Genomic DNA, 112,264 nt, shown 5'->3' on the forward strand with positions numbered 1-112,264 from the left:
CGCTGACTCGGAGCCAGGAAAATATAGAGTAAAATTCCTTTTTCTGGCTTCTGAGGGCTGCCACAGACGGATGCCAGCCTGCTGCTTGTCCAACCTTCCTCATCCTGAGCCCTCTGCTCCCGCCAGAATTCTAGTGCAGAATTCTTTACTTTAAAAAATAGGTACTGAATGGATGAACCCCGCAGACATTATGTGAAGCCAAAGAATCTGGATGCAAAGGAGTAAATGTTGTGCTCTTCATTAAGATGGCATTTTAGAATAGGCAAAGTTCAGCTCAGGTGAATAAAAGATCCTGTAAGTTGCCTCTGGTTGGTGAGGGATTGCCTGACAAGAGATGTGAAGGAGCCTTCTGGAGCAATGGAAATGTTCTCTTTCCAGGAGTGTGGGTTCCACAGGTGCATGCCTTTGCCAAAATTGTGTAGCCAACGTTGTCGTTCTCTCATTGTGCCATTCTGCTACATGTAAATTTTACCTCCAAGAGAAAAATGAAGGATTACCCCAGGGGAGTGTTATGGAAGAATCAGAAATGGCACAATTTGGTAATTATTGAAGCTGGGTCATTGGTACACAGAGTCTCATTAGATCACTCTGTCTACTTTGTGTTATGTGTAAACTTTTCCATGATAAAAAATGGAAAAATTGTCTATTGAACACATATCTGTACTAGACACTAAGCTGAATGCACGGTACAGGTAGACAAGGCTGTAGACACAAGGAGTAAGTGAAACGTGGAATTTTTATGTACAAACATTAAGTGCACTGAAACGGGAGAAAATCTGGAATGAAGGGAATAATGTGGAAAGAAATGCTGACCATTTTTTAACATCTTAAATTGTTCTTCATTCATAACCCTATCGTGTCGTTTGTAATTTACCACAAATGTGTAGGCTTTGATGGGACACTAATGATACTGTCATCAGATCCACAGATACAAGTGGCTCTGAAATACCTTGTTTCTTCCCATTTCTACACCTTTGTATTTGCTAATTCCATGAATGCTTGCTTTGTTCTATTCCTCCAAACCCATGTAAATTCCACTTGTGATTTAGCAGCACTACTCAAAACACAGACCCCAGAAGATGAGGACCTTTTATCCACAGGTAAATCAACCTCCTGCTTCTTTCATCGAGAATGTCGTGTTCTATGATTCTCATGAGAAGAGTGGCAGCAGAAATAAACAGTGTGCTGCATGACGTAGCTGATTTACATTCTGATTCAAGGGTCCTGGGACCAGCATGAGGGCTCTGGTTCATTAGATTCACCTGGGGAGCATCCAGATCAACTAACTCTGAATCTCTAGGGTGGAGCCCAGATGTCAGCTCATTAGGACATTCTCCATGTGCTTCCAACACGCAGCTCGGGTGAGAACCAGAGATTTATGAACTGTTTACGTCACTTCTCCAGGAAGTCTCTGTGCTGGTTCTTAAAGAGCTTCCTTCTGTGCCACATCACTTCCCCTCTGGGAAATCTCTGTGCTGGTTCTCCAAGAGTTTCCTTCTATCCCACAGCCTCAACATTGTTGACTTCCATTGGCTGTCGAGATGTGGGGCCTTGTACCATTTTAAACAATTCAGACTTGGTTTCGTCAGTGAGGATGTGTGGATGTGTTTCTGAGGGTAGAGACCATCTTTTACTTGTTTTGCATTCCTCTCAACTCTTAGCACTAGGGTATGCTCAGTAAACATTTGTTTGAGATTTTTATTTACAAAATAATGAAGTAGTTCCTTATTAAGACTTGGCTATATTCTTCAACTATATATATAAGTATATATATATTCCTATAGTCTTAATGTTTGTGCCCACCCACTCCCCCCAAATTCTATGCTGAAATTTGAATCCACGAGGTGAAGGTATTAGGAGGTGGGGCCTATGGGAGGTGATTAGGTCATAAGGGTGAGGCCTTCATGAATGGGATGAGTGCCCTTATAAAGACACTCCCCTCTTGCCCAGGGAGCTCCTCCCCTTCTTCTTCCATGTGAGGAGATAGAAAACAGCCATCTAAGAATCAAGCAGCTCTCACCAGACATCAAATCTGCCAACACTATGATCTTGGACTTCCCAGCCTCCAGAACAGTGAGAAATAAATGTCTGTAAGCCATCCAGGCTAAGGTATTTTTGTTGTAACAGCCCAAATGGATAAAGTTATAGACAGCTAGACAGCTCTCTCGCTCTCGCTCTCGCTCTCGCTCTCTTTCTCTCTCTCTCTATCTATATATTCATATTTTATGTACATCAAGAATTCTTCATCAAGGTAATGAACTAAGCGATTAGTATTGGGACATGCTCTTTCACGAAGGAAACAGAAAAATAGGTATAAACTTAAACACAACTTTCCAGTTATTTAATTTGGGGATACGCCAATCCAATGTTCTTCCTATTTAATAGATTCGATCCTATATTGTTTTTGCTATCTGTCCTCATGCAAACCATTCATGTGCTGACTTGGCTGGAGAGGAAACATTTGTTCTAACTGAGTTACTGGGAGTTGAGCTGTACCAACTCAGGCCTTGGGGAATCATCATTCTTATGAGTTGTCCACAAATGAGAGAGGAACTGTATACGGACCTATTACAAATCAACACCAGAATGACCTTCACACATAAATGGTGCAGATTTTTTTTTCCCAATGAAAAATGGAAACATTTAGCAGCATAGAGTGAAGTTGCCTTCAAAGCTCTCTGGAGTGAAACCACTCTGTTCTCCTGGATGACAGAGCCCAGTGCTAACGTCTATCAGAGAAGCTGGTGGAAATAGCACTGCTGTGATTAAACAGTGTATTAACCAGAACCTGGCTGCTTGAACCGCACCGATAAAGACAAAATTCACCCTATCTACCAAAAACATTCTTTCCAGACAAGACTTAGCAATGAAAACAAACAAAAGCTCTAGCTGTCAACTACCGACATCATGAAGAACGGGGGATTTTGGTCTTTGTTCATACTACTTTGTCTTTTATTCTCATGGCTTAGTTGGCTACGAAAAACATTGTTCACTTTCCTTTAAAATATTGTTTTGCTTGAAATTAATTGTGAAAGAAACCAGATAATTACTATCACTTCTCAGAAGCCCACATTTTATTTAACCTAAAGAACTTTACGTCAGAGATTTCATTATGAGTCAAAGACCATTGTTCCTTCCTGAATAGGGTGATTTAGCAAATTAAAGTTAGGAGAGGAGTAAATGGTGCTATGGGAATGGCAAAAATGCATTAAGAGTGATTTACTCCTTGCCAATGCCACGTTTACACAGTGTGCAATTTAACAACTACTTCCTAGTACCATCTAGTGGTGGTACAGCTCCAGCCTCAGGTGGAGTACAGCACCAGGGTCCAGAGGAAGAGCCACCGGGACCAGGACCAGGACTGCATGGAGGAGCGGAGGTGGGCCGGGGGGCGGGAGGGATGCGGGGAGTACATCCTGGGAACTGATGGGAAGGCCAGTGATGGGCCAGAAATGAGAGCCATCCTCGCCGGCAGCCTTTACAGGGTTGGTGGGGGTGGGCTACAGAGTAGGGTCCAGAAGAAACAGGAGGTGAGGAAGCTAAGCTGGGTGTGTGGAGACCTGGGTCTAGGACAGTGATTGAACCACAAGCCTTTCCCCTCTGCACACTGCAGGCCAAGCCATGAGCTCTGTCCTAGGCCGTGCTGGGCTGTGAGAATTAAAAGGTAGATTTTAAAGGTTCCTTCTCCTTGCATGTGATTGGGAGGAGGGGGAGGGATGAGGGCTGGCAGAGGAGGGAGAAACAAGGGGAAACAACTAATCTCTTTCGATCAGCAGGAAAATTGGGGCCAGTGTGTGTGGAAATGGAGGGGAGGGTCCCATCTTGTCTGCCCGGGTCTGTTGATAGGCAGTGAGGAAATTTTATAATTTCAACCAAATAGCCTGGATCTCAGGATCAGTGGCTACTATTTGGCTGTTTCCAGTCCACAGCAGAGGCCTGGTGGGCCAGGGACCCATGTTTCCTTCCATCTTCAGGTGTGTTAAGAACCAGGCCATCCATGTCCCCAGGCTGGTGTCCTGCACACACCCTGTGAATGAGGACCACGCGTCCTTGAGGCCATGGGGCTCTGGAAAAGGCATAGAACTTGGGGCCTGGAGCAAGTCCTTTCATCTCTGAGTCTCAGTTTCTAAACCTGCAACGTGGGGATAACTGCACTTTGTGGTGAGGAGAGAGAAGTTAAGATAAAGTGTGGGGACTGCTTAGGAACCATGGCGGCTGCGGGTGTGATGAGAATGTCCTCCACCACCAGACACCAGAGGAGAGGGTCGTCCTTCGTGAGTAGAATGTTTAGGTATAAAACATGGCCAGTGTTTCTGTCTGTTTGTTCCACTTTGTCCCTTCTCGATGCATTTCTTGTTTATAAATAGAAAGCCAGCGTTAGCCCGGCTTCTCCCTGTCTCCTGCAGCCTCACTGCATGCAGCCTGGTATCTGTGTCTGGAATGCTGTCTGGACTACTGCTGGCTTCCTATTGGTGGAGCTGTGGGTCCTGGATACTGTTGCCTTGGTGAATTCACCACGCTGTGTGTGGGTCGGGGAGGAAGCATCTCTGATTTAGTCTCTTCTAAAAAATTGAGGTTAACCCTGATGAGGCTTAACATTCCAACTTTCCCTCTCTTCCTTTCTATTTTTCTTCAGTTTGTGCTTCTATAAACAAACTGATGTTCTTTTCTCGACAGCTGAGGAAAGGAGAAAGGAGAGAAGTGTGTGCTTGCTGTGTCCCAGCCGATCACTCTCCAGCCCTTCATGGAGAGGAGAGAGAGCCATCACCAAGTACACACGGTCCTTTTTCTAAAATTGGGTCCTGGTGCTGAGAGGGAGGGCCCACCTGGGGGGACTTCGCTCCAGCCTGACTTCTGCATGAGTCCCGTGGTAAAGGTCCACTCCATCCTGCCCTGTGGCTCGAGGATGAGGGCACAGTGATGATCCCAGCAGACACAGAGCAGGGTACCCGCAGTGACAGCCGTGCAGCAGGCATCAGTAAGGGTGAAATGTCTCTGACAGCTGGTGGAATCCAAGGTGATTTTGCTGTGAGTGTGGCAGAACCCAGTCAGGAAAGAAACTTTCCTGACCTGCTGATAAAATCACACAGTGCATCTCTGATTCATCAACTCACAGAACCCAAATATAAATAGCGGGGGGTCATTATCATATTAGCGCTCTTCAAAGAGGAATCTAGGTCCATATAGGTGCTTAATGATCCCTACTGTCATGACTGGTGCGCTCAGATAACCTCGTGAGGTGTATTTTTCCCAGGACTCCATTCAACATGAGTATGAGATGATTAATTAACATTTTAGACCAATGTTTACCAATGCAGAAAAATCTACCTGTTACAGGTTGTTCTCTAACCAAAACAGGATGTAGGTTATGCACGTTGGGGGTTCACCTAACAGACTCAACAGTTGTTCTAGAATTTAACCAACACGTAGGGCAATTTTAACTCTTTGAATCATGGCAAGTGACAGCTGGGAGTAGGCATAGAAATATGCAGACCTTGTTCACAATCAACAGTAGAGTCAGAGGGAGTGGTGATATAATGACAAGCCCACACAGACAGAACATCCAGTGATGGCCCAGCCGATAAGGTCCTCCTCGTGTTCCCATACTGCTTAGAATTTCAAGCTAGGAAAGGACAGTGAAGTCAGAGGGAAGATAAGCACAAGGTGAAAGGGAAGACAGGGTCAGGAGAGGCTGGTGGGAGCACAGATCATGGCCACAGGGAGAAGGGCCAACCTTGGGATGCAGGTGGGGTTGGTGGCAACTTTTCCTAGGGAGATGGAAGAGCAGGAATATCATAGTTTAGTCTTACTCTTGGAAGGGCCTGAGGCTGGGGGCGGGGGTGGGGGGGGTGGGGTGGGGCTCTCCTCCTGGACCATGCCAGGGCGCTCTTACCCCGCAATCACCTATGTCGACACACACCCTGAGGGAAGGCTGGCAGCAGACAGAGACCTTGGGAATGGAGGAAAAGGAGAAAGTGTTGACCCTCCCCGGGGATCAGGAAAACCCAAAGCCTTGGAAACTCAAAGAAAGCACGCCACGGTGGGGCCGCTGTTTTAGAGCCCAGATTTCCCACTCTCTTGAGGTCGGACATCACGTTATGACTTGAGGACTGTTCTTTCCATCCTTACATTATCCCTGGGTAGGGGCTGAAAAAGGAAGGAGAGACAAGAAAGAAGGAGCTAGACCTCAGGGAGAGGCAGGAGGGGTCAGCAAACAGGAATCAAGATACTGTTTATGGGGCAGGGTACAGCTCAGTGGCAGAGTGTATGCTTAGCATGCATGAGGTCATGGGTTCAATCCCCAGTACCTCCATTAAACGAATAAATAAATAAACCTAATTACCACCTCCCCTCCAAAGATACTGTCTGCACACAAGACAAAGTCAAAACCAGGACGATCTGCTGCTTTTATGAAATCAGTGCATGTGCCTCAGGCCCCCCCAGGGGTGGTGCGGGGCCAGGCCCAGGTGGACAGAAGGTGCCGAAGTGGTCACCAGCCCGGTGGGCACAGCGAGATGCAGGGAGAAGACACCGGGAGCCCTGGACCGGACCACTGTCTTGACTGTAAAGAGAAGCCGCGCAGAGGATGCGGGAAGCAGGCTGCTGGGTCCACAAGGACTTAGCGTGGGTGGAGTGCCAACTACACACCAGGCACAGGGTAGTGTGGGCACAAGAAGGGAAGACTGGATCAGGGGAGGCTGCCCAGAACATTTTTGTGCATTTAACCCCCTCTCCCCTCCAACGACTTTTTGAGGCAGTTACATCCTCATCTTCCACCAGAGAAATGCAGGGATAGAGAGGTTAAACGGTCAGCCCGGGGCCACGCGATGCTTGGAACACTTGCTTCTATGTGCAAACTTGTCTAGGCCGTGGTGCCCAGGGGTCTGGTCAAACACAGTGCCTGGTCTAAATGTGGCTGTGGCGATATTTTTATCAGGTGTGATTAACATCTTAACCAGTCGACTTTGAGTAAACCAGATTACCCTTTGTGATGCAGGTAGGCCTCACCCAATCGCCTGAGTAAAGAATAAAGACTGAGGTCTCCCGAAATAGAAAGAATTCCCAGGATTGCAACACAGACATCTGTCAGTCTCCTGCCTGTTCCCCTGCGCAATTCAGACTCAATCGAACCGGCTCTGATCTGAATTCCCCTCCTGCCTGGGGCTTGCCCTGTGGATTCTGGACTTGCCAGCCCCACAAATGGGTGAGCTGATTCCTTAAGATAAATCTCTCTTTCTCTGTAGATGTGTGTGTGTGTGTCCTTTCTCCTTACTGAAAACAAGTAGGTGGGGGAAAGAAACAGAAATCACCTCTGTGCCACCCCCCTGAGGAACCTGTATCCCTGAATCTTATATGAGAAGGGCTGTGATTCCTGGGGGCCAGCCCCCTGCCTGCTGGACAGGGCCAGCAGGACGGCGTGTTTCCCATGGAGGGGGCTGACCCTGCAGGAGGAGTTCTCATTAAAGGGAACCCAAGCCCACCCAGGTCAGGATCAGGGACCCCAGAGTGCTTTGCCCTGAGACAACAGGGGTTCTCTACACAGCCAGAAAAAGGTGCAATGCAGGCTGTGTACTTTTCAAGTACACAGATTATGAAAACAGGGCCCCAAGTATGTATTTATACTAATAAGCCTGATGAATGATAAAATCGATTATATATGCTAAGTAAACAGTAAATGTTGGCTTGGGCACTCTTCTACAATACTCACTATCATAACTTAGCTATTTATAAGCAAGCTATAAGCAAATTAAAGAAAACTAATTATTTACATTTTTTATGCCTTTTGGAGGGGCAGGACTTTGACTGGGGTAGGAACCATTTCGACAGTTGCTTTCAGGTCTCGGTTTATTCAAATCCTTCCCATCAAGGTCTGTGCCTGCAAGACACGGCCATGAAGGCTTCCCAGAGTTCAAGTTTCACTCTAGCCCAGAACACATCCCTGTGAGCCAAAAAAGCAGGTGAAGGCCACTCATGTTTGAACACCTGCAGAATGTCCCTTAAGAAGTTCCATTAAAAAAAAAAAAAGAAGTTGAATATTCAGGGTTTTTTTGGGGTGGGCATTAGAACACATTTTAGGGGATTGCTGCACAATTCTTAACCTCCATTCCGATTTTAGAATTTTACCACTGAAATGCAGAGGTATCAGGGATACTCCGAAAGTTTGCAGCTCCGACAAAGAACAAAAGTCCACGACAGTCAGGAGCCCGCTTCTCCAACATCAACTGTCTATGATACAATGTGCCCTCCAAAAACCATTCTTTCTAGACTGGGGAATAACCCAAGAAAGTGACACAGTGGCCTGGGCACACCCTCAAAAAGATGGGCATCTGCACATTGATTTGGGACTGGCCAGGGGTCGGGGCGGAATGAGAGCTGCTTTGTTCTTGATCATCAGTCTCAAGGACACTGTCAGGATCGGGCTAAGTTCCGGCCCTTGCTTCTTCTGCCGCAGCAGGTGCATCCTGCAAGATCCGGTGGGTCTGTTCTGCATCGTGACATAAGCAGGCGTCATGGTCCTGCCAAGATGCTCACCCACTTCTTCCACTGCCTTTCCTTCCTTCTCTAAAGTTGGATGTTGCTGGAGACTTGGCAATTCCAGTTGTGTATAAAAGGGAAAACGTGATTCAGTGCACATTTTTCTAAACCAGCACCTGTCAGTTCATTGAAAAGTGAATCATTACATGTCCTTCAAAATGAATAATTGCTTGCTGGGGCTGGGAAGGGAGGGGCCGTTTTTCGAAAGCACAGGTATTTTTCTGGTTACAGGGCTTTGGAGTAAATCGTCACATTTCTTGCAAGATGTAAAAATAGGTTTCATGGAAACTGGGAAGAAGAAAATGGAGGAATCAGAATCCCATTGTTTTTTCAGTTTTCAATAATTTAATAGTTAATAAAACCACTTCAGATTTCTATACCAATGACATCACTTACAATTATGTTTTTCCAAATCATTTGGAGTTTAACCATAGTCTCTATGTAATCCATTTTGTGAACTGACTTTGAACTAAGATGCCATTATATATTGTATATTCCTAAACTCTCTGTGGCATCCCCAGCATAAATCACAGGTAATATGGACACAGAAATGGAAACAATGTACTTGGCCTCAATGAACCACATTTTATCTAACGCACACTTGCGATAAACCTCCTAGAAGAAAACATAGGCAAAAAATTCTCTGACATAAATCTTAGCGATGTTCTCCTAGGGCACTCTACTCAGGCAACAAAAATAAGAGCAAAATAAACAAATGGGACCTAATTAAACCTATAAGCTTTTGCACAGCAAAGGAAGCCATAAGCAAAACAACAACCTACAGAATGGGAGAAAATATTTGCAAATGATGCAAGTGACAAAAGTTAATTTCCAGAATATATACACAGCTCATACAACTGAGTAACAACAACAACAACAAAAAAACCCCAAAAAACCCAATCCAAAAATGGGCAGAAGACCTAAACAAGCAATTCTCCAATGAAGACATACAAATGGCCAAGAGGGACATGAAAAAATGCTCAATATTGCTAATTATCAGAGAAATGCAAATCAAAACTATAATGAGGTATCATCTCACACTAGTCAGAATGGCCATCATTCAAAAGTCCATGAATGATAAATGCTGGAGAGAGCGTGGAGAAACGGGAATCCTCCTACACTGCTGGTGGGAATGCAGTTTGGTGCAGCCACTGTGGAAAACAGTATGGAGATTCCTCAAAAAACTAAACAGACTTACCATATGAGCCAGCAATCCCACTCCTGGGCATATATCTGGAGAAAATCCTAAATCGAAAAGATACAGAATCCCTTTCAAATGTGGCTTCTTCTGAGCCACTGACCCAGGACAAGCACAGAGGGTCTCAGCTGGGATGTGGGAGGCAGCATCGCAGGGAGGTTCCGCTGCCTCCAGACACTCATCAGTGAAATTCATTTTCTGCCCCCCTGGGACCCACTGCGCTTTCCGCCTTAGCTGGGGGCAGCACCTTTACCAAGCCCCTGGTTCACACCCTTTGAGACTTTGTCTCCTACAATCTTCTTGGTCCCACCTCCCATCTTCACAAGAGGCCCTCTTTCCTGGCAAAGAGCTGATGGCACCGCAGTTAAAACCTCCTTTTAATGGGGCCCCTTCAGCATCCAAGGCTCACCCACCAAGCTCTTTGCCCACCTGCGCCCCGTACACAATTAAAGAAGGACATAAAACATAAGACACGACGGTGCTCCTGCACCCCGTGATGTCACTAGCTGGCGACATGGAGTGAAATACAACAACTTCTTGCCTCCATTTTTTGCACTGATTAAATCATTTTTGGCTTCGAGGTCCCAAAGCCTAAGTGCTGACTTGGAGCCTCTAGTGTGGCCATGCTGGGACGCATTTGTTTAACGATATATGTTTCTAAGGATGACAGCTGGTCCTCTTTGTGGTAAGAAGAGCAAGATCTCTTAGGCATTGGTTGGTACAAGCTGATTCTACCTCCAACCAGTCAGAGCAAATGGATTTCCTTCTGAAGGGAGGTGTCATTACAGCCCATCATAAAGCAGCCCCTTCCAGGCACCCACGAAGGATGGAGCACACGGTGAGGGGTGGGGGGGTGGATCACCCCAGGCTGGAAGGAAGTGGATCTTTGCAAAGAACTTGCAGGATTGCCCGGAACAGCCCAGAATGATTACCTAAGTAATCACCTACAAGAGTCAGTTTAAAACTCTAAATTCTGACCATTGATAGGACGTTCCCGGTGGCAAAAGAAGTTGAACATTTTAGAATCTGAGTTTTGAAAAAGAATCTCTCCAGTTAAATACTAATAATGTTATTGCCATATTTTTTTTAACAACTTTTAATTTTAAAGTAGTTTCAGGCTCGCATAGAAGTTGTAAAAACAGTATAGAGGGTTCCCGTGTACCTTTCACTCTGCTTCCTCCAATGACAATGTTTTATATAATCCTAGTTATGTATCAAATAATCAATCAATAATCCAAACCAGAACACGGATATTGGCTCAATACTAAACTATACACATTATTAAGATGGTACTAGTTACAAGCACTCATTTATTTTCTGTTCTTGTTTTTTCCTTTTGTGGTTGCTGTACAGTTCCAAAAAATTTTTATTATTGGTACAGATTTGATAGATTTGTGTAACCACCACCACAATCAGATTATTTCTTTCACAAATCAAATATTTCTGTTTTTGTTTGTACTGAGGAACATGTTCAAATGTGCAGAAAAGTATAGAAAACAAGAGAATATAAAAAATACCCATATTTCCAACTCTATATTTAACAAGTATTAACATTTTCTTACACATGCTTCAGAAATTTTAAAGAATTGCAATGCTAAAGATACAGCAAATAGTCCACCTGGTCTTTTTCCTTCCCCCTTTTCCTTTTCAGCCAAGGTGATTTCTTTACAAGAAAAAAAATTAAGCAGTCAATAAAACTCTCCCTGTAACCGACTTTTACCTAAAAAGTTAAATAATTACTGTAATAGATACTCAGGCTACTTTTGACTTATCAACATTTAAAATTACATTGTAAAAATATTTACCAAACTTTTTTTAACGTCTGATTGATATTTAATAGCAACAAAGGACTCAACAACAAAAAATAAAGGACACTGCTCTTGTTTACCACAGTACTCTATAAAGTTGTATTGAATTAATAAATCAATGGGTGGACAAATACGTCTCTGATAACCTTACATTAATGACAACCTGAAATATGTGTAAGTATTTATATCACATGACAGCCTAAAATTATAAACAAGAAACCATTTATAAACATTCATTTTCACCATCTTGACTTGGTCCCTGGATGGACCATTTTAGTGGGGCTGTGGTCTGGAAGAGTTTACAGTAAGATCATAATTCACCACAACTATCTTAAAAACCAAGGATACTTTTTCCGCTAAGACAAATCTTCAAACGTACGTAACTGTTGTAAAGCTAGGATTCTTATGGTTCTGGTAAATGAAGACCAACAACCAAATACTTCAAAATAGCTCAACTCCCCTTCTGCAATTCTTGAAGACTTGAGTGGTACCCAGCATCATCAACGGGGATGTCCTTCCCGTGCCGCTGTTCCCACAAGTCCTACAACAGCCCCAGAGCATCTGTCTGCTGCATCACTTTGCCCAAACCCCCTCCTCTGTCAGCTTTTATCTCCATGCTCACTTTCCCTTCCCTCCTCTTTATTCCCTTAAGATACTGATCAATCCAAACCCTTTCCTTCAGAAGGAAGGAGGCAGGGAAACTGGAATAGGCACTTGCAGGGTTTCTTTGGAAGGCTAGCAGAAGAGAAACAGCTGAGAAGGCTTCCATGTAAATGTTTTGAAATAACAGCTTTTGATGAGATATAATGCACATACCATCAAATTCATCCTTTTAAAGCAATACAAGCCAGTGGTTTTTAGTATATACCTAGACGTGCTCAACCGTCACCTCCTAAAGATAAACACTGGACCCAATAGCACCTTTACTTCCAGCCCCTGCCCACCACTAATCTGCTTTCTGTCTCTGTGGATTTATTGCCTCTGGACATTTCACATCAATGGAATCGTACAATATGTGGAATTTTGTAACTGGCTTATTTCTTTTAATATAAGGTTTTCAAGATTGATCCATGTCGTAGCATGTTTCTAGTCTTCATTTCTTTTCATTGCAGAGTAATATTCCATTTTATGGATATATCACATTTTTTATCCATTTATCATTTGATGGACATTTGGCCATGCTAATCTTCTCTGTATTGTTCCAACTTTTTTTTTTTTCAGTATATGTGCCACCAAAGCGAGCACCTGGTGGACATTTGGGTCGTTACTTTTTGGCTATTATGAATAACACTGCTATGAACATTCTCACACAGGGTTTCCTCTGTGGACGTATATTTTCATTTCTCTTGGGTGTAAACCAAGCATTGGCATCCTGGGTCATATGGTAACTCTAACATTCTGAGGAACCAGGATATTTTTTTGTGCCTTTACCTGTAGAATGAAAGCTCAGACCAGCTTCTTTTAACAGAACCTTAATCTATTAATATTTTATGCCTTGCAGTTACAAGTCCTCATCAAAACCAGAAAGGAGCAAGTCTTTGAGACAACTGAAACCACCCTCAGGTGTGTGAGACTTTGTGTAAGGTTTTTCTTGATACAAGAGATTTACTTCTGTATCATGAGGTTTTAGAGAGAAGTACTGGATATTTTTTTAAAATAAAAATCAGTGTGGTGTTGAAGGCCATTATTAAGTAGTGGGGCTGTGGTGCCAGATATTTTGATCAGACCATCACTCAGCTCACCATTTCTCCCAGCAAACTGTGTTCTTACTTTGGAAATAGAGAAAAAAGCAGGTGGGCAGGTAAGGGCAGAATTCCTCCAGATGAGAGCAAAAAGCACAGCAGGCCTTTGGCCCTCTGGAGCCCAGCTTTGGAAAAAAAGGCTCCACTCTTTTCTTATCACCATCCCGAGGACCTCACTGTGCTCCTAAGGAGGACACGCCGCTGTACACCCAGGGTGGGAGCACTCAGCTCAGCATCCTGTTTATAACTCATCGGGAGCTTGGACGGCGGTGGGCTCTTCCTCTCCTGCTCTCTCTGAGTGGTTGGCTTGTAGAAGAGAACCAAGACCCAGCCTGTCTCCTCAGCCTGGGCACGTGCAGAGCCAGGAAGCATCCCCTCCTGGGCTTGGGCAGCTCGGCAGGCAGCGCGTGTGGCGCGCGGACACCTGGAGGCGGACTTATCCCGCCGCGCCAGGTGATGACAGGTCTGCCAGGAGGGGGAGGCCTTGGATTAAACCTGCAGCCAGCCACCGTGGCCTAAATGGATTGTGCTGCACTAGTTGGCCCCTTGCTGTAGTGAACTTGGTAAGATGCACAGGATGCAGTCTGGCTAATGCTGCCTCTTGTCCCCAAGTGAGCATTTCCACAGGTGCCCCCCTGCTTTACCCGCTACCTCCCGCAAACGATTATTTCAGCATCACAAACATAACAGGCGCACAGTCCACACTGAAACGCCTCATTGTGATGCTGGGAGCTGGGTCAGGAACCGTGCTGTTCATCTCTCCCTGGACTTCTCTGTGACCTAGGCTGGGGTTGGACACGGCCTGACTGACCGCCTGGCTGCAGACAGCGGAGGAACTCAGCCAGAGCTATCGGTTGCATCGGGCATTTGTTTTGCAACTGTCAGCTGGGCGCTGTTTCTTACCAGTGTGGTCCCTTTTCTTTTGGAAATTCGGACCCTTCTATGTGATGTCTTAGTTAAGTGATTCAGTCCCATACATGAGCCCTCTCCTCTGATCTGATCCTGGTGCCCACTTAATCGAGTCAGATTAGAAGCAGGGATTACTGCAGGGGCGGGGAGACCCCTGCCACAAACCACACCCCATTGTAGATTAGCAAGATATAATGAGTGCTCCAAGCCAGCCTTCGTGTTCCCCCAGCTTGGAGCCCCCAGGCACTGGGTGACCCTAGGATGCGCCCTGGCTGGGTCTGCAGGTGACCGGTTCTTTGCTCGCTTGTACACCTCCCAGGGCCTGCCCCTCTCCATCTGCCCGAGGGAGGGAAGTATCTCCCACTCACTTCTGGTGTCTTGCCTTTAAAAGTCACCATAGGATCATCAGCAGTTGCAGAGAAATGATTTAAAGAACCCCAGTTTTTTAAAAAACTTTTTTCCAGTTAGGAACTTGATGAAAAGATCTGTGATTATCATGATATTCTTGCCAGTTCCGTTTATAGAAGCAATCTGATACTTTTCTACAAGTACCTGCATGAAAGATTTAGTCTTCAGAAATCCAAACTCCCTTGCGATGGTCTGGTGGTGGTGACCCTAAGGAAGGGCTTTGCTTCTGACCTTGTATGTGACTTTGAGAAAATAATTTTAGGTCATCATGCAACTTTGTACTACCATGTGTTTCTTTCTTTAAATTGAATTATATTAAATTGAATGTTATATTAACTTCTGGTGTACAGCATAGTGATTCAGTTATATATACATACATATGTTCTTTTCCATTATAGGTTATTACAAACTATTGAATATAGTTCCTTGTGCTATCCACAGTAGGACCTTGTTTATCTATTGTATATATAGTAGTTAGTATCTGCAAATCCCAAATCCCATAAGTTTGCTTTCCATGTCTGTGAGTCTCTCTGTTTTGTAAATAAGTTCATTTGTGTCATTTTTTTCAGATTCCACATATAAGTGATATCACATAACCACATGTTTCTGATGTTTTACCATCTTGGGGTCTTGCTGACTCTGAAGAGATTGCCCCTCGAGGAGTAGCCAGTTCCTAGAGAGAACAAAGGACTCACCTGCAAGCATGACTTTCATAGGCAAGCCAGCCAGTCCAGAGCCCACACTCCTAAATACCGCCTTTATGGGGCTCTAGTACTTGGGGCCACTCCACATGCCCTAATCCAGGGCCAGGTACCGGAAAACTAGAGACAGCCCATCTGCCCCACAGCGCACTGAAAGATTTCAAACTGGCTCATCCTTAGCTTGTTTACCCAGCCTTGTCCATTCCTTCCAGCAGAAACCAGAGTAAAGACTTGAACCCACCTTTTCCTCCTGCTCCTTCTGCCCCCTGGTGCCTCCCTACGTGGTCCCACCAGGGCTGGAGCAAAGCAACCACTCCTCATGGGAGCTGTAACAAACTACCTTTCAACAGCAGCGTTCTCCTGACCTGGTGGCCTCTTCCTGCCTCAATACCAATAAACTCGATGTTCTAAAGCATCCATTGAAAGCACAAACCCGGGGCTGCACTGTGACAATCCTGTGAAGCACTTGGAGTCTCCCAAGAACTGGACCAGAAGTCACAGAATCCCGACCACTCTCAGCACCAGCATCGAAGGGCGTGTGCCCCACACTGATACTTCCGAGGGAATCAGCACCATCTGGTGGTATTTTGTAGTCTCTCGGCCACTTTTTCTTTTTTAACTTATCTTTTTCGAGCAGTTTTAGGTTCACCACAAAGTTGACAGAAAGCACAGAAATTTTCCATTTACCCCCGGCCCCGCCCACTCACAGCCTCCCCTACTATCAATGTCCCCTACCCGAGTGGCACATTGGTTATAATTATGCACCTACGTTGACTCATCCTTACCCCCCAGAGTCCAAGGGCCACATTAGGGTGCCCTCCTGGTGGTGTTCATTCTGTGGGTTTGGACAAATGTGTAATGATGTGTATCCATCGTAATAGCGTCACAGAGAGTAGCTTCACTGCCCTAAAGATCCTCTGTGCGCCCCTTCTTCATCGGTGCCTGACCCTCTCGATCATTTTACTGCCTCCACAGGCCATTCTTACTCCAAGATTCTCCTTACTGGGACACCCACTTTGTGCCGGTGTGTGATACAAAATAACAGTGACCAAGACAGACAACCTCCCTCCTTGGAGAAAAGGCACAGGTAGGGAGAGAAAAAGAATCAGGTGACACAGAAATGAGGTAATTACAACAAAGCTGAAAAAGATGCTGAGAGAAAATGGGGGTGGGGAGACCTTAAATAGAATGGAGAGGTGGCCCTTAAGCGACAACCTCCAAGATGAAAAGAAGTCGGATCTTAAGAGTGGACGGGAGCCATTATCAGGCTGAGACTCCGAGTGTGCAAATCCCAGAGCAGGAGAGAGAGGGATGCACCTTGGGGCTCCATGAAGCAGCACGTGGGCTTGGAGGGCATGGGGTCCTGGGGCAGTGACAGAAAGGCTATCAGTCCTGAGCTCAATCTGGCCGGCCTATATGGTCCTGAAAAGAAATTTGGATTTCCCTCCGTCTGCCGTAGAGAGCTCCCGAGGGCTTTCCCTGGGGGAGAGAGTCTGAAAGATGCTTTCGGAGCCAGTACTCATTTTCAGATGCCTCGCATTTGAGGCTGTGAACATTTCCTATGCTAACATTTGTTCTCTCTCCCTCTGCAGTGTGTTTTTTTTCTGAACTATTTGGATGTAATAGACATCATGACACTTCTCCCCGAAATTCTTCCGCTTGTTTTTGCTGAGAGAGGAGATAATCCCTTCAATAACCTGAAGACAGTTATCAACCTCATAAATTCACATTAATAGCTTTGTCTGATATTCCATTCCTGTTCCAGTTCTGTCTGGTCAACCTAATAATGCCCTTTATTGCTTTTCACTCCCAGGGTCCAATCTGGGATCGGTGTTGCATTTACTCATCACGGCTTTTTAGCCTCCTTTAACCTGGAACATTTCTACAGACATTATTGTTTATGATATCGACATTTCTGAAGAAAAGCTTCTCCTCCCCAATCATCCCCATGTTGTTAACACTGTGTTCCTCACTTTGTATTTATCTGCTGTTTCCTTGTGGTTATACTGAGATCATGCAGTCAGGGGATGCATGATGGCCACCTGTTTCTCACAGGTGATGTTAATTTTGATCAAGTATTGCATGATTTCTCGATCGTATAATTCCTTTTTGTCCTCTCCCTTGCAACTAATCAACATTCTACAGGGAGACACTTCACAACCATAAAAGTACCCTGCTGCTTCTCAAAGCTTCTCCCTAGAGTATTCTTGCCTGACCTGATCTCTCTGTGATGCTGGCAAAGTGATATTTTTCAAATCCACATTTACCTCTGCATTTACCATTTAGCGGGATTATCAGTATGAATTCCTGTATTTTTCAATGCTTTGTTGTTCACGACTGAACTTAATTATTTTTGATGTTCAAGTGGTCCCAGGTGTGGCCAGTGGGAGCCCCTCCAAGCCGGTTCCTGTGTCCTGGTGACATGCTTCCATCATTTTGGGGGTGGTGGTGGGCACTTCCATGCTTTCTAGCAAAACAAGGTGCTCCAGACTTATCTTGAAACTTCGTGGGCTCCAGTCCTGGAATCAGCCCTTTCTCCCAGAAGCCCTGGTTCCTTTGGTAAGCAATGGTATTAGAGGCCAAGATCTTGATGCTGAGTGTGCTCAGTGCTGCTGGGTATGCCTGCTTCTTGACCCCTTCAGCACAGAGTATGAGGAAATACATGTGTGGACATACATGTACACATATACACATGCACATAAATGCTAGTCTTGCCAGCTGAAAGAAAACTACTTTTGATGGCCTTTAACTAACAGGTATAGAGAAAAAAGCATTAGCCAGGTCCACAGCTGCATGTGAGTCATCAGAGGTTATGTTGCTAGACTCCACCAATGTTAGCACACCTGGAAGAGCAGCTGTGACTAGGGTCACCATCTAACCAAATTTAGGATCATCCACTGTAATCCTTCAACACGTGTTTGTCATCGACACGAGCTCGATAGGTGAGGTAAACGGAGGTGTGGTGAGAATCTCACACCTGCACCTTTCAAGTCCTCGAGGGTGGCGGTCATCTCTGCCCTTCCTCCAGGAACATGGTGTTAGTTTTGCTGTACTTCTTTTGAAGGTCGAGAAAATTTCAGTGCCTTCCACCTGGCCCTTCTTACTAGAAGAGCCTTCGGTCTGTGAGTCAGGGAACCCCTATGGGGATTCTGCCAGTTGCTGATGATGTTTATTCAAACTCTGCTTTCTGAAACAGGGGAAATAACCACAGGGTGAGTCTGGGGAGCTGATGAGCTCCCTGTGAGGTAGATCCTGGACCAAACCTGGACACAGCCCAATGTCCAACAACAGGTAAATGGATAAATTAATTATACTACAATGTAGTGTAATAGCCGTACAATGGAATACTGCTCAGACAAAGAGAGGACGGATAGAAGTAAAGATATACCCAACCACATGGGTGGATCTCAAAGTTATTATGCTGAGTGAAAGAAGCCAAATAAAAGGAATACGTACTGGATGATTCCATTTATAGAAAACTCTAGAAAATGCAAACCTGTAGTGACAGAAAGCAGATCAGAGGGCTCCTGGTGATTGGGGATGGGAGCCTAAGAGGGACAAATTACAAAGGAGTCTTAGGGCACTTTGCAAGCATAAGTAAGGCCCTGGCATTTGCCAATAGGTAGGTCATGGTGGGACAGGAATGGGGGGAGCAGAGACCTTGTGGAGACAGGTGGCGAAGTGGCTGGAAGGCTGTGGGGCCCATGGGCCTATGTGACTGTCCAGAAGCTGATGAGGGGAGGGGATGACAAAGACACGGTGGTGAGTGTCAGTTTTGGACCCTCCTCCTGGGAGCTGTGTGTCCTGCCCCTCAGTTTCTTCTGGCTTGTCATGGTCCTAGAGTGGCATTCATCCACCTCTTCACCTTTCTAATATCTGCCAGCCGTTACCTTCTGAGCACCTGCTTCCCTTCCCAAGTGCACAGTCCAGATTGAGCCTCTCATCTTGGACCTCTAATGGCATGCATTACCTGCATCTCATCATGACCCATTCAGTGAAAGTTTACCAAGGTTGAAAGGCACCATAGTGTTAAGCACACAAACAACGCACTGGGTTACCTGAGTGTGAGTCTCAGCTATGTCATGTGGCTCTGGCGTGGTCTTGGTCAAGTCACTTAGCCTCTCTGTGCTTCACTTTCTCCATCTGTAAATAGATGTAACAATAGTGCCTCTTGTTTTAAGTATTAAACAAGTTAATACCTGTGTAAAGAACTTAGAACATTGTTTGCCACATTCTAAACCCTAAGAATACAAATAAAAACCAATCTGTGTTCCTACCGCAGGAAGCTTTGTGCTCATGGTTATGAAGGATATAAAGTCGTATGTGGCATTTGCCCTGGACTCAAGGAGCTAGCATTTTTATGCCGTCAGATTTAAATTTTTGTAGAGAACTGTGTGCCCTGGTGCAGTGGCCTCTGCACTTAGGCAGCCTTAGCACGAGGCCAAAGAAGATCGTTTTTTTTTTTTTCCAGTGGCCACTTTCCAGAGCCTGGTTGCAAGTTAAAAGAATGATGACTACGAGAACTCAAGCGGAGAAAGACAGGAACCATCCTGGTAAGGGTCATGTTAGCCTTCCCGAGGTTTTGAACAATTTGTTTCAACAGAGATATGACATGCTGGTAGCTTTGAGGGCAACGTGAGCCTAGGCAGGGCCCAAGGCTCTCCAGGCCATTCTGCAGACACCCCACGCACAAAGAGCCTTAAGCCTCACTCAGACAACAGCAATCAGTGCGCAGACCTGGCCCACCCCTCCCGTTGTCCTGCCCCCTATATTTCCTCTAGCCCCGCCCCTGCAGTGCGCAGACCCCGCCCTGGCCCTCCAGGTCGCCCCGCCCCCAGCCCCCGCAGCGCGCAGGCCCGGGCCCGCCCCTCCACGTCGCTCACCCTCGCCTGCCGCCGTGCGCCCAGTCGCTGCCCACTGTTGGCCACGACCACCGCCTCAGTCCCCACCCCGCGCGGCGTCAGTACCTGTGGGAGGTGGGCGCCATGGCGGCGGAGACCCTGGCGGCGGAGGCCGTGGCTTCGCGCCTGGAGCGGCAGGAGGAGGACATCCGCTGGCTGTGGGCGGAGGTCCACCGCCTGAAGGACGAGCAGCTGAACGCGCCCGACCGGTGCCAGGCGGAGGGGCCGTGCCTGACGCGGGAGGTGGCGCAGCTCCGGGCCGAGAACCGCGAGCTGCGCCACCGCCTGTACCGCCTGCGGCTGTGCCTCGCCGAGGAGCTGAGCCACCAGGCGCGCATGGAAAGCGCGGCACCAGGGGAGGCCGGTCGCGCTGCGGCGGGCGCGCAGGTATGGGCCGGGGGTCAGGGGCCCGGGGGTCGGGGCGGGGCTTCCGGGGCGGGACCGCGGTCGGAGGGCTTGACCTCCCGAGGCGGGAGTCCAGAGTCAGGGGTGGAGTGCGGTGCAGGTGCCTGCGAGGCCTGCCTCTCCTGAGCCCTGCCTGGCGCGCTTGCCGTGACCGACTACACACCTGGGGCCGCTGTTCTTCCGGCCGTCGCCAGACTGACCTGATGGTGTGATTCCTCAGCTCTTTCGCTAAATTGCCAGCCGCAGATGTTCTTCTTTAGCAGAAATACCATTTTCCTTTCTCTGGGAAAGATGCTGGAGTGTTTCAAACTCACTGTACTTTTTCTTGGGCAGGGAGACCAACAGCTACTTCCCTAAACCGTTCCATTTTTTTCTAATCAGTGGCTGGATCTGTTGACAGGTGGTTTGGGGTTTTTTGTTGTTGCCATGTTTGGGGCTGTCTTGAGATTTGTGTACTTAACATTATTTAATAGCGTGTTTCAGTGTTTTGGTCCCCTTAAGTACACTTTACCTTCCTGTAACAGCACACATTTTTTGAGTTCTAAAGGCTTGCTCATACAGTGGTCCTTCTTCCCCAGGGTTAGTAACCGTGGTGCACTGGCCATATCTTCATGAAATAGTGCATTTGAAGTCTCTGCCCTCAGCTATGTAACCGTTCTTCCAGTGACATTATTTGTTTAAAATTAAGGGGGGAAAAACTTTAAGTGTACTTAGCAAGAATGTATGAAAGTACACATTCAGAAAGGACTGAACCCCAGAAGACGCATCACCCATTGAGGGCTGGATGTGATGTCAGGAGAACCCCAGCCTTGAGCCTCTCTCAGACACAGGGTGCTGACTCCCTCCCTGCTGGCTGGTCCCTCTCCTTCCTCAGGTTTCAGGTGTGTTACTCTTTGTGGTCATGGGCATGAGTTATTATTTATCTTTATTTCTCAGCCTCCTCCTAGTCAAAGCCAAGAAAAGGACATTAAAAAGGAGAAGGAAAGCGAGCCTTACAGTGAGGTAAGTCGTTGCTATGAAAATAATACAAAACACTATCCGTAAATTAAATATGCCTGTGTAGTTAATTGCCCAGGATTTGTAATTAAAACGTAGTTAACTAATTAAGCACAGAGAACTATATTCAATATCTTGTAATAACCTTTAGTGAAAAAGAATATGAAAACAAATATATGTATGTATATGTGTGACTGGGACACTATGCTGCACACCAGAAATTGACACAGCATTGTAAACTGACTATACTTCATAAAGAAAAAACACAGTCACTAGTTAAATTACAACTCGACCACAGCAGTGTGTGTAAAATTTTGTAAGCCTTAGATACAAGATGAGCCAGCCACACAGCTGTAAAGTGCACCTTAGTGTATTGAAGTTGAAATAGCTGGGCTCTGCTTTTGGGTCATGGAAACTGGCCTCTCTGCTTTTTCAGTATAAATTGTTAAAACAACCAGAGAGCATTTGGTGGGAGCAAAGGAGGAGTACCTGGCCCCAAGGGGATCCATCTGGTTGAGTTCAGATGAATGGAGAAGCGATCAGAGAACAGAGGAAGATGGCGTGTCATCACAGGCTGAAATTGTGTACATGTGGAAAAGGGCTATGCCGCTGGGTGTCGAGGTTAGAAGAGGAGGGCTTTGAGCTGGACCCTGGGGGCTAGGAAGGTGTTGGATACTCAGAGGGAGTCTTCAGAGGTGAAGAAAACAAAGAGTGACAGAGGCTGGTGCTGAGAACGTGGGGGTAGGGACGGGCTGTTGGTTATTTAGGGCTGAGCAGTTAGGCAAAGTGGGCTGTGTGTAAGCCTGACTGTGTTCTAATGGTTTTCAGCTGAAAAATCAACCAGATTTTGTGAAGGAAAGATTGAAGCTGTTTGAAATACTGAAGAAAGAGCATCAGCTCTTACTGGCCATTTATGACAAAAAGGGGGACACCAGCAACGTGATCACAGTTAGAGTGGCTGATGGGAAAACAGTGGAAGGGGAAGCTTGGAAAACAACACCTTACGACGTGGCAGCTGAGATTAGGTAAACTGTAGTTGGAAGAAGAGAGGATGTTAAGTATTGCACCAGAGCTTGGTGAAATGTGCTCCTAGGGTTGGCTAAATTTTTTTTTTTCTTAGTTGAGTAAAATTAAACAAAGTTAATTTTTTTCTTCCCTTTTAGAGAGGCCATTTAATAAGTAATTGAATATCAGAATACAATCTCTTCCTCTTCAAAGGGTCCAATTTTTAAAGTTTTAAGAAAAATATATAAAGCAGAGAAAAGTGTATCATCCTTGACAGGCGACATTGTATTGATTTGGTTCTTCATCAAGACATTTCTGTGAGATTTTACAGATCTTTGCTGGACTTGACTCCAAGCCATTGTTCCACCAGTAAATGACCATGGGTGGTTCAAAGAACCAATGTGGGCAGATCGCTAAATCTTTCCAAGCCTGTTTTCTTACATCTTAAGTGGAAATAATAATACTTTTTTCTTTTACCTTATAAGGTTGTAAAGATTAAATGAAATCCTATATCTGAAAGATACTCTAAAAATTAAAGCATCTCTAGAAAGGTACAAAAAGACTTACTTATTATAGATTTAAGATATATGGTAATATTAAAGCTATGGTCAGCCCTGGAGTAAGACATTCCTACAAATTAGATGCTTCAGTGAAGCCATTGTTTTGACTACTGTTAATTCCTGGCATTATATAAAATCCTGTGGAAGCTATAGCTCAAAACTGCCATGTTATAAACATATTATTAAAAAAGAAACTTTTCAACAGTTGAAATCCTCAGATTTCTTTTGGAAACTATGGTTAAGATTGTGTTTCTTTTTCATCCTATTATATCACACAGCCCAAAGGCCCCTCCCACCTATTCCTACATTTTCCAGGAGAGATGAATAGATGTGCTGGGGAAAGTGGGCTTTGAGGCAAAAATGTGTGTGTTTCCTCAGAAGAGCCAGTTTGCACATGGGCATAGTGAAGTCTGAGAAGCCCCACATGGAAGAAACGGTTCCCAGCGTGGGGACAGTGCAATTTGGTTACAGAACATTCTCTTCCCTGGGCAGTTAGTGACGGGCATTTCCATAGGGTCCCAGTTTAAAACTACCTTCAAGTTTAGTGACTGAGAGGTCGCAGGAGCTTCTCAGAAGTAGAATTGTCCAAAACAGGAATGAGCAAAGCTGTATCAGGTAAACTTGGGAAGAAGCAAGTAGTGGTCATAACATTCCTATCAGACAGCAGACCTCAGGGCCGAAATCATCGAATGGGATACTGAGGCTTATTTTTAAAATAGAAGAACAGTATAATCACAATGATTATTTGTCATGAACCTTAATTATATAACATAGCACCAAACCAGAAATACAAAATTATAGAAACTTAAGAGTGGTAGACTATAACATGCCTATCTCAGTTTTTGACAGATCAAATAAGCAAAAAGTAAGCTTACTCATGTGTGAATGACACGATAAGGCAGACTTAGTGGATGCTCACCGACGTCTGTCCTCTGCAGGCACAAACAGTGCCCCGCTCTGTTAGCTCCACAGAATCTCAATAAAATGCAGACACTCAGCATCCTATGAGTAAGTGAAACCAGTTATGAACTCAGTAAACATTAAATGGCAACAAGACAAAATCAAACTAGGAAATTAAAGACAAAGTTAAACTAGGAAATTAAAAAAAAACACAAAATAAATCAGGTGAAAGAAAATAAAAACAAATACTCCTTAGAAATAAAAAGAATGAAAAGAAGTATTCTCAGATAATACTTCAAATGAGGTGAATACATTTCAAAATTTATAAAATACATCTGAAGTGGTGATCAGAAACAGACACGTAGTCTTGAAGGCTTTTGTTATTGAATAAGAAAAAAGAAACAGACTACGAATTCAACTCAGTCAGTTAGAAAAGGAACAACTAAACAAGGAGGAAATTGTAAAAAAGTGAATTAGAGTAGAGTATTAATGGAGAAACTGTTAGAATACGTAAAGGTCCAGTGAGGTGACTGGATATAAAAATAAAATTTAAAAATAATAGTTTCATTAAATTTTACTGCCTGTTCCTTTGGTTTCCTGAGAATTGATTGCATAGATGATTATTCCTGCTTTGGGGAGGCGACCTCATGTAGTGAGATGTATGTGATTTTTATTTTATTCTTGGGCATTTTCTTGTTTTCTGAGTTTTTACCATGAACTATAACGTGACTTTTGTGCTTAAAATAAATGTTACAGAATTTTAAAAAAACTCTGTCCTATTAGTTTGCATTTGTACTTTCTATCCATGTAAAGAAGAAACGAGCCCGGGAGATTATTTTCAACTTTTGTTTTAGTGAATCCTTGTAGCTGGTGATAAGTTAACCCCAAATGACTTTTCTCTCACTAGTCAGGAGCTGGCTGAAGACACAGTAGTAGCCAAAGTCAATGGTGAATTATGGGACTTGGACCGCCCATTGGAAGGGGACTCCACTCTAGAGCTGCTTCTGTTTGATAATGAGGAAGCCCAAGCTGTAAGTACTTAGAAACCAACCAACCAACCGAACTTGGGGTATTTGTGTCGTAAATTATGTACAAAGCCACATACTGAAGACCTGCACCAAAGAAAATGCTTGGACTGATGCTGGCAGTTTGCCTGCCGCGTGGCACCCTCCAGAGCAGAGGGGCCCTGCCCTAGGACCGATCAGACCCTCTGGGGTGTTTGCAGATCATATCCCAGCCTGATGCCCTGGGTCCAGGCTGCACCTGGTCTGCTCAGCCAGCTAATCCCTCTCCTCCGATGTCTTATCTCAGACAGCTTCCTAACTGCTGTCACTCGTTTCCTATTTAAGGGAAAGAAAGTGCAAGCACTTTCAGTGACTGGTTAGTTTTAATTTATCCCTAAACCATGGATTCCTTGGTAATTCAAAACCAAATCAGTTTTCTGAACTTGTAGAGCTAGTGACGGGCCCTTGGACTCTGGTAAATGAACTCATGTGGACCCTGCCCAGGGGACCAGGCAGCCAGCAGGCCTTCCATGGGATACCTTGGTCTTCCTGAGTCATCTTTCAAACTCCCACAGCCACGTGCTGGTCTATGCATGGAGACTGCTGTGTGGATGCAAAATCTTGTTCACATTAGTGGTATCAGGAATAGCCACCAAGCCCTCCGCATCTGACTCGGAGAGGCTGCCTGGGGCAGAAGGAAGGGAGCCGGTGTCCGTCACTTCCTGGATCGTCCTCGGCTGTGGGTCTGAACCCGGCTCCATGCGGCTGCTCTGCTCAGTGTTCCGAGCCAGTGGATGGTTGAGGCTTTCACAGTAAAATGCATGGAAGGAAATGACTTGGGGGCTGTGCTTCAACTGTGACTCAGAGCAGCACTTGGGCCCTGGGACCAAGCCAAGGGCCCTGCTGGAATTCCACGGAGGCTCAGGAAACTTGCCCTTGTCATCACAGTTGTTCTGTTCAAATTGATGTTGCCTTGTGTCCTGGTGTCTAGCCCCTTCCGTGTGTTACCCTTGCTTCCACGTGTTATGTGCCTGATAATTCCCTGTGACATGTTATTTTTTAGGGGGGTGAGGGGAGGTGATTGTGTTTATTATTTGTTTATTTATTTAATAGAGGTACTGGGGATTGAACCCAGGACCGCATGCATGCTAAGTATGCACTCTGCCACTGAACTCTGCCCTCTCCTCCCTGTGACATATTGTTGACAGCATGGCCTCTGTCCTGCCCCCAGGTGTACTGGCACTCCAGCGCCCACGTTCTCGGGGAGGCCATGGAACTCTACTACGGAGGCCACTTAGGCTATGGGCCACCCATTGAAGCTGGATTTTACTATGACATGTTCCTGGAAGACAGGTAACACCTCTGCAGACTCACGTCTCCTCTAGCTCGCTGTTTTACAATGGTTACGTCTTCGTCCAGTGAGTGAATATATTACATCATGTGGTTATAGACTGGGTAAGCATTTTTTGAAAATTATTTTTTTAATGAGTTTAGGTTCAAGGATAACTTCTCAGATTGTTTTCTTTCTTTTCAGAAGGGAGTGATTAATCTAATTGAGGAGTTGCCAGGGCATAGACCTAATTAAGACCGGAATTGTAAGGTTGATCCCCAGAGAGCACTCACTCAGTTCTGGTATCTAACGGGCGCCGTCCACCTCGGCGGGGCATTGCACCCAGGTGGATACCAGAGAGGTGGCTCACAGTCAGGGATCTGTGCTTGAAATCTTAGCAAGATCCCCAGTCCCAGCCATGTGCTCCTCCGTCTTCCTCATGGCCCCTAAGGATGCTGCCAGCAGTCAAAATTGAAGCCTGAGGACTCTTCCATTACCCCAGCCCCTCGCCACCACCTGCCACCCAGTCTCTCACAGCAATCTTGCCAGTTTTGTCTCCTAATTAGTTATCCTATCCCCCTCTTCTCCTCTCTGCTTCTGCCCTAATTTGGACCCGTAGCATCTCTGGCCTGGACGATGGTGGTACATCTTCCTTTTGTCTGTTGCCCCCATACTGCTTAGGAGATGTCCCTCACCGAGCATCCAGGGGGCAGCAGGTTCTGCTTGTTACCAACACCCAGGACCCGTTCAGCAGGGTTTGCTGATGGCCTCGCATGAGTTCCGTGCCTTGGTGCTGGTGATTCCACTGAGAATAGACCAGCTGGTCCTCGTGGAGTTAGTGGTCTGGTTGGGGGAAGACAGACAGGAGTGATGAGCATGATGAAGGACAGTAACCTGGCATGGGGAGGTATCTGCCAGTGCAGGCAGGTGGTCAGCCTCAGGATGGTGGCAGCTATAGTCAACAGGGACTGGATGGAGGGAGCCCACCCTGGGGCTGTTCAGGGGTTGGTGTTTGTGGACATTTTGGGGAAGAACGTTCTAGGCCTCTGAGACAGCCTGGTGTAGGGATCCGTATAGCCTGTTTGAGGAGTGGCAGGGAGGCCACATGGCCAGAGGGGAGAGGGCACCAACCAGGAGTCCCCGAGAGAAGTCAGCCCAGGCACCCTGCAGTTCACGTCCCAGGTTATCCTCCCAACCCGCTTCCCAGCCAGCAAGGGCAGGGGTGCAGCAAGCACCTCACACACTCTTTAGAACAAAAACATAAGTGTGTGAAGGATGAGGACGGCCGGTGGGAAGATCAGGACTCGAAGTTGCTTATAGTCCTGCGTGGGTGTTCTAAGAACCCAGGGCAGGTACCTCATATGCTGGTGCCTCCGTCTCCTGCTTTGAGAAGTAGGATTATCTGCCTGGTGAATGGACGTGTGAGTTTCTGAAATCCTGGTTCAGTAAAGGACCTCATGCCTTGATGTAGGAAGCAAGTCACTAGTGACAAAGGCCACAGGGCAACAAAGTTCCACAAAAAAGAACAGGCACGATGTCTGGAAAATCTGTGTTGATTCCTCTGGGCTTTTCTCTGCAGAGCAGTGTCAAGTGAAGAGCTATCAGCGCTGGAGAACTTGTGTAAGGCCATCATACAGGAGAAGCAGCCTTTCGAAAGATTGGAGGTCAGCAAGGACGTCCTCTTGGACATGTTTAAGGTGATTTCAGGAAACTCTTTACAGTTAAAAAAAAAACCTCTAGCCAGGAAGAAAAAAAAAATATATATATATGTAACATATGTAACATATATATACATTTGTTTTTAATTTGCTTTCTTTTTTATTGAAGTATAGTCCGTTTACAATGTTGTCTCAGTTTCTGGTGTACAGCATAATGTTTCAGTCATACATGAACATACATATATTCCTTTCCATATTCTTTTTCATTATAGGTTATATAAGATATTGAATATAGTTCCCTGTGCTCTACAGTAGAAGCTTGTTTATTTTATATATAGTAGTTAGTATCTGCAAATCTTTAACTCCCAATTTATCCCTTCCCACCCCCTTTATCCCCTGGTGATCATAAGTTTGTTTTCTATGTCTGTGAGTCTGTTTCTGTTTTGTAGATAAGATCATTTGTGTCAGTTTTTTTCTAGATTCCACATATAAGAGATATATGGTATTTTTCTTTCTCTTTCTGGCTTCACTTAGTATGACGATCTCTAGGTCCATCCATGTTGTTGCAAATGGCATTATTTTATTCTTTTTATGGCTGAGTAGTATTGCATTGTATACATACACCACAGCTTCTTTATCCAGTCATCTGTCAATGGACATTTAGGTTGCTTCCATGTTTGGCTGTTGTGTATAGTGCTGCTTTAAATATATTCTTAATTTTATTTTTAAGATCACAAATATCAGAGAAAGCACAATACTTGAAAGCACAGCATTGTTAGTCCCGTGAGCTTGAATTAAAAAGTTCATTAGGGTTTGGTAAAAGTTGGCAGCTGCTCTTTTTGTGTGTGTGGTGAAATATCCAAAATATAAAATTTACCACTTTAATCATTTTTTAAGTAGACAGTTCTGTGGCATTAGGTGTATCCACATCTTGTGTAGCCATCACCAGCATCTGTCTCCAAGCTATTTCATCTTCCTCAGGAGAAATTCTGTACCCATTAAACATGAACTCACCGCTCTCCTTCCTCTCTTTCTGTCTCTAGATTTGACTACTCTTAGAACCTCATATGAGTGGAATCATGCAATAATTGTCCTTTTGTGACTGGCCTATTTTCACTCAACAATGTCCTCAAGATTCATCCATGTGGTAGCCTATGTCAGAATTTCTTCCATTTTTGAGACTGAATAATATTCTATTGTAGGATAGCCCATGTTTTGTTTATTCATTCATTGTCCATGGACATCCTTTGACTAGTGAGAAAAATGTTGCTATGAACACAGGTGTACGAATATCTGTTCCAGACCCTGCTTTCAGTTCTTTTGAGAAGAACTCAGATGTGGAATTACTGAATTATACAGAAATTCTGTTTCATTTTTCAAGTGACTGTCATACTTTTTGCCACCGTGGCTGCACCATTTTACATTCCCACCAGCGGCACACAGGGTTCCAATTTCTCCACATTCTTGCCAACTTGACTTACTGTTTTTTAAATACTAACCATCCTCCTGGGTGTGAGGTGGCATCTCACTGTGGTTTTTCTTTGCATTGCTCTAATGGCTAATGATGCTTGTTGGCATCGTGTGTTGGTTCGTGTACTTGTTGGCCATTTGTTTATCTTCTTTGGAGAGATGTCTAGTCAAACCTTTCACCTTTTTTTGAGTTGAGTTTTTTGTTTTTTGATGTAGGAGTTCTTGATATAGTCTGACTATTAATCTCATATCAGACACCTGATTTGCAATTGTTTTCGCCCATTCTGTGGGTTGAGAACGAAACTCGATCAAACCTTGTGAAGAAAAATGACTTGTTTTTAACATATATGTATGAAACAGTTAAATCACACAAATCTATTTTTTTTTCCTCCAACAAAACTACCTCTTTTAGGTAATTATTTAGTATACAGTGTCTGGCACCATAGTGGTAGTAATAAAGGCAGAGAAGAAAGAAAAAGTGCCAGCTAAGTTTTTTAATGTAATGATATCATTTACTCTAAGTTTTGTTTTACTTTGTGCACAGATCCATAATGTAGCTATGTCCTTGGAATTTTATTTATGTCATTAAAATTGGAATCTTCAAGAACAGTGCTGTCCAGTAATGCAGTCCACAAATCAGAGCTGTGTATGTAATCTTAAATTTTCTGGTAGCCACTTTTTAAAAGTAAAAGAAAGCTGAAATTAATTTTTATAACATTTTAATTAATGAATCAAAAATATTACTGCAACATGAAACCAACATAGGAAATAATTAATGAGCTATTTATATTCTTTTTTTCACATTATGCCTGTGAAATCCAGTGTGTTTTGCAGATTAGCTGCATTTCAAATGCTCAGTGGCCTCTTGGTTCCCATCCTGGACAGCAAACCCTGGGCTGTGAGCTCTCTGTTGCCCCACGGCCTCAGCATCAAGAACTTAGTCAACACCCATTCAATGTCTGTTGAAAGAAGTGAGCATTTTTTTCCCCACTTAAACATTTTATGTGATAATATGTAAATATGTTTTTCTTTATAGTACAATAAATTTAAATGCTGCATCCTGAACGAGAAGGTTAACACTCCGACAACCACAGTTTACAGGTAAAGTGTGTGAATTTCAAGCACTGCTCAGTGGCGAATTTGAAGGCATTAGCGGTAGAAGCAGTTTGTCTTGGTGGGGGTGGTCTGTGTGTACATTTGCTTAGTTGATACAATACGACTTTAGATGGGGACTCTGAAATGTTATCACCAGAGGGAAATTATTATTTTCTCACTTGTATTTATAGGATGGTACTAAAAACCCAAATTCTGTTTTCTGGGCATTGGTTTCAACACCGTCCTTGTCCATGTGGGTGAGACTGCATTCGCCCAGGGCCTGACATTTTGAGGGACTCTTAGGGGAAGGAATTTGTTTCATCCTCCCGTATTCTCATTAAGGGGCGGTGGGAACTGTTATGAGCCATCTCCCCTGGCCGTGACTCTGCCTCCCATGATGTTCCCACTGCCCGGAGTCCAGAAGCATCAGCCTTCATGCGTTAGCAGGATTCACTGTGAAGGTGGGAAGCAGAGGCGAAGTCAGGTGATGAGAAGAGGCAAGTGAAAGCCGCAGCAAAACTGCTTGGTTGTGTTAGACTTTGGGCTCCTGCCCGAAGCTCTTTTTATTCGTCTGCTTTCCCAGCTGCGTCATGGGTGGTGGCTCCGACCCACTCCCGTGTGTCCCAGCTCAGCTCCCTGGCCCCGCTGGACCTCCATGGTCCCACTGGGGAAGACCTGGCCTCTGCCCACTTGGTTACAGACATCCTCCACCTGGGCACTTACTTCCCACAGTTAAGTACTTACAGTTCTCTGACTTACTGCACTGTAAGTAAAATCACATCTGCTTTATGCAAAGCTGTGTCCCGTGCACTTCTTAAGTTGATAATATGAACTCGTTGCCGTCTTACACTGAGGGGAACACTGCCTGTTTTATTTTTACTGCTCTCCAATTACCTGGTAAGGTTTCATTATATACCTATGATACAAATGAATGTTAGTATAACCATTTTGAAGTTTAAAAATAAAGAAATTGAAAAGATGCTAAGTTTTCCATTTCTGGCTTCTAACACTTGACCTTTTGGGTTTTTTTTTTTTAACATAGGTCAGCATTGATGCGTATTCTATCAACTGGAATGACTAAATAAATTTCTGTGGGATTATTTAAAGATTAGATTATTAAAGTCTTTCATGCTAATCAGGCATTTTTTTCCATTTCTGTAAGTGTTGCCTTAAGACCTCCATCTTGGACAGAGAGCAGTGCATAAAGCCTGGTCATTCAAAGAAATGACATTTTCATGTTTAAAGCCTCATGCTGCTTTGGTGAACAGGCCAATTTCTTTAGGTGTTTATTTTAATTTTTAACTTTTTAACCAGTGAATTTTAAAAAATACTTTAAATTGGTTGGAATAGTTAAGGAACAACTTACTTTTTTTTTTTTTAACTAAATTTTCCTTAAGTTGATTGGTGTTCAGTCACCTTCCCCCTGACCTGCATTATTAGTATTTTAACTCTGTTAATGTTTCTGTACCAGGAGAAAAGTCTGCACTTATTAAGGTTTGGTGGTTTCCAGTTCACTGTAGATGCGAGTGAGTCTACGAGTTTTAATAGTGGTGTCCTCTCTGACCTAAACTCTTGCCTGAGATTTGCATTGCAAGTTGGTGTGCTGTTTTAAAGTTTTAACAAACCAAGAGACAGGCATTTTGTTGTGAAACCAGAGGGTCTAAAAACAAAAAACAAAAAACCCTTGACATTTATTTATTTTTTAAATAGACTTTATTTTTGTTAGAGTGGTTTTAGGTTCACAGCAGAATTTAGGGGAAGGGACAGGGCGTTCCCATACCCCCTTCCCCCAACAGATGCACGATCAACATTCCCCACCCGGGTGGGACACGAGTTACAATCCATCTACACTGACACACGGTAGTCACCAGAGTCCAGTGTTTACATTATGGTTCCATTTTGGTGTTGTCTGTTCTGTGGGTTTGGTGAAGTTTATTGTTAACATAAAGTATCGAGTTAATGCACTTTGTATAAATCTCATATAATTTTCGTTTTGAAAATTACAATGGGGAAGTGGCTTTTTGATTTTATGACAGTGAAGGTTTTCAAGAGCCTTATGATGTGAGAATGAAAAGTGGTATCTCTGCACTGTTTCGTTCCAAAGATTCTGCAGCTTTTGAATTTGAGCGAAGGAGGAAAGACTGGGCTCTGAGACTAAATGAATCGCCTCTCCCCTGCATCGTAAATTCAAAATCAATTTAAATTGCCCCTAAATTAAAAATTGCCCCCAAATATACAAATACGTAAAATCCTTTACTTAAAACATAGGAGAACGTGGTTTATAATGAATAGTCCAAAAAAGCAGTAACTCTGCCTGGCATGTTTTAAATATTTCGTTATAGGTGCGGTCCACTAATTGACCTTTGTAAAGGCCCCCACATAAGACACACGGGAAAAATTAAAGCCATAAAAATTTTCAAGGTAAGGATTGGTTTTTTTCCTTAATATATAGCAAATTTAAGGTGAACTAGATAAGACAGTAGTTTGATAATATCTTTTATAATCTGAGCACCGTGCCATTTAAAAACACTTCAGTCTTGTTTGATTTTCATATGGGCTTCTTAAAAATAATACAATTTTTAGAATTTGGTAATTAGAACATGATATGTAGCCTTTAATTATTTACCACTTAACCTTACTGTGTAACAGCGTATTTCCTTTTTTACCCTTTATATATCGCTTTAACCTTCAAAATAAAATTTATACCAAGTGAAATTTTACAAGGCACAATAGTTTACGTAAAATCAACTAGAAAAGAATAAAAATGTGACAGTCTCAAAGATTCTGAGGACAATTGGTCTAAAGAATATAAACACCTATTTTATTACTTTTTTTCTAGTTCTTCTAAATAAGCTCCCCTGTTAACATTCCCATTTCATATGTAAAAATAACGAGGCTGAGAACTATAACGTGAATTCCAAAGTTCTCAAAAACTCATTCACTGTTGGCCAAACAAACCTCAAAGCGGCCAACTTTACACTTTTCTGTCACTTAATGTCTGGTTCTAGGTTTGGCTTCCTTACAGTACATTTCTTTTTCATATATTTTGAGATATTGTTCTGCATACTGTTTTCCTGAATTGCCCTGTTGTGAACAAGAGCATTTATCTGCGTGTGAGGGTAACGTCCTGTGGGAAGAGGAGGAAGACAGAGGGATCCGTGGTGCAATGCAGAAGGCGTGCTCTGGGAGTCAGGGGGCAGGGGACTGACTTTGCAGTCCTGCCCTGCCTGGGTCTTGGTGGCATCCATCTCCCAGGTGGATGAGGGTTGATGACAGCACTGGGCTTGACTGCCAGCGTGGGTCTCAAGGCCAGCTTCACGTCCCTGTACTCTCTCCTTGGTGACGCACCTGGTGTTTAGCCTTCCCTCATCCCCTCTCTCTCCTTCTCGCTTTTCATTCCTAGACTCCACAGACTGACAACATAATTTCCCGATTACTGGTTGAACTTGGGCTGGGAAGGGTTAGTTAGGATGAATTTAAAAGAATCTTTCTCATGCTACAAAAAAATCATCTTTAAGTAAGCCCTGTTGCTGTTATGGTGGAAAATTGTGCACAGTCATCCATTGAGGGATGTTGGTTCCAGGACACCCTGCTGGGACCAAGATCCAGGGCAACTCAGGCCCCTCAGATGAAGTGGCATGGGTCAGCTGGACCCTGCATCTGCGACTTCCATCCATGGGTTCCAGAGCCACGGGTACAGAGGGCCACCTGTGCACATTTCTGAGCAGTTTTATTTGTGACCAAGTGTTTGATATGTTTCGCCAAACCTTGTTTGCTGTTTAGCATTCCTCCACGTATTGGGAGGGCAATCCTGCAATGGAAGCGCTGCAGAGGGTCTATGGGATATCCTTTCCGGATAACAAGATGATGACAGCCTGGGAAACGCTCCAGGAGGAAGCCAGGAACCGAGATCACAGGAATATTGGGAAGGTGGGCCTCGTGCACTGGGCACTGCTGAGCTGGTTCACGATTGCATCTCAGCCTAAACTGTCTGTCTTTCTTTCGTTCTTTTTTTTTTTTTTTAGTGGAGATACTGGGGATTGAATCCAGGACCTCATGCATGCTAAGCATGCGCTCTACCACTGAGCTATAGCCTCCCTCTCAGACTAAATTGTGTTAAAACTAATACCTCTTTGTCTCTTCTCTTGCCTCTGTTTTGATGGTACCCATAGTCTGCTGTTGGGTCCTTTCATGCTAAAACCTCAAATGTCTTCTAGACTCTTTACTTCTTGTATTTTTTATTAGATTTTAAAAATTGCACCTTTCTCTCATTTTTAATCACAGTATAAAAATGTTTTTTTCTTTCATTGTCATACTTGATAATATACTCTGTCTTTGGGAAACAGAGCAGAAATACGATTTGAAAGCAGTCAGACCTGGGTTTAACCCTCAGCCTGCCACCTGGGAGCAGTGTTGCTCAACGGGCCAGGCACTCACTTGTGGACTCCCTGTCCTTGACTCTTGCCGAGTGACTCGAGGACAGACCGTGGATGGGGTGGCCGGCCTGTGCAGGCTTTCAGTGTGACAGCCACGGTGATGATCACCATCACTAGAGCACACCTCCAGCAGGGGACTTTCTGACCTTTTTGTCATATTATCTCCCCATGGGATCTGTACTCCAAGGTGCCAAGTAAGAATGAGCAGTAAATTTAAAATAGAAGCTCAGTTCAAAGCTCCGTGACCAGAAGTACAAGTCATTATTTGACACCTGCTATTACATATAGAGTCAAGTATTGAGGGACTTTGGAATGTCAGTTGTTACAGCTGGAAACAGCTGAATGCGTGACTCGACCTAGGGTGTCACACATGTACAGTAAATATTAAGCAATGACCATGAAACTTGAAATGCAATTTGTTTTATTCTAGGAACAAGAACTTTTCTTTTTCCACGATCTAAGTCCTGGAAGCTGTTTCTTTCTTCCTAAAGGAGCCTTCATTTATAATACACTGATGGAGTTCATACGAGTAAGTTAATTTTTAAAATATTTTATTCTTATTCCCCTCCATTTTACATTGTACGATTTTCTGTCCTAGTAAAATGGCCAAGGAGTTCTACTAACTTTATTTTATTATTACTATTTTTTTTAATAATATTAAGAATTTTCAAACTAAAAGGGAAATGTTGCATCCTGCCTTCTACTAAAAACATGGAGAGAGTTTGTATTTTCTCTAAGTAAATTCATTCTTGGACTTCATTAATTGAAAGTCTTGTCCATGTAAGTTTCTAAGCACGTATGATACAGAGATAAATTTTAGACCAAGAGTGGAACTCCCCGTGGAAGAGAAGAAAGGCCGGGGTGTTGTACCTGGCACAGGATGCTAAACTGTGAAGCATTACTTCTCAGAATGTGGTCCGTGGACCACTCGTGCTCCTCTGTCGTCTGTAATGTGACTTCCCGGTGATTCGGCAGCTCCAAGGCAGAGTGAAAAAAATGATTTTGTGAAAGAGCTACTTGTGGTCCAAGTTCATAGGTTAGAAAGAAAGTCTTCCCTGGGACTATGTAGAGACTGTTCAGAGGTGATCTGGGTGGACTCCTAGGATTGCCTTTCCTGTCTTGTACTTTTTTTTGTCTTTCCTATAATTAATAGTTACCTAAAATTTTTATTTACTCAGTTTTCTCCATGCCAATCAATCCTTCATCCTCAACTTTCTATCAAAACTCAGAAACTCCTTGCGGCATATTCTGATGATTTGGGTAATCTCTGAGTAATTCTTTCCCCCAAATTTGGTCTTTTCACTCTAGAATTAACTTGCTGCTAAGATTCTTGCCAACTGGTATCTCAGGACTTCTTTCCATCATCATCCCGGCCATTCCCCTGGTGTCTTTCCCGTACTGATTCCCCTCTTTCCTGACCCGGTCTTCCTCTTCCTTGTTACCCCTCTTGTCTAGGGGAGCACCTCCTGCAGTCACTTCTGAGAAGAAGTGCACGGACTGTGTTTCTTATTCTCTGACTCATTTCCTTCCTCCTCTTCTCTCTCTGTGCCCTGGAGGCCGGCCTCCCTGGACTCCATCTCCTGGGCTACGTACCTTCCTGAGGGATCGGCCAGGGCTTAGCTGTGGTAGGAGATCACAAACATTCCATCCCCACGTGAGACTTGAAGAATCATGAAGATCATTAGAGACTTCAGCAGGCGGTAATGGCCGTCTTGACTGCTGTGTTCACTGTGCCATCTTTGCTGGAAAATCTATGCAGCCCCTGGGTTTGCGGGATGAAATGTGTGGGGAATAAACAGAAAGCCTCTTTGGTGGCCTGAAAGGAATCTTTTATCTTTTATAGATGCAGGCGTGGCTGGTGACCAGGCCCAAGGCCTGATTGTCTGGGTTGCAGAATTGTACAGCCATTTATGTACATAACCCAGTGGTCTTTTATGCTCAGGTAAGGGCACCGGTGGGCCGGTGTGGGTCTCTGAGGCTTGGGAGTGTTTGGCAGACACAGACAAGGGGAGAACTTTGAAATCCCAGATAGCCTTGTCTGAAGACATAGGCCTTTCCACACACACACAAAAAACTCTCAGGGACTTCGCTTCTCTTGGTTTCCTCTTATATGATCTTGCCTCTTCCCACATCTGATCAGTTTCTGTATGCTAGATGTTGTGTATAAAGATAACTGCAGAAGTCTAGAGCGTTTACCCATTGCCAGGACTGAGGACGATCACTCAGTCCAGTTAGAGACTGAGCTGCCTTCAGGCTGGGCTTCTGTTTGGATAAGACACAGTCCACCCCTGCTTCCTCCCTGTCTCTCGGCGGGCCCTGTGGGGCTTGAGGTTGACCGTCTGGTGGCTGGTTGTCTCTTCAGCCCCAGAGGACTGGAGGAGAGTCAGTTCTGCCTGTTGAATGTGTTCTACTACTGAGTAGAAACAATTTCAAGTCTCATCTGTTTGCCACGTTGGCTCAGAAGCCAGTAATGTGTCCTCTGAATTAGGTGTAGGAGCAGAGGAGGCTCCTTGGGTTTGATCCCATGGGTGGATAGCATAGGGGACAGTTCTCTTCGATAGAAGACCTGTGAACTGGAGAGACAAGCTATCTCTGGGCCACTCCAACCCCCCTCCCCCAATTATAAAGTGATGATGGAGGAAGAGGCTGCAGTAGACATTCCCGATCAAAGAGCAGGAGTCGGAGGCACTGGGAGTCACTGATCTACAGAAATCCTGCTACCCACCAGTTCTCCCTGCTTCAGGGTCAGAGCACACTTAATTAGGACTCAGTTTTGTTCCCTCTGGGCTCCAGGTCTGAGTTATCCTCCACTTTCCATAAGCAGTGGCCCAAGTGGACCTCTGAGTCGCTTCCTCAGTGCTCTCAACTTGGTTCCTTCTGTGGAAGGCTGGGGGTCCAAAGACCTCGTTTATTTTCATGTCTTTTCCAGTCCGAGCTGGTACCATTCCTTTAAGAACTTCGTGGGGCCTTTTACAGACAGTTATAATCAATGCTTAGATAAAAACCACACCTGTGTCTCTTTCTGGCATAGATCTTTCTCTACCAGGGGCTGCCCAAGAGGCCTTGTGAGATACTACTTACAAATAGAAAAACCTTCATCTGTAACCGGGAGAGTCTACAAAGCATGGTTTGAAGACTTTTAGATGTCCCGCGAGGTACCCAGCTCATTCTCAGGTCTTCATAGGGGGCGCACAGCCACGCCCTTAAGATCTTTATCTTCAGGTTCTAACGTGGGTTGATCTTAGACCTGAAGAGTCCTGTGAGTCTTTTGCTGGGAGAGTCTGAGGATGAGAAAGTTCTATTTTTGAGCCCAGTGGGTCTTGCCACCCTTACACTTCTTCTAAATTTGTCTCAGAAACTTAATAATACTCTCTCTAGCCTTTGTGTCTTATATTTTATCACAGACACCTAGAAGTCAGTTGCTCTTTCTACATTCGGCCCAGACGTCCCACAGCTAAATCTGTGAGTTCTTTGGGTACTCTGCTTCCCCCGTTATGTGGGATGACGGTGTTACCACATCTCCAGCACCACATACAGGGGTCCTCCTCTCTTCAACTTCCAGTAACCTTTCCCTCACTGTCGTTCAAGTCCTTAATTTATAACGTGTCAGTTTCTGGTGTACAGCATAATGTTTCAGTCATACATATACATACTATAGGTGACTACAAGATATGGAATATAGTTCCCTGTGCCATTCAGTAGAAACTTGTTTATCTATTTTCTATGTAGTATTTAGTATCTGCAAATTTCGAACTCCCAATTAATCCCTTCCCACCCTCTTTCCCTCCGGTAACCATAAGTTTGTTCTGTATGTCTGTGAGTCTGTTTCTGTTTGGTAAGTGAGTTCATTTGTGTCTTTTTTTTAGATTCCACATATGAATGATATCATATGGTATTCTTCTCTCTCTGTCTGATTTACTTCACTTAGAATGATAATCTCCAGGTCCATCTATGTTGTTGCAAATGACATTATTTTATTCTTTTTTTTTTTTTTTTACTGCTGAGTACTATTCCATTGTATAAATATACCACAGCTTTATCCAGTCATCTGTTGATGGACATTTAGGTTGTTTCCATGTCTTGGCTATTGTAAATAGTGCTACTGTGAACATTGGGGTGTATGTGTCTTTTTGAATTATATTTTTTTCTGGGTGTATGCCCAGGAGTTAGATTGCTGAATCATATAGTAAGTCTGTTTTGAGTTTTTCAAGGAATCTCCCTACTGTCCTCCATAGTGACTGCACCAATTTATATTCCCACCAACAGTATAGGAGGGTTCATTTTCTCCACACCCTCTCCAGCATTTATTTGTAGACTTTTTTTTTTTAACATTACAAGATTTATTACCTTTTTTTTGTATATACATATATTTTATTGAAGTATAGTTAGCTTACAATGTTGTGGCAATCTCTGGTGTACAGCATGATGCTTCAGTCATACATGAACATACATATATTTGTTTTTGTATTCTTTTTCACCATAAGTTACTGCAAGATATTGAATATAGTTCCCTGTGCTGTACAGTATGAACTTGTTGTTTATCTAATTTATATATAGTAGTTAGTATCTGCAAATCTCAAACTGCCAATTTATCCCTTCTCACCCCTTTCCCCTCCTGGTAACCATAAGTTTATTTTCTATGTCTGTGAATCTGTTTCTGTTTTGTAAATAAGTTCATTTGTCTTTTTTTTTTTAGGCTGCACATATAAGTGATATCATATGGTATTTGTCTTTCTCTGAATGGACATCTTTTTGTGACTCTCCTGAAAGTTCTTTTCTGCTGTATTCCATGTCCCTCAACTATTCTTTCTCTATCTTACCCCCTTAAAAATTTTTGTTCTAAAATTTCATACAGTAAAATTCACAGTTTTTCAACCACTGTGCAGAACTGTGTTATCACCACAGCAGTCAAGATACAGAGCAATTTCATCACCCCCCACGATGCCCTCATGCTGCCCTTTGAGAGTCAACCCTCTCCTCCTTTGTCCTACGTACCCATTGACTTGTTCTCCATCCCTAAGATTCTAGCCTATAAATAGAATCATACCTGTGTTTAACCCTTTTGAGACTAGTCTCTTTCCCTCAGCATAGCAGCCTTGAGGCCCATCTAGGGGGGTAGAATCAGTGGTTCACGCCTGTCAGTACTAACTAGTGTATTCCAGTATATGGACATAACGGATTGTTTATCCATTCCCCAGCTGAGGGACACCTGAGTTGCTTCCAGTTTTAGGAAATTACAAATAAAGCTGCTGTGGTGGAAGAGTAGAGCTCAGTGGTAGAGTGCATGTGTAGCACCTATGAGGTCCTGGATTCGATCCCCAGTACCTCCATTAAATAAATAAATAAACCTAATTGCCCCCCTCTTCCTCAAAAAAAGATAAACCAAACAAAAAAAAAAAAAACAGTAAATGCATTTGTACTTACTCTGAAAAAAATCAATAAAACACCTTTTAAAAAATAAATAAATAAAGCTGCTGTAAACCTGTTTGTGTACAGGTTTTTATATGAATATGGGCTTTCATTTTCCTTGGGTAAATACATGGAGCAGTGTGAGCTCAGGGTCATATGGTAGATTTGTGTTTATCTTCTAAGAAAATGCTCAGCTGTTTTCCTGAATGGCTATTATTTTATATTCCCACTAGCAACATATATGGGGTTCCTTTTCTGAAACTCCCTTCTCCAGCTCCTTTTGGGTTTCCTGAAATCAGCTGATCCGTGATGCCCGTCTGTAACCAGGGGTAGGAGGGAGGATTTGCTCCCTCGTTATTACGCTAATAACCCACTTGGAGAATTTTTGCTTTCTGTCCCCACAGCCCTGGACTCGGTGCATTTCCAAACCAAACCTGTCTTTGCAGGCATGTAAGATACCAGAACATTTACCTCCTGTGTAGCGAGTCCAGATAGGCGCACTTAAAGGGTTGACTGAAGAGAGTCCAGGGGAGGAAGTGCTTATGGAGGTTTGGGCCTGGCGGAGGTAACTGACAAGAGAAGGTAACGCACCCAGGATTACCCCCAGCAGGACTCCCTCACCCCTACCCCGAGTCCTGAAGAGGGGAGGAGAAGGACCAGTGTGGCCAGACCCCAGGAATAATGTGAAGCCGTAACTGTGTAATTGTAACTGTCAGAAGCTGGAGATCACTGGTTCACTGGAGAGCACGGTGAACCCGAGGCCAGGAAGGAGGGGAGGTGGGAATAAATACCCTGACCTTTCTTCTCCCACTCTGAATCTTTTGGAACCTCCCATTGGTCAAACCCAACCAGAAGTCAGAAGGCAAGTAAACATGGTGTTGGAATACAGAGATGTTGGCTTTTGGGGACAGAGCCGGACAGAGAGGGGAAGAAATGGGTGGTGGCAAAGGAGAATCACCAGCATGGCCCAGCCCTCTTGCTACTCAGTGTGCATTTTTGTCCTTTGCTTGAAGTTGCTTGTTCCCTCACGCAGTGTCCTATCAGCCAGTGTATCGTCATGCAGTGATGTCAGCTCAGGGACAGCTAAAATCTAAATTGTGACGTTAGCACTGTCAGTGTTCAGGGAAGAGATGATGAAACTTGGTGGTTCCAGCTCCAGCTCTGTAGGGGATACAAGGTCTGAGTTGATCAGAGCCTCCTTCCTCCACCACCCATTCCATGTGACCCATGTTCTGCCAGATAGACAGAGCCTTCCGCTGGGGAGGGTGTTAGCTGCAGAGGCTGCCTAGCTGAGCTGCTTCAAACGACAGAAATGGATTCTCTCAGGAAACTATACTGAGCATACATTAATCTTTCTTTCATGATAAAGTATTACACCTGCAATTGAGGACACATTAACCATGAACTGATGTATGACATAATCCTGAATTTACAAATATTTGTTCACAGTGGGACTTTGCTGGGAATTGTGATCTGTCATAGCAGCCTTTAACTTTAAATGCACTTCTCTTGAAGGAGGAATATCACCAACGTAACTTCACAGAAGTGCTTTCGCCCAACATATACAACAGTAAACTCTGGGAAGCCTCGGGCCACTGGCAGCATTACATTGAGAACATGTTTACCTTTGGTATCGAAAAGGACACCTTTGCCCTTAAACCCATCAATTGTCCAGGGCACTGGTGAGTATTAAAAGTGAAGCAGATCTTTGCGTATGAGCACATAGCGGACTTCATCACAGTGAGCTTTTAGTGCTACTTTTCTTTTTGGAATTAAATGACTCCTTTAATCTGAAGAGTGATGGTGAGTAATCATCTTTACCAAGTTATTTCATTCTGGAGAATAAATTTACTTTTTAGAATGTGTTTGGTCTTTGGCAAGTGTGGAATGTTAGCTGGGAACTATTTAGTATTTTGTACTTTGCAGAGGATAATATTAGGTATCAATTACAAATTATTTTAATATTTCTCTTCCTAATAGTAATAAACTTCAGAGATGCATATTAGTAGAACATTGAGTTCTTATACCCTGTATGGGTTGATTATAACAAGACCAGTGAGATCATAATAGATTACTGGATTTCATTGTTTCTAAGATGCCTTTTCCCCCCACATTTCAACATCCCTGAAATTGGGGTGCATCTTATAACTGGCATCTTAATGTTATGTCATATTTTAATTAACGGGCTGTTTCTTTCTTACTGGTACGTAAAATAACGGTGCACCTTACCGTCAATGTTATCTTAGAGTCTCTGAGTGAATGTAATTATCGTAAAGGCACTTGGTATGCAAATTCAGCCTTGTAAGAGAAGCAGATTTTACAATTGGAAGTGAACAAATACAGCTCTCCAGAAAAAATAACACAGCTGTTGAGGTTTTGTGACATACTTTCCAGTGAATTGACCTTGGAGGATAACTACTTAAAACGAACCTCTGAACATTGAAGAAAGCTTTCACTTTCGGTAAAGACTAAATTAAGAAGTTTAACTTGATGATAAGAGCATGTGAAAAATAGATATTTATCTTTAATTTTCTGAAAACTGATATGTAAATTTTCTGTAACCTCTTTTTCTTTAAACAGAAGGTGGAGGCTAACCTAGTGCTTTGCATTCTCTACAACCCCACGTTAACAGCTTCTTAACTCAGTTCCATTGGGCCCCACTTGAAGCTGTAGCCTGGGATTTCAGTATAATTGTAAGAGAGCTGCATGAAAGTAGAGCATGTACTTGTGTATTTTCATGTCTCAGGGTAAGGAAGCAGGACCTCAGGGGCTTGGGGTGCGGGGACATGGGCGCCGGGGTGGTTTCTGCAGAAGAGAGGCCTTTTATCCAACGGAGAACATCAGCTGAGGGCTTGCAGTGCTTGGTGCTAGAAACAGAGATGATTAAGACCCAGCCCATCTCCTCCTGGAGCTCATGAGCAGAGCCGGGTAGGAACAAGTAGACAGACTGTCAGTTACAAAACAGTAAGACCAGGGTCAAAGCAGCGGCAGAGCCAGCTGCTCTAGGAGCCGGAGGAAAGGCTGAGGAGCCCTGTCTGGGGAGGTGTCCGGGATGATCTACTTAAGAAGTAGCCTTCGGAATGAATTGTAAATGGTGGGTGGAAATTCACTGGTGAACGGGAATAGGGAGCAGCATTTCCAGAGGAGACAGTAGACTTCTTTCTCAGAGTGCTGCAGTGACATAAATTCAAGGCTCAGTCATTCACAGGAGAGGAAAAGATGTTAACTGGTGATCCAAGAACCAGAATAAAGTGTGTACAAGTCCTGAGTCATTTAATTATAACTTACGAACATTTAGACAATTACTTAATCTTCTCTGTGCGAAGTAACAGCTGTGTCTTATTATGTCTTTTCTAGTCTGATGTTTGCCCACCGTCCGCGGTCTTGGAGGGAAATGCCCATTAGATATGCTGACTTCGGAGTTCTTCATAGAAATGAGCTGTCAGGAACTCTAAGTGGCTTGACTCACGTTAGGCGCTTCCAGCAGGACGACGCTCACATCTTCTGCACAGTGGAGCAGGTGAGCAGGAACCTGGGTGAAGCGTGGTCAGCATGAATCTGTACGTCGCCTTGGACACACTGCTTAATCCTGAGTCTCCATGAAATAAGGTGTTCAGTCTTGTCTCTGAGGTCCAACAGCTCTAACATCCTGTGATTCTCCAGTTTGGGTCAAAGATCAGTAATCTCTTGACATGAATTTTTTTTTCAAACGTACTTATTTTATTATAAAGGAACATAATTCTCTGAAAAATCAAACATTCTGTTTGATACAATTTCAAATTATTTTTAATGGTCAGTCACTAATAGAAATCAAAAGTAAAGGCAATTTTATTACTATACATTGGGACATAAATCACGTTGTTGTTTATCTATTATATATGTAGCAGTTTGTATCTGCTAATCCTAAATTCCCAATTTATCCCTCCCTGCCTCCTTTCCTCTTTCATAACCGTAAGTTTGTTTTCTATGTCTGTGAGTCTGTTTCTGTTTTGTAAGTAAGTTTATTTGTAACAGATTTTGGATTCTACATATAAGTGATATCATGTGATATTTGGCTTTCTCTGTCTGACTTCCTTTACTTTGATGAGTTCCAGGTCCATCCATGTTGCTGCAAATGGCATTATTTTACTCTTTAGGTTGAGTAGTATTCTATACACCACAACTTCTTTATCCAGTCATCTTTCGATGAACACTGAGGTTGTTTCCACGTCGTGGCTATTCTAAATAGTGCGTGAACATGGGGGTGCATGTATCTTTTCCATTTAGAGGTTTTTCCAGATATATGGCCAGTAGTGGGATTGCTGGATCATGAGGTAACTCTATTTTTAGTTCTTTGAGGAACCACTGTAGTTTTTTCCATAGTGACTGCACCAATTTATATTCCCATCGGTATAGGAGGGTTTCCTCTTCTCCACACCCTCTTCAGCATTTATTATTTGTGGACTTTTTAATTATGGCCATTCTGACCTGTGTGGGGTGATACCTCATTGTAGTTTTGATTTGCATTTCTCTAATAATTAGTGATGTTGAGCATCTTTTCATGTGCCTGTTGGCCATCTGGATGTCTTCTTTGGAGAAATGCCTATTTAGGTCTTTTGCCCATTTTTTGATTGGGTTGTTTTGCTTGACATGAAATGTATTACTTTTTTCTTTTAAGCCTCCTCCAATTATATTAACCTAACTACATTAAGTGGACTATTTTAAGGTATTTGGTAGAATTTTGAATGTGTTTGTTTTTCAGTATTGCCTAAGAGTTAGAGTTTACTCTTTTAGGTTTTCATGTTATTTCAAACTAAAATTGTCAGGCAAAGGGCCACAATCAAATGGTTTGATCTAATAGACATTTACAGAACCACCCCCCACCCCTGTCAATAACAGCAGAGGACACATTCTTTGAAAGTGCACACAGGGCACTCACCAAGATAGACCATATTCTGGACCATAAAATGAGTCTTAGTAAATTTAAAAATATTTAATTCATACAAAATATGTATTCTGGCCACAGTGAAATTGAAGTAGGAATCAATGATAGAAAGCTATCTGGAAAATCTCTTAGTCTTTGGAAAATGAATTATACACTTCTGAATAACCCATGTGTCAAATAAGAAATCAAAGGGGAATTAGAAAATGTGACATAGTTAACCCTTAAACAACATGGATTTGAACTACACCTGTGCATTTATACACAGTTTTTCTCAAACACGTGCTACAGTCCTGCATGACCCACGGCCATTTGAATCTGCAGATGTGGAGCTGCAGACACAGGGCCGACTTGTAAAGTGATATGCAGGGGTTTGATCATGTGGGGGTTGTTCAGGGGTCAGCTCTATACCAAATGAGGTGGAAAAGAGACACATTACATCAAAATTTGTGGGATGCCATTAAAATGGTACTTATAGGGGACACTTATAGCCCTAAATGCCTACATTTATAGAGATGTTTTCAAATCAATAAACTCAGCTTCTGTTTAATAAACTAGAAAAAGAAGAGCAAGTTACATCAGAAGTAAGCAGAAGAAAGGAGGTAACAGCAGAGCAGAAATCAGTGAAATAAAAAAAAAAGAAAAGAAAAGAAAAACAATGCAAAATACCAGTAAAACCAAAGGCTGGTTCTCCTGGAAGATCAATAAAATTCATAAATGTTTAGTTTTATTGGAAAAAAAGGAGAAGACACTAATTAAAAATATGAGAACTGAGAGAATTGATATTACCACGAATTCTATAGGTACTAAAAGAAGAATAAGGCAATATTATGAACAAGTTTATGGCAGGAAATTTGACAGATTAGATGAAATGGAACAATTGTTTGAAAGACACAGACTACCAAGCTTTACTCAAGGAGAAGTAGATAATCCGAGTAGTCCTGTGTTTATTAAAGACATTGAATTGGTAGTTAACAGCCTTCCCATAAAGAAAACTCTGGGCCGAGAAGGAATCACTAGTGAATTCTGCCAAACATTTAGAGAAGAAATAACACTAATTCTGCACATCCCTGCCAGGCATTAACAGGGACACCCTGTCTCCCCCACCTCATGCCCACCCCATACTGTCAGTGGAGACCTAGTAGGAGCCTGGACTTCTTCCCTCACCTAGCACTCCCAGGTGTCCCTCCGCTTCCTGCTTGAGTGGTGTCAAAGGGGTCTGGTGGGGAGATAAGACTTTTACCACCACTCCACAGTAATGACCCACCCTTTATGAGCGTGTGGTCAGTAAAGGTCAGACACTCCCACCTCTCCCAGGCAAGGTGTCATCAGAGGAAGCCTACTAGGGTGCAGAACTCCCAGTCACCCAGCAGTCAGGAGGAGCCCCTTTCTTTTTTGGCCTCCAGGACACTTGTCACCCCAAAATGTGTGATCACTTATCAGTCTAGAGTTTCCTGCTTTTTTTTTCCCTCTGCCAAGGGACTCCTATTGTTTACATGACGTAGGGTTTCCTGCATTTGGCCCCGTGTCCCTCTCCTTTTTTGCCCAGTTCCTACCATTTGGCCTATGTCCCCTTTCTTTGCTCATATCTTGCTACTTGCCTGCTCTAACATTAGGAAGAATTTTTTTAATGCCATAAATAGATTTAATTTGATTTTCTATTTAAGGTCATTTTCATTTACTCTAATTTCAGATTGAAGAAGAAATAAAAGGATGCTTGCAGTTTTTGCAGTCTGTTTACTCAACATTTGGCTTCTCCTTTCAATTAACTTTGTCCACAAGGCCTGAAAACTTTCTAGGAGAGGTTGAGATATGGGATGAAGCTGAAAAGGTAGGAAGAAACAAAGTGTTACCTTTGTTTTTGTGAATAAGGAAAATACCTTGCATGAGGAGGTGATGGTTTGCAATGGAAATTAAAACTTGGAAGTTCTGCGATAAATGTGGTTGTAGAATATAGTTAATCCAGTTTTTTTGTTTTTTTTTTTCCTCTAAACAATGATAAGGACAGTCCCTTACGTTTGTCCTGCACTTTAGTTTCGATCAGATTTTTGTTCATATTCTTTTTAGTGCTGGTCCCTATTCACCAGTTTCATAAGTTTTTAAAGAAATCCTTGGGCTCCTTCTTTGACAGCTGTTCTGGCCTCTACCGCCGGAACTGACGTAGATCCATTAGCTCCTTGGAGCTGGATTAACCTCAGATTTCTCCTGCATCCATTTCCAGAGTTGCATTGAGTCATTAAGATCCCAGAGAACATTCCAGCCCCTCAGCCACACAATTCCAAGCAGACTGATGTGTCTGGAGCCCAGCACATACTGCAGTCCCAGCTCCCCAGTGCTCTTGGGAAATAGACTTGATTCACCTGGGGAAGGACAGACAGACAGCAGGGAGAAGAGGAGACCTTGATTTAGAGGCCCCAGAGACACACTGGCTGCTGCCTTAATGCTCTCCCCCCAAACCTGGCCTTTCTTTGGTGTTTAATCCCCCAGGAGCCCCTGAAATTCTCTCTGTCACTTACCTGCTGCAGCAGAGCCTACTTTCCTCGGACAACATACCCCACAGTCTCTCCTCCATTCAGAAAGAGGCGGGGGAGGGTGGCCTCCAGCCTGGGAGATGCCGCGACGCGGTGGCCTTCTCTGCTCCTAAGTAGAGGGAAGCTGCTGCTTCAGTAGGATTAGGGCTCCAAGGAGCCTCCTGGGATTTTGGCCAGGAGCGGCTCCTCAGCCACTCTGACAGAGACCCTGGAAGAGGCTGCTGGGACCCCAGGAGTCAGCTCTCTGGGTGACGCTGGCCTTGGCCCCAAGACCTCAGCACTGCCTTCCCTCCCCGTCAGGCCCTTCCCTCCCACGTGTCATCCCCTCACAGGCACCAGTGTTGGGTGGTGACAGGCGTCTAGGTGGTATTTTGACAGTGTTCTGGCCAGGGACCTGGGAGTGCTCAGGTGCTCCCCAGAGATGCTGCTCTCAGGGAGCACAGCCAGGAGACCCCCAGAGCCCTTCATCATACCCGGATGTGTGCCCGGTCACGTCAGGGCTGAGCGTCCTAACTGCAGCCTAGCTTGACAGACTCAATAGGGCTCAGTGTGAAGACCAAAGTGGGCCTCCTGCCTCCACACCCCTGCGTGTCACAGGGGGCAGTCCCCACCAGCCACATGTACAGCGGTGGAGGGGAAGCACAAGAGTGATGGCCAGGCCTGCCCCCTTGGTCTTCCTAAGCACCTACACATAGTGCACAAGGGAGTGAGGTCAGTGCTTTCTTGTATTTTAATGTGTGGAGGCCCCCACCCCCACCCTGCAACATAAGGAGCTGAGAACCATGTAGGGCAGACGGGCCTGCATTGGCTTACGCGCCAAAAGTACCCCCTCTGACACTTACCTGGAATTCACTGGAACAGTTTAGTAAATTATCTTTTTCCCCCCCCTAATTGAGATGTGTGTTTTGTTCTTTTTTTTTTTTCTGGGGTGTGTGTATGTTATTAAGTTATTTATTTATTCCATTATTATTATTTTTAATGGAGGTACTGGGGATTGAACCCAGGACCTCGTGCATGCTAAGCACACGCTCTACCACTGAGCTGTATTCACCCATTGAAATGCATATGTTTCTTGAGAGCTAACCATCTTAATCATCTGTGTGTAGGCCTTGCTAAGTAGCTGATTGAACACAGAGGTACTCAATAAATGTATGTTGAACTAAAATGCAGTGTAATTAAGATTTATAGTAACTTACTTGTTGGAGCTATATGACAAAAAAGGATGAAATGTACAATGCAGTAGAAGTCACAAATGTTCTTTTCTTCTTAAAAATAGCAACTACAGAATAGCTTGATGGAATTTGGAAAACCCTGGAAAATGAACCCAGGAGATGGTGCATTTTATGGTCCTAAAGTAAGTAGGCCATCTGCTTCCAAAGAGTAAATAGTAAAAGGCAAAGAAAACCTGCCTCTAAGCAAACATCATTTAATCTACAGATTGATGTAAAAATCAAGGATGCTATTGGCAGATCCCACCAGTGTGCTACAATTCAGCTGGACTTCCAACTACCTAAAAGATTTAATCTTACATATGTTAGGTGAGTGATGGAATGTGATAAATGATGTGGGACTGATATCTTAATTAGTTGTCATTTGAGCATTAGTAATACAAAAGCAAATGCTGGGGAACGTGTAGTACGTGTGCAGTATACCCGTGTATTTACTTAACCTGCCTGAAATCCTGTGTCAGATAACTAGTTTTCTCAGGATGTGGCGCAGTGGGGAAGGGAAGATACTTAGTAAGTGTAAGAGTAGAGATAGGGACAGAGTCCATGAAAACACGATCCAGACGGCTCGGTCTCCCTGACGTGGAGGGGAGGGCTTCATCCAGAGCTGACACTGGGTCTGTGTCTCGAGGGTGAGGTATTTGCCAGGGAAAGCAGAGTGGGGAAAAAAGGCAATTTCATCGCTGCAAACCAACAACTTCTCTTTAAAAATCTTGTTCTTAACACACAGTAAAGTTGACTTGGTGTGTAAATGTGATACACGTGTGTGCAGTTCTGTAAGTTTTCACATCCATGTAGAGCAGTGTACCCACCACCCTGATTGTGATCCATGTGCCAGCAAACTCCTGTGTTGCTCCTTTGTAACCTGTTAAGAGTGGCTTGTCATATCAAGGGTGTGCGTGACATCAGTGTGACTTTTCACTGGTGATATTAACCTCCATCACTTGGTTAAAATAATGTTTGCCAGGTTTCCCTGTAGAGTTACTCTAATTCCCTTTCCACAGTATGTTTTTCTAGAATTGAGATTTCTTAGTGATGAATATGCTGAGTAGTTTTGGAATGCATCCCTGACATTTTTAATATTATATTATGAGATACAGGATCTTGTTTAAATCCTAAGGAGATTGTTGATTTTTTTTTTTTTTTTTTTGCAGCCACCCCACCTGGTTAGGTTTGGGCTGTAATTTCCAACCCGCCCTTGGTGGCTCCAATGTTTTCGAAGGCTGTACAGCCAGCCCTCCATATCCATGGGTTTGCATCTGTGGAATCAGCCAACCTCAGGTGAATCTGCGGATATGACACCCATGGATACGGAGGGCCGACCATATTCACTGCATCGGGCCACTTTATATGAGGGCCTGAGCATCTGTGGATTCTGGCATCTTCAAGGTCTCTTGGATGGTATTTAGATCTGCCCTGTGTGTGCACCACCCAGGAGCCAAGTCCCATGTTCGGTTCTCAAGCCTTTCGTGTGCTGTTTGGGGTCAGATCTATGGGTGTGCAGTTGGCCAGATGCATTCACACACCCCTTTATGGGGTAGCTCTTCTGCGCTCCCTGCTCTCTGTAGCTGTTTCCCTGATACTTTCTGGTTCTCTGAAGTCCTTTCTGCAGTCCTGTGGCCAGGAACACTGAGGTTTTAGCTTCCCCAGTCTGCATGCTTTTTCCAAGACCCTGGCTGTGTCTGAGACAAGCATCAGGAGGCTAGAGAGAGAGAAAGCAACAGAGATTCACCCACACACCTGGGGCCGTGGCTGTTCTGGTCAGAGAGAAGGGTCCCCCTTTTTTGGAGTTTTAGGTGCCTTTGCAGTCTTTACGCCACTGTGGGAATGCCTGGGGGCTGGCGAGAAGAGAACGGAAAAAGGAACCAGAAACAAAATCCAGGATTTCCCCCCACCTCCACTCTTTCTGAAACTTAGGAGTTATTTTTCGGTTTTTTCGTATTTTAGTTTCTTGGCCAGAAAGTGAGGATTTCTCTCAAAGCTTTTTCTGTCTGCATCAAGTGTGTATTCTTGGTTTGGGGCTGTCTTTGAGTCCAGGCCACACAGACCGGAAGACGTATCACAAGACACTAAGTGCTGGTTTGGTGGTGCTTCCGATTCTGGTCGTCTTCGGCAGTCCCCCACCATCATTCCCTCTTCTGAGCCCTCGAGTAGCTGCTCCTGTGATCTCTCCAGGGTCTGGGTCTGTATTCGGTGAGAGTGGGGTGGAGCAGATTCAATTCATTCTGCCTGGAACCAACTTCTTTTTGAAGACCGCCCCCTGATCTGAATTATAATACAGTCTCACAATATCATTCCTTTAAACTCTCCCCTTGTCACCACATCCAGTTTGAGATATAGGGTTGATCAGGTAATGTACTGAGATCGCTTTCACTCAAAATTATGAATTAAGGCAGAAAAGGACAAATTATTGACGTATTTTAAATCTAATCATTTTTAATAGAATATTTTGCTAATAAGATTCTTAGAATAAATGAACAGCCACCACTTGCCCAGGGTGTATGATTTTATGGATTGATCTCAATATGGTCAGCCAACAAAAATCTTATTTTGTTTTGGATTCTCCATCTTGTGTTTTGATGAATAGTTACTGAGAGTTAGGTCCCAGGAGAAGGTAAAGACTTGAATAATAGTTGAAATGTTCTTACGGAGAGTTAGACCAAGATGTGAGAATAATTAAGAATCTCAGAGAATAAAGGGGAAAGCATAGAACTTTCGAGAGTAAATTCGGGCCTTTTGGAAAAGATGGTGTCTTAATGTTCATATTTGCAAAACCATCATTTCCCCAGTAACCTACTAAAATGAACAGAAAGAATTAAGGGTAGCTATGCCAAAGCGACCGAGCAAGTTCAACAAAATTTGAACACTGCTGGCCATCCAAGGAGGATGTGGAGGAGACACAAAGTACATTTGTTGCAATAATGTGAAATTTATCTTTTTGGGAAAAGTGCACAGATCTTGGAGTGAATTACTTTATGACAGTTAACAGTCATAATTTGCTTTTTACATCTTTTTCTGAAAGGGAGGGGAGAATCCTCAAATATAAGGAGCATGTCATGAAAGTTTTAGATCTCCAAAGGAACTTTGACCAGTGGACTTCTGGAACAAATATCAGAAATGGTTTGAAATATGTTTGCAGTGGGGACATAGTGTTTACCATATGGCAGTGTGTTTGCAGTAGAAAGTGTCAGGAATGGGGTGCATTTGGACCAAACAAGATGGGCTGTGAATTGACATTTGGTGATGCTGAGAAAGGATCATGTGGGGAGTTCATTATACTATTCTCTCTACGTGTGTGTATGTTTTCGGTGTTCTCTGATAACTAATGATTAAGTTACAGTAATTAAACAGGGTTGGTAAATTTTTTGCCAACCACTGTGGTCATAACCATTAACCCAAATTAATAGAATATCAACATATTCCATTACAGAATACAGAAACCTGTTTTCTCTAGTTTTTCAACATCTTTGATAATGGTTCAGTACTGTACTGGTGGAGTAAGCCATAGTTCAAAATAAAGTTAATTAAAAAAAAAACATGATTTGTAAGATTGCCTCTCAATATGAGAAAACTGTTGTAAGCTGGTAGTTTAGAATAAAGATAATCAGTAGACTTGTGATAGAGATAGCAATCTAATATTATCCTGCTTTTTCCTAGCGGATACATTTCACTTCCCTTTGGTTTATAAAAGATACCATAATTTGTCAGGGAAAAAACTCTTTATTTCTAATTCATGGCACATTGATGCTTAAAGATACTTTAGGAGGAATCTCTTGTTTTACCTTGTTTGGAAATATAATTTTTAAATATAGGTAAGAAGACAAAGTTACTTCTGAATCTTAAGAAAACATTTAAATGTATCACGTTCATTTTTAGTAAGGACGGGCATGATAAGAAGAACCCTGTGATCATTCATCGGGCCATTTTGGGGTCCTTGGAAAGGATGATAGCCATTCTCTCGGAAAACTATGGAGGAAAGTGGTAAGTGATGCGGCAAAGAAATCTATGTCTATTGTTCCTACAAATCATGTCTAAAAGCTGGGAAGGGTATAGCTCAGTGGCAGAGTGTGTGCCTAGCATGCGCGAGGTCCTGGGTTCAACCCCCAGTACCTCCATTGAAGATAAATAGAAACCTAATCCCCTCCCAAATAAAAAAAATGTGTAAAGATTCTATCTAAAAGATAAAGCTAATATGAAAAAATTGGTGGGTCTTGCCTTATAACTAGCAAATCTCCAAACAGCAAATAAAAAATTCTTATTGCATCGACCGGGCCAGAAAACAAATCAAAAAAAACAAAGACAGAGTGGCAGAACTCTATCATGTACCTTTTCTGGGAGCTCAGTGAAATTAAAAAGTCACCTTTCCACCTATGTCAAGCCCTTCAAAGACCTAGCTGCTGTCTGGAAAATACTTGGCCCCACTCCCAGGGTACCAATTTAAGAATAAAGGTATAAACACATAATGTTCACAAAGTGCTGCAGGTAACAGTCCGCGGGCATTTCCTTCCACCTCCAAACTAAATATTCATTCTGAGGAACAAAAAGGCAAACTTTTCCCCCATCAACATTGCTTATACCCCACTTTCCATCTTTAAAAGAATTTTTTTCATTTCAAGATAATTGTAGAATCGTAACTCAGAGGTCGAGCATACCTTTCACCCAGTTTCCCTCAGTGGTAACATACTACAAAGCTATACCCAGCGTCGCTGCAGGCTGGGAAATTGACAGTGATGCCACCCACCAGCCTTATTCGGACCTCACCAGTGCAAGTATCTGGACTTGTGTGCCCCTCCGTCAGGACGCAGCACAGGTCCACTACTCTCAAGGATCCCTCGTGCCACCGTTTATTGCCACACAGCTCCTACCCCACCCCTGTCACAGTCTCTGGCAGCCACTAACCTGGTCTACATCCCTGTAATTTTGTCATTTCCAGAATGTTACACAAATGCAATCAGAGCATGCAGCCCCTTGAGACTATCTTTTTCTTTTTTTGGGGGGGTGGGGGAGGTAATTAGATTTTTACTTATTTTTTTAACAGAGGTACTGGGGTTGAACCCAGGACCTTGTGCATGTTAAGCATGCGCTCTACCATTGAGCTACACCCTCCCTTCAAGACTGGCTTTCTTCAAGCGTAGGATTCCCTTGAGATCCATCTGAGGTGTCTCACGTGTCAGTCATTGGTCCCCTCTTACTGCTGATAGTGTTCCGTCCCATGGATGCTCCGGCTTGAGCATTCACTTGCTGGAGGGCACTGGGGTGTTTCCAGCTTGGGGCTGATAAAAAGCTGCTGTTAACGTTAGTGTGCAGGTGTTTGTGTGAACTTGTCTCCGTTTCTCTGGGGTAAGTGCCCAGGAGGGAGGTTGCTGGATCAGATGGTAAGTGAGGTTTTTCCTTCCCTTTCCAGTCAAAATGCCCAGTTTACCTCTTTTGTCTACTCTACTGTCTTTTAATCTAGGTTGCTTTAACTTCCATACTGAACCACCTCTCTTGTGAAGACTTACTTAAAAAAAAATCTTTGATTGTTTTTTAATCTTGTAATAAATGGTCACTTTGAAAGCACATATTACTTATATTTTTCAGGCCTTTCTGGCTGTCTCCTCGCCAGGTAATGGTCATCCCTGTGGAGCCAACTTGTGAAAACTACGCACTTCAGGTAAAATTGGAGACCTTTAAAGTACATAATCTTGGCATGTGACCTATAAGGGTCATTGACTTGGAATGTTATTCATGCCTTAAAATATTGCATAACCAACACATTAATTTACGACCTCATGTTTTCAGTAGTTGGGAGTAACACCTGAATCACGTCTGTGTAGCTGTATCAGAACTATTTTATTCATGTTTTTGAGGAATTGGTATTTTAAACATCGCATCGTTATTCTTTTCCTCATGACTCTGTTAGGGAAGGATACTTGGATTATCTCTTGCTGCATAATAAATTACCCTAAAACTTGACAGCTTAAAACAAGCATCCATTTATTTATTTTTTAAAATTTATACTTAATTGAAGTACAGCTGATTTACAATGTTGTGTTGGTTTTAGGTGTACAGCATAGTGATTCATTTATACATATATATATATATATATATATATATATATATATATATATATATATATATATATATATATATATTCTCTTTCAGATTCTTTTCCATTATAGGTTGTTGCAAGCTATTGACTGTAGTTCCCTGTGCCGTACAGTAGGTCCACAACAAGCCTTTATTATCTCACAGTTTCCGCGAGTCAGAATCTTGGAGCAGCATGGCTGGGTGACTCCAGCTCGGGGCACCGTGTGAGGCTAGAGGTGTTGGGGGAGCCACTCACCTCATTGTGGGTGCCCACCGCCTCACCTCACGGGCTTCTCAGAGGTCTCTGGCATGTCCTCCCAGCCTAGGTCTCAGCCCTAAAGGGCCCTCATGTCAGAAGTCACACGCCATCACGTCCGCCCTCCACTGTGGACACACAGACCACAGCATGGAGGGAACTACCCAAGTAGTTGGGGTACCGAGTGGGTTACCTTGGAGGCTGGCCACCATACTATGTAATAATAAATGTGTTTCTCAACAATCCCACTCCTAGGCAGTAACCCAGAGGGAATTCTAATTTGAAAAGATATGCACCCCAATGTTCATAGCAGCACTATTTACAATAGCCAAGACATGAAAACAACCTCAAGGTCCACTGACAGATGATTGGATAAGATGTGGTTATATACACACAGTGGAATACTACTCAGCCATAAGAAAGAATAAAAATAATGCCATTTGCAGCAACATGGATGGACCAGGAGATTATCATTCTAAGTGAAGTCAGACAGAGAAAGGCAAATTCCATATGATACCACTTACATGTAGAATCTAAAATATGATACAAATGAACTTACTTACAAAACAGAAATAGACTCACAGACATAAAACAAACTTATGGTTACCAGTGGGGAGAGGGAGTGGGAAGGGATAAATTGTGAGTTTGGGATTTGCACATATTAACTACTACATATAAAATAGATAAACAACAAGGTCCTACTGTTCAGCACAGGAAACTCTATTCAGTATCTTATAGTAACCTATAATGGAAAAGAATCTGAAAAGGAATGTATGTATGTGTATGTATGACTGAAACATGCTGTACATCAGAAATTGACACAACATTGTAAACTACAATTTTTAAAAATGAAAATAAAATAATAAACATGTTTCATTTTCTTGTAGGTATCCAGTGAATTTTTTGCAGAAGGATTCATGGCTGATGTTGATTTAGATCACAGTTGTACCCTCGATAAGAAAATCCGAAATGCACAGCTGGCTCAGTATAATTTTATTTTGGGTAATCTAAATTTGTATATATTTTCCCAAATGCTTGTTTTTTCACTTTAATTCCAAAACAAATAAACAACAACAACAAAAAAACCAAAGTAAGGAATATGGTATAACTACCTGATTATGACAAATAACTGTTGAATACTTACAAAGAAGAATCTGTGGTCTTCCTGGCTGGGTATCCTTTGCTGGAAGAAGAGTTAGAAAGTTTCAGGTGAATCCTATAGTGTAGTGTTACTAGCAAGAAGTAGTATCTCAAACCAACAATGAGAAGTAATTTGGAAATGATCTTATCAGTAGAATTATACACTGTATGTTTCAGCCATGTGACGAGCCTGAAATATTCTCCTTTGCTTTTCTGGTTTATTAGAAATATTCAGGATTATGCTAATGAGTGGAAAGGGGTCAAATTTCAGATGATCAAAAGAAAAGAATCAAGTGAAAAAAAAAAAGATGTCCTTGAGGCATATGAAAAATTGGATGCAGAATCTAAAATTTTGACTGTAAAAATGATTCAAAACCAAGGGAAACTGATACTGATATGCCTGCAGGCACAACATTGTTATCTCCTGGAAAGTTGACAGTTTCTGCAGAAGGTAAAATAAATACACACAGGGTTGCCCTGTGAGCAATTTCTCATCAAAAGTGATGCTTCAGTCAGGCTTCTTGTGGTGCCAGAAGTTTCAAATTGGCTTAGACTATGATGAAATGTGTTGGGTGTCAGAGTGTCTGATGCCATGGACTGTAGAATTAAATAGCCAAACCCTTAGAGAAGTAACTGAAGCAGGGAACTCACCCGTTACCAGGACTGTTTCTCCCCATTTCGGTTCCCTGTTTTGTTCTGGTCCTTCACGCTCTTCTTGAATATCTACTTTATTCCCCTTACTTGCTGATCAAGTGACCAAGTTCTTCCTTTCACCCTGCAGGAAACATGGCTGCAGAATTCTGCATCAACTCATAGTACAGGGCACTAGAGAGAACACACCTTTTACGGACATTCCAGAAAGTTCTGGTTGGGCATGTGCCTGGCACCTACCCTTTCATTCATGGAGGATGCCAGGTGGAGTGAGGGGGTCTCTAAGAGCTCTGTGCGCCCATTTGTACCCCAAGACTGCAAAAGGTGTTCTTAAAAGTGGACAGTAGAGAGAAGATTAGAAGTCATTCCTTGCCTCAAGAAACTTAGTTATTAGACTGATATTTAGTGATTAATACTAAGAAGAAAAACTCAATAACAACGTGTCACATGGCTGCTGATTTAATATTTATAAATCATTGATTTAAAATCTGTTTATTTCCCTTTGTTTTCTGCAGTGGTTGGAGAAAAGGAAAAGGCAAATAATGCTGTAAATGTTCGAACAAGAGACAACAAAATTCATGGAGAGATTTCCGTAGCTTCTGCCATGGACAGACTGAAGAATCTCAAGACATCACGTACACTAAATGCTGAGGAAGAATTCTGATGTCCTTTCCTTGTACTCACTTCTCTTTAACCTTGCTTTGACCCCCAACAGTGCATTTTTCTTCGTTAACACTAGTACTTCTGAGAACTTTGGACCACTGTGGGGTCCACCGATGGGCACAGTGAGAAAGGAGACAGTGTGGGAATAGCATAAAAGTTAATTCACTAATGTCTGCGGACAACTTTTAATTTCCCAGATGTCCTGAGAGACTTAAATGGTAAAATGCTATTCATCAAAAGGGGGGCATACTAGGAAATGAGCATTATGAGATGTTCTTGTTAAAAGCTGTGATTTTCAAAAGAGGTTTCAAACAAAAGTCTGCAAAGCTCTTTGAATATGGGGGAAATTTATTTTCTAATAGCATTATGTCTCCGATATTTGTTTTTTTTTAACTTAAGTTTTACTGAAGTTCACACTGGAAATTTACCTCCAAAATCGGAGCCATTAATTTGTTTTAACTAACCAACAACCACAAAATAAGAAGCTAGTACTAAATCCTGGATTACTGACAAAGGATCCGAACTCAGAGACTTCAGTTGTGCAGTCTGCTGTAGTATCCACTGTAGTTTAAGAGTTGCCTCTTAATGCTTCTGACAGTTGAACCTGTTTATCTCTAGAAAAGATAAATTCTCAAATAAAATGTGCTACATAGTGCTTCCAGTGTTTCAGCTATGAGTTTATACTATAATTATCTGTTCCCCTAAAGTTAAATTACTTTTTTGATGGGATGACAGTCCACTGATTTATAGACACAAGTGGATGTCTGATTTTAACTGAAAGGAATACCTTACTGCTCAGAATCGAATTAAAGTGGCTTTATGCCAACAGAATTTAGCTACCAATCAAGGAGTATTGTTCGAGCGTTTATTTGGGTATGTGCTGTGGATTCAAAATAAATTTAAGACATGCTGTCTCTTCCCTATGCATGTATCATTTAGTTAGCTTCCTGAAGAGCTGGTAAAACTGCAGCTGACCCTTGAACAACAGGGGTTTGAGCTGCACGGGCTCAAACATCCACTTACATATGGATGTTTTTCAACAGTAAGTAACCCGAGTACCACAGGATCCTGCCCATGGTTGGCTGAATCTAAGGAGGTAGGACCACCCATATGGGAAGAACCGGAGGAGGGCCCAGTGTAAGTTATATGTGGATTCTCCACTGCACCCCTAACCCCCAGGTTGTTCAAGGGTCAGTGTGCTACATATGAGACCCATATAATGCTGGAAGGTGCAAATCGTGCCTTACGATTTTTTAAGCTAACGTTTATTGAGGCCAAGTACTATTTGATATGTTTCTTTTTATTCACCACACGTACTAGTGAGGGAGTGGGGTGATCAGAGACTCCCACACCTGAAATGATTCTGTAGCGGGTGAGTGGGAAGAGGGAATCACGTCAACAGCCCACGACAAAGTGTGGGTCCCCAGGAGAGCGAGGGGAGAGGCTGGAGAGCTGCGCACTCTCCAGCTTGGCCTTCCCTGTGGAGGGGCTATTTCCGCCCTTCCTTAATCCAGGCTCCAGTCCCAGGATCTGCAGGCGGTGGGTGGGGTGGGGGGTGTCTAAGACCTGATCATTATAGCTCACGTGCAGCCTCTCCCAGTCCCAGGAATTTCTTTGGGAGTAACACGCATCTTTAAGGAGGCAGGATGTGCAGAGATGCTCACTGGGCACTGACGGGCTTGTGGGGAGTGGGGCCTGTTGTGTGTCACACAACGGGGTGGGCTGATAACAAGGGTTGGTAAAAGAATTTACCAGAGGTTAAATCTAAGTATAGAAAGGAGTTTATTGGGGTACACAGACAACAGCGGACCACACAGGCGAGGGGTGCCTGTGTAAGCACCAAAGGCCGGTTATTGGGGTTTTTTATAAGCTCAGGTCACAAGGTGCCTGATTGGCTTGTGCACAAGTCTCTGGTTGCAGGTGAGGTTTAGGGTCTGTGAAAGGCAGTGGGGGGGGGGGGTGTGACTGATAAGGTGGGCTGAACCAAGCCAGCTTGAGCATTACCCAGGGCTATTTGTTAGGGGAGACAAACCCAGTAGAAAATGCACTTTATCTGTTGAGACATCACAGGCAGACAATGAGCCGAAAAATGGGGTCGACATCAGTGGGCCCAACAGGGCCCTTGGGGCCACTTGGCACACCTGACAGTCCTTTTTAGTATGAAATTAACCAATTTCTCAATCTAGTGCAGAGCAGCATACACATCCAGGCACATGTAAATAAGGGCCAACTTCCCAAATTTGCCCGCCTTTGCTTGCAGACGCTTCCGGTGTGAAGTTTGTTCCCAGGTGACCTTCCCAGTCTTCACCTACGGGAGGAAAGGGCTCTGTCCCACTACTTCCTTCCAAACAAACTCTTCTCCATCAAACTCTTCCCTATAAGAGTCCAAGGGCGCCAGTGTCCCTGGAGGACCGAGCAGCCTCCCGGCATCGCGTCGCCTCCGGGGAGCGTGGGGACGGAGACCCGCGTGGGGACGGAGACCCATGTGGGGCGTAGAACCAGGAGCAGCTGCGACCCTGGGCCCTGGCTACCGGGAACGAGGTGGAGGGGCTGGCTGAACCTGCCCCCGACGCCCCGCCCCCGGCTCAGATCCAGCCTCTGACGCCCCGCCCCCCGATCAGACCCGGCCCCGACGCCCCGGCCCCGGCTCAACCCCTGCCGGCAGCCCGGAAGTGTATGCGCGCCGGCAAGATGGCGGCTGCGGCGGTCCAGCTTTGGGGCCTGCTCCGCCCGTGTCGCGCGCTGCTGTTCCTCTCGCAGTTCTACATCCTGTCGGGCGGTGGTGAGTTAGAGGCAAGGGTCCGCGCGGTGCCGGCCCAGGGGGCGGCGGGCAGTGCTCGGTGTCGTCCTGTGGGCCGCGGTCTGGGTTTCCGGGGCGGCCAGGCCGGCAGGCGTTCCGTGTTGACCACGGGGGCCGAGACGTTCGTGTCCCGGAGAACGTGTGTCTCCACTCGCAGGAGACGTTCATGTCCCGGGTAACGTGTCTCTCGCTCGCAGGGGCCTTGGACGTGGAGCGCTCGCAGCCGCCGGCCCCGGCGGGGAAGGACCCGGGCCCGACACGCGCTTTCACGGTGGTTCCCGGGGCGGCAGGTACTGCGCGCCTTCTGTTCGTCTTAGAGCTCCCTCTCCTTTTCCACAGCTTTTCTTTTAGAGTATGAAATCACTTTCCATTTCCCGAGCGTCTTATTTATTGTATTTTAGGTTATGTGAACTCAGTGCAGAGATGGGCATTTTCTGTAGGCAGTCTTGGTATTTCAATAGCTTTTGACTTTCTGGCCTCACCTCTTTCTCCAGTCTCAGGCTTCTCATTTCCATCTCTTTATTCCTGTTTTTTGTTTCTTTGTTTATTCATCCATCTAGGTAACCTTCAACCAATGCTCCTTTTCCTTCGGAAAAGTTCCTGTATTTCTTATACCCTATTCCTGATGTTGCATGGTAAAGGCTCCCCTCCGCTGGGTGAAGTGGGAGGGTCCGGGAGAGACTGACACAGACTGGGCTCTGTCTAGGTCTGTTGGCGCTCCTGGGAGGTTGAGCAAGTTGGGCACCTTTGGGGGTTTTGGTTTTCTCATCTTTAAGATGGTGGGGGTAGCCTGGCCCTCTAAAGTCATTCTGGCTTTGTGATTCTAAACAGCCATCCTCCAGCCACAAGAGTAACAGGAACAAAAGAAAAATGGTATTTTATAGATTTGCCTACTTAATAGTGACTTCGAGTCAGACCACTTTAATTGACCATTAGTGTCTTTGCTAAATGGAACCTTTGTCTCTATAGTTTCATTATTTCAATGAATTGAAGCTGGCAGAGGTACCTTACTGATTCTGATTTGGATATAAAAGACTACTAGGAGGGGAGGAGGGTAGAGCTCAGTGGTAGAGTGAGTGCTTAGCATGCACAAGGTCCTGGGTTCAATCCCCAGCCCCTCCAGTAAAACTAACTAAAATAAATAAACCCAATTACCCACCCCCCCCAAAAAGTAAATTTTAAATAAATAAATAAATAATAATAAAAAAAGACTTCTAGGAGGCAGCCACATATGTGAGTTTAAAACATAGGTTATTTTATAGAGAAACGGTGAGAATTTTTGACTCTTTTGGGCATTTTTGAAAGCTCTTCCTCCCTGAGGTACCTGCATTTATTGAGGATACTATTTGCAATTTTGATCCTCTCTTATCTGATAGAAATATATTGTACTCCTGGCTAGGTTGGCTGGGAAAAAACTGCAAGCGACTGATTAAGTTACAAATATAGAGAACTGTTTTGAACTTCGGTAGGATGGAACTAAATATTATTTGAAGACTGGCTTTTTGAAGCACCAATGTGGGATAATGATGGAGTACATTTTCTAGAGTTGGTACCGTATTGTACTGATTGATTGAGTTAGTGGGTCAATGTGAATTCAAGGGGAAGGAACACTGGATTGGAAACAGATTTGGGTTCTGGTTCCAGCTTTGCCACTCCCTCTGTGATGTTGAACAAACATTACCATAAGTAAGCCTTAGTTTTTTCATCCTGTAACATGGTAGATTTTTTGAGGTCCTAATATATGCCCAGCCCCAAATTATATATGTTGTATGTACGTGATGTATATTATAGTCATTTGATTTGCGTGGTCATTTTATAGACAGTCATTAAATACTTTTTACTTAGCTGTCAAGCTGTTGCAGAAGGTCACACAGCTGGCTGGTGGCAGAACCCTGCTTTACTTGCAGGTGTCTCTGACCCCAGTCTGCTTTTTCATTCCAGGAGCGTGTGTTACTGCTGATGATCATGCCCCTTAACCTTAGAAAATTGTTTTCCTCTGTTGTTCTCATCTGCGTTGTAAGAGAGTACGCTTCTCTCTCACCTCTCACAGAAAGTACCGACATCCCACCTTATGTGATGAAGTGTCCCAGCAACGGTCTGTGTAGCAGACTTCCCGCAGACTGTATAGAGTGCAAGACAAATTTCTCCTGTGTCTATGGGAAGCCTGTCACTTTTGACTGCACGGTCAAACCTTCTGTTACCTGTGTTGTAAGTACTGCAACTTTCTTATTCTCAGTAAACTCAGGGTAAACCTTGAGTTATAAGTAGAGTTTAGCCCAGACTATGGGGGAAATTCAGAAAGAAAGTGCTCTGCGTTTTCTAAGCAATATTTTAGGCATAAAGTAAGACGGCTGAAATTTCCATTTCCAAAGTAAGGTTTGGTTGCCAGGGTTCAGACAGCAATTTTCGACGCAAGGATAAATACCAGAGTTATTACAAAAAAGTCAGAGGTAGAAAAGGCTCAGGTGCATCAGTTGTCACCCATTAGAAATGACCCTGCTACCCATCGTCACACCTGCAGCCTGTGTCTGGTAGTTTGACAGCCAGGAAGGAGCCTGGAGAGGCGTTCAGAGCTGGTGACGCCTGCATCCGAGCAACTTGGCCAGGGCTCCTGGTATCACCGACTCCTGGGGACAGTCCCACACCTGCCCAGTGGAAGTAGGTCCGGGTGGCTCAGGTACCTGCATTTATTGACAACTGGACCACGTAAATGATGACACACTTCATTGTTTGGGACCGCTGACTAGCATCTGGCGAGGTGAAGAGTAGAAATGAGTAATGCAGCAGTCTTCCACTCTTCCCTGCTGTCACTAACTGTGATTTATTAAGCTGTCTCTTGTTAAATGAGGGGATGGGCCCAGAGCAGCTTCTCCGAAAGCATTTCTGTGCCGCCCTCACTCTGGGAGATGGTCGAGGAGGAAAACCAGATTCCATACCACATCCTCTTGCAGATTTCCCTTGACCCAGAGAGTCTAGCCTTTCCTTCACTTCCTGGGACAGAGTGCCTTTCCCTGTCCCTTCTTTGGAACTTGGCCCACAAAGGGCTGGATTAGAAGGCTCTTTCTGTATTTCTCCTGGAGTCTGGGGTCATGAGAGGGCGTGAGGGTGGCTTCACTCTGGAGGGGAAACTTGGGAGAGTGTGTGTGGTCTCCGTGAATGGAGTTCTTGTGACTGAAGCGTCTGTCATTTTCGTCTGCCAGGGTTCCCTTTCAGGCGCTCGCTGCCAGGGGGTGGTCTTCCCAGCTCCCTCGAATTGTCCTTGGCTTTGTTACTGCGTCTGAAATAGTCGTCCTCCTGACACCCTCCTCTAGTGGCTAGACCTGTTTGAAGGCTTTTGAAGCCTCTTGGGTCTGGCACATACTAGGTGCATAGTAGGTGAAAAGGGAGAACACGTGGATGATCAAGGGGAGCTTTTTCAGAATCGGCCTCTTTTGTTGTTTGCCTCGGCTTCCTTGACATTCATCTCCCAAAACTGGTTGCTGAGTGCAGCTTAGTTCTCTATCTCTTCCTCCTGAGGTCTTTCACAAACAAGTGGTTCCATGTCATGGGAAATAGCAGAGGACAGGAAAAATGACAAAGGTAGAACAGTTACAGAGCTGAGGCAAGTTTCCGGATCCTAAGTCACAGCCCGGTGCGTCCTCACCACTCGGCTGAGACCTGCCCTTTTCCTGCCCCGAGCGTTCGTGTCACCCGCGCCCTGCGCTGGCTTGCAGGGGTACATCCTGTCAGAGAGCAGGAGTGGTGTCTGAAGTCTGCCTTGAGGGAGGCTGGTGGTCTGTTTCTTCTCCAAAGCGAAGATCAGTAAAATACTGGCTCTCAAGAGCCCTGGGTCCTAGGACTGCTGCAGCCAGGTGATCTGGGACAGACCACCTGTTCTTTCCTTACTGAGTGACCGTCTGTGGTGTCCCTTCTCACAAAATAGGTTAGTGATTCAGGCAGAGATAATCCGCAGACATGGCAGGCACATGTGCAGACATTCAGCCTCTCCTCCCGCCCTCCCCACGCCAGTCCCTTTTCCCCTTTCTCCCTCTCACTTTATTTTGAACTTCAGATTAACAGAAAGAAATAGCTCTGCTATTCCTCCTAGTCCTTCTAGCTCTCCTAGTCCTCCTGCAGGCATCCTGAGTAGGGACTCACAGGCCCTGGGAGTCTCACCTGGATTAATTACACTAGTCAAAGAAGTTATTTTATAATGGCCCTGCTAGGTATAGAAATAGACATGAGTGCAAGCACCCTGCAGCCCCTTTGGGGTCAGGTGTCTCCTGCTTCTGTTATCGTGGAGACCAAGCCAGTTGAGCCACGCTGGAATTGTGCTGGGCGGGAGTGTTGCTCTGTGTGTAACCTTTTGGACGAGTTCTGTGCTCTTAGTCAGACCGCGGTTTCACCAAGGGAAGGGAAACAAATCTTTTCACTACTCATGAGCTTTTGAAGGGGTCTGGACTTGTTTGTGGTGCGAAGACTGACTCAGCAAATGCTGGGATGCCTGGGAAAGGGTTGAACCCTGTTTTGTCCAAAATAAATTCCAGATCGATTTCAAAGATTTAGTGTGAAAAAATGAGACCACAAAGTACCAGAGAAAGCATGAGCTAGTTTGGTTATAGTTTCAAAAGAGGGAATATTTTCCTAAGTGTAAAATAAAATTTAGAAGCCGTAAAAGAAAGAATTGGTACATCTGACTACTAACAATTATAGATTTCTACATGACCTAAAAAAGCGTAACGGCAGAAGATCAATGGCAAACTAGGGAAAAGTATCTCTAGCACATATGACAAATAATGTGCTAGTATCCTTAATGTGTAAAGATTTCCAAAAAGCCAGTGAGAAGATGACAATCCTGTAGAAAACTGGTGTTAGGACAGAAGTAGATGGTTCATAGGAAAGGAAATACAAACAGGCTTTCACACAAAGTTTAATTTTTCTCACAGTTAAAGAAATACAAATTAATGCATTTTTTTTTTGTCCTATCAGATTGGCAGAACAATCAAAACGTTTGGTGACACTTGGAGTTCTTGAGGGTATAAAGGACACTCTTATGTCTTGTTAGGGGATGGGTAGATTGGTCAACCTCTTATAGGCAATATACTTTAAATGTGAGACTTAACCTTTGACCCAGCAATTCCATATTTAGGAATGTATCTTACAGATACTATGTATTGCACATAGATGCAAATAAACATGCCTAAGGATATTCTTAGCTGCGTTGTCCACCCAGGCAAGATTGGAGACAGGCTAAATATCCAAGAAAGAACAATTTAATTTTTGGTTAACTGTGTAATGAAGTAAATACTATTAAAAATATTTAAAAGAACTAGGCAGCTCTAGAGAGATTTACTGATATCTACAGAATTAAATAAGTAAATAACAATGGGACATTAAATTTTTTAAAAAACCAAAGTATATGTGACGTAAACGTGCCGCTGTATAGAACAGGATCCCTGGAAAGCCAGAGCAGGTAAGCCAAGCTTGCTGCTGGGCCCAGCTGGGCTGGCCTCCTCCCTGCTTTCCTGTTGTGTGGGAATTTGTGCCTCGTACTCTTATTACCTAGTTTTAAAGAACAGTTGGTAAGAAATGAATGTTACAAGTTCATTGCTCGGAATATGCAGACGTTTAAAGCAGTATTGCTTAAGTCAAGTGATACCTTACCTAGCTTTGAATATTATCCATAAAAGCAGTTTTTCATTAATCAAAAAAATTAATAGATATGATACCTCCAGAGGTGATTGTGTGACCATTTTAAATGATTTTGAAAACTATTTAGAGCAATCTAATGTCAGGTAAGAGGATACAAATCATCCTCAGCGTAATTCCACCTGTAAAAGTCCACATTACAGGAAGGAAGAAGGAAAGAAGGTGAAGAGTGGTGCTTTCTGAGAGGTTACACGTTTCTTCTGTAATTTCCAGATGTGCAGCATATGAGGACATGTGTGGCTCTCATAAGCAGACAGCAAAATAATGACTTTTAACATTGAAATGGAAAAAAACCTCTGGTTTCAAAAGCTTAGGGCCAGCAGTGAGCACTTGCTGAGCCTCTGCATGTGGTTCTTTTCCATGCTGAGAGTGACCTACTGTGGCCGCCTGTTGGTTGGTGACCTGCTTGTGTGACCGCTGTAACAGCCTGGGGTTCTGGAGCCTGGTGGAGCTACTGGGGGGGAGTTGGGACCAGGGAGCCTCGGGCTGGGGCCGGGCACCGGCCTTCTGCACAAAGCTTGCAGCTCAGTGACCTTGCACAGGTGGGCTCACTTATCCTTCCAGCTCCCAGGGCCCCCAGGGCTTTACCAAGTGCATTTTCCTTTTTTCTGTATTATAAAAGTACACATACTCATCATTAAGAATTTGGCCAGAGTGACAGTGATGAAATAATAGTCTTAGCATCCTGAGATAACCTTTGTTATCTTGATGTGGATTTATCTAGACATTTTTTCCTTGTGTATATATTTTGGGGTGTGTGTTTATGATCATAGGGTCATACCATGCACGTTTGTTGTGCATACATACTGGTTTGGTACCTGTCTTTCTGCCACTTCCTCCTAGGTCATAAACGTAAGTATTTTAGAAACCTTGTGCCATGTGGCTGTAGAGTCTTACCGACATGTTAACCAGCCACTACTCTGTGACTGAAGAGTCCGTGTCCTTTGGTGTGTAGGATCAAGACTTCAAACCCCAAAAGAGCTTCGTCCTCAACATGACTTGCAGATTTTGCTGGCAGCTCCCGGAAGCTGATTACGAGTGTTCCAGCTCCACCAGCTGCATGACAGTGTCCTGTCCTCGGCAGCGCTTCGCCGCCAACTGCACCGTGCGGGACCACGTCCACTGCCTGGGTGAGTCACGGTCTGCGGCGCTGCTCTAAGCTGACTCAGGGAACTAGTGAGAAAGTTGAGGATTAAGTTTTAATTGTCTACTCAAAAACGTTTATCAGCACTTTTCAGTTATGCCAGGCCTCATCAGTAAACTCAGTGAACTTAAAAAAAATCCGGCAAGTTTAAGTCTTTCCTAGTTAGTCCTTTTCTGTTGTAAGAACTCTTTCCCTACACCAGATTCATAATTTCCTGTATTTCCTTTTAAATGTTGCCCATTTGGTCTTTCACATTTAGGGATTGGTGTTGGTGAGGGGGTGAGGCAGATTCAGGGTGGCGTCCCCCGTGGGTAGCCGGTCGTCCCAGGACGGGCACTCGGCGTGAGCCTGCGTCCACAGGGGTGTCTGTGCAGCATCGTTTGTCTGTCTCAGCTCCACGCTCTCTTATTCCCTCTTCGCTTATCTGCGTCCTGAAAGCATATGGGGCATTGCACGTCTTCAAGCTGGGATCCTTAGAAAACTGAACTAAATGTCAAATCTATGCTTATAGGTGGTATGGGCTTTCTTTTTACCACTCGTTGTAGTGAACGTTTATTTTTGTAAGATTGTCTTTTTAGATTGTAAATTACAAGGTCTCTAGTTACACGTTAATCTCTGTGTAAGAGCATTTTTATACCATGTTTCTATGCAGACTGTTTTTCCTTTTTTTAAGGTAACCGTACTTTTCCAAAAATGCTGTACTGCAATTGGACAGGAGGTTATAAGTGGTCGACTGCCCTGGCTCTGAGGTAAGCTCTGTTACTAGTAGACTAGAGATGCCATGTGGATTTCCTTGGGATTGGTGGAGTCTTCCAGATGTTGAGCTCAGCCAGTCTCCTCCCTCACCCAGATCCTGCCATGTGTGTTCCATAGACGGTGAAACATATTTAGGCTTCAGGCCACCACCCTCCGTGGAATTCAGTAACAGGTTGCTAGCTTTTCTCCCAAGACGCCTGCACATTGTAGAGATGACTTCATTGAGTCGTTACCATGGGTGATTAGAACCAGTCAGTGTTTCCCATCCTGAGTGCACCATGAATCAGTAAAGTGCTATGTACTGCTTCAAATGAGTAGGCTTATGATGTATATTTTTAATTTTTAGTAACTTTTTTCTTTATTATAAAAATAATACATGCTCAGGGGGAGGGTATAGCTTAGTGGTAGAGTGAGTGTTCAGCATGCAGGAAGCCCTGGGTTCAATCCCAGTACCTCCATTAGTAAATAAATAAGCAAGCCTAATTACTCCCCCCCGAAATACATGCTCAGTACTGAAAACTAGAAAAAATGGAAATCACAAAGAAAAACATTAAAAATCACCTGTAACTCCATCATGCATATATAATTATAGATATAATTTTTACATTAAAATGTGCTTGTATTTGTTAAACTTTTCAGCAATTCAAAAAAATATTGTACCAGTTCTTCCCACCAGAGGAAGGGCGGGTGGGTGCTGTTTAAATTTCACTGATTAAAAACTTGTACATCTGCTGTGGAAGGTTTAGAGCCTGAGACCCGTGACCTCCATGTGCCTTGTGCCATGGGTCGGGGCTTCTCAGCCTCATCACTGTTGGCGTTTGGGCCAAATAATTCTTTGCTGTGGGGCGTCCAATGCACAGCAGGACATTTAGCTGGATCTCTGGACTTTACTTACTAGACGTTACCCACCCCCATACCCGAAGGTGTGACAATCAGAAATGCCCCCAGGTACTGGCAAGTGGCCCCTGGTGTCTGGGGCAGGGCTGAGGAAAGAGGAAGGTCCTGCCTGGCGGGAAATCACACCTGGAAAGTGTCCGAGGGTCCAAGATGGAAAATCTTAGGCAACGAGAATGAGATTCAGTCACAGCCACAGTCTTTGTCAGCAGTTACAACTAACAACTGACTTCTTAATAAACTTTTTATTTTGGAATAGTTTACAGAAAAGTTGCAAAGATAGAGGTCCTGTACACCGCTCACCTAGTTTTCTCCACATTGTTAACATCTTAAGTTACCATGGTATAGTTAACAGCTGACTTTTAGAAAGTAAGAATAGTTTTCTTCTCTGGGCTCAGCGTGGTTCTTTGAGAATATCTGCTGTGTCTGTGACACGCCAGCGGTTGCATCTCAGTGCTGGGGAAGGGGAGGGTATAGGTGAGCCCAGGTTGGACACATGTTCCTCATCACTGGAGCTGCGCCATGGGTGCTGTTCTCTTTGATTTTAACTTTTATATCAAAATTTTCCATAATAAAAACCTTAAAAGAAATATAATGAGAAGTTGTCCAAATACTGTTAGATCTTAGCGTCAGAAGGAACCTCACAAGTCATTTACTCCTAACACAAAACCTGTAAAGACGGGCGATGACAAGTTAGCCGACTTGATGAGGGCGGCCCGCTGGTGTCGCCTGCCTCCACGCTCCCACTTGGCTCTCCCGGACGTGCCGTCTTCAAGAGTAAAAAGCAACAAGCTCAGTTGCTTTTCTTGAAAAGAGAGCATCAGATTTCAGTCCAGCTAAAAAGTGTGTGTTTACATGTGACATCTAAATGATCTTCTTGCCCATGGTTACTTAGGGCTATTAGTTTGTAAAATGGTCGCTTGTGTCCCGATTGAGAGATGTTTGTGCGTGACCATCCGGGCCCTCTCACGAATGCAAGTCAGCGCGGTTACTGGGCCTCTCTGGCCGCGGTGGCGGGGGTGGGCATTGGATGGATTCCAGGCCTGTTTGCCGTTGCAGCATCACCCTCGGTGGGTTCGGAGCGGACCGCTTCTACCTGGGCCAGTGGCGGGAAGGCCTCGGCAAGCTGTTCAGCTTCGGGGGCCTGGGGGTCTGGACGCTGATTGATGTCCTCCTCATCGGCGTTGGCTACGTGGGACCGGCGGACGGCTCTTTGTACATTTAGCTGTGGTCCTGTGCTTCCCAGAGGAGCCGGGCTTAGGAGACGTCCATTTGCCTGTAGGAATCGCTGTGCTGAGTGGTGCGTGTGTGTTTTTAATGTACAGCATCTGTACTGTGTCTGCCTTGATGAAGGTAAAATAAACAACCCTCAACCGTGCTTACCTGGAATTTATTTGCCTGAAATATATTTTTTTTCTGTGAAAAAACTTAGACTAACTTAAACTTGAAAAACAACCTGTGCAGCAACTGAAAATCTGTTCAATTCCTAGGCTTTGATTTTATGTTGGTCATGTCGGAGTGTATCGCTTGTATCTCGGCCTGAATGCAATCTGCCTTGAGAAGCTTTTCGGCTGTGATTACAGGAAGTGGGATGTGTTTTTGTTCTTTAGCTAAATAATCTGCCTAAACGTCAGTCATCTGTAAGTTTTGAGATGTAATATGTATGTAGTCTGGTCTTTACATGTGACTGTTTGAAGTAAACTGCAGAACTTCTGTGCCTGGTTGCCACGATTTGAATTTTGTTAGTAATATAAAAGGTCATGAGAGTCCTGGAAAATCAATAAAATTACAAGTTCCTTGAAAAAGATTGTAGACTTTTTCCTGTATGTTTTTTATATTAAAATATAATCTTGAATAATCATAGCAACTTCCTTTTATTATTCAGAAGTAAAATGTTTATTTTTCAAGGCATTGCTGCACTGTAATAGATATACTCGTAATTGACTGTTTCATTAACACACAATGGACACGTTTAAAACTGTTTCAGTGGGATAAATGAGTCTGTAGATCTGTTGTAGGCCCTTTTTTGAAGGAAAAACACTTACTAATCCAAAATGGGTTTGACTCATTATTTCTTTTGAAACATTTACAAATTCTTACCATTTTCCCCTTGAAATGGGGTATCTGAGTATTAACTTTTTAAACATCTGTGTTGAGAGCTAGAAGACTTAACCAGCGTGTCAGATCTTTAGCTAGAAAACATTTGAGAATATCTCCATACATCTCGGGTGACAAAAACATACTTTCTTCACCAGATTATGAATTACAGTTCCCCCTTTTGAAGGGGCACTGAGCCACTTCGGCATGATAACTTGCCATTTTAGAACAGGCTGCTTTTGAAGAACAAGGCTCTCATCTGCGCAGGTTGGTCCCGTTGAGTAACAGATCCAGCTCTGGGCACTAGGTGGTGCCTCCCCATCGCGTCTGCTCTCCCAGGATATTTCCAGAAGCAGCCAGTCTTTACTTGTTTTTTCCCCTGGAGCAAGAACGCTGCCGCTTCCAGGTTGGCAGCCCCATTTGCACGGGCCTTTCTTCTCTAGAGCAAACACTTCCTCACCTGTCACAGGTGCGTGAGACTTGGCACAGCAGGTCTTCAGAGGAGGACCTGTCCCTGCAAGGAAGCAGCCCCTGTGCTAACGATGGTGAAGATTTGCCTGGAATCTCCTTGCTTAGCTCTGCGGTGAGGAGGATCTCCACGGCTGAGATGACACACCGGGAGGTGATGGGAATTGCTCTCGGTCTTCACAGGGAAGCTGTGGTCCCAACCATTGACCATCTTTATGGCTTTGGGGCCTGAGTTAATTAATGAAGCTCCAGCGTTTAAAAGGTGACATCTAAAAGGTTCTCAATCCACAAGAGGACACAAAGGAACTTGTTCCTAAATCCAAGAAAATTTTTACGTGGAGATTGACTTTGGAACATAAAGGATGTAAGCAAATCGGGAATGCTTCTTAACAAAGATTTGATAGAGCTGGTGGCCTTTGAGACAGAGCTAGAAGGAAAACAAGGAGATCCCCAAATACAGTTTAAACAGACTGATGAACAATGACCTCATACAAGGGCTCCCAAAGCAAACCAATAAAACTATGTTCAGAGGGCACCACAGAGGGTGGGTGTGGTCTTCAACAAATCCCACCAGCCTCTGCAGGCAGCAAAGTCACGTTTGGGTCTGACCTTTAGGGTCTGTTCCTGGGTGCTGTGAGCTCTGACCAGAGGCTGTTAGCTAGGGAACCTGTTCACATATCAGTCACCAGCCTCTCTTGACAGTTCTCTGGAAGCGCAGAATTTATCACTGCTGCGCGCTGTGTGGCATCCCCCCGCCTCCCGTACTCAGGGTTTCTTCCTTGCTTTGTCAGCGCTCTTCCATGCGCCCAGCAGTTCCTTGTGGGCAGGTGCTGTGTTAATTTATTTCTCTCTGCCCCATCATTCCTAGCACCACATCTTGTGCACAGTGGCCTCGTATATTTGCTGAGTGAGTTAGTTCCCTGGCATCTTAGAGGTACTGGAGCACCTGAGTGCAATTCTGGGCCCCAACAGTCAAGGTGGCTGCAGGGAGGTAATAATACAGACATTGGCTTCAAGTGACTGTTGGCCGCGGCACCATGTTAATCTGATTCCTGCAAATTGCTGAGGTTTATGGTGCTTATAAAAAGAGATTTTTAGAAGATCTTAACGCTTCAAAATTTAAAAATGTAAAAATGCCTTCCTTATGCCACATGACTTGTTTCCCTATATCTTTTAAAAATACTTTCTGGCAGAATCGCATTTATTTTTGGCACGTCTTCTGCTAAGGGATTTGCAAGTGATTTTAATTCATCCTGGTAGCCACGAGTGAAAAACAAAGGCGATGCAGCCTTTCAGATACATCAGGAGAGCTTGCGAAAGCAGGCAGGCAGCGTCCTTCACTCCCCATCTCAAGCTTCTACGCCACGGCTGATGAAAGTACCCTTGCTAGAGTTTAAAGTGTCACAAGGACGGTAGAGGGTGTGTAATTTGGTATAAATTCTTAGGTTGAAAGTATTGAAATTGTCTTCTATAAACACACTTATGCAAAAGGAGGAAGTTTTGATTGAGACACTTGGACGTAATGTACTTTTTAAAATTGAAGTATAGTCAGTTACAATGTGTCAATTTCTGGTGTACAGCATAATGTCTCAGTTATGCATATACATACATACACTCATTTTCATAGAGACACTTGGACATAGTTTTCAAAGAGGCTCTGCAAGATTAGGACCGTGGTTCTCTGCTGTATCCCAGCTTTGAGATCCCTAGTGGGCACACAGTAGGTGCACAGGGGACTATTTGTTGGAAGAATGGACAATGAGGCGTCTCTGGGAGTAAGCTAAAGACCTAAAAGTACTGCTGAGAATGCCTGGATAGAGGGAGAAAGCAGCTGATCACAACATCCCCCTTTCCAAACACTCAGGGACATGAAAACAGTAGTTAAAACTGGCATCCCCCTTTCCACAGACAACAAGCAAACAAACAAAAATCCAGCAGCAAACAAGGAAAGAGATAACCAAACATCCAAAACGTTCAAAAGTGATAAGGAGAAAAACAATGATGGCTCAGATCTGAAAGGCTGCCCTGCGAACAGTCTTGGTGAATCAGCAAAATCCAGGAACTCTGCCTCAAAAGAGACTAATCGGGAGAAGGCTGACATGGTTATCTTTTCCCTGTTACTGCGGGGAAGTGGAAAGGGCTGTGGGAGAAAGTGATGAGAGGCAAGTGGACAACCAGGACCAACTCTGATGGGTGTGGAGGTTCCAAGCTCAGCTGAAAGGATCCAAAGCCCAAGATGGTTCCCAGGGGTGATGAAGTTGGCTTTCTAACCAGGGGGAGGAGACATTGGATGGGGACATTTAGAAAACCTTAGTCAAGAGACCAGAGACCAGGGGGAGTGTATATAGCTCGGTGGTTGAGTGCATGTTTAGCATGCACGAGGTCCTGGATTTGATCCTCAGTACCTCCATTAAATAAAAATAAATAAGTAAACCTAATTACCTACCCCCCAAAAAACCCCCAAAGTTTAAAAAATAAATAAAACCTAATTACCCAATAATTAGTAAACCTAATTACCCCCTCAAAAAAACCCTAATTACCTCCCCACCAAATTAAAAAAAAAAAAAAAAAAGGAGAGACCAGATATTCTATCAAAAATAGTCTCAGCTAGGCTCTTCCCTGCCTCATCTCTGCCTGTCAGGCTCCAGGACATTAACCAGAACGCAAAATACAACTTTCAAACTGCTGAGAAAGAAAAAAATAAATAAGGGAATGTGTTCACCTGATGTCATGAAGTTGCCCACAGTACACAAGAACACAATGAAAAGAAATGACACAGTTACTGTGTGACTCTGCAATTCTACTCCTGGTTCCGGGCCCAAGAGAAATGAGAATGTATGTTCACACAAGAATTGTTCACAGCAGCCATGTTCCTAATCATCGAAAGTGGAAACAAACCAGATGTCCATCAACTGATGAGTGACGTATAAACAAAGTGTGGTCTTCTAGATACAGTGATTTGAAATACAAATAATAAATGAATAAATAAATAGACAAAATGTGGTCTCTCCATACAATAGAACACTCCTGACCTTTGGGTCACTCTTTCTCCTTCCTAATAGTCTGAGTTTCCTTCTATTTTCATTTCCTTTCTGTCCAAAGAACTTCCTTTAGCTTTTTTTTTTTCCCCCTTCATCTTGTTTTAGACATTTGATTGTGATGTGTCTAGGCATGGATCTCTTTGGGCTTATTCTGTTTGGGGCTTGCTTAACTTCCTAAATCTGTAAGTTTGTATTTTGCCAAATTTGGTAAGTTTTCATTCATTACTTCTTTATTTTTTTAGCACTACACTTTTTCTTCTCTCCTGCTGCGTCTCCAACGATATGAATGTTAGATTTTTTGGTTGAGATTCTAGCCATTTTTAAAATCTGTGCTCTCTCTGTTTAAATTGGATAATTTCTCTTTTCCACCTTCAGGTTCATTGAGTCTTTCTAATGTCATCTCCATCTGCTATTCAGCCCATTTAGTGAGTTTTAAAATTTCAGTTATTTTTCAGATCTCAATTTGTTGTTGGCTTCTTCTTAAGTCTTCTTTAATCTTTGCTTGAAGTTTTTTTTTTCTTTTCCCCAGAGTTAGTATTTTTGGGGGAACATACATATGGTTGCCCCTTTAAAATTCTTGTCACATAATTATAGCATCTCTATCATCCTGTTGTCAACGTCTGCTGATTGTTTTTCCCCATTCAAGTTGAGATTTTCCTGGTTTTAGTGTGATAAGTAATTGTGCAGTGTGCTAGGACAAATTGGGTGTTATTTTCTGAGATTCTGGTTTCTATTTCAATCTACTTTTGGAGCAGGCAGTCAACCTGTGTGGGTTCAGAGTGCATGTCCTGGCACACTGTTGTGGGCTGTGGTTCAGATGCCAGCGTGGTTTCCAGTGCTGTGTTTCCCGGAGGCCAGTCTGAAATGGGAGCAGTAGTTGACATTGTGGTTCAGTTTTCCAGTCTCTTGATGTGTTGATCTGGTTGGTCATGTACGGGCTGTTTGGGGATATGCCCAGGGCTTCATCCACCGAATTAAGTATCCCTGTCTCCAGTTCTTTTCGCTCTTGTAATCCTCACCCCAGCTCTCAGATTGGGAGGGAGTGGGTGCTGCTTCTTTGTTCTGCTTAGTGCACAGTGGGGCTGGTCACAGTCTCCGCAGCTGATGTACTAGTTGGTTGGAGTGAGCACCACCTCTTTGCTGACAAGTGTTTACTGCAGACGGGGAACGTAGACAGGGATCCCCCTCACAGTTTCTACAGTGCTGGGTTTGGAGCAGCCGCTCATGTTAGTGCAGGACCAGAATGCTTTACCCCCAAGTCTGCCCAAAGTCCCCTTAGTGTGGGGCAGGGATGATTGACAGGGCTTCTCAGTCTCCATGGTCACGTCCAGTGGGGAGGGAGGGGCCCCCTGGTCAATGTGGGGCAGGGATGGTCCACAGGGCTCTGCCTGCAGTCCCTGCGGCTGCAGAGTTGGGTGGGGCTGTGGGTGGAGTAGCTCTTTGGGGGTGTTCATCTGGAGCAGAGGGGTTCTCTCTGCGGGGCTGCCCTGTATCAAGGCTTTTGGAGAGAAGCAGCCTTCCTTGGAGCTCGGAGCGTGTCTGCGCTCGATGGCCTGTGTGGGTTGTGAGCTCTCTGACTCTCAGGCAAGGGTATGTAGGGGGAAAGAAAGCTTCACAAGGAGCTCACCGCCTGGCTGTTGCTTGCGTCCCAGGGTCCCCGCCAGCCCATGTCTCTCCTCCGCGCAGTCTCCTGATCGCCGCTCTGGGCATTTGTGCAGTTCTGTTTGCAGACAGTTGTGAGGAGTAGGATGAGATGGGGTTCCTCTGTTTTGTCTGGAACCAGAAGCTGTGAACTCTCCTGCGTCGATTGAAAATAAGAAAAGTGTTTTGTATTTACCTCCTTTTTGCCATGTCTGGTTTTCTTTGCTTCTCTGTGGACAGGTCTCCATCTGTCATCACCCTCCTTGTGGCAGAGATTAAGGCTCCACTTTTGGTGTTGGACCACTTACCACTTTCAAGGCCCCCTCCTCCTCTTCCCCTGTTCTGCCCCACATCAGGGGCAAAAGCCAGTAAGGAAGCTGGTAAGAGAACCTGCGCATCCTTCCGATGGCGCCAGCTGGGTGCCTGAGCCCTCCCCTCGCCCCACCCGCACCCCACCCACGGCAGAAGTCGAGGTCACTGGCCCCAAGCTGCTCCCGCCTTTCGTCCTGGCTTACGCCCTCCCTTCCCTCAGGAAATCCCACAAGGTGCTGTGGCTTCATCAGTCTCAACGTCTCCACCATCCCCCTGGGAGGGGGACCATCCCACCCTCCTTGGGGTGACCATCAAACACCCCTTCTGCCTCAAGAGCTCTCCTTAACATTTTTTGTGATGCAGGTCTTCTGTCAGTGAATTCTATAAGCTTTTGTTTGTTTGAAAATGTATTTATCTTACCTTAATTTTTCAAAGATGTTTTCCCTGAGTATAGAGCTCAGAGTTGACAGGCTTTTTCTTCCCTCACTTTAAAGACGCCTCTCCATTGTTACTAGGCCCTCGTGGTTTCTGATCAGAAAGTCTGTAGCTCTTATCTCTGCTCAGCTGGGTGTAATGTTCCCTCTTTCGTCTGGCTGCCTTCAAGCTTCTCTTTCTTTTTTTTTTCTTTTGTTTTTTTTTTTCAGTTTTCCCCCCAGTTTTATTGAGATATAATTAACCTACAGCACTATAAAAATTCAAGCGTACAGCACAATGATTGGATTCACACATACCATGAAATGATTACCACAAAATGTTTAGTGTGTTACCGAGTCCAAACTCATTCTGCTTACTGCATGACAGGCCAATAGATCAGGAGATGAGGTGTTGGGGCAAGGAATAGCCACTTTGTTCAGAAAGCCAGAAGACCAAGAAGATGGGGGTCTAATGTCCTGGAGAACCATCTTCCCCAAGTCAGAATTCAGGTTCCTTTTATACTAAAAAGGGGAGGGGGTATTGTTGCTTGTTGCAACTTCTTGGTGTAGGAATTCTTTGTTCTTGGAATCTCTTGCTCTTGTAGCTGTCCATGTGAGTCAGATCGTGGTGTCTCTGTAAACCTCCAACAAGACAAAGGTTATTTTCTATCCTGCAACTTATCTTTATATGAATGGAAAAGTGTTAATATCTTTAAAGCCCTGAGAGAGCCCTGAGAATGGGCTGTCCAGTATATTTCAGGCTCTCAGCAACATTTTTTTTACAAAAAGTGCAGAACCAGCATGACTAAGTCTAGGAAACAGAGCACAGGGTTAGAGCCAAAGGAACAGATCTAATACAAAGTCAGATTTGTTCTTTTCTGTTGCAAGTGGACAGCTATCATCTCATAGAAATACAAAATAAAAGAAAAAGTTTTCCTTGTGATGATGACTCTTAGGATTTACTTTCTTAGCAACTTTCATATATAACATAGGCAGTGTTAATGATATTAACCATGTGAAGCCTTTCTTTTCAGTTTTCAGCATTTTGACCATGATGTGTGTATTAGGTGTGTGTTTGTTGGTGTTGAGTTTTCCTTTTTGGTTTTTATTCTTTTGGGGGTTCTCTGAATTCTTGGAGCTGTGGTTTAATGTCTATTCTTATCTTTGGAAAATTCTTGACCGTTATCTTCAAATATTTCTCCCTTCAAATTCCCCCTCTTCCTCTGCGACTCTGATTACGCGGGTGTCAGACCGTCTGACGGTGTCCGGCAGCCCTGGGAGGCTCTGATGTGCTTTATTATCTTTGTGTTTCAGTTCACATCATCTCTATTGGCCTCGCCTCAAGCCTGTTGATTTTCCCAGAGCTACATTCATTCTACTCATGTGCCGTCACAAGAATTTCCCATCTCTGGTATCACTTAGTTTATTTCTAGGATTTCTATTTTACTCTTTCTTGTAGTTTTCATCTCTGGTGAAGTTTTCCATCTGTTCGTGCTTGCTGCCCCTTTCCCACTAAATGCATCTGCGTATTAATTATAGTTACTTCAAAATCCCCGTCTGACAGTTCCAAACGTCTGGGTCATCAAATCTATTTCTATTGATTGCTTTATCTCTAGATTGTGGGTTTGGGGTTTTTTGTTGTTTTTTTTTTTTGAAAATTGTAATTTTTTGACTGTATGCCAGACACTGTGTGTACAAGGACAGTACAGACCGAGGGACATCATGTTTACACCTGCTGATCAGCACGCCTCTTCTGTCTGGCTTTCAGTGTGTTACATTGAGTCACTTTGTTGGGGGGGGGGGTTGAGCTGGACTTGGGTTTTGTCATTGCCATTGCTGCTGTCAGTGCAGCTAAGGCCCCTGGTTTCTCCAAATGGGGGACCCTTTTCCCTTGTGCTTACTGGGGGGCCTGATGGGTTTTCTCAGTGATTCCATTACTCGTGTCACCGTCAGCTGTTCCTGGTGCCTGGGCTCTTTCTGTGCTCTGGCCTCCTGTTCCTCAGCACGAGGTTTATGGTTGGGGGTGGGGGGGGTGTCCTCTGCTGTCCTGGTCCTGCCTCCTTCTTAGACCCTAAATCTCAGTGTGGGGCTTCCAGCCCTCCTGCCCACGGCGGCTCAGATAGGCCTGGAGTCTGCATTGGTTTTGGACGGGGGATTCTTGCCCCTCCTCCCTCACTGGTAGCCCACCTCTGCTCGATACTGACACAGGATCCCGGGCCCCAGATACTTTCTTATCTTTCCGCAGAAATAGGAGGCTTCTGCTTCAACCCCCCACAGTCATGATGGATCTTTCCTTGCGTCCTTGGGGCAAGAAGTTTCTGATTTGTGGGCTTTGCTTGTCCCCTTTCTTCAAAAGCCGTGGATTTCTACCTGTGCCTGGTGAGAGGGACGACTTGGGGCCCTTCCCTCAATGTCTCGACCTCTGCTTCATGGCAGATGAACTGGGGAAGCGGTGGGCTTTGTGCCGTCCTCCCCGGCCTCCAGGGGCCGCTGGTCTCCCTTGCGCCCTCATATCCTCTTCCCTCCCTGTCTCCTGCCCTGCTCCTAACACTTCTCCCAGGAGCCCTCAAAGATCTTGCTCGTGAGTGCAGACTCCCCAAAGTCTGGATTCCTCAGCTGTTCAAGATGTACATCTGGTCCACACTTAGCCTTGAAAAGTCTATCCCATTGTTTGCTGGTGTCTTCATACCCCGTGGTGGCCACGCACTTCTCCCTGGAGGTTCTGCTCCTCTGGAATTCAGCTGATTTGGTTGTCTCTCAACCTTCCATCTCTGCTAGACTCAAGAAAAATGATAATTTTTGTAGACTACCCAGATTTTTCTCGTTCTTTGCAGCTTTCTACTTCCTACAGAGGCAAAAATTAGATGCTTTAAATCAAAGTTACTACCTCACTTTCATTTATCTGCATTTATTGAGAGCATTGCATGACCTTTTTTTCCCCAGTTATATACTTCTGTATTTATGAAATTACTTTTAAAGAGTTTCCCAGTCATATCTAAAAGCTAAAGGCTGTGAATGATCCGCTTTTCTTCTTATTTTGTAACCTAGTAACCAAGGTTATTCATGAATATCCAAGTTAAGCTTTTTCCCTTTGAAAAAATTTGAGTCAACGTATAATCAGAAGGTTAATTTTTCCTTTTTCTTTTGTAATTTCTCGAATTACAGGCAGACCTCATTTTATTGTGTTCTGCTTCAGTGCACTTTGCAGAAATTGTGTTTTTTTTATAAATTGAAGGTTTCTGGCAACTCTGCATTATCAGATGATGGTGAGCTTTTCTTAGCACTGAAGTGTTTTAAAATTAAGGTCTGTCCATTGTTTTTTCAGACATAACGCTATTGCACACTTAATAGGCCCAGTATAGTGTAAACATAACTTTTATATGCACTGGGAAACGAAAAATTTCTTATGACTCGTTTTATTGTGATATTTGCTTTATTGCAGTGGTCTGGAACCAAACCCACTGCGGTACTATGCCTGCGGTACTATGCCTGTATCTTCTTTTAAATGTATATAAACTCTCCACAACCAATTAGGATAGTATCTCCTGTGCATTTTAAGAGACCCTATAATGTGATTTATGTTTCCTTTGTGTTGGGGCTGTTTATCTGGGCTGGTTGGTTCCACAACGTGGGCATAATAACAGAACATTTTTGTTATTACTTAACGTTCCAACGTCTGTGGCTGTGTAACAAATCACCTCCAAGCTTAGTGGCACAAAACACTCGTTTGCACAGATACGGAGGATCAGAAATGTGGACAAGGCACAGCAGAATGGTTCGTCTCTGTCCGGTGATGCCTGGGAGACTCAGAGCAGGGGGCTCCCTCTACCCCAGGGTCCCTGCAGGGGTCTCCCTGTGGCTCTCGCTCACACAGCAGAGGCTGAACTGCCTGTTCCCACCGGGCTCCAGAGGTCACCAGCACCGCTTGTACCATGCTCTACTAAGTGAGACGGCTACAGCGGCCCACTCAGGACCCAGGGGAGCAGACAGAGTTCGTCTCTTGCTGGGGGAGTGGGAACATTCAGGAGGAGCACATGTGAAACTAGACGTGTTTCGGTGGGTATTTTTAGAAAGTATAATCTACTGCCATTAATTTCCAAAGTCTTTAAAGTGGTGAGGGAAAAAAGGAGAAAAAGAAGTTGAGCAGAAGCGGGCTGCAGTCTCCCTTGGAGCCCCTTCAGAATACCCCAGACTTTCTAGGGCCTGTTTTCCTTGTGGCTGGGATGGGACAGTTAATTTCCAGTTGTTCCTTTGTTTGCAATATTGCAATATTGTTAGAAGAGTTTCCACTTTGAGTTTTTAAGGGCTGGTTAGCCCTGTATCCCTTTTAGGGCCATGCCAGTTCGCTTTCCTCATCCAAAGCCTTGCATCTGCTGGCCCTACCACAGATGGATGGTGGAAGGGGGCCAGAGATGGTGGGAGGAGGCTGGAGAGGCCTGCAGGGCACGTGCTCAGTATGAGTCTGAAATCGTCACTGAATTTACAACAGCCGAGACGTGGAAGCAACCTAGGTGTCCATCTACAGATGACTGGATAAAGAAGATGTGGTGTATTTATACAATGGAATACTACTCAGCCATAAAAAAGAATGAAATAATGCCATTTGCAGCAACATAAATCGACCTCGAGATTGTCATACCAAGTGAAGTAGGTCAGATAGAGAAAGACAAATATCATGATGTCACTTATATATGGAATCTAAAAAAAAATGACAAAAATGAACTAATTTACAAAATAGAAACAGACTTACAGACATAGAAAACAAACCTATGGTTACCAAAGGGGGAAGGAGGTGGGGGAGGGATAAGTTGGGAGTTTGAGATATGCAGATATTAACTACTACATATAAAATAGATAAACAACAAGGTCCTACTGTAAATCACAGGGAACTATAACATCTCGTAACCTATAATGAAAAGAATATGAAAAATAATACATATATGTATAACAGAATCACTTTGCTGTACTTTAGAAACTAACACAAAATTGTAAATCAACTATACTTCATTTTTTTTTAATTAAAAAATGAAATCGTCACTGAAATTCTTCCTTTCTGACAGGGCATTTGGGAAACCTTTTAAGTAGACAGTTTTAGAATGTGAGTTGAATTTAGATGTCTTTCATGTCAAGTAAAGAATATAAGCCATTGAGTTTTCAGGATTTTTTCCCATCTGGGTTCAGATGCCTCTCAAACTAACAATCCTGTCTATGTTCAAAGTTGCCAAAGTGGCCAGCTGATTTCAAGTTGTGCAGGGAAAGTGAGCCGTGTACGTGCGTTAGACTTACAATGGGCGGGCATGGAGTAAGCAGGTGTCAGCATGATAGGGGCACAGACCTGGGCCGAGATGAGACCCCAAGAACTGTGGTGGGTGGTAGGGGGTGTGTCTGCAATGCCGGGTCCCCAGAACCCGGCCCAGAGCCTGCTGTCATCAATGGGGTTGCCCAGGACCCTCCTGTCATCTGTCTGCGTGTCCCTGGCACCTGGGAGTAGACGTCTGGAGGGAGAGGACAGACACAGGCCTTGGAGCGTGCTCCAGGAGGGACGTGCTGGGCCCACATCTGCCTCTCTCTGCAGACGTCCTGTCCTCTGACAGGAAGACAGCACTCAACTCAGTAACCGGCCTACTGAAGTCTTTGGAGTTCAGGCTCACTCCCCTTGTCACGGCAGGCAGGGTGGCCTCAGACAGATGGTGGCTTGAGGGGTCTCAGGTGTACTTGTAATCAGCAAGTCAGGAGCCTGGGCGGTGGGACTGAGGGTCTCAGTTGAACTGTGTGGAACCTCTATCATTGAAGCCCACCCACCTACGACCACTAGGAGCACATCAGTTGCCAAAAAAGGTGGGCTTGTTTAGCTTGCTGCCCCCAGGGAGAGACTTCACTCCCAATGCCTCTGAGCCCTCGGTGGCTCTGCCGTAACTGGGTTGCTGCAATGTTCAGTGAGCTGCATGGATTTTCAGTGGTCGATGGACTAAGAGATGCCCCAGAGAAATAACTCATTTCCTCGTGGTCTGGCTCTTCCTCTTTTGAAAGCTTTCTGAGTGATGCCTTCCTGGAGGGAGAGCAGGGGTTGCTGAGACCTGACCGTGCTGTGCTAGGGGTACACTGGGGACCCCAGCTCATTTCTCTGCTGGCTGAGCCAGGCTCTGTGGGGGCCAAAGGACCCCAGGGTGCAGGCCTGCCTGTCGCCTCCCACGTGTCCCTCGATGTCATGCACTTCCTCCTGCCTTCTCCAAAGGTGCTCTTTCTGCTTTAAAGAACCCCTAGACTCAGCTGGATTCAGAGCTCAGGCAGAAGGCCTCCAGGACAGGAAAAAAGGATGGTCTAGGCTACGGATGGAACACAAACGGAATGCCTGCCTCCACTTCCCATCCTGTTGTTACCGAACCAGACTTGTGTCGCTTGCTTGTGCACAGTAAAGCCAATCTACTGACCCCAGGTTGAGGTGAAGGGAAGTGCAGTGTTTATGCAGGTGCCAAGCAAGGAGTCCCAGCAGCGAAGGCTTAAAAGACCCAAACTCCCCAAAGGGTTTCAGCAAAGCCTTTTTAAAGGCCAGATGAGGGAGGGGTGTCCCAGGGTCTGTGATCTGATGTGCACAGTTCTCTGGGTGGTTGATGGTGAGCTAACAGGGCAGTATCTCAGGGGTTAACTTTCTCAATCCTTAGGTGCCTGTAGGTCTGGGGTGCTCTCGACCAACAAGTAGCTAATGTCTTCTATTTGGTGCTGGTTTTAGCATCTGTAAAACAACTCAGGAATATGCATCAAATAGTGTTATCCGGTGCTTCAGAGAGGAGCTACAGCAGAGGATGTGGGGGACAGGTCAGCCCGGGAGGCCCCACGGGGTCCTGCTCAGTTACACTGTGACCATGACAGACATCACTAGCTGCTCACCGATTATGGCGTTCTTGCCTGCTGAGGGTGAAACTGGCCTTGCCACCCTTCTCAGCAGAGCACACCAAGCAACCAGTCCCACTGGGACATAAGTTGAAGATTTTTTGTCATTCCCTGGACACACTTTGAATCTTGGAATGCAAACATTACTTCAGCCTAGTCTGGTTTGTGGAGCCCTAGGCCAGAGTTCTGCCTCCTGCCATGGTCCCATGAGATGTCAGAGGAGGTGGCATCCTTGTGAAGCCACCCTCTGGGATCAGACTGAGACCTGTCATAACCCAGGGCCCCTTGGGAATAAGGCTGGGAACCTAGGCTCCTTGGAACATAAAGAAGATGGGAATTTGCAAAGTTCCGCCAGCACATGCAGGAAGGAGAGTGGGACATTTGCAGACACAGACTCCTTATCTAAACTCTGCTGAGTCCCACTTGAAATCCCTTGGTGACATAAAAAGTGGAGGAAAGTACTTGTGTGAAATGGTCATCTTCCTAAGATGAAAATCTCCGGTGCTGTGGGACCCTGCTGAGGAAAGGCAGACTTACCCCCTAAATACCAGGACCTGAGAGCTGGAGGAAAGCTTTGAAGTTAAAGCAGGGCAAAGTTTAGATCTTAGAAGAGGAATGTGTTATCTTTCTATTGCTATACAACAAATTAAACTTAACTTTAAAAACCTGAACTTAAAAAAACCCAAACATTTATAATCTCACAGTTTCTCTGGGTCAGAAATCTGGGGTGGTTTTGTTTGCTGCTTCTGACTCAGGCCTCTCACAAGGCTGTGACCAAGGTGTCCAGGACTGGGTCTTCTCTGAAGGGGAGGAGACAGTCCCATGATGTTGTCCTATAATAAGAAATAGATACTCTGATGTTTGTCCACAGTTCTTGGCACAAAGCTCCCAAAACCTTTGTAATGTCCTTAGTGATTTGAACAATAGAGGCATCTTTTGTTAAAGTATTTGATTTTTGTCTGCAGTTTCCAACACGTTTCTGAGTAATGAAGTTGAAATGGGTATCTTTTGTTATTCACAACAAACCCCTAAAAGGGAGTTTATGTTAATGAGGTAATTTGGGGGAACTCCCTAGAGAACTGCAGGATGGGGGCTGGTTGCCATGGGAACCAACCAGGCAATTACAGGGTTGGAACTTTCAGCCCCGCCCCCTGACCTCCGGAGAGGGGTGAGAGACTAGAGGTTGAATTAATCACCAAAGGCCAATGATTTAACCAATCATGCCTATGAAGAAGCCTTCATAAAAACCATAAAAACATAAAAAGGTGTGGGGATCTCAGAGCTCCTGGGCTGGTGAACATGTGGAGATTTGGGGAGACTGACCTGGCCCTGAGATATAACTTGGTATAACTTTTCCTGGATCACTTGATAATAAATCAGCAATCTAGGGGGGGAAAAGAAAACCATACATCCCCGTGCCAGGAGGGTGGCGCAGGGCAAACTCCATGAGGATGGGAGCTCTTCCAGACCTCACCACATCAATCTCTTCTCCTGGCTGTTCTTTGGTTCCCTTTAATATCCTTTGTAACAAACAGTCACCTGGTAAATAAACAGTCTCCTGAGTTCCAGGAGCCGTTTTAGCAAATGATCAAACTGCAGGAAGGTGTCACAGGAACCTCCACCCTACAGCCAGGTGGTCAGAAGTCCAGGTGACAACCTGGACTTGAGGCTGGTGTCTGTAGCGGGGGTGCCTTGTGGGACTGAGCCCTTAAGCTGCGAGGCTGACGTTTTCTCCAGGTGCAGAGTGTCAGGATTGCGATCAGGACACCCAGACGGTTTTGTTACAGATTTTCTCAGTATGGAAACCCCACGAATATGGTGACTGGAAGTGTCAGAGGCAAAGTCCTGAGAGTGAAGAGTGAAGGAGAGGAGGAACACAGAGGACTGGGTTTCATTCCGCTTCTGAGCTCACTCCTGTGGTAGATGGAGGGCCTCGTGTCGCAGAAAGAAGATGCCAGCTTCCGCCGGGACAAGACAGTAAGAGGCCTGGGAGCCTGAGGAGTAGCTGGGAGTCTGGCTGAGAGTCCCAGGGGGACCCTGGGGAAAGTGCTCAGCAGTAGGAGGGACCAGCCGGGTCCCATGTGCCCAGGGGTCAGGGAGACAGGACAGAGCTGAGTCTGAGGGGGGAGGCTGAGCAGCTTGGACTCAGCACATCCTGCAAGAGAAACGGTGAGGGGAGAAGACGGTCGGGGGCTGGAGGGCTCCAGGTGCAGAGAGACTCTGTAGCTCTGAGGAAGAGCATCGTGTGCACGTCTGTCTGATGGAACTGGTCCTGTCGAGGGGAAATGGACGATGCAGGACAGGAAGAGGAGGGTTTCTAGGTGTGTCCTCGGGGTGGCGAGAGGAAAGGGTCTGGTATGAGCGGTGGGCAGGCTGGGTAGGTCACAGGGGTGGGTAGGTGGGGATTTGCAGGAGCACTTTTCTGTGTCTGCTTTTCCCCTGAAATGGGAGGCCAGGTTGTCAAAGCAGCCGCCTCTCAGTGATGCAGAGGATGCAGGGAGGGGACTCGTGAACAGAGATGCTCAGGATTCAGGGTTGAGAAACCCAGCAAACAGTATCACCTTTCTTACCTCAATGTCACAGCGACTACATTTTCCAGACCGAACATCCCGACCTGTTGTCTGACGTGTGAATGTCAGGGGCTGACAGGCAAGATTGATTGAAAGAGCAGAATGGTTCAGAAACATCTAGCCCTGTACTTTCCAGACAGTCGACAAGATGGGTATAATCATGTCTGTTATACAATAGATGTCGTTTCCTTAGAATCTTTCCCGAGCAATGATCCCATGAGGCAAAACACTGTAAATATCCAATTGAATCAGCAACATCTTTCTACCTACCTCTGTCCATGGGGACCTCTCCTTGTGGTCTTTTTATTATTATTATTATTATTAAGGTGAAATTGACATATTATATTAGTTTCAGGTGTACAACATAATGATTTGATATTTGTATACACTGCAAAATGAGCGCTATAATTTGTCAAGTTACCATCTGCCATTATGTAAAGTTGTAATTTTTTCTTCTGGTGATGAGGACTTTTAGAATTTACTCTCTCGGCAAATTTCAAGCATGCACTACACTATTATGACTGTAGTCTCCGTGCTGTACATTACATCCCCATGACTTATTTATATTATGACTGGAAGTTTGTACTTCTTGACTCTCCCTTCACCCATTTCCCCCACCCCCATCCATCACCATTATGTTCTTCGTATCTGAGTTTTGTTTTCTTTGTTCATTTGTTTTGTTTTTTAGATTCCACAGATCAGTGAAATCACACAGTATCATTTCTGCCTGACTTAGTTCACTTAGTGCCATTCCCTTGAGGTCCATCCCTGTTATTGCAAATGGCAGGAGTTCTTTCTCTTTTCTGGCTGGGTAATATTCCATTGCATATCTATACCACATCTTTTTATCCATTTATCCATCAACCAACACTATGGTTTCCAAATCTTGGCTATTGTAAAAAAAAAAAAATACTGCAGTAACGTAGGGGTGGCTGTATCTTCTGGAACTAGTATTTTCACTTTCTTAGGATAAATACCTAGTGGTAGAATGGCTTGATCACATGGTAGTTCTATTTTAAATTTTTTGCAGAACCTCCTTACTGTTTTACGTTTTTAGTGAAACAGCGACCTCTCCCAGTCTTGAAGGGGTGGCCTGTGGGAGGCGAGCCTTGTCCTTCCACCTGGCCCTAGACTGGTCTCTCCAACCTTTGGAACTGTCTAAGCAGCCTGATTTATCCTGGAGACGTCCCAGTCATAGAAAGTGTGCTGAGCGTCCTGTCAAGTGTTGCAAAGGGAGCAATCACAGTCAGAGCCTAGTTTCAGGCTGCTTGGAAGCCAGTGAAAGTATGCAGATACAAACGATCCTGTGGGACTGCAGTTAGAAACCCACAAGACTGCTGGCCTCCAGACCTGGTGATCCGGAGGTGTCCGCTGGGTGACAGCTGCAGAAATTGGGGCTCCAGCTGAGTAAGTGCGTCAGCTCATTTCTGGGAGGCATGGGCCAGCCATAGCGAGGCCCAGACAGAGCACTGAGACAGTGTCCCCCAAACCTGAATCTTACCCTCAGGCTGAAACTCCAGGGCAAGGAAATAGGCCTTTTTCCGGAGGAGGGGGCTGCGGTATAGCTCAGTGGTAGAGCGTGTGCTTAGGTCCTGGGTTCAAATCCAGGTCCCTCCATTAAAAAATAAATGAATAAACCTAATCTCCCCCAATCAATCAATCAATCAATATACAAGAAATAAATGCTCTAAAAAAATAGGGCTTTTTCACAGGCAGACTAGGGGGTGTGTTTCTGTGTGCTGCTCTGGGGAGGTAACCTGCCAGGAACTGTCTCCTCAGTTTTTACAGTCCCATGGGATGCGGCCACACAAGCCCCCCATTCCTTGCCCCCCAACCAGAGTCAGCATCATGGAGATGCACCTGTGTGTCTGCACACAGCTGCCGGCTTCAGTGGGGCAGCGGGAGGGGCAGGGTCTGTGTGCTCCTGGCCGCACTAGCAGGGCTGAGGGAGGGTGGAGACTGGCACTGCTGGGGCCTCTGTTAGGAGAGAGTCCCAGCAGGTCCCTGCCCGCCCCACACCCAGCAGATTAGCAAAGGGATTCTGCTTCGCCAAGAATCCAGGCACTTTCCAAAGTGCTGCTTTTGCACTGGGTCCTGGGCAAGTGAGTCTGTGTGGGACCCTTTGAGAGCAGACTCTCGGTTCATACACCCTTTGGGTCTCCTGGACACATGCTTTGTTCTTTCTCTTTTACTTTTCCTTTTTTTTAATTGGGGTACTAGGGATTGAACTCAGGACCTAGTGTGTGCTAAGTAGGTGCTACACCCTCCGCCCACCCAGCACTGTTTTTCAAAGCCAGATGTTTGGGGAGCTCGTCTTTTAAATGCAGGTCCCCAGGGATGGGGTACCTGTCGTGGGAGGCTTCACTCCTCAGGGAGAAATTCATTTCTGCCCTGTGCTGTCCCTCCTGATCGTGGGTCACTGCGCGGGGGATGGGTGAGACTGCATCTCTGCCTCTCCTGTCTCCATGTGGCCCTTTTATCCTTGGTTGTGGAGGACTGCTCAGCTGGTTGTCAGATCTTTCCCAGGGGGAACTGTTCCACAAGTGGCTGTGGACCCGGTGTGTCCCTGGGAGGAGGAGTTCATGGGCTTCCTATGCTGCCCTCTTGGACCCACTCATGGTCTTGATATTTGAAATAATTGTTATTATTGCCCAACCCCAGGATATCTTTCCCTATCAGGGGTTCCAGAAGCAATGTTCCTAACAGATGTTTTACATTTCATCTGCCGGAGGAGTCTATTTTGAAATCTTAGTTCTCCTTTCATTTTTTTTTTTTAATTCTGTAGATACACACACATTTAGCAACTGAAAGAACACCTTCATTTATATTCCATGACTCTGTGGGTGAGGGAAGAAGAAACTGTTCAGCATATATTATATTTTTAGGTTGTTAACCTCCCTTTTTTCTCTTTTTCTTTTTTTTTTCCACTAGCACAATGAGATTAACATTTACCAGCAACTGAGAATTCCCAAGGCAGCAACAGTACATAAACTAAGCTGAAGATTGTCCTCTCGGTGCCCCTGGGGTCAGCCCTGGGCTCTGCGCCCTCTGAACGAGCAGTTAGAGGATTGTCAAGGTCAGTGGTTCCCCCCTTCTCAGGAAACTCAGTCTGAGAGCAGTTAAGGTGCCTGTGAACAGAGCCCTGACTCTCTCCTTTGGGACCGCGAGTCTCTCCCCTGCTGTCCTGGGAGTCCCGGGAGTCAGGACCGTGCTTTGTTCTCCTGTCTGTACCTGGAACCCTGTGGATTCTTTTGAGGCAGCAGATGTGGTGGGCACTAGGGATGCCCATAACCTTTCCACATCACCCAGGCGTCTTCACTGTCCCCTTATTGTGAGTGTGACTGAGAAGAGGTCCATACAGCCTCAGGCAAGGCACGGGCAGAGGCAGTGGGGTGGGGGCGCCTCCCGCACAGTGGTTGGGGGCAGCATTGGGTCAGCAGGTCCGGCTCTGGTTCTGTAGCTCAGCTAGAGCCTACATCTTCAGTCTTCCTGATATGAGACTTCTCACAGCCACCAGTAACCCCTCCCACCGAAGCCAAACTGAGTGAATCTGTGGGTTCACGGCACGGGCTCAAACATGATCTAACTGGGGGTCCGTTTTATGAAGAAGAAACAAAACTAAGCAGAAAGGTGAATATTTAATGTGAAAAAAAGTAAGAAAAGAAGTCACAGGAAAGAACAAATTTGAAACCTCAAGCATTACAACATTCTGAAAAATCACGTAATTTTAAGAAATAATTTTATACCCTAACATACCTCTAGGATATGTCTTTCCTATGTAGTTTTAATAATAACTTTGGTTTTTAAAAAAAAAACAGTGTTGGGTTTTTTTGGGGGGGTGGGAGTTGGGGAAGTAATTAGGTTTTATTTATTTATTTTATTTATTAAAATGGCGACACTGGGGATTGAACCCAGGACCTCCTGCCTGCTAAGCACGCACTCTACCCCTGAGCTATATACCCTCTCCTACAATAATTCTATAATGGCATTTTCTGTAAAGAGAGAATTAAAAGATAAATGAGGCTTTCCTCTAGCACTGATGATTAAAATTTGATCTTATTGATAATTTAGTTATTTTCAGCTTTACCACTTGTCATTAATGCAATGTCATGTAAAGTTCTGTATTGTTTCCAATTTGAGGAAATCTTTGTCAACTTCCCATCATATGTGAGCTCAGAGATTACAAGGCATCTCAGGTTTTCTTGTGCAGCGGACAATCTGAAACAGTCTTTCAACTGATAACATTCATTATGCAGTTAGTCATCAATATATTCTCGTCACTTGCCAGGTGAGTCAACACAGTGGGCGACTTTTTGGAAGACATTCCTAGACCCACTGACTTCCAGTCATTTAATTATACCCTGAAGTCACTGTGGATCACGAGACTATATCCCACCAAACTCAAGTGTAATGTGTCCTCAGTTCACTTCGTCTTCAGATCCGTAGCCACCCCAAAATCACCCAATAAGAGGGGATATATAAAGGAGGGTAAATCAGAGTGGAAACAGAGAGTGCTCAGAGCCAATTACAATTCAAATCCCTTAGTCTTGAAAATTTTAGAAAATGTGCAGCCATGTGAACACTGCTAGGACCCTGTCCAGGGATTCAGAAGGACCCACGCTAGTGGGGGCATCAGGCTATGCGGGGAGACTAGCAGTGCTTCCGTCTCCAATAATAATGGCAGTAGTAGTAGTAATAATAATGATATGATGATGATGATGATGATGAAGCAATTTAGTCTCAGATCTGTGTAAGGGCCAAGTCACAAAAAGCTAATTAATATCCTGAAGCCCTCAGTAAACTGTCTTACCATTTTGATGGGCTTTACACCATTGTGCTGCATTTTAACTCCACAATAGACTTTGGACTGTTTCCATCTTGCAAATTCATCTCAGAAGCAAGGCCATATAATATGCTCTTGGAGATTCACAAAATATTTAACAGGTAGCCTCTTGGTACTGTGGGGAATTAACTTAGGTTCCCAATCCTGGGTAAACGAAGGGAAATTTTCATCTAAAAATGCACATGGTCCAGGAATATAGCTTATACATACTTCTGCTGTCTCTCTCATTAAGTACAATGTAAACACTGGAAATTGTATATTAAAAGGCTGATCAGAAGGAGGCTCTGAAAAATTGAGAGAAGAAGGCAGACTGGCTGGGGAGCTCAGGACCTGAGGAACTACAGGGTGCTGAGTTCCTGAGGATGCTTTTTGCCTCACACATCCCAGACTCGGAGCGGAGGAAGCAGATGACCTACAAACACTAATGAGTGTGAATAAAACGTCCCAGCAGAGCCTGTTACATCTCTAGGCAAAAGGTCAGGAAGAGAGGAGCTCAGCGAGACAGAAAATGCCTAGCCAGTAACTGCTCTCCTCCAGCCAGGCTCCCCAGAGGGACTAGGGCGCCCCTACCGGTGGCAAGTGGGTGAGCCCTGCCCTCCAGCCTCGCCAGACTGTATAGCACGTACCCCAGCCTGGCTGATGGAATGATGCCGGAGAAGGCTGTGCAGGGGCTGGGACTTCAACCTACGCCAGCAGTTACAGAGCACCTCAGACCATGCCCCCTGATCCATGGTGTCAGGAGAAGCCACGTTGGGGATAGCGGTGAGGCACTCTTGCCTCTCCCAGCAAGACCTGGGAGGGGCCCAAATCCCCATCCCTGCCAGCAGCAGGGGGTCCTTCCCCGCCTGGTATCAGTAGAGGCCACGTGGGGAGCCTGGGCGTCTATCCCCATTTGGCAGTAACAAAGCAGGGCTTCTGTTCACCTGCCAGAGCGGTGTCAGAGAAGCCAGCTAAAACAGAAGGTTTCAGCGGTATCCAGAGTCTTGTAACATAATATCCAAATGTCTCAATTTTCGTTGTTATACCAAGAATCTGGAAAATCTCAGCTGGAATGAAAAAGACAACACGTGCTAACACTGAGATGACAGAGATATCAGAATTATCCAAGGATCATTTTAAGGCAGCCTCGCTAAAAATGCTTCCATGAAGAAATCAGGAACACATTTGAAACCAATGAAAAGGAGAACGTTTCTGCAAAGAAATAAAATCTCAGAGAAGAAATAAAAAATATGAAGAAGAGAAATGGAACTTTAAGAACTGAAAAATATATCAATGGAAATACAATCTCAGTGGGTAAGCCCAACAGCAGAATGCAGGGAAAAGAAGAATCAGTGACCTTGAAGACAGAACAATAAAAATCACCCAGTCTAAACCAAAGAGACAAAATAGACTGAAAATCAAAAACAAAAACAAGGGGGCAGAGTCTCCAGGACCTATGAGATTACAACAAAAGATCTAACATTTGTGTCATTGGAGTCACAAAAGAAGTTACCAGGGAAATTTTCTTTGAAAAAGTTGAACTGAATGAAAATGAAAATGCATCGTATCAAAATTTGTGGGATGTAAGCTTAAAAGTGCTAAGGGCAAATATATGGCACTAAATATTTGCATTAGAAAACAGTGTCTCAAATATACAATCTAAGCTCCCACTTCAGAATCTAGAAAAAGAGCAAAATAAAGCCCAAACATGTAAAAGGAAGAAAATGATAAAGCTAAGAGCAGAAATCAATGAAGTTGAAAATAGAAAAATAATAGGAAAAAATTAAACAAAAAGCTGTTTCTTTGAAAAGATCAATAAAATGCATCTCAGAGTCAATAAAATAATAAAGTACATCCCCCTAAATCAATAAAAGATTTATAAATTTTAGCAAGATCCATAAAATTTCCCCCTGAATCGATAAGAAAAATCAATAAAATCAATAAAATAATAAAATGTGTCTCCCTAAATCAATAAAAGATCTATAAATTTTTAGCAAAGGAAAAAGAAAGGGAATGTACAAGTTACTGACAACACAATTTAAACAGTGGATATCACTCTAGAGTCTGTGGATATTAAGTGAAAAATTTGAAAACATTGCAAGCAGCTATACCATAACTTTGGTGACTAAGATGAAACAGACCAGTTACTGACATATACCAACTGCTGCCACAATTCGCCCAATGTTAATTAGGTAATTTGAATAGCCCTAGAACTATTAAGGAAGTTGAATTTTTAAAAATTAATAGACTTTCATTGTTAGAGCAATTTTAGGTTTACAGAAAACTTGAGTAGAGAGTACAGAGAGTTTCCATATATTTCTATCTGCTCCCAGTTTCCCTCATTACTAGCATCTTGTGTTAGCATGGTACGCATGTTACAATTGAGGAACCAATCGAGATACATTATTGACTAAATTCCATAATTTACATTGGGGCTGACTCTTTTATGTTGTACGAGTCTGTGGATTAAAAAAAAATAGATTTTCACTCTGCAAGCAGTTTTAGGTTCATTACAAAACTGAGCACAAAGTACAGAGAGTTCCCATGTGCCCTCTGCTGTCACACACTCAGTTTTCCCATCAGTATCCCACACCACTGTGGTACATTTGTTACCCCTGATGGACCTACGTGACACATTATCATCGAAGGTCCGTAATTTACATTAAGGTTCACTCTTGGTGGTGTACATTCTGTGGGTTTGGACAAATGTATAATGACATGTGTACACCATTATAGTATTGTGCAGATTAGCTTCACTGCCCTAAAAATCCTCTGTGCTCTATTTGCCCCTCCCCCACCCCAACTCCTGACCGCCACTGACTGATCTTTTTACTGTCTGCATGGTTTTGCCTTTTCCAGAATGTCTTATAGTTGGAATCATACAATGTATAGCCTTTTCAGATTGGCTTCTTTCACTTAGTAATGTGCATTTACATTTTCTCCATGTCTTTTCATGGCTTAATAGCTCATTTCCTCTTTTTAGTGCTGAATAATATTGCATTATATGGCTGTACCACAATTTATGTATCCATGACATACTGAAGGAAATCTTAGTTGCTTCTAATTCTTGGCAATTATGATTGAAGCTGCTGTAGACATCAGTTATGCAGGTTTTCGTGTGGATATAAGTATTCAGTTCATTTGGGTAAATACCAAAGGGTGCAATTGCTGGACTGAATGATAAGACCATGGTTAGCTTTCCAAGAAATTGCCAAGCTGTCTTCCCAAGTGGCTGTACCATTTTGCATTCCTACCAGGAATGAGTGAGAGTTCCCACTGCTCCACGTTCTTATCAGCATTTGATGTTGTCAGTGTTTTGGGTTTTGGCCATTCTTATAGGTGTATGGTGGTATCTCATTGTTTTAATTTGAAATTAATTAACGATGTGTGATGCTGAGCATCTTTACATATGCTTGTTTGCTGTAAGTATAGCTTCTTTTGTGAGGTGACTGTTCAGATTTTTTGCCCACATTTGGATAAACAGTTGGGTTGTTTTCTTATTGTTGAGCTTGAAGAGTTCTTTGTATATTTTGGATATAATTCTTTTTAAATGTTTTACAAATATTTTCTCCCAGTCTGTGGCTTATATTTTCATTCTCTTAATAGTGTCATTCACAAAGAAGAAGTTTTTTATTTTAATGAAATCCATCATCAATATTTTCATTCATGGTTATGTTTTTGGCATGGTATCTGAAACGTTGTTGCCAAACCCAAGGTTACAAACATTTTCTTCATGTTATAGCCTCGAAGTATCATAGTTTGTGTTTTCCATTTAGGTCTGAGATCATTTTGAGTTAATTTTTGTATCAGATGTAAGATCTGTGTCTAGAATTTTTTTTTCGCACATATCCAGGTTATCTGACACTGTTTGTTGAAAAGACTCTCCCTTCTCCATTGAATTGCCTTTGCTACCCTCGTCAAAAAGCAGGGACTGTATTTGTGTGTATCTATCTCTAGGTTCTCCATTCTGTTCCATTGACCAATTTTTCTATTCTTTCACCAGCACCATACTACCTTGAGTACTGTGCCTTTGTAGTAAGCCTTGAAATTGGATAGTGGCAGTCCTCTGACTCTGTTCTTTTTCTTCAATATTGTATTGATTAGTCTGGGTCTTTTGCTCTCTATATAAACTTTAGAATCAGTTTGTCTCTATTTCCAAAATACCTTGCTAAGACTTCAATTGGGATTGCGTTGAATCTATACATCAACTCTAGTTGGGAAGAATTAACATCTTAACAACATTAAGTCTTCCTATACATGAACATGGGATACCTTTCCGTTTATTTAGTCTTCTTTGATTTCTTTCATTAAAGCTTTATAATTTTCCTCATATATATTGTGTACATATTTTGTTAGATTTATGTAAGTATTTTATTTTTTGGCACTAATGTAAATGGTGCTGTTTTTAACCCAGAGTCCAACTGTTCATTACTAGTATGTAAGAAAGCAATTGATTTTTTTGAATATTAACATTGTATCCTGAACCTTGCTCTAATTGCTTATTAGTTCCAGGAATTTTGGTTTGTTTAAAAATTCCCAATAAGGAAACCACCAGGAACAGATGGTTTCACTATAGGATTCTACCAAGCATTAAAAGAAAAAATATTCTACACAAATCTTTCCAAGTATAGAAGAGGAGGGAACACACCTCAACTCATTTTATGAAGCCAGTATTACCCTAATACCAAAACCAGGCAAAGACAATAGAAAAAAGAAAAGCTACAGACCAGTATCCCCTTTTCATATGGATACAAAATTTCTTAACAAAGTATTAGCAAATAGAATTCAGCAATATATAAAGAGGCAGTTATAAATTGTGACCGAGAGAAGCAAAATTGTGACCAAGTGGGGTTTATTCCAAGGATGGAAGGCTGGTTTAATATTCAAAAATCAACCAATGTAATGCACCAAATAAACAAGCTAAGGAAGAAAAATCATTTGGTCAAATCAATTGATGCAGAAAAGCAGCTGACAAAATTCAACACACATTCTCAATCTTAAAAATCTCAGAAAATGAAAAATAGAGGAGAACATTCTCTACTGGGCAAAGAGCATCTACAAAAACCCTACAACTAACATTATACTCAGTGCTTAATTGAAACACTGAATATCTTCCTTCTAGGGAGATAAGTAATAAATAATTCCTCCTGGGAATAAGACAAAGATGGTCTCAGTGGAAAAAAAATGGTTACCTACTGCATGAGTTCATTTAGGTAGCATTCTTCATGGCAAAATTACGTGACTGGAGAATATATAATGATTAGCGGTCACTCTAGGTGAAGGACTGGGGTGGGAGGCAGGCAGGAGGCAGGTGTGGCTACAAAGGGATAAGAGCTGTCCTCCCAGAGATGGAAATGTTCTGAATCTTGACTGGATGGGTGTCCAGTTTCTAGTTGTGATGATACTACAGTTTTGCAAAACGTTACCTACCACTGGGGGAAACTTGATAAAGGGGGCACTGTATCTCTCCATATTATTCTTACAGCTGCAGATGAACCTGTAATTATCTCAAAATAAAAAGTTATTCACAAAACAGAAACAGACTCACAGACATAGAAAATATACTTATGGTTACCATGGGGGGAAGAGGGTGGGAAGGGATAAATTGGGAGTTCGAGATTTGCAGATACTAACTAATATATATATAAAATAGATAAACAACAAGTTTCTACTGTATAGCACAGGGAACCATATTCAATATCTTGTAGTAACTTATGGTGAAAAAGAATATGAAAACGAGTATGTTTGTTCCTATGTGACTGAAGAATTGTGCTGTACGCCAGAAATTCACACAACATTGTAAACTGATTATACTTCAATAAAAATATAATAAAAAATAAATAAAATAGAAAAAAGTTTACTTTTTAAAAAGCAAGACAAATGCAAATTAGTAATGCTAAACCACGTTAGACACAAGGCTACAGTGGCTGACAGTAGGAATTCTCCCTGACAATTCCAGATGTGAGTGGATGTGTGGCCCCAGTGTGAGTGTGTATCTGTTACAAATTCACCAGACGGATGTGGGAAATCTTCAAAAGTTGAATTCTAAGCAAGTAGGATGGGCCGCACCTGGCATCTTCTCCCAGTTCTGTCTCAAGCCAGCTGGGCAACTGTGAATATAGTGGTTGGTTGCTTTGAGCAGCAAGTAGCAGAAATAATCCTATCTCATGCAGTACAAGGGTTATTATCTAATCCAACAGGAAGCAGGGAGGTCGGCAGTTGCTTGGTGGATCAGTGGCTCTAAACTGGCCTTTCTGAAATTCCCTTAAGTGAGTCATAATAACTCAAGGCAGCACTGCCAGATACCATGTGTACAAAGCCAGAGAAAGGGGGACACCAAAAAAGGAACTTTCTCGTTTCATGCCCTTTCCTAATGGGGAGGAAAATGATTGTACAATTTCCTAGTGGACTTTTTTGTTTCATTGGCTGGAACTGGTCACATGGCAGCCTCTACCACCTCACCTGTGGAGGGACTGAGATCCAATCCCTGTCTCTGGGCCCATGGCCACCCACAAACAACCAGAGCTGGGTCAGCAAGGAAGAGTGGAGAGGGCTGTGGGACCGACAAGCCACAGGCCTGCCACAGTGGAAAGTTGGCCCCTGCCCCATGGAATGTTCTGGGCTTCCGGGGGAAGGGTGTGTGCTGCTCAAGGTCTTTGCTCTGCAATCTTGGAGAGGCTCTCCGTGGGGAGAGTGGTATGGTGGGCAGCCCTAACAACGGCCCCTTACCCATCCAGCCGATTAGAGTGTTTACATCCACGAGAATGGGATGTCTGGCCCAGCTATTTGCCCCACCGCCTGCTTCTCTCAGCTGCAGAGACAGACGTCCTGCGGCTTCCTCAGAATTACTCTGCAGCAATAAGGGGCCTGCTGAGGTGGCCTGAGGACGGGGTAAGGGATGGGCGTCAGTGAGATTAGCAGGAATACGGAAGAGATAGGCCGATTGTTGGTAAGGGCACCTCATCTATCTCAAGCCAGATCCTTGAGACATTCTTCATCCGTTCCCTGGGGGGCTCGCAAACGGCCAGATTCCCTCAGCATGCGTGCGGTTTCATATAAGTGCCCGTTAAATTTCTCCTGCAATTTAGGGGACCGTATCTGGTTGGCTGTCTTGGTTAGCTTTAGGATATTGGTTTGAGGATGGGTCATAAATTTTATTTTCAATTTTGTTTCCGTGGCTTTTATACTTTAATATGCCCCCGCAGCCTTGCTGAGCCTGACGGTCAGGTTAAGGAGAGAAATGGGTAGTGGAGAAGTCTTCCACCCCGAGGGAGGACTTTCAGCCTTAGAGAGAGTCCCTCTCTCCCTCCGCTGTGTCAGGCCAGTCTGGGGTCTAAATTGTAGGGCCCTTGTAGGGCCGAAGATGCAGATGCCATGCAGCAGGCTCTGGGGCGGAGACCACCCCTCCTTCCTCCTTTGGGGGCGGAGCTGGCTCCACCCTCTGCCTGCAGGATCTGACATGTGACCCAGGTCCAGCCAATCAGAGAACTCAGCCCTCTGTAAGGGGCGGGGCAGCCTTCCCTGGAGCGGCTGGCCTGCAGGCCGCCGTCCCCTGGGTTGGGGTGTGCCCGGAGCTGGACGTCCCACGGAAGCCCCGTTACATGAGCCAGTAAGTTCCCCACCCACCCCCTTTCCACCTGACAAGCGGTTTGGATTTGGTATTGTCTCTTGCCACGGAAAAGAGCCCTGAATAGTACGTGGGTCTTTCAATACCGAATCTAAGGTGTGCGTTAGGTGTTCCCAGGGCGTCAACATTTGTCCCCACCCCCAGGTCTTCCTCCAGATGGCATTGAACGGCGTCTGAAGGGCTTGCAGCCACTACTGCACACCTGCCAGGCCCACAGAAGGGCATTCTTTCCTCACCGTGCCTCAGTTTCCTCTTATATAAACGAGCTGCCCGCCCGAGAGATGGGTGGGAATGAGACAAGAAACCCGAGATAGCAAAAAAGTGCAGTGTTGGACAACTCCTGAGCTGGAATTCCCGACCCCGAAGAGCTATGAAAGTAAAGTCTTTCCTAGCTTTTCTGATGGCCAAAACCGGGCCCGACTTAAATAAAGGGACATGAGGCTGCCTATGGTCTGCGACAGTTGACCCCCTTCCTACTTGGGACTTCTTAGATCCTTGGGTTCCCCACCCCCGCAAAAGTACTTCCACCCTGATGTGCTCCTCCGTGCTCTTAATGTCGTCTGGTTCCTGTGCTTCTCCATCACTCGGCCAAAGTAACTGAGCTCACACCTTGCACAGGGGAAGTGGTCCTTCCTTATCTTCAAAGGGAAGTCACCAGTTACTGAAGCCAGGGAGACTTCCCACTCTCCTCCCTTCTCTCCCACCCCGCGCCCCTCGCCGGCACGCACGCACACTCTTGAGAGGGGAAGGGTATCGTACCAAATTTTCTATGGATTCTAAGACGTGAGTGGTGGTGAGGAAGGCGGGCAGCTGATGACGACGGGGTCTAGGCCAGGGGTGGGCACTTTGGTGGCTGTGGCAGATGTCATCTGGCCTCCTTCTCTCCATGCCAGCTTCTTTGGAGATGCCTCCTTGAGGTTGCACTTCTCAGACCCACTTGCTGCTGGACCATCAGGAGGGGTGAGACGATTCAGTGCAGGATACCTGGAAAAGGAGGTGAGGTTCTGCTGTCTCCCTCCCGCTCTGCTGGTGGGTGCAGTCCAGGAGGCATTTGGCTTTTCCTGCGGTGGTGAAAGCAGTGGCCTCAGGCTTGTAAGAGGCTGGTGGAGGGCACTGGCGTGCCTGGAGTGGATTGTGGCTGAGAGCTGAGCGGTGGGGGGCTTCCTGTGCTGGAGAGCCAGTGGCCAACCTCCCCCCCCCCACTTCCTGATGGCGCCAGAGGTGGCAGCTTGCCTAGTGTTCAGTTCCACAGGAAGAACCAGTCCTGAAGCCACTAGCCATCTAACCCAGATGGTTTTGTGCACCCCTCACACCCTCTGTGAGCTCCCATTCTGTGTCAACTTGCGAGGGTGGTTTCTCTGACTGCACTTGAGTCCTGACTGTCATGGTGTCACATGAAAGATGATGCAGAAGCCGTTAAACTTGGGGGAAGAACTCTTCTGGAGGACTTGGAGTTCAGAAGGACCTCAAGAATTGGGGCAGGTTTGGAGGTGCTGTAGGTGATGCTATCAGGGAGACTGTGGATGATACAGACTTTCAAAGAGAGCAGCTCTGGAGATATGACCATGCAACAGTGTTCTGGATGCAGCCACAGGATGTGCCCTTGAACTAGGAGGAGACAGCAGTTCTACTCAAGAAGATAGTCTGGCATGGAGAGCCTATACAACCTCGGGCTTGTATAGATCAAGGAGCAGAAGGAGGCTGAGGAGACAGGATGGAGGACAGTGGGGAGATTCTTTCCCCTAGAACAGGGCTTGTCAGGCCAAAAAGGAAGTTCCATGGAAGGACCTGGACAGGCGCTGGGAGTGAGAAGGGGGTCTGGGAACCCCACAGGTGCAGCTGGAGGCCAGACAGGAGATGAAGACAGTGGCACCATCTGTCCCTTGGATGGTTCTTACCCTTCTCTGCGCATCACTGGGTCGAAACATAGCCCTGGGGCTGGGAATAAGCCCAGCCAGGAACAATTTTAGTAAATAATCCCTCAAATAAAATGAAATGAAAATGGTTTCCCTGGCTGGTCTCCTGTGATTATATAATTATAGGTGATTAAATCAGTCCATCATTTTTCTGTTTGTCATTTTTTTTTCCTGATGAATTTGCACTGACTGATTTAAAAAAAGAAAATTTTAGCAGGGCAAGATATGATGGGAAGAAATGGTGTTCTGTTTACTATCCCACCCCTGTATTCTCCATGGGCTGATGCTCTGACAGGGAGTGTGTGTTTCGGGGAGGAGTTGGGGTCAGGGATGGAGACACAGCTGGAGGGCGGGGATTCCTGCCCCTGGAGCTAAGTGGTCAGGGCGGTGGTGTGGGAGAGTGGGAAGACCAGCCAACTGTTGTCCTAGTCAACCCTCATCATCTGCTCCACTCGCCCCGCCCCACTCCCACCTGCCATGGTGGGCACCTCCAGTCCTGCCACCTTGAGCTTCCTGCCAGCCTTCCTAGCTGGGTAGGCGCAGAACCTGCTTCTCGCCAGCCCCACGGCCTGGGGCCCACCTGGCCGAGCAGGAAGGCAAGCCCTTCCGCCCCCGTGTCCCCAGAGGTCTCTCCTGGGCTGCCCCTCCCTACCTGCTGTCCTCCAGCCTCACCTGCCATTTCAATTTTGTATCATTCTGACGAGTCTCTGATGTTTCATTTGCTTTTTTCTTTTTTAATTTTTTTGTTTTTGCTTTTTAAATTAAAAAAAAATTTAAGTGGCTGTTTGTTTGTTTGTTTATGGGGGCTGATTAGGCTTATTTATTTACCTTTACTGGAGGTATTGGGGGTGGAACCCAGGACTTCGTGCGTGCTAAGCACTCGCTCCACCCTCCCCCCCGTCATTTGCTTTTTGATATTGAGATTCTTTTCACACGTTTATAAGCAGCTGGAGTTCCTTGGTGAACTGTCTGCTTACACCCTTTGTCTGTTTTCTAATAAGCTGTTTCTTCTGCCAACACACAGAGCCCTTATATACGTATCTTGGACATCGATTCTTCATTGACCGTGTATGGCAAATATTTTCTCTCAGCCTTTCCCTTATCTTTTTCTTTTTGTTGGTGACAGGCTTGGCTTTGGTTTGTTTTGTTTGTTTTTGTTTTTTTGCAGTAAATAGGTTTTCATTTTTATGTATTAAATTTCTCCATCTTTCCTTTGGTGAATCCTGAGTTCTGGTTCTTAGTTAGGAAATCCTTCCCAACCCCAAGATTATAAAAATATTCTTCTATACTTTCCTCTGGTTTTATTATTTTATTTTGTTTTGTTTTTATTGAAGTATAGTTGACTTACAATGTTGCTTTAGTTTCAGGTGTACAGAAAGTGATTCAGTTACACATTTACATATATATATATATTCTTTTTCAGATTCTTTTCCATTATAGGCTATTACGAGATATTTTTGTTTGTTTTTTGGGGGAGGGCAGAATTAATTAGATTTACTTATTTTTTTTTATTTTTAGAGGAGGTGCTGGGCATTGAACCCAGGACCTTGTGTATGCTAAGCTTGTGCTCTCCCACTTGAGCTATGCCCTCCCCCCTTAAAAAATATTGAACATAGTTCCCTGTGGCTGCTTTTCAGATGTTCTCTGCTTTGCAGCAGTTTTACTAGGCTGCGTCTGGGTGTGGTTTTCTTTTCGCTTATACTGCTTGGTCTTTCTAACACCTCTTACATCTGTGGCTTTCTGTCTTTCATCATTTGTGGAAGGTTTCAGCCACCATCTCTTCAAATATGACTTCTTGCATCCTTTCTCTCTCTCTTCTTCTGGGGCTCTCATTGCATGTACTTCTTTTAAATTTTTTTCTTTCTTCAGTCTGGATTTATTTTTATCATCTGCCTTCATGCTCACTTATTTTCTTCATGTATGTATAATCTGTAGTTAAGCTTAATTTTAGTTAAAATCAGTGCCTCCATTTTAGTTACCATTGTTAAGTTCTAAAATGTCCATTCCTTCTTCCAGGATACTAATGAAAATATTTATCTTGTCATTTAATTGCTGAACATATGAATCTGTTATTTTAAAGTTTTTAAAAGCCCGACAGCACCAACATCAGAATCTCCAGTGGTTCTGTTTCTATTGTCCATTTTTTTCTCTTGGTCCAAGCTTATCATCTTTCATACTTGGTTATTTTTTATTGAATGATGGACATGATGAATGAAAAATTGAGGCCCTGAGTGGTATCTTTCTCCAGAGAAAATTTACTTCTGCTTCTGGCAAGCACCAAGGAAGGGGAGAGTCACTTAATCTAATCAGGGACTGAGTTGGTGTTGGTCCTAGAGGGCATCAGGGGTGTCCAACCATCCTGATTTGCCTTGGAGTGAGGAGGGGTTTCCTGGTGCAGGGAACTTTCAGGGGACAGCCTCTTACCTCCTGAACCACAGCTTGTGAACTGGCAGATGCCTCACGGGGAGAAGAGGGCACCAAAAGTCAGGCTTCTCCTCGTGTGCACCCTTTTCCCCAGGACTTTGACCTCTCAAGTCCTCACTGTCCTAGGGTGACACCTGTGCCTTCAAGCAGGTGCTTTATATATTTTTGTCCGGCTTTTCCAGTTGTTCTTGTGGGAGGTCTGTTGTTAAACAGGTCAGTCTCATACTGTTGGAAGTATAAACTGGTTTGCATATGTGAAGGCTTTTGAAAATCTTGAGATAGTGCCTTCCAGAAAGGTGGCAATCTTTGCTCTTAGTTGTGGACAAGAGCCCATTTCCCCCCATCTCACCCACTGGGTGTCACCATCTATACCAAAGACACCTTCTCTTTGTGTCTTTGCCATAGAAACCTTTTGAATGGCATGGAGTTTAATTTTTACCTTTCTTTGACTGCTAGTGAGGTAGAGCCTTATTTCTTATGCTTATTGTTCATTTGTGTTTACACAAAAGAATGTTTACGGTGTAAATCTTCGCTTGGATCAGTGATGTCTGTCTGTCTGTCTGTCTATCTATCTATCTATACACCGACTATATATACATGTATTGAACATTGCTGAACAGATCTGATGGATGGAAGAGGGAAACACAAGCTACTGATAAGTTTACAGACAGCAGTGTCTTCGTCACAAGCTCAGCCGGTGATTTGATCAGTTAAAACAGCTCCAAACCATCAGGGTTGACTCCTTTGCAAAGACTCCAACATCAGTTTCCCTACTGCTGGGAGACTCTTCCTATTGAAGCCATGCAGGCCCAATGAAATCCTGACCACGAAGACTGTGTCCCGACAGGAGAGGGTGCCAGGTTCTGCAGGATGAAGGGCTCTGTACCAGATGCCGTCGGGAAGGAGGGCGCGAAGTCAAAGTTCCCAACCCTGTGGAGAAGCGACATGAGCGACGTGAGTGACATGCCCCGGACTCAGAGCAGACAGCTGTCCTGGTTTCAGTGGCCACCATCACAGGGGCACAGGAGAGCATTACTGTTGCAGGATTACTCTGTCCCTGAGTGCATCCCGGGCCAAGCAGCCCTTCTGGGATCCATTGTCTCAGAACCCCCATCCCCTCACATCGCTGGCGTGGAAAGGGTGCCCAGACAGCATCTTCTGCCGCAGAGAAGAGTTTGTGCCTGGGCTGATTGTAGGTGTTTGCTGTCTAAATAATTCTCTTGGCATGTGCCAAAGCTTGGGCAGCTAAGTAGTCATTTAAAAATAAGGGTTCAGAGAAAACATAGTAAGGGTGCAGAAATCGACACACTGTAACTGACTAAACTTCAATAAAAAAATAAAATAAAATAAGGGGGCAGGCGGAGCATGCTACACTTAGGAGGGGACGGAGACCCTTCCGTTCTCCTCAATCCTGCACCAGTTCTCTTTGGGCTCCCTTGTGGTCACAAAGGCAGCAGCTCTGGGGCCAGATCCAGGTAAGCCTCACTGCAATGCCAATTTCCAGGAGAGAGTTTCACAGGTAATGACTCTCCAGGTTGCCCTCAAATGTTCATCCAGTCAATGTATAATTGGGAGTTCCCACTTGGGGACTGGCGCTTCTGTCCACAAGAACTTGGAGACCAGCTCCTCACTGGTTCTAAATGGGTTTTTATGGCCAAGACTCTAGATACAGGGCTATTTTCAAAGAATTTCTACAGCAATTAATGGCTGGAAGCAAACACCCAAACCTCAGATCCTGACCGAGGACCAGATTCTCCCTGCTAGGGAGACGCCCACAGCAGTGTTTGTTCTCTTAAGTTGCTCTAAACAGGGAATATTTTACAGCCATAAATAATTTTCTTGCAGGCATGGGGGTGGGGGGAGCACAGGTGAGCCACCACAAGATATTTTTTTAAAGAAGAGACACAGTAAACTTATTATGCCTTAAGAAATTTCCAAGGATGTCCCATAGATTCCTTGCGGGAAATACCCTGTAATTTTCCTGACTCCCGTGCCAATTTTCCTTACCTTGTCGTTTTAATGAACGGGGCTCGCGGCCATCCCAGGTTAGCGCCCGTCCCTTTAACGTTTTTTCCATATTGTTATTTGGAGACTGGCTCTCCCTGCCAGCTCCTTTCCACCCACACACGTGGTCACTGGAAACTGGCCGTCCGGACCTGTCTTGGTGGGAAGGGGGAATCATGACACGGGGGGAGCAGGACTGTGACACGGTGGCCTAGATGTGTTGAGCGGCGCAGACTCCCATGGGTCACGTGGATGGGCAGGGGGTGGGGGTGGGGAGCATCAGACCCCAGGAAGTGGAGAATGTTCTCTGTCACCAGTTCTCACCCTGCACGGTGGCCACTTGGGAACTCAGGCCAAGCTAGGGGAGAGAGGTGACAGGGATAGATGATAAACGGGTAAGGCCTGCAGGTTTGGGGAGGGGGACATGGTCTCCTGGGAGGTGACAGCTTCGCATTAGTTGAGAATGTTCTTGGAAATCCTCCTGGCTTTGGGCGCTGAAAACTCACTCTAAAGTGAAGCCTTCCCTGTTTTCCAGGGATGTGGTCGTGAACGTGAGCTTTCCCGGAACTGTTTGTAGACTCCAGACCTTGGTTCTTGTTGGCTCTGCTGCTGGGGGGGGGGGGGGGCAGTGGGGATAGACCCACTGGGGCTTTATGAAAAGGAAGAGGCTACTTGTCATGACCTCTCAATCATCTCCTTTTTTGAGCAAAATAAGAAGTATGAAGTGCTAAGCTCTCGGGAATGAGCCCACTGCGCGTGCTCAGTAACTGTTGGCTCTTGCTAGTAGTTCCCGCTTCAGCTAAGAAGAAGGAGTAAAACACATGCTCTGATAAATACATCAGAGGCAGGAGGAGGGGAGCGAAGGGAGCGAGTCTGGAGGGAGGACCAACACGGAGGAGGCTGGTGAGGCCGGACCAGGAGGCCGCTCCCTAGGGGCAGGAGGGAGAGTAAGCGAGGAGGGCCTGGCCCGTCCCTCAACCCAGCTGGCCCCCCGGGGTCCCACCACCTCCTGCCCTCCTGTCCTAGCTTGTCTCATCCTCCACCTCCAGCCCCACGTGCCTTCACTTTCATGGTCCACGTGGACCGACTCTCAGCCCTGGCTGCAGGCTCCGGGGAGGCCCTCCTGTGTGGGGTGGGGACCCCAGACTCTGACAAGGGGACCGTCCTGCAGCTGAGTGTGTGAGTCCGTGCGGTGGGGGCCACTTTCCACACACTGCATGGGCTGGGAAAAGGGCTGGCTCGGAGTCCCACCTGAGACCAGAACCACCCCCTCAGAAGGCCTGTGGCCTCCTAGACACACCCCAGGGGTAGATGAGGCTGGCCTGGGCACTGGCTGGGGAGAGGGCTGCATTTTGGGGACAGAACCTTTTCCCTGCAGGACAACAGGCAGAGCAAGGCCAAGGCCAGGTGCTGACCTTGGTGCCGACTGCTCCCCTCCCACCATGCCCCTCTTCTGGACCATCACTCTGGGCATTCGTCCACGTTGGCTTCCGCAGCCCAGGATGCTGATTCTGGGTGAAGAAGTGGGGAGAGCAGTATTGGGGTTTGGGGGGGATCGGGAGACATCCTTCAGCCTGAGACAGGGGAAGGGGCTGGCGTGAGGGCCGTGTGTGGGGACAGGGACCACAGTCAGGCCCCAGGGCTGACAGCAGGGTGCTCTCCCTGCAGACTCTGGGGCACAGATGTGGGGGGCTGGACCTGGACAGAGCGCAGCCCAGGGGTTCATGCCATGGCCCAGGGCCAGGCAGGAGAAACTGTGGTCTGGAGGGACAGGGATGGGGCCTGAGGGTGTGCAGGGAAGACATCAGTGGAAGAATGGAGGCCCAGATAATCCGGAACTTGACAGCTGGCCTCAGCCTCCCCTGCACCCGGCCCAGATGTGTGCTGTGCAGCACGTCCCCAAAGTTCTCCTCCTTCCTGCCCGTGGAACCTGACCTCCCTATCCCTGCAAGGGCCTGCCAACCCAGCCAAGACTCCTGCCCTTCCGTGCTGCTGTCTGTAGGGTTTAACCAGGTTATCCGCACACAACCCTGAGCCCTGGAAGGCATTTGTGGGACCCACCCCGGAGACTAGGACCTGGATCACTCACTCACTGGCCCTCCCCCTGGGCCAGGGTGGCCTGAGCCCAGCCAGGCTGCAGGCTCTGAGCCCGATGGGCAGGCAGCGCCCCGGCCGGCAGGTCCCCACCCTTGCTGACCTGCTATCCCAGGTGGAAGACAGAGGATAATGGAAGATCATTTCAGAGTGTGAGCAGAATCATGAGAACAGTAAACAACAAAAAACAGGACAAAGGGGTGGGGGTGACTTTGGCCCCAGTGGGTTTGTTGTCCCCGCCCCAGCCCGGCATGGCGGTTGCAGAGGACTGATGGCAGTGGGCGAACTTGGGAGCCTCCACCCTTCTGTGGAAAAACAGCCTTCTCCACCTGCACCGCCTCCTGGAGCCCTCCAGGGGCCTTCCCTACAGGATCAATGATCCCAACCCAAGGGGGAGGCAGGTGCTCTCGGGAAAGAGTCCTCACGTCCCGGAAAGTGAGCCTCAGGCTGCACCGAGCCCGCTGGTCCTGTCACTGGAACCTGTGGACGGCCGTGCTGTAGGCCTCTCTCCTTTGCCAGGGTTCCCAGAGCCCTGTTCCAGGTGGAGGAGGAACCGTGAGGCCTCCCTCTGGTAACAAACTTCCAAACAGCAGTTATTTTGAATCTCAAACACTGAACCTAGAGGGATGCTCTGGGGGAGGTAGGGGAGGGGAAAGAAATGGTACTTGCAGCGCCATCCTGATTTAGGGGAAAAGGGTGAGAGTCCCTCTGCCCCCTTCCTTCTCCAGATCCTGCAGGGCAGGTCTTGGCCTTGAACTTACTACTCCACAGCCCAAGATGTGCTGAACCACTGTGCTTGTGTGGAAGTCTGTCTCATCTCCTGGCAATCTGCATTCCTGAAACTCAAGATGCCAGCGTTTATATGCGTATTTTAAAACTGTTCTTAGGGGCAGCATTTGAGGCCAGGCTCCTTCATTAACTAACGTTTTGGGAAGGTGTTTGGAAAGGAAATGTGTAGCAGGGATGCATTATGGGCTGAGCAGGGGCCCCTCTCACAACCTTCATGCACACACACCTGCACACGGCCCTGCCCTCTGCAGAGAACCAGGTGCAGCAGCCTCCCCTCCGCAGGGGCTCTTTGTGCCTGTCCACCGACCTGCCCCCGCCCAGCCCCGGGAGGGCGGCAGGGCCCCGGCTGGCCCCGCACAGTGCACCGGAATGCATACTGTGGTCCTGCTTCCTTCCATGTGAGGGATTCATTTGTATTGTTTTAAGTTTATTTTCATAACGTGAATATTATGCAAACATTAGAAAATACCAAAGGAGGTATTCAATCCTCAGTATCTCCAGTTAAATAAACAAACAAATCTAATTACCTCTCCCCACCAAAAAAAAAACCAAAAAAAACAAAAACAACAACAACAAAAAAACCTCCACAAAGCAAGCAAAAACATTAGAAAACACGAGAAAACAATAAACGAATAGCAGCTCGAATTTCTTTATTCAGATATTCAGAAATTTCCTCCAGTTACACACATACACGAAAACATACATTTCTGATGGCTTTAGCTATGGTCTGAACGTTTATGTTTCTGCAGATTCATACGTTGAAACGTAATCCTCAACGTGAGGGTACTGGGAGGCAGGCCTTTGTGGGGGGAATTAGGTCGTGAGGGCGAAGCCCTCGTGATGGCGTCAGTGTCCTTATCAGAGACCTCAGGGCACTCCCTCACCCCTTCTACCTTATGCAGACACAGCGAGAAGGTGCCGTCTGTGAACCAGGGAGCTTTCACCACACACCGAACCTACCAGTGCCTTGACTTGGACTCCCCAGCCTCCAGAAACGTAAGAAACAAAATGTTATTTATAAGCCACGCAGTTAATGGTATTTCTTGATATACCGGCCTGCGTGGACTAAAACCGCTGTGGAACAAATTACCCCCCAGACTCAGAGGCACGAGGCAGCCCTTTATTAATCTGTGGGCCAGAAAAGGAATGCGGACTGGGTACAGCGAGGATGGTGGGTCTCTGCCCCGTGATGTTGGAGGACTAGACGGCAGGGGCTGGAAGGTCACCTGGAGTGTCCTCCCCACCGTGGCCAGAGGTGGCGCTGTTCTCGGCCTCCTCAAGTGGCCCGGGCCTCCTCCCAGCACCGCGGCCGGGTTCCGAGGGAGCTTGTCCTGAGAGATGGAGGGCACCAGGCAGGGCAACTCTTCTGACCCCCCCGGGGGTCCTGTGACATCACCGCACTACTGGCAGAGGCAGTCCCAGAGGCCTGCCAGGCTCAGGGGTTTAGGAGGCAGACTCTGCTTCCGATGGGATCCTGGAAAAGCCGGCTAAGTGCACCTTTACCCCCGACCCACCTCATCGAAACAGCTGGCTACCTTCACTCCCGCCCCCGGCCCCTTAGGGCACCTTCGTGGGGCAGGTGGACCGCTGGGGTTACAAGCAGGGCGGGGCCCTCAGCCACGTGGGCACGATCCTTGGGTCATGCTGATGACTTGGAGAGAGGGTCTGTTTCTCCGTGACCATCGGAACATCCATGCGGTGTGCGCGGCGTGACGGGGGCTGGGCATGTGCGTGGACGTGGTACTCGCTGTCCCCTCTGCTCCCGGCTGCTCTGCCCTCTGGAGCGGGTGCTGAATATGCTTCGTGGGTAAGTGTCAGCATCTCGCTTTGCAGACTGTCTTGTCTGGTAACTGTTTACTATGAGGTGTCGCCTCTATGTGTCCAGAACCATCCCAGAAGATAAAGGGAGGAAAGAAGGGGGAGTGAGGCGGGGGTTGGGAGGAGGAAGAGGATGGACCCGCAGGTCTGTGGAGTCATATATCACCATGTTAGATTCACAAATAGAGACACCAGAGGCCACGGGGGCTCAAACACAGGATGCAGACTCTCTGTCTGCAAGGCTTTCTTTTCTAAGGAAAATTAAATTCCAAAAATATTTGCACTGACTTAAAAAAAAAAGTTTTCCTTCACATCTCTCATTTTTAACCTCATGCCTCATTTGCCTGTCGAGTCTGAGTTCCTTTTTTAAAAGTCCCAAATAGAATGGAAGCTATCTGCCAAAGCTGAAGCCAGGCTTAGAGAGAACATCATATGAATGGAAAGGACATGATAGCCAGAGACAGACTAAATGGAGAGAAGCCCCCTCCCCCATTTAACTGGCATTGAAGGCAGCCCCCCAGGAGCCCCTCTGGATCACTTGGCTTTCTGGGCAGTGGGAAGTGGGTGCAGTTTAAGGGGTGCTGTCTTTGGGACAGCAGAAAAGGAGGCCCCAGTGACTGAACGCCTCAGCCTCTGGGATGTTCCAGAAGCAACCAGATTTTTTAAAAAATTAAAGTATAGTCAGTTTACAATGTGTCAAGTTCTGGTGTACAGAATAATGTTTCAGTCATACATATACATACATATATTCCTTTTAATATTCTTTTTCATTATAGTTTATTACAAGATACTGAATATAGTTCCCTGTGCTGTACAGAAGAAACTTGTTATTTACTTATTTTATATATATACCTAATTTATCCCTTCCCACCCCTTCCCTCAACCATAAGTTTGTTTGCTATGTGAGTCTGTTTCTGTTTTGTAAATAAGTTCATTAGTCTCTTTTTTTTTTTTTTTCAGATTCCACAATGAGTGATATCACATGATATTTTTTCTCTTTCTGGCTTACTTCACTTAGAATGACGATCTCCAGGTCCACCCATGTTGCTACAAATGGCATTATTTTATTCTTTTTTAGAGCTGAGTAGCATTCCATTGTATAAATGTACCCCAGCTTCTTTATCCAGTCATCTGTCGATGGACATTGAGGTTGCTTCCATGTCTGGGGTATTGTAAATGGTGCTGCTGTGAACATTGGGGTGCATGTATCTTTCTGAATTAGAATTCCCTCTGGATACATGCCCAGGAGTGGGATTGCAGGATCATGTGGTAACTGTATTTTTAGTTTTTTGAGGACTCTCCATACTGTTTTCCATAATGACTGCACCAAACTACATTCCCACCCACAGTGTAGGAGGGTCCCCTTTTCTCAGGAGAGGGAGGGAACACAAAACTGGAAAGTCCTGGGAGCCCCATGGCTGGTGGGATCCCTGGGGGTGGTGATGGGGATGCTGAGGGGTGGGCCCAGCCGCCAGGGCGGGGAGGGCAGTGGGAGCCGGGGTGAGGAGAGCTGGGAAGTTCTGTTTCTGTCTCTGCCCTGTTTCCCCGAGACACAGCCCATCAGCCCAGCAGCCCAGCCCGGCAGCCTTGAACTGGGGGGGGAGGGGGGGGGTCTGGTCTACAAGAGTCTAGTCCGGGCAGCCCCAGTCCTACAGGTGAGGAGCTGATGGAAACTGGGCATATCCAGGTCGTCTTTCCTCTGACACCCACCTCCTCCTCCCCCTCTGCTCCTCAGGGCTGGTGGGCTGTTACCTGGGAAGCCAGCTCCTCCTGGGCCACCAACATCTATGAGTTTAAGGAAAATTCTGGCAGAAAAACAGCAAATAAGGGGGGTCGGCAGTAATCCTGCAGTCTTAGGGCCCCTCCCTCTCTCATCAGCCCCTCCAGAAGGGACCCAGACACCCCGGTCAGGCTGGGCTTCAGCTGGCCCCCCATTGCTGACCCCAAACAAGGTGACAACAGCCCCAGGGGGGCAGGACCCCACAGGTCAAGGGCGGAGAGAAGTCCCAGCAGTAGAGCCTCTCTCATACGGAGCCTGGGCGCTGGGTCACAGCCACCCTGAGGAGCAGAACCAGATCCAGAACTGAAAAGAAGTCCAATAAATATTCTCAGGCAAGGGAGGGTATTA

At 45.0% G+C, this 112,264-nt stretch overlaps 2 protein-coding genes and 2 long non-coding RNA genes across 6 annotated transcripts; 3 read left to right on the forward strand and 1 right to left on the reverse strand.

Annotated features, from left to right (window-relative positions):
- Positions 1-7,849: 7,849 nt before the first annotated feature.
- LOC116149313 (uncharacterized) lies at positions 7,850-20,350 on the reverse strand. Its single transcript, XR_010378238.1, has 3 exons — positions 20,269-20,350; positions 19,360-19,444; positions 7,850-8,823 (listed from the first exon to the last, which is right to left on the reverse strand). It is a non-coding gene; the product is annotated as an uncharacterized LOC116149313 (long non-coding RNA).
- Positions 17,640-20,105, forward strand: LOC135319552 (uncharacterized). Its single transcript, XR_010378237.1, has 3 exons — positions 17,640-17,860; positions 18,498-18,592; positions 19,773-20,105. It is a non-coding gene; the product is annotated as an uncharacterized LOC135319552 (long non-coding RNA).
- Positions 20,155-58,582, forward strand: TARS3 (threonyl-tRNA synthetase 3). The gene is made up of 19 exons (XM_031440463.2): positions 20,155-20,589; positions 21,544-21,609; positions 22,432-22,628; positions 24,976-25,099; positions 26,304-26,425; positions 27,982-28,099; positions 30,567-30,631; positions 32,968-33,046; positions 34,409-34,555; positions 35,492-35,590; positions 41,986-42,152; positions 43,828-43,990; positions 47,085-47,222; positions 49,199-49,276; positions 49,360-49,460; positions 53,025-53,129; positions 54,729-54,801; positions 56,361-56,475; positions 57,780-58,582. Exons 1-19 carry the CDS (start codon positions 20,287-20,289, stop codon positions 57,926-57,928), a joined length of 2,409 nt encoding a protein of 802 aa, XP_031296323.2. The 5' UTR covers positions 20,155-20,286; the 3' UTR covers positions 57,929-58,582.
- Positions 58,583-60,578: 1,996 nt separating this feature from the next.
- On the forward strand, positions 60,579-90,370 carry TM2D3 (TM2 domain containing 3). Of its 3 annotated transcripts, none has more exons than XM_064480520.1 (6): positions 60,579-60,709; positions 60,925-61,017; positions 62,778-62,935; positions 67,371-67,545; positions 68,233-68,308; positions 89,574-90,370. In XM_064480520.1, the coding sequence occupies exons 1-6, from the start codon at positions 60,604-60,606 to the stop codon at positions 89,602-89,604; spliced, it is 639 nt and encodes a 212-aa protein (XP_064336590.1). In that variant the 5' UTR covers positions 60,579-60,603; the 3' UTR covers positions 89,605-90,370. The 3 variants fall into 3 exon arrangements, with proteins under 3 accessions (XP_064336590.1, XP_031296324.1, XP_064336588.1); XM_031440464.2 differs by lacking the exon at positions 89,574-90,370 and adding an exon at positions 70,269-71,016; XM_064480518.1 differs by lacking the exons at positions 60,925-61,017; positions 89,574-90,370 and adding an exon at positions 70,269-71,016 and having other exon boundaries at positions 60,587-60,709.
- The last annotated feature ends 21,894 nt before the right edge of the window (positions 90,371-112,264 follow it).

This window comes from Camelus dromedarius, chromosome 29, assembly GCF_036321535.1.
Source record: "Camelus dromedarius isolate mCamDro1 chromosome 29, mCamDro1.pat, whole genome shotgun sequence".
Taxonomy (NCBI): Eukaryota; Metazoa; Chordata; class Mammalia; order Artiodactyla; family Camelidae; genus Camelus; species Camelus dromedarius.

Coding starts and splice junctions, on each gene's coding strand:
- TARS3 (XM_031440463.2), top strand. CDS start 20,287: ATGGCGGCGGAGACCCTGGCGGCGGAGGCCGTGGCTTCGCGCCTGGAG. Junction 20,590..21,543: donor GCGCTGCGGCGGGCGCGCAG/GTATGGGCCGGG, acceptor TTTATTTCTCAG/CCTCCTCCTAGTCAAAGCCA. Junction 53,130..54,728: donor GAAAACTATGGAGGAAAGTG/GTAAGTGATGCG, acceptor TATATTTTTCAG/GCCTTTCTGGCTGTCTCCTC.
- TM2D3 (XM_031440464.2), top strand. CDS start 60,604: ATGCGCGCCGGCAAGATGGCGGCTGCGGCGGTCCAGCTTTGGGGCCTG. Junction 60,710..60,924: donor CTACATCCTGTCGGGCGGTG/GTGAGTTAGAGG, acceptor TCTCGCTCGCAG/GGGCCTTGGACGTGGAGCGC. Junction 67,546..68,232: donor GGACCACGTCCACTGCCTGG/GTGAGTCACGGT, acceptor CCTTTTTTTAAG/GTAACCGTACTTTTCCAAAA.